General features: G+C 42.5%; 2 protein-coding genes and 3 long non-coding RNA genes across 8 annotated transcripts; 3 read left to right on the forward strand and 2 right to left on the reverse strand.

Moving 5' to 3' along the window:
- Window positions 1-1077: 1077 nt before the first annotated feature.
- On the forward strand, window positions 1078-34117 carry LANCL2 (LanC like glutathione S-transferase 2). Its single transcript, XM_054642798.2, has 9 exons — window positions 1078-1800; window positions 11852-11969; window positions 16409-16616; window positions 18823-18970; window positions 19588-19734; window positions 23333-23515; window positions 25765-25941; window positions 29218-29290; window positions 31010-34117. The coding sequence occupies exons 1-9, from the start codon at window positions 1600-1602 to the stop codon at window positions 31123-31125; spliced, it is 1371 nt and encodes a 456-aa protein (XP_054498773.1). The 5' UTR covers window positions 1078-1599; the 3' UTR covers window positions 31126-34117.
- A 4468-nt stretch (window positions 34118-38585) lies between these two features.
- Window positions 38586-101163, reverse strand: VOPP1 (VOPP1 WW domain binding protein). 3 transcript variants are annotated; one of them, XM_054648830.2, is made up of 5 exons: window positions 100715-101163; window positions 56525-56583; window positions 43335-43412; window positions 41188-41324; window positions 38586-38935 (listed from the first exon to the last, which is right to left on the reverse strand). In XM_054648830.2, exons 1-5 carry the CDS (start codon window positions 100763-100765, stop codon window positions 38754-38756), a joined length of 507 nt encoding a protein of 168 aa, XP_054504805.1. In that variant the 5' UTR covers window positions 100766-101163; the 3' UTR covers window positions 38586-38753. The 3 variants fall into 3 exon arrangements, with proteins under 3 accessions (XP_054504805.1, XP_077035021.1, XP_077035032.1); XM_077178906.1 differs by lacking the exon at window positions 100715-101163 and adding an exon at window positions 100259-100546; XM_077178917.1 differs by lacking the exon at window positions 100715-101163 and adding an exon at window positions 100259-100663 and having other exon boundaries at window positions 38765-38935; window positions 41126-41324.
- LOC129130411 (uncharacterized) lies at window positions 80633-94476 on the forward strand. Of its 2 annotated transcripts, none has more exons than XR_008535533.2 (3): window positions 80633-81274; window positions 86655-86767; window positions 92972-94476. It is a non-coding gene; the product is annotated as an uncharacterized LOC129130411 (long non-coding RNA). The 2 variants fall into 2 exon arrangements; XR_008535534.2 differs by having other exon boundaries at window positions 80633-80760.
- LOC129130420 (uncharacterized) lies at window positions 86095-90115 on the reverse strand. Its single transcript, XR_013182442.1, has 4 exons — window positions 90017-90115; window positions 89608-89703; window positions 86776-88743; window positions 86095-86612 (listed from the first exon to the last, which is right to left on the reverse strand). It is a non-coding gene; the product is annotated as an uncharacterized LOC129130420 (long non-coding RNA).
- On the forward strand, window positions 95084-97160 carry LOC143694150 (uncharacterized). Its single transcript, XR_013182443.1, has 2 exons — window positions 95084-95760; window positions 96969-97160. It is a non-coding gene; the product is annotated as an uncharacterized LOC143694150 (long non-coding RNA).
- Window positions 101164-141009: the final 39846 nt, after the last annotated feature.

Raw genomic sequence — 141009 nt, forward strand, 5'->3', positions numbered from 1 at the left:
AAAATTACCCAATGCATAAAACTAAAGATCAATAAGTCTGCACAGTGCCCAGTTATTGCATTAATGCTTTATGGTCCGTCTGACCTACAATTACTGGCAAAAAGGAATGGCATTGTTGGGGGTAAATATTTCAGGGGATAATGAGGTCTCCCGTGCCTGTATTTTGACACAATGCTGTGTGCAGCGTTTCGCCGGATTGCAGGCTTTCTGCCGGCTCGCTCTACACAGCGATGTTTCAGTACGCAGTACCAATTCCTGAAGGCTATGACTGTATCGACAGCACGTACCATTTATTTGTGAATAGAAAAGATTTATCCTCAATCACTGTACAGTTCCCTCTCATCTGGAGCTCTTCTCCTAGCTTAGAGTGGAGGTGTCATAAGACGACGGGCTAAATTTATGGTGACACAGTGCCCTGGCATTCAGTCCCCCCCCTCCCAGGACTGGATCCGAGACATAACCGCGCGATTCACACGGGATCCAGACGCCGCTCCTCCCCAGGTGGTATGCGATCCCACCCTCACGTCCAGCCTCCGCCACCGCCGATCGCTGAGGGCCTTCCCCACCCACCGCCGCCAGCCCCCTCCAGGGCTGTGAGGTTTTCTGGTGTCTTTCGGGGGGGCCTGGGGCTATTTTTCTAGTATGTTTTGGCTTGTTGGAGCGGGCTCCCCGTCGGCCGAACGGTGAGCGCGGCCAGGCCAACATTACAGCCCGGGGGCGGGCCGAGGGAAGGAGACCACCCCCCTTCTCCCCGGGGAGCTGCCTCCTCTCGCCCGCTGAGGGGCGGTCGCCGCCGGCTGCGCCGTCCCCGCCGGGCGGTGGCCAAGGAGCGCATCCCTCCCTCCCGCCGGGGCTGGCCGGGGACCGGCGCGCCGGGCGCGGGGACTGCTGGCGGATGAGCGCGGCCCGGCGGCGGCTGCGGATGAGCCGGGCGAAGGAGCTGGTGGCGTACTGCCTGCTCCTGGGGCTGTCCGTGCCCCTCCTGCTGCTGCTGCCGCTCCTCTGAGATGCGCCGGGCGGCGGCTCGCCCCCGCCGCGGGGGGACGGGCGGGAGGAGCCGGCGGCAGCCCCGCTCCGCCGCCCGGCGTGCGGCCGGCGGCAGCAACAGCCCGAGACACTGACGCCCCGGCGGGGGAGGATGAGGCGCTGGAACGAGCTTTGCAGCCGTGCCACCCAGCCTGCGCCGGCGGGCAGGCTGCCTCTTCCCGCGGGGGGGCCCGGCCGCGGCCCCGGCCGCGCTCTGCCCCTGTACAGGCTGTGATGGCCCCGCGCTCGCCGCTCCCCCGCCTCGGGTGACAGGCACGCCGAGCAGAGCCGCGGCCTCGCAGCTTTCCCTTTCGCCTTCCAAAGTTGGGCTTCGGTGGCTCGGGGTCGGGGCGGCGGCGCCTCCGCCCTGGAGCGGCCCCGATGGGCCCGCGGCCGCAGACCCTGTCACCGCAGCCGCCCTCCTGAGCCAGCCCCGCTGCACGGCCGCTGTAGCCGGGGGCAGCTGTAGCCGGGGGCGGCCGCGGCGCTCGCGTTGCTGCAAAGCCGCTCTGCGGGGCGGAGTGTGTCCCCGCCGGCTCGCCGTGCGGGGAGGCGGGCCGGGGGCCGGCTGAGATGGGAGAGAGCATGTCCAAGAGGCTGAAGCTGCAGCTGGGCGGTGAAGCGGAGATGGAGGAGCGGGCTTTCGCCAACCCCTACCCCGACTACCAGCCCCAGGGAGCCGTGGCAGCCCCCAGCGCGGCGGACGCTCACCGGGACAGGGCGCTGCAGCCGCCGGCGGAGGAGGACTCCCTCCCCTTCGGCGCCGATGGGAAGGTGAGTCCCGGGCGGCGGGCAGGCGCCGCGTCCCGGACCCGGAGCCCGGCCTCCCCCGTGGGTTGCTCGCTGCCGGCAGCCCCCGCGGCGCGGGCGGCCGTGGGTTCCGCCCCGGGACGGCTCCGGCGGGGCGCGGGCCCGGCGGCGGGGGCGGTGGGGCTGCCCGCGGCCTGCGCGCCGGCCGAGCTCGGGGCGGCCGCCGCGGCCTCGGGGGCGCCCGAGGGGAGGGAGCGGCGGGGTGAACTGAGGGAAGCAGCGGGAGCTCAGCCCGGCCGCACGGCTCAGCCCGGCAGCGGCGGCTCTGAATTCGGGCTGTTTGTTTTACTCCGGTACGGGAATGAACGCGGTGCCCCAGCTGAACGCTGTATAGCAGAACAGCTATAGCTGCTTATACCACGGTGGTTTGGTGTCTCAGAAGAAGTTGTCAGCAGAAGTTGCCCGAGTTTCACCAGAGAAAATGCATAAGGGAATGGAAAAGATGAACGCCCATCTAGAAAAGGAGAGTTTATTTTCGGGTGACAGCAACTCTCGCTCATCAGGTGAAGCTAGACTCTTCTCACGTGTTTATTTACTGACATGTGCGCTTTTATAGGTTCAGGTGTTCCATGATAGGCACCTGGCAAGTTGGTTCATGCTCACAGAAGGTCTGCCTGGTAGGACTGGTCACACGAGGTTTGCAGTCTTCCTGCTCTGGTTATCTCCTTGATGCCATGTGCTACTGTTTGGTATACTGTGAGTGTCTTAGGTTTTAAGTAGAGAAGCTGTTCTGGCCTGGCCTGTTAACATGCAGGCTGGATTAATCTGCAGAAGGAATGCCAGAATATAGACTTTCTGTCATTTAGCCCCTCTGCAGCCTCATCCTTCAATACTGTGCAGCTTTGTCCTCTTTTGCATGGAAAACACTGCGTGGTGACACTGCTGCAAGCACAGATGCATTGAGGGTAGGAAGTTAGCTTCCTAACTTTCTTGATTGTATGCTGGGATGAATAAAGGAAACCTCTTGATACCAGCTCTGTATTTTCCTGCTTGTGGCAATATGGAATTACCTTGACTTACTGATAGAGTGAGACAAGGATGGTGATGCCCAACAGTGGGAGGGACATTCGCTCTGACCACTTTAAGTACCTGCAGGACACCATCAGCTCACCATCAGTCCAAGGCAATGAAAGGTTTCACCAAGTTGTTTATGACTGTGGTTTATGAGGTTTATGAAGTTGTATGTGGCTAAGCAGAGTGCACAAAAGAGAATGGCTTGGGGTTTCAGTGTCTAACTACTGCAGATAATTGCAGCTGTCAAAAGCAAAGCATTTGAAGAGGTTTAAAAAGCAAGAGTAGGTTCAAAAGTGAAATCTGCTTTGTTTTGTATACAGCTCCCAGGCAGTATGCTGAGTGTCAGTAATGTTTTTTTTTTCTTGTGGAAGAGAACTGTTATTTCTTTGTTCTTTTGTATCTGGCTTAGTCTATAAAAATCATCCAAGTATGATGAGTTGAATTATAAAGGCAGAGAGGAGATGGCAGAACCACTATAGCTAGATATTGTTGTTAAATTGGTAAAAAACATACCGTGTCCCTTGTAGGCCAGTCATCTTGTGTACCTGCTTTAAACCCCACACTTCATGTCCATATTTAAAAGAGAAAACACTCCTTCATTTACTGCTAATCTAGATGGTCTAAAGCTTTCTCAAGTGAGTTAACCAGAAGAATGGTGAGATATTAAAAGAAGATGAACATCCTTGAAGATGAACACTACATCCTTAGAAGATGAACATCTGTACATTTTAGAGTATACTAGATCTCTTGCAGAATAGTTCAACTCTAATTTACTTCAGATTTGATTCTTGAATGAATCCAAATTGAGAGATGTTGTTCTGTGGCAGAGCTGAAATGAGTTAGTCAAGAATTTCTAGCCCTGTGTTCACATTAGCAATGCCTGTTAGGCTCTCCTATGCATGAGAATGGTGTTTTTACAGTGCATGTATGTGTTTTTTCCCCAGCATCAATGGTGGATGACATTCCTTTTTAGAAAGTGGCAGTCAGCTGCTATTTGTGCAGGAGTGTTCAGAAAATATGTTAGAGCACCTAAGTAGTCTTGTATTTGATAAAAGGTGGTGTGTGTGGGCTCTGTTCAGGAGGATGAAGTGCCTCTGGGAAAAAAAAAATTCTGTACTGCCTTAAAACCATGTAACTACAGCAATTCTGTGCATTTCATAGGAGAAGGCAGAAGCAAGTGTACATTTTATTTTGGTTTTACACCTGCAAAATCTCAGGAGTCATTTTATGTGTTTCTGGGCTAGAACAGCTAGAATAGCTGTGAGAATATTTATGTGTATTTGTATTCTTTGACGTATTTGCATGCTGTCACTCCTAGTACTAGTCACTTATTGTGACATTTCATGATGGGTACTTTTTTTGTTGTGATGATTTTCAGTTTATGTTTTAGTGTTTTATTTTTGCATTTAATGACTCCCATTTCATCAGAGGAATGTCTTTGCTTGCCTAAAGCCCCAGTGAAGACAAAGGGACTTTACACAGGGTAGGAAGTCTGTTCTGTAAACTTCTGTACACAAGCACACAGGTTTTCTAAAAATGAAGGCATCTTTCAGAAGGCCTCAGTGCGTGCATAATTCCTTCCTCTCCCATCTGCTGCTGAGTGGAGTGAGGAGTGCTGAGTGACTCACGTAATGACAGCCTGAGGTGTGCAGGGCTCTGCTGTTGTCATGGAAGGCAATGCATTATTAATCCATTCGATTTCTTAGTCTGTCATGATTGCCATCTAAAATTCACCTGCTTGATAAAAGGACAAGAAGGTATTCAAGGGATTGTCTGAAAGGTGAGACAATCGGGACAAAAATCTCCATATGGAAGTGTGTGTGGGTAAAATATTGTTCAGAAATCTCGAAGGTATGGGAGTAGGAGAACAGAATTTGAGGTTGCTGATTTGCTTTCTTATAAGTAGTCACAGTAAACAATGCAGCTGTCTATGTTGGCTCTGCTCATGTAGTTGAAATTCACTGTTTTCATTACTAGATCTCTTCATCATTAAAGTATCATGAACTTAAATTGCTTCTGTAACTTGTTTGAGAAAGCTAAGGTAATAATTCATCAGACAGCATTAATTCTAGATTAATAAGAAACATAATTTTAAATGTAAACCTTTGTTTAATAAGTGATGTTTAGTATTTCAATCAAATATACATCCTGTAGCCTTTTTCTTTTTTGTTTGGGCCCCACAGAGATACCTTAACCTAAAAATGTACCTATAGATATTATCTCAAAGTGGTCAGTCCAAAAGTTTTCAAAATGGAAATGTAGATGGCTGGGGGGGAGGCAGAGAAATTAATAGACTCATAACAAAGAACACTCCCTAGTTCTTAGTTCCCTAGTGGAGTAGAGAGTTACACAGCTCTAAAGGATTTCCTGGGAAGGAAAAGGGTGAGGAGAGCTTGCTCCTGAGGGGTGGTGATGGCTTGTTCAAGGATCTATTGCCTCCTGGCCTCAGAGCCACCACAGCCCTGTGGCTACATGTGCAGTATGGTCAGGTGTGATTGGGGATTCTCCTTCACACTGACTACAGGCAAGTGACATGGGAAAAAAGGCAGCCTGATATTATCTGCTCAGCCAGGGGAAGGTGGAAGCCTAGACAATGATCTGCATTTTGTGGTTGTGCAAAAAAAAAAGAAGCATCCTTGTCATCAAGAAATTAACATGATCCCAGCCCTTACATTAAGATTGTCTGAATTAGTTGTGGAATCACAAGACAGAAGCAAAATTAGATTCAAACTTCATGGATTGGTCACTAGAGTGCCCAAACTTTTAACTTCTTTTTTAGGCAAATTCTTCCTTTGTATGTTTTTTCCTGACTTGCCATAGTGTTCTAAGAATATTAGAAAAAAGTGGTATGTTCTGAGAAATGTATACAATACCTTATTAGGCTTTTCAGGGGACTTCTTACAGGGAACCTGTTCAAAGATAATTGGCAAGTACCTATTAATGGTGATATAGGATATTTACTTAGATTTATCATTTGGAAGATTTAGTAGTATTTAGTTTCCTAATGCTTTCTCAATCTCCTGTTACTTCTGATAATGCCCTTATGTGGCTTTTAGTCTTCCTTCTCCTGTAAAATATACTTTTAAATACATATATATATATATATATGTATATGGATTTTTGTCATAGCCTCACTTGTCTTCTCCCTTTGTTTTTTGTTGGTTTTTGTTTGTTTGTTTAGTTTGGGGATTTTTGGGTTTTTTGTTTGTTTTGTTTTTGTTTTGTTTTTAAAAACTTTTTGCAGTTGCCTTACTGTGCATTTTAGTTATCTCACTGGGAGCAGCAATTTCTCTGTGTTCTGGGACTGACTCAGCAACAACTTATACTAATGAGTATTATACAACTTATTGCACTGGAGGCAAAATTCAACCTCCAAAGCCACTAAATAATTCTTCCCACTTTTTTCCAGAGATGTGGGATGAGGTAGCTGCATTTCTTGAGCTTATTACTTTTTTGACCATTTCCTGGCTGTCCAGCTCAGGCATGTGCTATTTTCACAGGGGACTCTCAAACAAACAAGGTTTGCAGTATTCTCTGTGATTCTTCAGAAGGAAAGTTTGTTTTGGTTTTTGAGAGTCTTGGTCAAAACTGATCCTGGAAATCACTCTGTTGTACTTCATTGTCCCTCACTAACTCCTGGCAGTCGTACACAGCCTGGAAGGAAGAACTGCTGTTTCTTTCCCACAGCACAGGCAGCACTGAACACTGCTTAGGGCTTTTCTGATGCTTTTGTAGTGAAAGCCTGTCCTGCTGTTCAGGAGGTGACCATAGAGTTAAGCCTGTTTGGTTTTAGTCAACCAGTTCTGAATGAAAATACTTCATAAAATCAAACCCCCAAGTTCTGATTAAATTGTCTCACATCCATCCACTCTTCATCAGTTTCTAGTTTTATCTTGCAAACCTGCATGTTAATGAGTTGTTACTCCAGCTAGTTGTGTGGGCAAGTGCAATAACACGTACTTGCTTCCTGGTGAAAATAAATTTTATTTGGGTCTAACTGCACTTATCTGCTGTCAAGCTCAATATATGGAATATATCTGCTCTCTGCATTGAGGTAACTTAGAATTGGTAGAGGTTTTAGCTTTTTTTGAAACTTGAGGACCACCTAAAAATGTCACAGCTGGGCTAGACACTTCTGTGTAGTGAGTGACTTTAAATCATACTCAGACTTTTATTTTCTCAGCTTTCAAGAAGTTGCATGTTGGTGTTGGGCTACCTGGAGGACCACTGATTTTCAGTATTGCTCTTTTGCTTTATCAGTCTTCATTTCCCAAAACATAGAATATCTGTTAATCGTGTTTATTTTGGTTACCAATAATCTGGAGCTCTTTGATGATTCTTTGTGATGATTTAGATCTTTAAGCTTTGGATTTTTGCTGTCTTATAACCAATGAGACATATAACTTCTTTCACACACAAATGCATTAGAGATACAGTCTTCTTATTTCTCACATGCCTTAAGTAGTTCTTTCTATAACTTGAATGTTTGCCTTTTAGTGATGTTTTTCACGCCCTTATATCCTCTGAGGGCGATGATTGTGTTTAAAGCCTGTTCCTAAGCTGGCATTTGTAGCAGTGTAGGAATTTGCCTACAGCTATTGATTTCTCTATCTCTTCCTCCTCTCCCCCTTCTTTTTTTACTTTTTTTTTTGTTTTTTTTTTTTTCCCCATTGTCACATGTATGGCACTAAGTGACAGATCACTGAAAAACTCTGCAATGTGCTCTACAGACAGTAATGTTTCAAAGCATTTATTAAGCATGTGGTTTTGCAGAACTGGCATTTGTTTCTGGAGGACCTGTCTGAGAAGTATCACAGAACTGTGTTTGAGTGTTTCAGAGGCTGGGTGATGAGCTTCAACAGTATCTGGTATTTTCAGAGAAGAAGGCGCTGCACTTGGAGCTGTAAGAGCCTTTTGACTTAGGTAAAAATAAAGTAGAACTTGTTCTTCTGTGCAAAAAGACTGGTCACCTCCTAGCAGACCTTGCTAGATTCTGCATATGGGATTCTACTGCCATCCCTTCTTGTCTGCTTTTGCAGGAACTTGTGGAGGTGAGTATGAGAGCTCATCCTGCTTCAGTAGACCCATGCTCCAATGCATGGGTGTGAAACCTGGCTCCCTTACAGTCAGTGGCAAAGTTCCCAAAGATTTCTGTACAGCCAGGATTCCTCATTTCGGCAGAACTGGGAGTTTTCCCCTACTACATTCTTCCTCACCAGTGTCTGTCATGTCCTTTCTGCCATCTTCTATGCAAGTTTGGTTTCTGAATGAGTTCTTGGTGCAGTACCAACTGAGCTCTGTTTTCTTCTCTTTGAAATATACTTTGGCAAAGACAACACAGCACCATGTTATGTGTTCTGTTCTACACATTACCAACAAGAAAGTGAGGTGAAATAAAAGTGTATTCTGCTTGTTTGGGAGGTAGCACTGTATGTATAGATCATCTCCTTTCTACTTCTGCAGAATCAGTTGCTTACTGTTGCAGTCTGGTTTTACATGTAGCATCGATCCCCAAAAACATGATGAATTAAAATAGGGTTTAAGAGCAAGATGGTTGTTTTGGGAGCTGGTGGTAGCAAGAAAGATAGGTACATTGGCAACTTGTGAGGAAGCTGTGACTCAGGTCTCCATTGCCCTGCTGTGGCTCTGCACAAGTTCTTAGCATAGATGTCATGAGCAAGCAAATGCCACGAGGTGTTTTTGAACAACGCATGGGTATCTAAATGTCTTTGACAGTTGCAAATGAGATCACTCATCCCATGTCTGTCAAACCAGAGTGTTACTTTTAATGACAGAAGGAGTGCCATGAGGCCTCAGGGTTACATTGTCAGACTTATATCAGCAATGTGACATTTGGTCTAAATGTGCATGCAAGAGTTTAAAGTTACAGACTTCTCTTACCTACCAGAAATCATGATAGACAATACATACATAGCAGCTGCCTATTGCCTCATCTGCCCCTGGTTCTGGTTTGTTTTAATGCCATGGCCATAAAGCTGGATATGGCTGCAATGGTCAGTAAGAGCTGGGATGTTATTGTAATGTTGCCTGCAAGTGAAATGTTTGGGGTTTTTAGGAGATTTTTATTTGCATCATTATAGAAATTTTATAAATAAATATATATATTGTATTTAAAATATTTTATCATAACAGAATCACAGAATATTCTGTGTTGGAATGGACTTATAACAACCATTGAGTCCGACTCTTAAGTGAATGGCCCATATGGGGATCTAACCCGTGACCTGGGTGTTATTAGCACTGTGCTCTAATGTAGGTGTGTACTTCTTGTGCTGAATTTACCAAACTAGATGAGTTAAATTCTCTTTAGAAACCCTCCAAATGAAAGAAAGCAGGTAGGGGAGACAGTTGTTGCTAACAAGGACAGCATAATTTAGACATCTTGTGATTAGTGCCAAAGGTGAGTGATATTACAGAAGTACTTACATTCTTTATATTTTTGTTGGCTTTGGAAGACTTTGTATTGGGATGTAGCTTTGCCTGCTCTCTCACTGCAATGGAAAAAGTGATATGGTTCAAATAAATAACAAAACTAATAATTTCCAAACCAACATATTTTGTTTTTTCTGCATCACTTTTGTGCTGATAATGAGCCTTTCTAGTTACCATAACCAGTATGGCACAAGGCTCTATTTGGTATAATGAGGAATGAACCCTTGTTTTTGTGCTTTGACAATATAAAACTTGAGCACTGTTTGGGATGATAATGGTTGTTCTCTGTGCAGCAGCAGAGGAGTAATGCAGCAGTTGAATTCCTGGAGAAAGCCTTTTCTAATTAAAGATACCCTTCAGCTCCTGCTATCACCCAGTCTGTTGTGAACCCAAAGTAAATGTGCCACTGGATATCAGAAATCAGGCTTCCTGATTTTTGTTTGTCCCTACAGGAATAACAAGTCACCTGCAGCAAAGGCTGAATGCCAGCTGGAAACATCCTCTTGAGATGAATGTACCTCTGATGAAAATCAATCTGTGCTCCACACAAGTGTGCGTGTTATGCTCAGTAGTAATGCTGCCCCAAGTTTCCTTGAAGGAAGCTTTTAAATCTTCGAAAGTCACCTTTCAACATTCATTTCTTCATGTAATTAATTTATTCTAGTGCATGTAAGCATCTGTTACAAGCTTGTAACGGAGTCTTATAAAATGATCAGTGACAGTGCTTGCTTGGGAAAGCTTCAGAGCAACCAGAAAAAAAGAGAGAAGTAGATAGCTGGGGAAAACTTGGTTGCCACTTTTAACCTATTCACACTGACATAAGTTTGGGAGTAGCTTTGTTTGGACTTACAGATAATTATAAAAATATTAATAAAAATATCCTTTAATCTGTGCTTTTTCAAGCACTGAACCAAGACTAGTAAGTTACAATTCAGATTCTAGAGAGAGAGATTACCAACCTGAGCTAAATTATTTGTATGGGACTGATTTCAATGCAGAACCCAGGCATCCTGATGTCCTAGTATTCCCCTCCTACCTCTAAGTAATTTAATCTGGTGTTTGATATAAAATATCCTGATTTGGTAACAGCAGGTGTATTGTCAGAACAAAAAGATAAGCAGCATGCTTGTGATGTGCAGTAGGTAAATAAATGGGGAGTCTGAAACCTTAGTTCACTCGTGTCAGATAAGCTGAGCTCTGTGCCTGGATGCATCCACGTGAATATCCTCATGCTGTTTCACCATATGCCTTAGCATCAGCATAGCTGTCTTTTGAAGGAGAGAAGTCCTGCCTTGAGGAAGGTTTTCCTTTGTGTTGAGACCTCACTGAACCAGTCAAAAAGGGAGGGTGGTGGGGTAGTGGTGATGTGGATGCATAGTACAGTTCCCTAACAGAAAGGTGCTTAACACCACTGAAGACTAACAGGCTTGAGATACCTACTGTGTTTGGCTGCTAGAGATATTGGAGAAGGTTAAGGTGTCTCTAGCTTGTTTCTAGAATGATACGTGTTCAGTGTGAGATATTTCCTTCTCCCTTCCTTTCCTACCATGGATATCCTTAAATGGATTTGAACTATTCACCCTGAAGATTTCTGATGTGCCAGAAGCCTTGTGCAATTCTTAAATATTTCTGATTTCTGAATCTGTTGGATGGATGTTTGAAGTCACTGATTTTTATTTGAAGTTTCTCTCTAAACAAGATTACAAAATGCGGTATGCCTTATGTAATCGGTTGCATGGTGGCATCCAGGACCTGTCATTTACCCAAACCCCACACTTTTGGGATGTGCCGTAGTCAAGCAAGAGCTTACCATACTACTGTGATAATTTCCATGTTCCATAGGCTTTAAGGAGTAATCAGTAACATATCTTCCCTAAAAGTGTGCATAATGAGAGAGAAATGTTGGAAAGGGTAAAGTACTCTCTGATACATATATCATGTATTTCATCTATGTAAACATTTTTTGGGCAAAAGTAAAAGGAAGCAGTGTGTAAAATCAGACTTGTTTCTTTGCCTTTGTGCTTGAGCTGAAGATGCTGAGCTGCTTCTGCTCATCTTCTTTCGCTTGATTGTCTTGAGTATTCTGTACAAAAAGACTGGTCACCTGGTACATTTCTTTTCCTTGGGGTATTTCCTGCTCTGTAGTGCTGCAAAGGGTGTGTCCTTGTGATGAGAGCAAGCACATGGGGCTTGTGCTGTTTGTCCATAACATGGTCATTGTACCAGGACCCTTATTAGAATTACATGCTGTCACAGTGTCCATAGCTCCTCTTTGTGTGACTTTAAAGAATGCATAGGTAACCTTTGCCTTATGTAGATACCTGTAATTTACCCTAAAATGTAGTCAGAATGCAGTTACATGAGACACACTTAAGATGAACCACCTTGATGATGCTGGTTGCTGTATGTGTTATTTATTTCCTAGTTATTTTTTGTTTGATTGGTTTTGGTTTGGTTTGGTTTTCTTCCCAAACAAGAAAGTGGAGCAGGCACTTTGCATTCTTTAATTACTTTCTTTTCTGGCTTGTTCCCTGCCTCCTGCTTTCAGGTCAATGCTCGGTTCTCAAAACGGATCCAGGCAAAAATCAAGGACCTTCTGCAACAAATGGAGGAAGGGCTGAAGACGGCAGATCCACATGACTGCTCTGCCTATACTGGCTGGACTGGTGAGAAAGCTGGAATTTCAATGAAATGTATTTGTTAAATGATGTAATTGGATTTATGCATAGGACATTCTGATATTCTCATAGGAGTGGTAGAAATCCTCTGTTACGGGCATTTTTGTGCGTTGGGTTTTCTTTTGACTCTGGAACCTTGGTCACTACTGTCTGTAACTTGCATTGACTTCAGCAAACAAAGATACAGAATGATAATTGACTTTTGTAATATGGAGATCATTGTTTTGCAAAAGGAGTGGATTTTCTAAGGCTGCTTTTTTACGTTACCTCTTGTTTCTTTAAAAATTGCTTTTAAAAAAGAGTTACTTTTCACCTTTTTATGTTCAACAGGCTACTAGTTAGCAGTTTTCTAATGGTAACAGCATTTTCTAATCACTGGGAGTACATGGGGGGAATATGTTCTGTGGCCAGAAGCTTGTAGGCTTCAAATCTGGAATTTAGGTATTGGCTATTCTTGTTCTTGTTCTGGCTGTACAAAAATGATAAAATGATTGTGTGAGGAGGGGGAGTGTAGAGGTATGGAAGCAAGACTGAGGATCATGAGGAAAATTAGGCATATGCAGGTGATGGCTATTGCTAGGGACCATTTTTCATTTAGCATTGCATCACTGATGCTGTCCAGATGTCAATGAGCCCTTCTAATTGGTGTGATTCAACCTCACCTGGCAACTAAATATTGCACAGCTGAGCACACACACCCTGCTTCTCCTACATCCCCTTTGCCATAGTTGCATAGGGAGGGGATTTGAAAAAAAAAAGATAAAACCCATGGGCTGAGATAAGAACAGTTTAATAACTGAAATAAAGTAAAATAATAATAGTAATGGAACCAACAACAATAATTACAATTGTAATGAAAAGGGGAGAGGGATAAAATGCAACAGAAATGAGTGATGCAGAATGCCTTTGCTCACCACCTGCTCACCAAAGTCCAGCCCATGCCTGAGCAGAGATTGGTGGCTTCCAGCCAGCTCCTCCCAGTTTATGTACCCAGCGTGGTGTCCTGTGGTAGGGGGATATCCCTTTGGCCAGTTTGTGTCAGTTGTCCTGGCCATGCTCCCTCCCAGCATCTTGTGCACCTGCTCCCTGGCAGAGCATGAGAAAATGAAAAGTCCGGGACTTAGGGTAAGCATTGCTCAGCAACAGCTAAACCATCAGTGTGCTATCAGTGTTATTCTCACACTAAATCCAAACCACAGCTCTGTAGCAACAGAGAAGAAAATTAACTATACCCCAGCCAAAACCAGGAGACTGATCCTTTAGGCAGAGCCTGCAGTTTTCATGTCTGATGTGGCCACCGTTCTTCAAGTTGCCAGGATGTGTCCATCTAGGCCTGTTAAGTGTGACTTTGCTGGATAGACTGGCATATTCTGTTCCTGCTCTTCTAGCTCAAGCTTCAGGCATACTTAAACTTCTAGCACAACATGTTTGAAATGTGGCCTGAGGAGACCTATTCTTTTATCTCTGTCATGAGGGGGGAGTAGCTTGGAAAAGCTCTCCAGCCTTCATCCATCCTTAGGCTTAAATCTGGCAATTAAAGGGTAAAATTCTTTGCTTTTTTCTTGATGTTTTGGTACAGATGGTGCTGTGGGTGGATGGGTGGGGAACTTTTAGACAACTCAGGCTTAAAAGATAGACGTGTTTCAGGGTCTGAAAGTGACTGGCTGCTGAGTGCGTGCAGATCTCCAGTGGTGGGCTTTCTCGTGCTGACAGTATGGAATGGCTCCCAGGGAGCTGCGTTCTGGCACAGTGACTGACAACTGAAATTATGGCTGATAAACCAGAGCATACTGAAAATGAGTCATAAGGTAAAAGTAACAGCCATCATTAGCTGAAACAGGAATATAGATGAACAAGTGACGTTGTCTAATGAGTGTGGGATTTTTCCATCCTGTAGAAGGATTGCCATTTACATCTATTCCAAGCTGTTAAATTCTTTCAAGGCTCCTGTGGATATGGTTCTGAATAAAAGTATTTAAATGATCTGGTTTTTAAAATACTTAATGCAGATACTTTTTCCCCAAACTTGCTCTTTGCTGCATTTTGCTAGCGTGCAAATCAGAAGGTAAAAGTAGTGCTGTAAACAACTGCCCTGCCTTTTATGTACCAAGTCTAGACAAATCTTATTGGCAGTGCAGTCATGAGCATTGGCCTGCATTTTGTGAAATATCTTTAAAATCTTGGAACACCTGCTGTTGGCATGTAACAATCATGGGACACATGTAGGAGTCCATCTTACTTATACAAGTACTTTTTTATGTGCCAGACCTCTTGGACCATTTTAAGGGTGTTGCACCGAGAAACACTAGGAAGGATGAGATGAACTGGAATTTGTGGCTACATTTCTAATCATCCTTTGGTCAAGCCAAGATATTTACACATCTGTTGCAGCATAAAAAAGGGTTCCACAAATCCCTGTAAATAGCCCACAAGTTCCCATGATGTTGAACTGGGTTACCTAAACTCTGCAGCTTTCTTCTTAGATTCAGCTAGAAAGGCTGGCTCAGAGCCTGCCCAGGGAACATGTGAGGATGTACCAGCACTCTTGTGGTGCTGTTGTTCTGGTACTACTGAGATAGCCTCTCTGGGAGCTCAGTGGGCCTTGTGTGTACTTGGCTTTGGATGAGGCTCAGGAGAGTGCTCTCCCCTTTCAGAAATGGGTTTGAGTTACAGTGTGGTCTGGAGATAAGTGATTGGCCAATAGGCATCCACTTAGATGGATTTGTTTCACTTCCTTCAGCCTACATTGTTGTTACTTTTAAGGTTTTGGTTTGTTTTAATGGAAAACTATGTAATGAGTTCAACGGAGTGAAGTTTGATAGTACCTCCTGGCATTCTTAGAGCCCTGATTTGACTTCTGGCTTTTATAAACCTGCTTGACTTGTGCAAGCTTCTAATCTTGTGAAGTACTTTTAGGGGGTATGAAGAACTTGGGAACTTGAATCAAAAAACTCATCAAAAGATCCTTTTACAAATCAAATGAGAAGTCACTTCTTGCATATAATAGATGAGAATTGTACAATCAGTATACTGAATCACACATGTGCTTGTTAACTCAAATTTTTGAATCTTCAGTGATCTCTTTGTGTAGTGGGTTGATGCCAGCTGAATGCAGGGCACCCACAAAGCCTCTCTCTCACTCCCCTCCACAGCTGGACAGGGAAGAGAAAAATATAACAAACCTTCATGGGTTGAGATAAGGACCAGGAGAAATCACTCACTGAATACCATCATGGGCAAAACAGGCTAGAATTAAAGATATTAATTGAATTTATTTCTAACAAAATCAGAGCAGGACAGTGAGAAGTAAAATAAGACCTTCAAAACACCTCCTTTCCACCTCTCCCTTCTTCCCAGCTCTACATCCTCCCCCAGCAGCACAGAGAGACAGGGAATAGTGGTTATAGTCAGTTCATCACCAATGGTTTCACCCACTGCTCAGGGGGAAGAGTCATTCCCCTGCTCCACCATGGGGGTCCCTCCTACAGGAGACAGTTCTCCATGAACTCCTCCAGTGTGAGTCCATCTCACGAGCAACAGCTCTCTACAAACCTGCAGCATGGATCACTCCTCCATGGGGCGCAGTCCTTCAAGCACAAGCTGCTCCAGTGTGGGCTCCTCTCTCCTCAGGGGTTACAACCTCCTTCCAGTAGGTCACAGCCTCATCTTAGTCATCTACTTGCTTTGGCATGCTCCTTGAGTCTTCTTCATGGGCTGCAGGTGGATCTCTACATCCCCATGGTCCTCCATGGGCTGCAGGGGTGCAGCTGCCTCACTATGATCTGCACTATAGCCTGCAGAGGAATCTCAGCTCCAGTTCCTGGAGCACCTCCTCTCTTCTCCTTCTTTACTGATCCTGGTGTCAGCAGAGTTGTTCCTCTCACATGTTCTCATTCCAGTCTTCTCTGGACACAATTACAGCTGCACAATAACTTGTTTTCCTTTTCTTCCTAAATCTGTTATTACAGAGGCATTACCACTATTTCTAATTCAAGGCCCAGCCTTGACCAGTGGCACATCAGCCTTTGGAGTCACCAGGGATTGGCTTTGCCAGACATGAAGGAAGCTTCCAGCAGTTTCTCACAGAAGTCTGTAGCCTCCCACTACCAAGGCTGGGCTACACAAACCCAATACAGTTTGCCAAGTGTTGAGGCCTGAGTCATGCGTTTTCTTCTTTTTTTGGAAATTGAGACTCCACCATTGGGCTTCAGTCTGATAATTTTTCCCACAATCCCATTGAAATGTCATCCAAATAGTGGCCCAGTGCCTTCACACTGCATAAGCTAGGACCCTTGACTGACATGTTTTTATTGCCAAAATACCTGTTCACATTTGAGTTACTGGATCAGAGGCACCAAAGAAGGGAGTAGGATACACTTAGAAAGAAAAGTAAGTGAAACTCTCTCTTTTTCATGTGTTCATTTCAGGTATTGCCCTCTTATATCTGCAACTATACCGCGTCACAAAAAACCAGAGCCACTTGCAGCGATCTCTCGATTACGTGAAGAGAATCCTTCGCAATCTGAATGGCAGAAGAGTTACTTTCCTCTGTGGTGATGCTGGGCCATTGGCAGTGGGTGCGGTGGTTTACCACAAGCTGAAAAACAGCAGTGAGTCTCAAGATTGTGTTGCCAAGTAAGTGGTTGATGGTGGGAAATGTCATGCCCTATCATTTGTAGAGAGCATTGGTTCAGTAACTTTGCAAGTGAAATTTTAGAGGACAGGCTTAAAGAATGGACACTTTCTCTCCTGATAAGTTTTCATTACAGGAATACAAAATAGGCTTTATCTTTATTAAAGCTGGCTTGCACTTGATTCATATTTAGTCGTTTATCTTGAGTCCTCTATCGCTGTTAGGACAGGATGTCCTGGGCATATCTGTAGTGCACACATGTTCTGATTTTGTCACATTGAAGTGACATTTAACAAAAGCCACGCTCTTGTCATCAGCAATATGTAGTGCTTGTGCAGTATGTGATGCTTTCTGTAAAGAGTGGGTCTTAGTTGTAGATTCATTACAAAACATGTGCACTGGATCTGGATGCAGGCAGACAGAAACACGATGTATCGGATTGATACGTAACAAAAATTTAATATATCAAAGAGGAAGTATTTGCAGGAGCAGATTTGTAAAGGCAAAGAATTTAATTAGGTCAGAGCATATGAAGGTGGCCTGAAAAAATTCCAGCCCTTTTTCAAAGTAATCTAAATGGAACAAATGTCTCAAGAAATCCCATTTAGATGTAGCTTCATTAGAGAGCTGACTGCCTTTGCCGGTACAGAGTTGATTGCTATCCCAGCAAGAGCTGGAAGTCCTGGAACCCTGTGGGGTTTGCATTCAGCACCATAGTCCATCTGATAGCTGTCCAGCAGCACACCTCAGGCTGGCAGAATTTGCAAAGAGGCTTATGTCCTCATCTCCATTCTAGTTTATGTTTGGAAATGTAATTGGTCTCTTTCTATTCTAGAATCCTAGTGTGATTAACCTCTGCTGCTGTTCCTGAATGAATATTTCAGTTTTGAAGGGAGTGTTAGGTTTGGGGTTTTTTGCTTTTACAACTGGCAGTCAGCTTGGGCATGTCATTTTGAATGCAGCTCAGAAAGCAGCATTGCTTGCTGTACGGCAAAAAGCATGAGTATAGCAAAATGAGATTAGCAGTAAATCTTTTAGTGTTGCCTCTCCTTGGAAAGTAATTTCTATGAGGAGTAGTGAAAAGGAGTTTAGTTTGATTATTTGTTTATGTTATAACTTTTTTGTTTACAAATATATACATGACACCAGCCTAGTGGTACATTATAGATGTCAAAATGTAATCTGTGATTTCACTTGTAACCTTTTACCTTGTCCAGTTGTATGAGTTCAACAATAAAACTTAATAGTGGATAATTTAGAGGAAAATAATTTAATTCTAAACCCAAAGCATAGTTCTGAGAAAAGAGATATAAAACTGGGTTTTTTTAGTAGCTTTTCCCTAGTATTAAACAGGGACAGCGTAAACACATGATTGAGGTCAGTGGTTTTGCTATGGCATGATATTAATGCTAACTCTTCTCCTGAGAAATAATAGCTGGAGGAATCTGGGAATTGAATTTGGTCTTAATCCAGATTGTTGTTACCCCTCCCCCAATTTAAAATGGGATCATCACTATGGTTTCATCTAAATATCAATTTAATCAAAAAAGATAGGAAGAGATAGGGAGGGAGTGGCCATAAAACAGATCTCTGATCCACCTCGGTGCTAATACAGACTGGTAGAGTATTAGCAGAGAGTCATTCTGGAGAAAATGAGGATTACCATAGCCAGCGCTTCTTGTTTCTTGTTTTTTCACTGCTAAAGGCAAGCAAAACACTTGTGCATTGTAGCAGTGTCCTTTTCAAAACTGAGGTGCTAAATGTTTGAGACAATGTGTTTTCTTAGGAGAGGGCATGACAAGTGCTGGTATTGGGGTTTTTTGCATGTTTGTTTTTTTCCGTCTCAAACATGTACAATTTAGTGTTCCTCACTTTGGTGAAATTCCCAGAGGTTCCAGGAGGTTTCTGTCTTTGCTGGAGTAGCTCTCTGGGCTTCTCCATCTCCTGCCCTGCATCTGTTTCTGTCTGCACAGAATCCTGGCAGCTGTGCTGATACTGGCCTGGCTCTGGCTCAGTTTCCCATCTCCAAGATGGCAGGTGTGCAGAACTCCTGCCTGTAAACCCAGCAGCCAGCTGGACTGGGAGTGGTTGAAGGGGGTTGGTGGGGCTTCACCATTTGTTCTGCTTCTGGTTGGATGGATGGGCTTGTGCAATGCAGTGTGGTCTTTACAGAAGATCCTCTCTCCCCACCTTCCTTGTCTGATGCAGGTTGTTGCAACTCCAGAGGACAGTCATCAGCACGGATTCTGAACTTCCAGATGAGCTGCTCTATGGCAGAGCAGGTTACCTGTATGCCTTGCTGTACCTGAACACTGAAATCGGTCCAGACACTGTCCCACAGTCTGTTATCAAAGAGGTAGGACACTTTTCTCTCTCCAGCATCACAGTATCACTGAGGTTGAACTGGGATCACTCTCATACATATTTCAAGCAATTTAAGAGAGGGATGCTGGAGAGAAGAGGGGCCTAGAGCTGGAAACCCAATTTCATCTCATTCAGTCTCTTCCCCCTTTCCCTGCCGCCCAGCTGGGGCTGGGACAGGCCAGTGTCGGTGGGTCTGTGTCCAGCCAAGGAAATAAGTCAATATGTAACTAGTTTTGACTACTTGAGACATTGTTACCAAAAAAACCTCTTAAAACAGAAGTGTGGAAGTATTTTTAGTTAAAAGAAAGGAATTTTAGCATGGGGAGCATGCATGACTGTTTTGCAGATACCAGAACCAGAGAAGCCAGGGCTGGAAAAAAAGTAATAAGAAATATTGATAGATTAAATTTTAACTCTTAAAATATAATTGAGTTCATCATTAAGGAAAATACCTTTTCTCCCTCAGCACTCAAATCCAAATGAATTGAATATTGTTGTCCTATCACTGTATTGTGGCTTATTGTTTGTTGTGAGTTTAGTCATGCAGAAGCAAAATCCTCTGAATTGAAGTAAGCAACTCAGGTGACCAGGGAGTGTTCTTTTTCTTAGGTAATAGATGCTATTATTGAGTCGGGGAAGAACTTCTCCAAGGAGGAGCGGAAGACAGACCGCTGTCCTCTGCTGTACCAGTGGCACAGGAAGCAGTATGTTGGAGCAGCCCATGGAGTGGCTGGCATCTATTACATGCTCATGCAGGTAAGAGTGTCTTCTCTTGGCTGGGGTGAAGTAGCAGGGATTTTTTGATCAGAGGGATCTTATCTTCAGCTTTCATGCACGTGCAGTGTTGAGCTGGATCAGGGTCTCACAATTTGGAGTTAGACTGCAGCACAGAACTGTGCTGAGGTGCTGCCTAAGGGTTTGATAGCAGAAGAAAACTGTGACTAGGGTAGGATCACATTAGAATGAATTAACTCTTGAGCTGTGGTTCAGAGCGCCAGCTTTTCAGGATCTGATTTCTTGTCCTCAGCAAAGACAATGAAGTGCTTTCTCTCATCTTCATACTTCTTCTGGTACCTGCAGTTAGAACAGCTAAAAATTCACTTACTCACTATCCATCACTCTTCAATTTTTTGCTATTTTTAAATTATTGCACTGCTGATGCCTCCTGTCCTCCATGCCCTTCTTCTCTTCTGTAGTGATTTTTTTTTTCCCCCCCACTGTCTTGGTGCTTTTGGAAGACTATCCTTAATCCCATATTTGTCTTCAGTATGCTTTTAATATTTAGATGTTTTTCTTCTTCCTTAGCTCCCCTATTTCTCACACAAAAGTCTGATGTACTTTTGTGTATTTATGACCTCTGCTTTCCTCTTTTTGTTTTCCTTAGTGAGATTCCTCTCTTCTGTAAACCTCCTCTTTCTCATACTTAAATCAGTTCCCCTGCCCTGAGATTTGCAATAGGATTATGATTATTTTTGTTCTACAGTCTGGGAAAAGAGCCTTAAGATTCATTATAGAAGATTGCCACAGAGCTACAAAACTTTATTGCACCTGTTTCTGGTTTTTGAAGATGCTGCTGCCAGTCTGCACATCTCTGTAAATATCAATTTCCTTGCCAGCTCATGCAGAATGAGTTTTCTTCAGGCAAATGGAAGGACTGTACATCCTCACAGTCTGCAGCTGTGTACCTGTGTTCACTGCAGAAGTGATTGAGCTGGTATTTGGTGCTGCCACTGCTCAGCCATTCCTTGCTTAGAAAAAATGCTGTGTCTCAGATTACCTTACACCATTTCCACCAGCAGTTCTGGTTAAACCAGCTGACTTTGCTATAGAAGTAGCTACTGCTCTGCTCCCTGGGGTGTGTCTTAACCTTACTATACCCATTTTCTGCAGTGACCATCCCACTGGGGCCTAAGGCTGCTCTGATTTACCCTGCTCCTATCTTTACCTACTGCTTTCTTCAACAAGGTTGTCCACCCCCTTCTGCTTCTTTCAGCTTTCTGGCTTCTCTTTTTCTTTCCCTGGTAGTCCTAGATTTTCAGAGAAACATCTAGTCTTCTAAAGAAGGCTCTTTAAAGGCTCCATGCTTCATTTACTATTTAAGATTGATAGCAGAAATCATTGCACATTGCTTTTTGGTTTGAGCAGAAGCTACTCTGTCTACATCATGTTAAAATCCTAGTTATTTTTCCTTTACATCTAATTGCTGCTTTTAAGAATTACCAGAAACCCATTGTTTATGCAGAATTAGATTACCATATTTTCACTGTATGTTAAATATTGTGAGTCATGCCAAGTTGAGTCATCCACTGCAGAAGAAGATGGCATATCAGAGTCCCATACTTTCCTCATCCCTCCCACGCCAAATGGGGTGAATTTTGCTGTATTTTCATCAAAGAATTCAAGAGATGGTTTGTTGAGTGGTTATTTGATAACAAAAAAAAAGGCATTGAACATTGCACCTGAGATGTGAAGGTTACTGAGGGTAATTCCTGTACAACACCTATATCATACAATCATAGAATATGCTGAGTTGGAAAGGACAAATCAAGATCATCAAGTCCAACTCCTGGCCCTGCACAGAACGCCCCAAAAATCATACCATGTTCCCAGAGTTTTGTCCAAACACTTCTTAAACTGGAGAAAACAGGTAGTGCTGGAGTTATTTACAGGCTGCTAGAAGAATAAGAGTTTAGCCATGTTAAATAACTCATCCAGGAGGAAGGGGGGGAATTCTGAAGTGCTAGCTAGGAAGTCTCTACTCTAAGATCCTTTCACTAACCCTGAAACAAAAGTGTCTGTTTGCACACCATTGCTCTTGCCCAGAAAGTCAGGACACACACCTGTACGTTACTCTTTAGCTGTTTGAAGTGAGTGCTGGGAGCCTCAGCAGCTTGGGCAAGAAACTCACTTGTACTCAAATCTTCTTGGAAGCACAAGGTAAGGAGGTTTGTAAAGAGCCCTGCTCTTCTTTACCTCCTAAGGATTTCTGAGCTGGCCTGGCCTTGCCTTGCACAGCTCACGACTGAAGGCATTTATTGCTGGTGCCCGTCCTCTTTGCCTTCTTCTGCAGGATTGCCTTGTGAAATCAAGAGCCCCAACACAAACATTCCTGTGAAGCCTCCCTACCACACAGGGAGGATTCTGAGTGAGAGCTGAGTAGCTTTGGGGTGTTTTTCATGACAAGCTGCTCTGTATTCAGTTGTACTTCTGATGAACAGCAGGAACAGTCTGCTTGAGGGACCCGGTGGATAGAAGTCTGGCAGAGGTCTTCTGGCTGAGGGGAAATAGAGGCTTCTCCTTTTTTCAGGTTACTCAAAATACAACTATTTTGAAAGTTTGCATTAATTTGGCTGCCAGACTTTGAATTCTAGGAGTGTGCTCACCTGTTGAATACAAATGTGCTGGAGCTGGTGGGAAACAGTGGAATTTTATGACATTGAATCAGTAATAAAGACAAGTTATTTCAAAAAATAAGGTCAGTTATTAGGCTGTTGTAGGCTCCAGTGCCTGTGGCTGTTCCCACAGCTTGCAGAAATTCCAGAAATCATATAGATTGTGTCAAAATAGAGAGCTCTGCTGTTACAATGGTGGAAAATGGACTGGTAGTGGAGGGAATGCCAACCAAGACCAACTGCAGACACCACAGTTACTTGGCTTCTAAACCTTTACTTACAAGGAACATGCAGGATGATGGATCCATTTGACAAGGATGTAAATTAAACAAAAAAAAATTAGAAAGGAAATTCCTAAGAGCAACTGGAGGATGATTTTGTAGTACAAAGATGTTTAGGTATTTGGTGAGGTAGCTATTGCTTCTGAAATTGGAAATGCAGATTTATAGCCCATAGCTTCAGGGAGCTTTGTTTATGATGGAAAACTTCAGCCTTCATAAATCTCTTGCCAGGTATGCTGCTATATACACTTTCCTTCATTTGTTGGGAAATAGTTATTTTTAAAACAAAATGTGTAACCCAATATATTGGAAGTCTGTATTATGAGCACCATGTGTACAAAACTGTCTTTCTTCTGTGAGTGTTCTCCCTATTTTAAGTTACAAAGAGAGGTCTGGGAGTCGTACTCAGTTCTTCCATAATCTTTCTGTGTCACCTCCATTAAGACAGGTAACAACTTGGTGCCCCAATTTCTTTGTCTCTGCAATGACTGTAAAAATGCTCTTAGCAAGGGTGTAATAAGCTGGCATTAATTAAATCTGTAGGATGTGATTCACAGTATTTGGATCAGGGGCACTTATGTAGGATACTTGAAAACAGATTGTAGAATTAAGTGTTGATACACAATTTGTTACTACTTCTGTTAATGTATTTAGTGATGTTTATTTTAATGTTTTCCTCAGCCAATTGCAAATGTGGACCAGGAGACCCTGACAGAGCTGGTGAAGCCAAGCATTGACTACGTGCGTCATAAAAAATTCCGATCTGGGAATTACCCATCGTCGCTGAGCAATGAGACTGACAGGCTGGTTCACTGGTGCCATGGTGCCCCTGGAGTCATCCACATGCTCATGCAGGCTTATAAGGTAAATCATTCTGTGTTCATAGATTTCACAGAATATTCTGGGTTGGAGGGGACCTACAATGATCATCGAGCCCAGCCCTTAAATCTGTGGTCCGAGCAGGGATCAAACCCACAGCCTTGGTGTAATTAGCACCAAGCTCTCAGATATTTGTATGTATATATACACATATGTATGTATATATACCTCTGTCTTTACAGAGAGACTTATATGCAGGCCTGTTTGTTTGCAAGACTTTATATAGTATCTTTCTAGATGTAGGCTTTTGAACAAGAACCCCAAGCAAGACACCTAAGAATCTCAGAATACATACATTGGTATGTTTTAAAGAGAAAATAAGTGGGTAAAATTTCTTCTCAGGGCACTAGCAGTTACTAAGCTTTCTTGGAAAAGAGACGTATATTTAAAGAGTTTGGCATCAGAGTCCTGGGTGTGAGAACTTTGACCTAAATTCTTTGAATCTTCATCCTCAGAGTTTTAACAATTATGTTGGTTTTCAAAAATACAGGTTCATGTGCCTTGCCAAAGAATGTTTTCCATAAATTACTCCTTTATTAAGATATAACTCTCAAGAACTTAATGTCAGAGCTAAAATCCCAGGCCCCTTCCAGGGCATAAATAAAACTGCTGAGCTACCACAAGCCTGCTGTTTGCCCTTCTCCATTCTTAGCTAGGTTTGCTACCTGACTTTTTGTGTGCTTCTGATTTGCGTGACATTTGAAAGTATGCCATTTAATTAAATTTATGCAAATCGATTCTTGCTTTTGACAGCCCTCCTTGACAGATTCCCTGGTTGGCATCTGGGTGGGCTGATGAAAAGCAGGCTTGGTTTATGGAATAATTACTTATGCTGCTACCTGAAATGTGAACTTTAAATTTCTTACAGCATTGCTGCATGTAACAGCAGTTGCAGTTGCTTTTTCTTTGGACTGTGGCAGGAGATTGACTTAACAATTCTCTCCTTCTTTGTCAATGTGATGCTTTCCCCAGCACAAAATGTTTTGCAAGAGATGAGAGGGATAGGACCAAGTTCTGATTAGCAGTCTCCTTTTTGGCCTCTTTCTGTGTTTAAAGTGATGAAACATATGTTTTTCTATTATTCTTTATATTCTTCTTTTTGAAGCACTGAAAGAAAAAAGTTGGCAGGTGTTTTGCTGGCTATGCTTTCATACCAGGCACAGGACTTGTGATAACAGACAGCAGTGTTTGTCCTGGAAATCAAGTGCTGTTGCCAGGCCTTAATTCAAAATGTTACGGCTAAGCAGCTGGCAAACCCTGTTCAGAGAGAGGCACTTCCTGTATCAAGCTTGTGTATTTAAGAATCTTGCATGTTAGTTGCTGCTGTTATCTTACTAAATAGTTTGGCAGGGGATACCAGCTCCAAAGGACTAGATCTACAGTAGTGCATCAGGTTTGTTTTGTTGGGGTTATTTAGGCTGGGGTTTTTGTTGTTGTTGGTTTGGGGTTTTGTTTGTTGATCTGTAAAGTGACTTAGGCAAAGGTGAGCAGCAAAGTGGCTTTATAAAGGTGGAATTCTGGTGTTAATCAGCTAAATTCCTTGCTTTTGTTTGCTTCTTTCTGTATGAGCCCTCTATGTTTAAAATGTATATCAGTTGCAGTAAACTTTGCAAAAGTGTTCCTTTGCTCAAACTGCTTCTGAGTATATACTATACAAATATACAAGTACTCTTAAAGGAAATGTGGGATTCCTGCATGTATTTGTGGCAGAGAAAAGAGTCCTGTGCTATGCAAAATTCTTGTGCATTTTTGGCATGGAATTGAAGGCAGACAGTGAGCAACCAGGAAGAATTAGTCATGAAGACCAGACCAGCAATTTAGGACCAGATTTGATATCCATTATTCTGTTTTACGTTTCTTGGAGGCAGCATCACATACAGAAGTATTTTCAAATTCTGGTTTGGGAATAGAAAATGAAGAAAAAAGGACCACATAGCCTTCAAATAGATTGTAGGTTTTGGAACCAAAGGCCTTGAACTTGAGCTTTTTCTTTGGGAGTCCTGATTTTGAAAACAAAAACCAGAAAAGTTTTTTCTTTTACCCTGCAGGAAAAGGAGAAACAACCTACTAAGAAAAGAAAGAGAAGTATATTAAAAATAGATTATTAAAATCTAAAATAAATTTTATATGGAAAAGCCCTACACAAACAGCAAAACATCTGTCAGGAACAGCTTCCTTTTGTTTTCATTAATACTTCAATTGATGTGTGTTTATTCTCTGTTTTTATTCCACAGACTTTTAAAGAGGATAAATACCTGAAAGATGCTATGGATTGCAGTGATGTCATCTGGCAGAGAGGTTTATTGAGAAAAGGTTATGGGATCTGCCATGGTACTGCTGGCAATGGCTACTCCTTCTTGTCTCTCTATAACCTAACTCAGGACAGAAAGTACCTCTACCGAGCTTGCAAGGTGAGCTCTGCAGCATGCCAGCAAAATCACTGCTCCCTTTCACATCCCAGTGCCTGTACAAACTGGGCTGGGGGTGGGCTGATGTGCACTGGGGCTGGCTGGGACACTGGGTGGGGTAACAGGGCCCATCACTCGCTCCACTCCACTCACTTTGGCTGGACGACTTTAACTGTGTATGTGGGGCAGGCACTGTCTTAATAAGCAGAGTGAAACAGACAAATTATTTGTTAGAGGGGAGGGACTAAATGTATTCAGAAGACAATAAGAGCCTGAAAATTAGCCTGCCTGAACAATAACAGACTGATATTATGTGATGCTAATTATTCCACTGAGAGTTTCACTATCCTCCTCAGGTCCTCAAGCTGTTTGTATTTGTATTTTGTAATTATTTGTTTTCAGACTAGTGCCTGTTTGGGGCTTTTAGAGCTCTGAATTGCAGTTATTAAATTGCTCACTTAGAGTTTTTTTATTAATACAAATTGTGGAGAAAAACACATTCAGAATTTCTTCACTGGAATTGTCCAAGTTCTGCTCTCAGCTCCTGACTGTGCTAGCACTTCCTGAAGGAGAAGGCTTTCTCTGCCTGTTTTCTTACCTAGTAAGACCTTGGTTTGGTTTGTTGGATTTTTTTTTTCTGGTTTAATTCACTGACATGAGCTTTCTTTCATATTGTGTACACAGATTTTTAGGTGAAGCCTTTTACACAGTATTGAAATTTTACACAAATGAAATTTGACGAGTTGCTTCCTAGGTGCTTTTTAGTGAATATTGGCCATATGTAAAGTTACTGTATTCATCTCTGCAGTCAGCCTGTCCTCTCTCAGCAGAGCTTTAAAAATCTGCTGCTTGTCTCACATTTACCAAAGCATCATGCTGTGAGGACACCTGTAGACATACCTGCATCCTAGAGATTGAAATAAAACCCTAGTACTCCCACAGCAAATGTGTGACTTTGTTACACATGGAGTCACCCACTGCTGATGTGTGAGCCACAGCACCCTGCAGGCCTTGCTGGCAGCATGGCTGTCAGCTCTCCCTATCATCCTCCATGCTAGCACACCTTCTGCAGCTCTGGGTAGCATTGGCAGCTCCTGGTGGTGCTGCATTTCTGGCCCAAGAGAGCCCAGGTGTTTGTCCACACCTATCTAGAGAAAAGGTAACATGTCTGTCTCAAAGCCGGAAAAGGCAGAGACTCTGATACGTACCTGAAATCCCTTTAAGAAGGAGGTTGTAGTGCAGTGGCCAAAGACTGTTTGCTGGAGCTGCCCACCATAGTCAGGCAGTGGATTTGCAGCCTCTCTGCCACTCAGCATCTCCAGCATCCCCTTGGGGATGCTAAGTGGGAGAGTGGGGAGACAACAGGCAGAGTAAGGGGAAACATGCAGAGGAATTTGCTTGTCTGGCATTCTTGAAATATTTTCTTTCTGAGCCAGAATGTGCAGGGAAGCAAACATGCAGTTATGTTGGTACCTAGAGGCATGTAACTGAGAGAATGAGATGGCTGCCCTCCCAGGAGTGCTTCTTCACACCGAAAACATTAAGCCCAGGGGAAGGAGTCTTTCCTGGAATACCTGCCTCATGAAGCTGTTTCACAAATGAACCACAAGAACTTGAATAGAGGGAGACCCCTGCTTTGTCCTTCACATTTTATCCTCACAGCTTTTCTCTCAAATTGTCAGGAGCTGAGGGACTTTTAGCTGGCCTGTGTGTAAGAGGCAACAGGGGCTGTGGCATCCTGGGCTGCAGGCAACAGAGCATTGAGCCCTGTGCTGTTCAGCCTTGTGACTGCCACTGTTGGTGGCAAGCATGCCAGTCTGTGTGACAAATAATGTCAGATGTCTTCCTAAGATACTGTTTCTTCTCCCTCTTCTCCCCCACCAGTTAAACAAAGATCCTGTGGCTTACTGGATCCCAGTTGTGCTGAAGTTATGTACTTGCAAATGATGGTTGTGTTTCAGTAGCCTAAGGTGCATTTTTTAAATTTCTGTTGCAGTTCCCAGGCTGGAAGTAATAATCAAGGCTAGTGTGCAATCAGATGTGGATGTTGCAAGAATTGATTGTAGCTTAGAAACATGCCATAAACATGTTTGGTCCTCACATTTAAGACAGGATTACATGGGAGAATTAAACCATAGTTTGGAGATCTATACCCAGAGGGTGCCCAGAAATGTTTAATCAGTTCTTAATAACAGTGTGAATCACAGTGTTTGTGGTTTTTTCCTTGTGTTTCCAGAAGACACACACATATGCACATACCTCTATCAAGAGAAGATCATCATCCTCCACTAAATATTTAAACAGAACAGAGTGGGGAGGGGAGGGAGAGAGGAGATAGCACCCCTTTCCTTCTAATGAACAGACTGATGGCTCTGGTATCATGTTTGGACCCCATAGAGCCCCAGCTCTAGGGCAGGGGCACCCTCTATTTAGGCTGATGTGTTTGATAGTAGGTAGGCCAAACTGCAGGGGGAGCAGGGAGGGACCTTTCAGTTGTTTGCTTTGCAGGATTCTGTGCATGTATTTTGAACAAGCAGTGGTTTGCATCCAAGCACAGAAATGCCAGAGGAACTTGTGCCCCCCTGATGCTCTGGGGAGCCATAAAGGAGAAGTAACTGGTTGTTACTGAATTGATCCAGATGTAGTTCATAAGCCATGTGTGTCTAATGTAGCCACTGCAGCAGTGCTGATCAAATGTGAGAAAGACACTTAACTGTTAACTCTTTTTAATGGTAATCCATCTCTTGCAACAAAACATTGATGACCATAATTGTCTAACTGTATTTATAATGATTTTTCATAAGGCTTGGGGAGAGCAAATAAATGAAACTAATTAATGACAGTTGAAGATTGAATACTCTAACTTGGTGCACAGAAATGAAAGAAAACCAAAATGCAATTAACAGCTATAAGTCTTCAGTTTGTGGATAAATTAAGCACCAAGAGAGATAAGAGACTGATACAATATTAGTAAATTTTGACCAAGTATATCTGTTCTTACAGCATGTTTCCTTGGCATGTAGCAGGGTTGATTTACAAAAAGCAGATGTCTACCCCACCATTAAGTTGTTATGAAACTGAAACTCATTCTATGCAAATACATATTTTAAAACTTGATTGCAGGCCTTGTCATTGGTTGAAGGAGGACAAATTGATCTCAGTGATTTATGTGTTGTGTGTCTGCTTACACTTACATTTTGTACCTATTAATGATATTCAGGTATTCAAGCTTGCATTTAACAGTCTTGAATAAAAAAATATTTTTAATGTGTTCCCCAGTTTGCTGAATGGTGTTTGGAGTATGGTGCGCATGGATGTCGTATTCCTGACCGACCTTATTCCCTCTTTGAAGGTAAAGTGCTGGTGTTGTAGATGGTCTTGTGCTACAGCAAAGAGGGGCATCCTTGCAACTTTGGCACATGTGTAGGAGTTGGGAAGTCTTTGGTGGGTTCCTCCACTATTAAACCCCCCCATACCATCATCTCTGCCTAAAAGAAGGCAGGGGGTAGAGAAGGACAAAGAAAAATCATTCACTGTCACAACTCTCACTCCTGCTTTCATTTCAGCAGCTTGAATGTAAAACCAGTGGTAGTGTTAGTCTGGAATAAAATTCTACTGTGCTGATGCAGCTTGGTTTAAAGCAAACAGAAGTTCAGAAAACAGTTTTGTCACAGGTGGCTTTTCAGAGGGACTGGGCAGAGGAGCAGCTGTGGGTAGGGGGTCTCCAGCTTGCTGCTAGCTGTCAGAACTAGGCCTTCTCTGCTGCCATACTCAACCAAGGAAAAGGTAGTTTTAATATGAACCCAAATCACATGAACAGGAAAGAGTTCTTAGGGGCTTATCTTTAAGTTCCAAGATGTTACCAGATACTTTCCTAGAGCTTTGTATTTTTTTAATATAGCTTATTTTCTATTCCTTGTATCATCCTCATGTTACAGAATCAGTAGCAAGGAATTACAGATCCAAGTAGGATTTAAGGTAGCACCACAGCTGCTCCATGAACAACGAGCCTCGTGTGCCACCTGCCGCAGATACTTGAAATTACAGCAGCCGAGCGGGGATATTTGCAAATTAACAATCCAGGGCATGAATGAACACAAGAGAGCAGGAGTTTATATGCAGCCCTTCTAAATTCAGAGTTATTGTCTTAATGCTTAAAGGAGAAAAATTCCTATTCCTGAGAGCTCTTGTAGGGAGGGAAAAGAGCATGCATACAATCTGTTGTATAAAAGCTTAGAAATTTGTTGAGAAGGTGAAACAGTGCAAAGAGCTGGATGATTTGTGCTTGAATGATGACATAGAGCTTATATTATGGTTTCTAATTGTCTAGATTTTTAAAAGAAAAATATAGAAGTCTCATATTTGAGATGGAAAAACCTCTTAAATTGGGGCTTTGTTTCTTTTTGTAGCCAAAATGATGCTTGCAGTTGTCCAATTCTGCCTGAACATGTGTGCTTTGAACAGAAGTTGCATGTGCATCTTATGGAATTGTCCTAAGTGTTTTGTTTCAATCAGATATTGTAATTCAGAAAGGTTCCTTTATATATATATGCATAGCTGTTTATAAAATAGGATTTTAGCATAAAAATGAACTTGTATTTGTATGATTTCCTTGTTGTGCCTCTCCTGTCTGTCACCCTCTGAGTTCTGTTGGGTGATGCACTTTGGGGTCTGGATGGCCTCTTCATGGATAGTGAGGAAATGAATCTGTACTTCACAAGTGCAATAAAGTTCTGGCTTTTTCTTTTAACCAGTGAAATGAGAAGCAAGAGCTGCTCAAATTATGAAGGACAGTCCAAGGTTGGATTAACTTTTTCTTAATTTGAAATAGCATTGAGGTTGTTCAGTTGAAGAGATGTTAGCAGAGACATCTTGGTCCTTGCCTTTGATATTTCCAAAGAAAATTCGGTTTTTGGGCAAAGTACAGATGAACTTGCCTTTCTGTAGGGTCTAAGTTCACCTCTTCTAAAAAAGATGCCAGTGAGGGAGGTGTTCAAATAGGTGCTGTTGCCTTTGCTGTCAGCTGTGCTATTTTAATGTGCGCAATGATCTCCTTCTCGTTATGTTTTAGGCATGGCTGGAGCTATTCACTTCCTCTCAGACATTTCAGTACCGGAGACTTCCCAGTTTCCAGCGTTTGAACTTAGACCTCAAAGGAGGGAAAACAAAGTGGAACAGGACAGCTAAAACCATCATTTTGAAAGGAAACTGATGCCAAAAGAGATGAGACTGTTTTGTGCCTCTGATAATGAATGAACTTGACACTGACCTGACAGATGGATAAAGCCCTTTTCTCACCCCTTCTGCCCCAAAGGACCATGAAGTCATTAGAGCATGAACAGGAGAAGCCACACTTGAGTTCTGTTAAAGTGACACCTTCAGATGTAGGACCAGAGAAGTCAAGTTTTGAACTTTTCTCTCTTCTGTTGTATTTGTCTCTTCAGGTCTTTGCCATGCTCTGCACGTTTATTGGTGTTGTGTGTTGATCCGAGTCTTTTGTTGTTAGCCAAAAGTTGGTCTCCGTGTGAATCTCTGTCCTGTACCTCCGTGCATGACTCACAAGAGCAGTGTTGCTTTCTGCAGCGTGGTTACCCGCAGGGAGAGCTCGCTGCAGGACGGTGCCCAGCTTCACTGGTGTGCTGGCAGCTCTACAAAGAGATGAAAATGTTTCTGTGTTCATTTTTTTCTGCCTTTTTCTCCACAGTCCTTACAAGCTAAGCCAGTGGAGATCAGCCTGTTTTGTTGAAGAGGCGTGAGGCCATTTCTGTTTTCAGAAAGTTAGCAGGTTGGAAGGGATCTGACTTGTCTTTTGCTGCTGTTGTGGGAGGCTTCTTCTGTTGTTCCCTTTGATAGCTGCAGCTGGTTAGTGTGTTAGGTGCTTATAGCAGGGGGGAGATGCTTCTTCCCACCACTGCAAAGCCCATCCCATGCCATGAGCTTAAACTGCAGGTGGAGTCACTCAGACTAACTTCCCTCTACCACCAACAGCAGAGCCTGGACAGCGTAACTGCTTCTCCTTTCCTAGACCTCGATTTGGAATAAACCTCTCCTGCAGCATCTCAAATACAGATGAGCAAGGGAGGCTGCTAGGGCAAGCCTCCCATGCAGGTAGCTCAGGATGGTTGTTACTTTGGAACCAAAGTGGTGATTTGTTCTGGCCCTCCCCTCCCATGTAGTAGTAGAGGAGTGATAAGTACCAGCTGCTTTTGGAAGCTGCAGAGATTATTGAGCAATATGAAGCCATTGCTAGTGGCTGTAATTGAAGTATAATTCATCTTCAAATCCACACCGTAAAAGCTCTTTTCCCATAGTCTTAACTGCTGCTAGTGCTTTGCTTCCCCCTGTAGTGTGGTGGGGTTTGTGAAATAATAGACCTGCCTCCAGGTGCTCCTGAGTGTCAGGCCATTGGTTTGGGAGAAGTGGGACATACTTTGAGTACTCTTAGAGCAGGCTTATGTGTCAAGTAGTACCTGAAGTGTAGTGCACTCCCAGTCACTTGGGCTCTGTGGTCATCCTCCCCCAGGTCTCCTTGTGCTCTCTCAGTCCAGGTGCTCATTTAAATTGGTATCTTCTGTCAGGTGTGAGTGTGACAGATGGCACAGTTTGACCTTTAGGGCACACATCAGGATATCTGTGACCTGTGGGCCATCTGCTGAGTGCCAGTGTCTGTGGTTGGGCTAGGAGATGCATTGTTGCTCCCGTATAAATCGGTGACTTGATTTGTCACCTGGCAGGTGACTTCCTTGAGCACATTCCAGTGCCCCTTGCCAAATCCCTTGCGATGTTAATAATTTCTCCATTCAATTCTGCTGGACAGCAGCAGCAATGTAAGTGCACAAACAGCTTAGTGTCACAGTGTAGCAGCTTCTCTGCTGGTTTGTCAGGGAGGATTAAAACATGGGAGCAGCAGAAGAGAATTCTCCACCCCTCTGGCAAAGGCAGAAGGTGAGATGGGAGCAACAAACCCAGCTGCATCTCTACAGCTAAAGATTGGGGAAAATGCTGAAAGGGAGTGGGGAATGCTGCATGGCAAGCAGCTGGGCTGAAGCAAACAGGAGCAGAGCAGAAAAGTGAGGAACAGAGGGAGTTATTAGTGTGGGGGATCAGTGAGGAACAGGAAGAGCTGGAAGGTTATGCAGGCAATGCACAGTGTACCAACAGAGACATCTCGATGAGAGATTCCTCATGCCAAGAATGCCAAGAGCTAACTCTGTTTCTTTCTTCAGCCTGTGGATCCCTGATCCTGCCCATAGAAAAGCCAGGAAGGAAACTTGCCCGGGAAGTCTCAGAGAAATACGAACAGAGGTAGATGGCAGCTCTGATCCTGTTTCACATCACCCCCCACCTCTTTGTTCCTTCCCCTCCACTGTGGGTGCAGAGCATGTTGGGTGTGTTAACAGGGAAAGGGCTCACCACATTTACAGGAACTGCCTGCAAACCCTGGCCACCCTGGCAAATCCCAAGCCTCTGTTGTGTGGACTGTTTAACTAGGGGGTCAGCTGGCAGGTTTTTCATTCACTGATTATCTGCATATTGGTCGTGGCTACTGTGCTTGGAATGGCTCCTGTGGGAGGTGAGTTTGGCTGGCTGGAGCCTAAAGGGAATTAAAACCTGTTAGTTTTTAAAATGCACAGATATATACACACTAAGAACAGCTGAATGCAGAGCAGATCCCCAGGATGCTGGAGTGTACCTGTCAAGATAATGAGCAAGTCAGCTACCTGCTCTTTGGTACCATAGCCAGCCTTCTGCCATGGTGGGGCCTGGCACCATCCTTCTCTGCAGAACCCTCTCAGAACTGAGTAAGACTGGAAATGTATTGAGCTGGAAGTGTCTTGACAGTGCATCTGCCCCATCTTCCTGATGTGACTTTCCCCGTGGCTCCTCCTTTCTGTTTGTCACAGCATTGAGGTATCTAGGTGGCCCCTTAAGGAAAGCTACAGTGTGAAGGTGAAAAAGTGCATTTCACCAAGGCATTGTCGTCAGAAATGACATCAAACTACAAATGTAGAAAATGTCTTAATATTCCCTGGTTTGCTTTGTCTGTGTGTAATAGTTCATCTGTTGCAAAAAGCAGTAGTGTTAAAAATGGAAATGCCCTTTGGGCAGAAAAAGAGGAAAAAATGCTGATGTTTTGTTCTTTGGCTTTATTAGTAAAGATTAAGCTATGTGGTGGTAATTTGTGTGAGTCTGTTTTTTTCTTCATTGTGGTTCTCCTTCCTTCCCTCCAGCACTGTGGTGATAGCTGTCCCACTGAACTGACTGCCGAGCTGCTTCCCTATCTTATAGTCCTGCAGGATGAAACACATGCCAGAAAGAGGGCAGATTGCTGGGTTTGTAACCTTCCAATTTTCCTAGCTCTGCAGGTGGCTTTCCTGCTGTTGCTCCCAGATGATTTTTAGTGTATGTTGCTTAGTGCAAAGCTCTGCTTTCCTTTGTGGCCACACAGATCCTGTTGAAGAGTTTGCCGCTAAAGCCAGACTCAGGATGAACTGGTTTTTAAAACACATGTATGAAATCTCCCTGTCCAGCTGAGTAAAAGCTGTTTTCCACCTTTGAGGAAGTATGAAATGATCCTCTAGCCAGGCTTTAACGGAAGGAAACATCAAGTATGCTGCAGGCCCAGGGTAGTATTTCTGTTTCACACTGCCCTTTGTACCACTCATGGCCATCTTGGCCACCAAGAGAAACTGCTGCTTTCTTTGGATGGAGAGGATCAGTTCTGGTCTGCAGACAATCTGTACAAATTCAGGTGTAGCTTATAACCTCGCCTGATCTCTAGCACAGCAGATCTCTAACAGCTAAATAGCACATGAGAGATGCATGGGAGGTAGTGCATGTGCTGTGTGTCACCTCACAGCTGGGGCAGAGTCACCACTGTGGCTGCCTGAGCCCTGCCCAGCAGGGTGTTTGATGCAGCATCCTTTCCTACTGAAACTGTTCACTTTTTTCCCATATGTTTTCACTGGTTCCAGTCAGGGCCAGTGTGATTTGTGCACAGGGACCTCGACATCTACAAGTGGATTGTGGTAAATCCAGCTTGTAGCTATTAGGTAAGATAAGGTTAGGCAGCAGGAGAGAAGCAGAGTGGGACAGGTAAAGAGACATCCATCCTTGTGACTCACTGCATAAAGCTAAAATAACAGATTGGTGCAGGAAGGCAGGGCTGCTTAATTTGTCACTGTTCCCTCTGCCTTCTCTGCTGCCACGTTCACCTTGCAGCACATGGCAGCTTGGAACAGTGGCTGCCAGTTGCACCTCTCATCTTTAATTGCCTTATTATCTAGCAGTTGCTTTGTAAAAGCTGTCTCATGCTGGATCTTGCCCTGCATGGTGTCTCTGTAGTCACTTCCCTGCCAAATAGTACAGACTGTAAGGCAGCTCAGCTCCTGGTGACATCAGAGGGGAGGGTTCCCACGGCCACAGGGCCTACAAAGGCATCCTGTTCCACCTACTCAATTAGCAATGTCAGATCAGAAGAAGAAGACAGGCTTCACTATCTGAAAAAGTGTTACGGCGTCTTGGCTGACCTGTGTGCCAAAAAGTGACGTTTTGGATATATGTATATGGAGCTAACCTATCTGAGGTTTTGGAGTTGGGGTTTTTAAAGCAGGGAAGAAAGAAAACCTTCTTTGCTTCACATGGTCTGAATACCTTTTTGGAAAATATAGTTCCAGCTGTTTGTTGTTACAGCAGTGTAAGCTGTCACAAAGGCTCCAAAGGAAAAAAATAAGCCCAAAAAACACCCACAAACCATAAAAAGTTGTCACTACATTATCACTTCCCAAAGTGATGAAACACAGCCCCCACCAGAGCTACAGGCAAGGTGAACCAAAAGTCACTGGTGGTGCCTCTTCCCATGAAGCAGCATAGTTGGATATTTCAGCAGAAGGGCAATAATCCCCTTCTCATTCTTCCTGCTGCCAGGTCACAGGGGCAGAGACCCCTGTCTGGTGCCTGCCTCCTCAGAGGTACACCAGACATTTTGGGGATGCAGAATTGAAGGAAGGACTCGATGGGTTACATTGTTCATGCTCCTGGCTCCCCACCCAGGTTCAGTGGCTCCACTAAAGCAGCTCCTTCTGGCCAAGCCCTGTCAAGGGGTTTAACCACCCTGGATCAAACCTCACTGCAAGAACCAGGAGACAAGACACAAAAATCACCTTCCTGAGGTAGATCTCAAAGGCTGGCTGGGAGTCAGCTGAACACTGGTCCAGTGCCTCTGGGAAGGGGCAGGGGAGTGCCCCACAGATCCCCGGGGCTCCCAGCCATGACAACCAACCTTATTTTGCAGTCAGAACACCACCCTGCCTCAGGGAGGCACCAAAACCTCTCTAGTGTTTGAGAGAGGATGCAGTGGCTGCACCCAGAGAATCCCAGCAGATAAAGAACCAAACCCCATGGGGAAGTTCACAATAGCAAAGCTGCAGCAGCTGGCAGCTCCTAGGGCATGGACAGTGCCAAGTAAAATCCTGTTGGAATTGGTGAGGCAGCTGGAGGAAAGGCATGTAAACAATCTGCAATTAACGCCTATGGATGCCCACGCAGGTGCTGTGTTTTCAAGAAAAGATCAAGCAAGTTTGCTAGCAGAGAATTCCCTGTGTTGTACAAGGTAGTGTCATCCATCAACACTAGGAAATAAACGAGCCAGACTTCAGGAGAACTTCACCTGAAGTTGAATTTCACTGTACAAAGGCTTCTATTTGGTGTGTCCAGGACAATGCCAGCTGTCACAGATGATACATTTTATAATATAAAAGGACTTAACAACACCTATCTATTAAAATGAGGTCTGTAATTCCTATTGACAGAAAAAGGTTGGAATTGCTTTTAAAAAAATATGTTCTGTAAACACAACCATAGTGACATACACAGCTTTCACACATCAAGTGCAAGCTAATTAAGAAAATATATACAGTTGTGATGTGCAGATGGACCTCGTATTCATCCATAAAATGCACTTTTTTGTTATCTGAAGTGTCCCTCAAGCTAAGCCTGCACACACAGAAGTACTTTGCTTTGTCTCTTATTGTGATGCACAGTAAGGAAAAGCCTTGGTTTACAATTTCACCCAAGTCAGGTACGCAGGAATGAACTCCTCCAGTGCTAGCTCTGCTCCAGATGGCTACTGATTCCACCAGCAGAAAGAAAGAGTGGCCCTTACAAGTTTTTCTGTTAGACACTCATATTCACAGAAAAAGGGATATTTTGCAAATCCAGCTTGACACCTAGAAACAAGCTCAAAAGCCACTGGCACAGAACAACAGCAATAAAAGCTTTGGCTCCCTGTGCAACACAGGTCTTCAGATGACTCCAAACCACCACAGTGAAACCCCTGTGCCCTGGCTGGTGTCACACAGGAGCATTCACCTGGTACCCAAAAGACCACATGGGACTCTTAACCCTCAGCTCTTATTCTGCAAGTCCTTCAGCAGCAGGAGGCAATGGCATCTCTTTTTTGTCACTGCTCAGTGACATGACTTAATATGCACAAAGGGAGAAGGTCACATTAGTAGAAGTCATGTTTCAGAGCAACTTCAAATTTTTGCTAGACATGGATGGGTGTGAGAGCCCTCAGAGGCAAAGGGGCTCTGTGTTTATTCAAAGATGTTCATTTGTGGTCACTCAGAGGATTGGCCATGAGCACTCACAACAAAATACATGAAGAGCTAAGAGATATTGAAAGCCAAACCATCTGTGCATCAGGTCAAAGAATGCTATTAAGAACCTGTCCCAAAAAGTTATTACTTTTCTGACCTAGAGAGGAGAGGAGATTTACAGATCCATCACCTAAGATGACAGCTTTACTTGGTACTCTTTGTGGCAGCAGTAAGACTGTAATGGAAGATACTATTTCTCAGGGACTAAACTCCCATCAATGCCAAAGGGAGTAAACTTGTACCTATGCGCCCATTCCTTCTTATTGTAAATATTTTCTAATTTAGGGAAGAAAACTTATGCATTTCAGTGTTTCTCACTGTTCTGTCAAGAGGTAAAAATAGTTCTGAGATTGTAACACCTTCCTCTCAAGCCAACATGTAGGTCATTGTCTATTTCATACAATCTCAGTGCTGGCAAAACAAGGGGAGCCAAGATACCAAACACATAGGTGAAGTTCACATGATGGGCAAGAAACACTCAAGTCCCAGTCCTTAATTCTGGATGCATCATTTAAAGTAACAACTCCCTCTTTTCTAGGGCACTTGGCAGAGCCCCTGCCACAACTCAAGCAATACTGGTACTCTAGTCACAGTGATTTTTATCAGAGCATCTTTCTGTTATCCATCAGAACTGAGATGTAAAAGAAAAGACTAAAAGCAAAAGATGGTAGTCACAATTTCTGGTAAAATCATTGCCCTGCTGCTTCTACCTTTATCTTCTTTGTCTGTCGTTTCCCTTAGCTGAGGACATTTCTGCTGTGGGGTCTTAGGAGGCTGCACATCACTCTGGGGTCACAAGAACTGCTATCAGTAACCTGCCACGACGCAATTAAAACCTTGTTTGAAACAAACAATAAATAAAGAGAAAGACATACAGGTTTTAAATATAGGTTTCCATTAAAAGCATTACAAAGACAACTTCTCTCATTTTGAAGAAAAAGAAAAAATCCACTTTTACTAAAAAAAAAAAAGAAAAAAGAAAAAAAATTTAAAAATCACCCTTTTGCAAGTAACTTTAATGAGGAAAGGTGCAGGGAAGGGAAGGAGAGAGGACTTGGAGAACTAGCAAGTGTTCAAAAGGGCAGGTGCCCTCCATCATGGCCATTTTGCAATTGCACCTTCTTCTCACACAGTCAGGTCAGAGAGCCAGAGTCCTCATGTGGAGGATTTCACCACCTGCTCATATGGGGGAGGTGGTGTGTTGCAGTAGGAAGGTGGGGGTGGGTAAACCGGGTTTCCTTGTGGGGAATTGGGCTGGACGTGGAAAGCCATAGCCATGGGATTCATCACAGGTCCACCTGGATCTGTGTAATACGGCACTCCAGGTTGTTGTGACCCTGAAAGAAAGAAAAGGAGAGAAAAGGTATCAGCAACAGCACAGGCATCAGGCTGTGCCCCCCCAGGGCCTGTGTCTGCATACTCGGACAAGGTTTTCAAAGTGTTCATCAGAGCAAGGACAAGGAGTCTTTCTCCCTTCCAGAAAAAAAACAGGCAGGCAGGACTGCATTCACCTCTTCAGATACTACTAAAAAGTTTGAGTTTTGCATCCAATGGAAATCACTTAGTGAATGAAAGGGCACCACTGCCCCGAGCAACTACCATTTCAAAGAGGAAACAGTGAGCCCTGTTCAGTTGCTCTGACAGAAAAGCTTTTTGTCTGCAGAGAGGAGAGGTGTGGGATCCCAGATGGACAAAGGAGTCTCTACTGTGGCCCTGACTCAAGTGTCAAGTATTACAAAAGGACTTCAGAGATTATTTTGTGGTGTCCTGGATCTGCTGATAAGCCAGAGTGAAGCTCAGATGGATAACTTCCCTCCCACAGTTTAGAGGTGAACCTGTATGAAGCAAAGAGCCAAGCTGCAGTCAGTCACTGCTGGCTAACACAATGGGATAAGATTGCTTTGCATAGATTCGTATTAGGAAATGATGTTGGAGCCTGAAGGGACAAGGAAAGCAAATATATGGCCAAACACAAAATTCCTTGGCTGTGACACATAAGGAGTAACAGAGATTGCTGCCATAAGAACAAAGATGGTGCGTAACCCTCCTCAGATATCACAGTGGGTGGTGGAAGACGACTTAATGCAACTGAAGTCACAGAATATCTCAAGATCTAAGTTAGCTTTTTTTTTTTTCCCCTCTCTGTCTGTTTAAATAAAGATGGACTGGGGAAAAAGTCATGGCTGAGCAACAGGTTTTCTTCTTTTGGTGCCAGTCTGTATTTCCTATAATGACACAACTTCTAAGAGATCTTCCCCTTCCATCCTCCGAGTCAGGCTCCCAGAAGAGTACTACTCCCAGCAGATGCTGCTGGAATGGCAGAAGATGCTGCTGCTATCTCTGCAGGGAAGAAAGGAGATAGGCAATGAGCCACATTTTGAGGGCTCCACCTCAACAGTGAATTGGCTACTGGTACCAAACCCAGAAGAGTAATTACTGGAAAATGGGAACTTGCTTGACTACTAATTCTCATTGCTTTTGCTGTTAAATATTTCTAGAACAGTGGAAAAAACTAAAAATAATAAATAAAATAAATTGTGGGGTTAGCTCAGAGCCCAAAGCTCTTAAGTAACAGTAGTAACAGTCTGGAAGCAGGTGCCATAATCAGGTCATCAAAGAGCTTGTGCTTATTTTATATTTGCCCACAATTAATGTTCCACGAAGCACCATGAAAGAGTAAAACTGCTCCAAATTTAAATCTGGTGTTTATCAGTTCAGCCAAAGACACTCTCTGTTCACATAAACTCCAGGCTATTTCTCAGGCTTAAAAATATTAGTCTAGTTGGATTGGCTCCCCCCCAGCTGCAAAATGTTCTCTGTTCAGTTAAGGAGAAAAACAGATGCAGAATGGGAGCCCTAAAAACCCCTTAGAATTTAAACAAAGAAGTGTCAGTTTGTGTCTGTAGCATCTTTTTAACCATTAAGGCTTAGGAGTGTTCCCAACTGGAACTAGCTACCAGACAGAAAGAAATTACAAACTTAGAGAGCAATTTTTGCAGAGGAGCCTTCACTAGGCAGGTCCTCCTGATGCTCACAGTAATTATTTACTAGAGAGACAGCAATCAGACTAACAAGGGGAAAAAGACCACTTTGGCACAGAAAGACTGCAGGACAGAACACTGAAGGCAAATCAAAAAAGCCTGCAAGATGGCCAGATTGTGGAAGAAAATGCTAGGCTTTCCTTCAGCTCTGGCAGACGTTATCAATTGTATTTAAAACTCTTTCTTCCTGTGACTGTTGAATTTGGACACCTATCATTTTGTCTACACTGCAAAGGGAGAGCTTGCTAGCCTCCTTCCACACATGGACACACACCTGTAAAGGTATTAGGAACCAAAACAGAACTGAAAGTTCTGTCATCCCATGTGTTTCAAAACCCCTTCTGTACACTGCAGCTGAATTATGCTGTTGGAAAGGCTGAGAACATCACTCACTGCAGGAGGTGGATGCATGTCTGAGTGCAGTGCAATCCCTTGTACAAATTGCACAGTGTCCAAAAACCAGTGAAACAAAAGCTCAAAACCCACCCTTTTTTAGTGCCTTGGCCAAGGTAAGAAACCAGTGAAACTTGTTATGAGAAGTCTCTGACCTGATGCATTGTTGACTGGTTGTCTGGTGTAAGACACATTAAAAGTAGGTTCTTCTACTAATGGAGGAGGATACATCCGCCTTCGGATAAAGAAACCAGCTCCACAACAGAACAAAACTCCCATCATCAAAAGGAACCTAAGCAAAAAGAAGAGGGAAGTCAAAACCTGCACATTCAGGCAGCATTTAAATCCAGACTGTTCACTGAGAATACATCAACCTACAACTTTTAACAGGATTTCTCAAACAGGTTGCCTCTTGAGAGCAGGTCTGTCATTTGGGATAGCACTCATGGAGCACTTCTAGATGTATTAGGGACATCTTCCGTGATTAGTACTATTGTCAGTGTTCTCTGGCATGTAACCCAAAAGTAAAACACACTTGAACTTTTCAAAAGTTCAGGTTCACACATGACCTTGGCCACTGGGATGCTAAACTGAAATTCCAGGTCTGTACAGTTTCAAACTGCACCTCTTGGATGCAGGCCCCAGGCTCACAGCATTTAGGCTGCTCAGGATGTTCGTGGAGTACAGAGAGGAATACTGCTCTGCATCTGCCATTTAAAGAAGAATCTCAGATATTCTTAAATTAACTCAACATTTTAATTTCAAGTCCCATGGGAAATACAGTAGCTGGCACTTAAGCTCAAGCCAGAAGACTGAAGCATTCGGTACTGACAGCGACAAATTTTGCTTCCTACATGGGATATTACATTCTCCACAAAAAAAAAATACATTATTTAGCCACAATTCTCCTTCTCTCAGCATCCTTTCCAACCTAATTAAACTGTCCTCATCATTTCCTTGCCCTGGTGTGGTGGAAACAGGAACATGCAGCAAGGGCACACAGATTTTGGTCTTTAGACAGAGGCTTTCACTGTGTTTCCTTGATCAGTTACCAGACACTCCAGTGACTCATAAAAGCTCTTGTAAATTGGAATGGTTCTTCTGCCTGTAATTGTCATCTTATTTCATGGCCTTTTACTGGAAGACAATGACAATTGTGTTTTTGTGGAAGGCAAGGAAGTTGGCCAGAGGCAAGCCTACACACCATGCTTATCTCTGGAAAATTCCCAGGTGGCTGAGAGGAAGACTGTGGCACAGAATGGCAGCAAGAGTTACTTCATGCAAAGGCTCAAACTCTGTTCTTGTTTCTACATTAGAAACGAGAGCAGAAGGAGGTTCTTTTTCCCTGAGCCAATATTTATACATTCCCCTTTGGCAGTGTTCCTGCAAAGGATTTTTTTCAGAGCAGAGAAACAGAGATTTACGACGTCACCCCAGGGATTGAGATAGAGAGCTCTTCACTTATATCAGTAAGGATTGTACACTGAAATCCCACAGTCAGCTTTGGGAAATCTCTGTATTATAGTATACATCAGGCTTCTGTTTCTCTCTGTTTATTTGTTTCAGTTTTGAAGGCTTTTTTAAAAATCAGTCTTCAAGTTCCACATTAAAATGCCTGAAAAAAGGTTTTCAAGGGAGCCTTTCCTTTCTCTCAACTGTAATGAGAAGGTTTTATTCAGGTGCTTTCTTAAATTCACTCCAAAAGGAATTTACCTTATTTTTTCATTATGCATATAGCAGCGATTAGTTTAAGCTATATCCAGATTACTGCTGCTGGTTTCACAAGCTCAGTCTTTCTGCCTTCTTTTCCTTTGCTGTCATCTCCAGTGAAATCCTCACAGCCATAAATGTACTTCTCTTCCTTTTTAATTGAAGCCTCAATTCAGCTGGCAGGACTATATTAAATCCTCCCTAAAAGCACAATCCTGCTTATAGGATCCACTTTTAAAACTGAGTGCCCAAAAAAAACAGGAAGAATGTTGCTGTTTGGTAATAGCTGGGACAGGCATAAAGAATTCCGCAATTCTGGATAAAAGTGGAACCACTGCTTGTAAAAAGCAGCAGGATGCAGAAGCAGGAAAGGTCAGCCAGACATGATTAACCTCCTTTTCCAGTGTTCTCTTACTACATCAGGAGAATTTTATAAGAAAGAAACAAAATTTGTGCATTTCTATGTACACACATACCTTCCTACATACTTGCACCTACTGTAGTTTAAAATACCAGGGCTGACAATATCCTGATTTAAGTCTGACCAACAAGACAAGAACAAACACAAAATTCCCGAATGCCCTGCACCTACCAAAAATACCATAGTCGCTGGATAGAGAGAGCTCTTACACAGCATCTTGAGCCACAGCAATCCTCATAGGAGCGACATCTGTGGAGAAACAAGGACACAGGGCTGTTGAGTGGCTGTCAGATTGAAATGGCATTCCCAACCCTGACACCATTCACATCCCCAACCAAAGCATTATTTTAAGAACAGACTACCCTTGTGTGGATAAAGATGTCAATAATATGCACAGCACAGCTCTATCCTTATTCAGGAACTTCTCCCATGTTATTGAAACTAACTTCCTATATACTTATCTCAAATCACCTCTAAAAGACCGAAAATGGAGTTCAATTCTATATAAAAAAAAGGACAAGTTATAAAGAAAAGCAGTATCACTGTGTTTTCCTTTCATAGTAAATGAATACTGCAGACCCCCAACAGATGTTTGCAGTTTTATTCACAGAACAGACAAGAACTGCCAGAATGAAACTGCCAGATCACCCTTTCTTTGAAATCAGCACCTTCCAAGCAGAGAAACCACTGAGTACAGAGAAAATTCCAATTGTACCATTATTTGCAAATTTTATGCCCTTTTTTCTTCTCAGAAGTTGCACTGGACTACAACTGCCAGCAAGTCCCATTATTAAAGCAGCCTTTCGTCTAAAAAAACCCCACACTTCACATTAATATTTTGTATGCACAGAACATTTTTAAAGGTATTATATCCTCAGTCATTGTGAGTATGAGGTACCACTGCACAAAAAGCAAGCACATATATTAAGGGCAACCTCTGAACAATTCCTATGGTAACTCCTATTCCCACTCCAGCGAAACTTAGTAGGGAAAAGGATCAAGTTAACACAAAATCTGTGGTATGTTGCAGACTTGAATGAAAATAAGCATATAGAAATAAGATTAGAAAAAAAGAAAAGAAGAGGTGATCACAACTGGATTGATCTTTTTAAGGGTGTTCACATCTGTGTGCAGAATGCACTTATTTATTTAAGCATCTGATCTTGGACAGTTTGCTCAGCTGCATGACTGTGCTCCCATATTTGTATGCAAACTAAAACCATGTCAACTGAATAGTTGTACAGACAATTACACATTTACACGCTCAATTAACAAGGCTTCACTCAGAAAATACATTGTCACATAGGCTTCAGCCTCTAACTGGGGCCAGAGGAGGATGCTCTATGGATACATAATCAGTTGGAAAACAGTTACATGCTCTTCTGATGACAAATAAGTAGGATTTACTCAGGCAAGCCAGAGGATCTGATATGATCATCATGGCAGGGCTCATTAAGACACTCAGGCACCCAGTCTGAGACTCAGGCCAAGGAAGTTGCTCATGCCAAAAGAGAAAACAGCCACTTTGCTGCCATTGAACATGAAAGTGACCCATCTGCAATCTTCCTTCTTTAAAGCTTTCCAAGACCCTGACAACTGCTCATACTCAAAGCTACCAAACCTCACATAACTATTAACTAGACTTAGCAAGTCAGCAGTCCCCTTGGGACCAAGAAATTAAGTATTCCTCCATGTTTCCACAGTGGTTCAACCCAACAGGAGCTTTCAAGACATATGTTGAAGTCAAGGACAGAGTCAGGTTCCTTACAAAATGGGCTGGGAGCTGCTATCTTCTGTTACACCAGTGCTCATGGCATCCCTTTGCTCTTCAACATGCTTTGGTTGGAGCACTTAATCCATGGTGATGCTCCCTCGGCTGACGCTGCACAGCAAGGATTTTGTTGGGCCAGAAAAGCAGAGAAGAAACTGAGCCCATAAATCTAGAAACCCTTCTTGACTCCATTAGGACAAAAATAAAAAGAAGGATTTTAGGAATGTGAGCAGTCTTTATCTCTGCCTCCACACACTGGCTCTGTCAGTCCAGACACCTACATCTGACCACACACAGGATGGGGAGTGGAGGCACCATTTCCCAGAGCCCCAAGAGCTTCACCTGTAATAAAACTTAAACAGAGAGGTCACAGAGACTGCACACACACCTCCCCCATGCCCACCCTTGCCTTGCTTATTTTGCACCTTTTTTCTCCACAGCCAGAAAATATGGGAAATGGTTATTTTAAAATACATAATTATGGTCATTCAAACCACCAAAATTAAAGGAGCATCTGTAGAGTACCTCAATCTGTTTTTTATCTTTAAGTTATCCAGGTTAGGAGTCAGCACCATTTTTAAAGTCTGAAAGGCTTAGCTTTTATTCCTGCAAAAGAAGGCTAAAGCACCAGCTGGAAGGCAGAAAGGCTACACTGCTGAATATTTATGAAGCTCCTGAGATCACTCACTGACAAACAAACAGGCCATCAAGAGAAGTTTCAGGTGACTGAACTTTCAAATGGTTGAAAATAATGATGCAAAGGATGGAGGAGTCTCTCATGGTGGCTCCAATTCCTGGCAGTCAGTAAGCTTTCTTACTGTAAAAGCCACTAAGCTCAGCCAGCTCATCCCAGGCTGACCACTGCATTTGCTGGGTGGATCTGCAAAAGGATACCAGCACCACAACCCTCACAACCCTTTGAGATCTGACACTGGTAACCTTGTCACTTTTTAGCCATAAAACCAAGCAGGTGTTTATTCTGTGTGCCTGTGAGAATGGACACATGTACCTATATGTAGGAGCATGGAATCAAGGCTGGAACCAAGGATGATGCCAGCCTGCTGTCTGTACTCCCCACCACTTGACAGCAGCACCAAAAAGGACTGGAAGAGTGAATATTCCATTTGCTGATACTGCTATCAGGCTACAGCAAAAGCTCTGCTGATCTCTTGTTCATGATTCTATGCACTGTGGAAAAACAACACAACTCCTGACAATATTCATCCCAATTACAAGACAATTACTTACAAAAGCCATATTTATTAGCCTGCAAAAGTCAACAACAAAATCAACTTAATAATGGAGTAACATGCAAGCTTAAGTATAATCAGTTTTTGATGTACTATCTCTCACTGCCTGATGGCAAATCACAGCAGAATTAAGATCTTGGTTCATTAAAAAAACCATAATTAAGCATATGCACATATATTTATTGAATGGCATGCATTTTCTTTAAATTGAACCCATACTCTGGCTTTGCTTTACAAGGAAGGACCAGTGTGCCTAATGCCAGTGGAAACAGAATGACCTTTACTAACAATCAGAAGTGGATTGAACCCATCTCCAGAAGACTTTTCTAAAAGTCTTCTAAAAATTTCCCTCTTTCACAGATCAGTGATGATCCCAAGAACTGCATTTCCCTAGGGCAATGCTCATTTCATTGATCAAGAGTTAACATGACACAGGGCAAGTCACAATTAGTTGCTTTGCTAATCTGCAACTTCACCAAGAATAGTCTCTCATTCAAATGCGATTTATGATTTAGAAGGTACATCTTTTCATTCATAATTCAGTGGAATAAAAGAACTGTATGTGCATGTCCAATGTCTTGAACTGCTGGCACACCAAGGAACTGCTGTGTCACAGGTCAAAGTTACACACCATGTCAGGTCACAGGGACACAGTTTTTCTCTGGGTTCACACTTAAATCATGGCACTGAACTTCCTTCCTTTATGGACAAGCAAAGCATAGTTTCTCATAAAGGAATATGGCATGACCCAAACCTTACAAACCAACTCTTTACTTGCATGTGTTCTGTGGATAATAGCTGCTCAATGATATGGTCCAATAGCTCTTCTCCAATTATACCTGCATCTACACAGCTGAACAATTCCCTTCCTAGTAGAGCTGCTGCAGCAAAGAGCTGCTTTCCCTACCACCACCACATCTTTGAAATGGAAGCTGTAATATTCTTAGGTTTTTTCTCTAGATGTTTTGCATCATAGGGCCAAACCCTGATTTAACATTTAAGATGGTTGATTAGTAATGTATTTTGGAAGAGTGAAAAAACCATAAATTGTCAATCCACATGTAGTGGCAGAAACACTACTGTAGACACAGAGACAGAGGATGAGTGGGTGAAATAAAACCACAGCTCCACATCAACAACCAAATACAGTGAACTGCATCATCTCTAGCCTCATCTTGTTCTGAAGACAAGCCTGACATGAATTCCAAAAAAAGGCTGCATACCAGTCATAGGTTAAATGATTGCTGCTGATATCTGTAAATTCTATGATACAAATTGGGATTCATTGAAACACAAGAAGCACTGGCAGCTTTGGAGTGGGGGCCAAGAAAACTGAAGGGAGTCAGGGAACGGTGTAAATGAAAATACAGCAGTAGAGCAAAGCTAAGAACACAAAGGAAACATTTTGGGGGTTGGTAGAAGCATTAGATGAAGCTAAGGAAGTGCCAGATGTGGCCCTAATATTGGCACAGGCAAAAGACCAGAAGGAATCTTCATAAGAACTGCAAGGGATGAACTGCTGAGGCTGGGTCATCTCCAGGCAGATTCAATGCTGAGCCTTTAAAGTCAGAAGGTTCAGGTCTGCTCCCATGGAACAGATGACAGCAGACAGCTGAAGTGTGCACACACATTTACTTGTTCTAGGACAAAGGAAGTTTTAAAAATAAAATAATCTAATCTGCTTGCAACTCAGCAGCCAGGAACAGAGAAAAAACAAATAAGGCTTGAAACAAAAAGCAGGCAATCACCACAAAGTGACTATCAGAAACAATTCTGATGAAGCTCTGAGTCATGGCTGTGCTGTCAATGAGGAGTGATGTCACTGAGGTACACTACCACAAGACTTAGACCTGACAGACAAAAAATGGGGAAGACAACTGAAGGTGTACCATGTAATTGAGAAAGAGTTCTTTTTCTACCAAGTTTACTTAAACTTTTATTCATTTCAGACATTTCATAAGTGCATTTCCATCTTTCCATAAAAAGCAGCCTTCAAAGCAAACCCATTGCCTGTGCTGCTAAGGAAGGACACAGACTATTGGCTACAGACGTGGGGAAAACCACCACACAATGGAGGGGTTTTCCCAAGGAATCTGTTTTGCTACAGGAGCCCACAGAACATGGAAATAGAAACAGAGAGTCCAACTCTGCACTCAGGAGTCACACCTAAGCAACTATGGGTTCAGAAACTCCCGAAGTTGTTTAATCTCTTTCCAGAAAGATGCTGCAACACAAAGACCACATCCTTCCACCGGCATTCTCTCAAGTGCTTGAGGAGCGGTAAGACAGGCAAGGTCTTTGGCTGTAGGGAACATCTGCATTCCAGCCTTGGTCTTAGGGTCATTTGTGTCTCCTTGGCCTAATGTTCAGCAGACACCTGCAGTTACAGGTTCTCAGCATCCAAAAGCATTTATCTTCTTATAAACAGCAAAGGTGATCTCTCAGCATATGCAATAACAGTGCCTTGTCAAACAGAGGTCTGATAAGTATGAATAGATAAGTTTATTATAATAAATACAGCTGCTTCATAGATGAATGGAGCTGTGACCTTAGTGCACATCTGTACTTAAGAGTAAAATCACTGCTACTGGTACCAAAGAGAGATAGTTATCCAGGTACTTGGTAAATCACACAGCCCTTATGCAAGAAAATGTAAGCCAAAAACAAAGGAAAAGGGCTGTCAGGTAATTTTTTTCTACAGAGTAGAAACAACTGAGACAGAACAGTATTTGCTCAGATTAGAGTCCTGTCTGCTTTGACACAACCAGAATCTCCTACAATACAAGATACTTGGCTCCTGTCCTTCCCACAGATGTGAAAAACAAGAGCAGGCAACAGCTGAAAAGGAGCTCATTTCTCAATTACTCTTTAGGTGAGAGCCTATAAATACCATCTCTGTGCAAGAACTCAGCAGAATACAGTAAATCCTCCCCCACTTCTGACGGGATGAGAAGTATTTGCTCAGGTGCTCCTATCAAACCAATCCTTCTCACAACCTCCTGCTACCCAAATGTTTACCATAACCCCAGGCTCTCTTTCCAGATCCCAAGAAGAAAGCCACCCTGCAGAGGAACTCTCTTTGTTGTCTGTAAACTACCACTACCTGGCTTTCTGGCCAGCACATATCCATCTAGATATTTTCTCTGCTCCCCTTGTGGCAGAACCTAGCGAGAATTGCAGTGGCTTGGGCTTTGGCAATATATGGAGCCTTAAAGAGCCATTTTTCAACAGAGGCTGCAGGCTTTTCTTTCACAGAACAAAGCAGAGAAACAGCATTGCTTAAGGCTCTGACAAAAGCAAGACACAGATAATGTGTATGACAAGTTTGAATTTTCTGGAGGTGGAACTGTAAATTTCTTGTATGAACAGGAATAAGGAATTCTAGTTAACCATCAGGCCCCTTATTAAAGAGATGATTAGTTCTTCGCATCTCAAGCTGCTCCCAGTGGGCAGGCAGTCCTACTGCATCTCATCCCTGCTTTGGGAAAGCATAAGTCTGCTGGCAGGGGGCGATGGGTATCCAGGAATTTGCTGTCTGTCTCAATTTAAAATACTAAAGCATAGTAAACCCTTTTTTCCTGCACCAAACCACTGCATGATCAAATGCAGAGAAGGACTGGGTAGTAGTGGCCAGCTGTTAAGTGCCATCAAGTCTTTCAAAACTTTAATTAGGGGTCTCCCTACTTAGAAAGGGTTAGAACTTCAAGATTGCTTAGGTGTCAGATGCATTCTGACACTCCATTGAAGCTCAAACCAAGAAAAACCTTTCCTGTCCCACTGACAGGAAGCTAGAAGAAACTGATTCTTGGTCTCTCATTAGGGCTCTTGCCTGGGACATGGAAGAATTAAGACCTGATGAGTATTTCAAGTCAAACACCTTCCACAGGAAAAAGTGAGGCTCACTCACAGTAAGTCACAGCTGTGGATATCACACCCTCTGGAAATGAGAAGGGGATGGGACTGGGTTCTCTGCTCCACCTCAGCCAGGAGAAGGTCTGGTCTCAGAGGAGTACCCCACTAGAAGACATAGGATGCCCTCTTTTCTTCTTTCATCACCTTCTCAGAATTAGCTGCCTATACCTGGTCAGCCTCCAACTCCAAAATCATCCTTTAAATCTGAAATTATGTCTATCACCTGTTCAATGGCTTGTGAAGGTTGATATACTAAACCCCTCTCCAGGACCTACTCCTAGCAAGTTGAGCTGAGTGTTAATTTGGCAGCCTAATTCACCCCAGACTGCTTTAGATAATTGATCCATTGAAGGAAATTCCAGTTTGTGGCAAGGCACCTACCTGCTGGGTAACTCTAGTCTCTTATTTGGAGCAAGGAGTAAGCCCCTTTAAGGGGACTGACTTTTGTAGCTTTGACTTCTTGCATTGCTGTTGTTCAAGGCTGCAGAGGACTGAGCACTGGTGGTGGGATTCTGTTGCCTTTTCTACAGGTGGTCTGATGATTACTGCTGTCTTTCTTCTCAACACAAACCATTTCCTTACATTCTTGCAATGAACTGCATCTGCAATCAGGCCCTTCCTCGGGCTGCTCACTGCAAAAGTGAGCCCTGGAGTGATCGAGGTCTCTGGGTCTGTACAATGCCAGCTATTCAAGGTGCCTGGAAGCAGGCAAACTATTACATTGCCTCCCCTCTCCCTCCTCCCTGGTGGCTTCAAATCACATGGAAGGATAAATCAGCAGCTATATTACCTCCCTAAGCACACACCTGCTGACACTTCATGCCTCTGTAATTGCAGTGGAAAGCTAAATGTACCATCAGGAAAGCCAACTTAATTAACAGCAGTAAACACAACAGGATGTGGAGCACAGACAATAGCCACCATCATGCAACACACCCAGTGTCTGGTTTGGGGTGGTTTCCCAGCCTCTTGGACACACGTTGATGGAAGAAGTGCCCTCTGAGCTATCTGAGCAACAGCAAGAGAAAAACACTTTTTTAATGTTTTCACCTGGGACATTTTGCAGGTTCGTGATAATGCACAGAATTATTATGGACTGATCACAAAGAATAAAAGGACTCACATTCAAAACCAGCCAGATGAGTATGGCTGTGTGACAAATACAACAAAACTTAACATCAGCAAAGTAAGAGAAGCATGTGAAAATGCACAACAAAATTACTTCAAAATCCATGAAAAACCACAAATTTAATATATTCCTCATTCTTCTCTACAATAAGAAAAATAAATTACTCTTCCCATTCAGGGTAGAAACATGTCTTAAACATGAAGAATAATAGCTAACATTTATTTTTAGGTGTCCATTAGTATTCTTATACTAATTCTAAATGAAAAAACAGATTTCATCAACACAAATGTGTACATGTGCAGTTCTCTGCTGTATGCAGTAAACTGGTTTTTATGGCCAAAATACACTAGTCTAAAAATAGAGCACTTCCACTTTGCTTTCAAATTAATTCAGGTCCTGCTTTGGATAAGAAATAGAAGATAATAAGAGATACCCGTCCTTTCTGATCTGTTCTTCACATAAGTACCAACAGCAATGGTTAACGCTTCCTTCCAGAGAAAATGTTCATGTTTCTTTCTGGAGGCCTTTCACCTACTAGCATACCTTTGAGAAGTCAAGACCTACCTAAGACAAGGAACCCAGGCCAGAACTCAGATGCAAAAACTCAGTATTTAGGAAGTAGAAGAAGATACAGGCTACCAAGGAGGCATTTAGAAATCATCACATACACAAGTAGGTGTGATGTTAGAAAAGCCAAACCTCACCTACAACTAGTAGTTGGAAGGGACACCAGATCCAACAAGAAGAGCTTCCACCACTACACTGGCAGTGGAAGCCATCTGTGGACAACCAGAGAGTGGGATATGTCATTTACCCCAGCTTCAGCATGGCTTCCACACTGTCTCCCTCAACATTCCCATAACCAAGTGCACACCTTACAGCCTGGACAGGCAGGCAGCTAAATGTGTTTAAAAAAAACCCAAAAAACCAAACAGAAACACCATGGTGAGGCTCAGAGGGCAGGGGATAATCGCTGCCCCTCCCTGTGGGTGAGTCCTTCACTGACCCAGGGGCACCAGCCATTGCATATCTATTGCTGCAGACACATGCCTGCCGCTCACACTCAAAAACATTCCTGCTGTTTTATAAATATGCCATGAAGCCTGGCAAGGAGAGGATTAGAAACATGCATCTGGAATTTATCACCTCATTAAAAGCCCCAGTATGATGGTAGCTAACAACCAAAGTAAAAATAAACAGAAAAGACCTACGGGACTGATCAGTCATACCAGGAAACATACTTGACTCTGCAGTGAGGGAGATATCCACAATCATTCCAATCAAACTACTACTCATCAGCAAAACATAAGGCAGCCTTCCCTCTCCTAGTCATGCCCAACTTAGAAATGGAAAAACAACTGGAGTATCTTAAGTGCTGCTGGCATCTGCCTACAGGGAAGGTGGTTTTGCAATCTAATGCATTCTCTATGTTACTATTCACATCAAAAGTACCTTGACTGTTTCTTCTGCCAACCATCAGCACATCTGAGATAAGGCTGAGCTGGCTTACTTAAGTGAGAGTGGGATGAGGATGCTTGTAGAGCATCAGTCGAGTCTTTTGAGACAGCTTTAAATTCTGAATCACTTACTGTGCATCCACACAAGGAGACATATGATCTAATTCTTTAAGCGAACTCAGGAACAACTTGGCTCCCCGCTTTTCCAAAGGATAAGAATTAGACTCCAATGACTAATTCCTTTCTCTGCTTTATATTTGCTTACTTATTTTTCTAAGTCACATTTTAAAAACATTTTGCTGAAGTAGTAGAAAAGTATCTAACTGACAACAGTCTCTGGTGACTCAGGCGACGAGGACATGGAGAAATGTTTGGATAGGTTAGGGAAATAAGTTAAGAGCAGCCTTGGAAATTGTCTGTATTAAGGACAGAAGACCAGCATATGTCTCTCAAATTCTTGGTAAACTTTCCATGTTCAATTCTGGTCTGAAATAAGTTGTACCTTACTCCCACAGGAGAGGGAAAAGATTTTGGAAAATCATCAATTTCTCAGTCTAGCCTTAAGAAATGGAATTACATTTGGAAGAAACATGCTGGAATTAAATTAAAGCTTATTGATGATATATGAAGGATAGAATAACTATTTCCATTGGAAAAAAAATATTTTTAAAAAATACTAATACCATTAAATAGTAGTATAATAATAGTATAATAGTAGTATATAGAATAGTAGTTCTGGAACTGTGATCTTCAACCTTCACCCTAGCTGTTAAGATGGAAAGCATAAAAGACAAGTTTTAAGAAAGTTTTGAGCAATATCTCTAACAGATTTTTCTTTTAAAATTATTATACTGGAAGGCAGATTGAATTAAAAAACCACTAAAAAAACTTAAGCTCCAAAAGAGGAACTGTCATATAATTGCAAGTTTTACCCACCCAAATCTAGCTGAATTTCCAGAACACTTCTTTTGGCACACTGTTCCACTGGCTTAGCAGACACATTCTTATCTGTCTTTGGATGGCTGAAGTAGAGTCTTTACAGGAAAGATTAACTCAGCTATCTTGCCTTTAAACTTCTGAGAAAAGCAAACCACCACTTCATATGACAGTCCACCAGACCTCTATTACTCTGGGTAATTTAAAGAGAGGCAGGCAACTTCCAGGAGGATGTGCCTACCCAGAAGTGATAAGGCTGTAGATGGGCCAGTTCAGGGATACCTTGGTCCCAGCATGCCATGCTGCATTTGTGAATAGACACAGCACTTGGCATTTCTGAGCTGACATGCCAACCTTTTCATTATAATACCAACTGTCTCCGTTGGAGATGTGACATAGTGCCAGCATGGGACTGAAATCACAGGAAAATCATTAAAAAGGATTGCATTGCTGGGTTTCGTAAGTCTCCAAAGATAGTGTCGAGACGAAAGGAGAGACTACATATATTAACTGGGGAGAAAAAAGCCTGTTCACAAAATCAGTGATAGAAACAAATGGAATCTACTGCAAACTCCTTTAAATATAAATCTAAATATATCTGCTTGGTATGGACTGTTGCTACAGAAATGGTAAGATAAAATAAAACCCGTTTCACTGGAGGACATCCCAGATCTAGATTCGTACAAAGGAGGCACTCTCAGGACAAAGTTATGTATGATGCCTTTAGATAATTTAACATGTAACCATATGCTGATGGAGACGATGCTATTCATGCCTCCTCCCCCACAATATGCAGAATACTCCCTTCCTCCCATTTCACCGGTGTTTGCCAAAAACTATACCAAGCTGATTCAACACTGACTCGAATGTGCTAAAATGAACAACTTTCTGTGGGATTAGCAAATTGAATTAACTCAGTGAAGGGTCAAACAAGTGCTGAAGCAATGGGACTTTGCCCTAAGATACTGAGATTGGACTTTTGCCTCTGCCCCCCCACAGAGGTGTCAAAAGACAGCACAGGTAGGAAGCAGCTGGGGACCCCGAACAACAGAAACTGACATTGCAGAAGTAACAAACTAGAACAGCCCAGGCACCACAGACATGCACGACCTTCCTACTGCTTTGATGCAGCCCCTTTAACCCTGCTGGGCTCCTGGGCATTCAAATACCCTCTCCCTGTTCCTTCACTTGTCACACACATAGTATCTGTGCTCTGAGCTTTACCATCCCCAAATCCTTATCGTCTTTCCCTAGAGTTTCTTCTTAAACTCATAATCACAACAACAACATTAGCATTAATATGACACTCATCACCACTGGGACAATTGCTGAGCACACACATCCTGCCCCTTCCCCCTTCCTTTTTCCATTGACTTCCACTATTCAGGAGAGTGGCAACCACGACACTTTCATGCAATGACTTGGCTAACATGGTGCTGCAGTAACTACCACAAAACACATGATGACTAGTGACAGTCTTCTGATTGACTTGACAGCGTCAATATAGAACAGGATTTTTTTTGGTAGCCATTTCTTTTGCAGGAATCTGTATGTACACAAAGGGTCTGAACCCAATCTCTGAATATCCAATTTCCAAGTAGCCACCTCTTTGTATTGCCAAGGGAGACAAACACTATTTGTGAAAGCACGTGGGCAGAAACCTAAGCAAAACACCAAGGTGATGATGAATAACACACTCCTGAATGTCAAGGTACAGTGGGATTTTTGTAATTTTGTGACATCCCAGCTTCTTTCCCACATTGTAGAAAAGCAAAATAAAACGTAGGCGGAACCAAAGTCCCATTGTTATTAGCATGCAAAGAACTTATTTAAATTCCCCATCTGTTTTGGCCAACCATTTACGAGTAATTCTCCACATTTCAGTCACCTGAAAAAAAGACAGTTCCAGGCACAAACACTTCCTAAGCAGTTAATATCCAGGATCACAGATGATTAAATCATGGTGTTTCACTCTTTCTGTGGGCTTTGTTTTGCAACTGGCTTCCTGGCTGCTTTTTGTCTCTAGCATTTCTCTCCTGCTTCTGGCAGATGAAGTAGAGGTGGAAAAGAAAATGGAGGGAAGTTCTTGGGTAGCATAAGGATTACAATAATTTCCAATCTTTCAGCAAGAAAGAGCTTGCTCAGGGAACAGATAACCTAATGCTTTTCCACCCTGCTTTTTTTGGTTTTTTAACTTACGTTTACAGTTGTTTGCAATTATAAAGTTATACAACCAGGTAGAAAGTTTACTACATTTATCTCCTTTCTGCCCCCAAACCCACAATGAATGAATCTCCCATCCACATATTTCCTCCACTTTTTTTGCCATTGCTGTGGGCAATATGAAACAGAAAACTGCAATTAGAGAGATCCTCAGTCATATATATACAGGTCACTGACATTTGGTTCATACCCAAGCTTGATGTGAATGCAGATGCCACTCATCAAAAGGACAGTTATGCCATGGATAACAAATGACCTCAACTATCTAAATTAAACAACAGTACTAGCACAGGGACAAAGTTACTTTCAAAGCATTCTTGGTATTCTGTCTGATTACCTGTCCTTGTTCAAAACAAAGGGAGAACTGTCTTCACATTGGTCTACTTATGTTTCCTTTCAGTGTTCTGAAAGAAGAGCTGTTCAAGTACTTGAGTTTTGTTTTCAGTTGGAAAGGTCATCTGGGGTGTGTGGCAAAATGAATCTGTACACTTTTTTCAATAAGGAAAAAGGGAAAGAGGCGGGTTACAGGGAAGGAGGGAAATGAAAGTTTACTGCATCTTCATTTTTGAATTTGCAAAAGTCTCAGATGAGTTATAGAAAAAGTATAATTAGTAAAAGAGTAACAGTCTAAGAACCTACAGAATCTAATTCTCTTTTGAAAAAGAAAAGCGATGACTACTTACATATAATATGTAGGATATAATCCTTCAAAGTACCAGCAATGCTTTTTGGCCTCTGTACACTACAAAGAAAGAAAAATATGGTATTAATATTTACATAGGATGATTTATAGCTATAAACACAAGCTTGAAGTATTTATAAATACTGTGACTCCGAGCAGTTAGGAGAGGTTTATATTCCCAAAGATTTCCCAATCCAGATACGCACAGCAAGCGGGAAGTCAGTTCACGTAAATGGCAGCGTGTCCTGCCAGGATTCAGATCCCTCACACAGGGCTTTGTCTGCGGGGCCCCACCAGCTTCCCACAGTTCCCAACAAAGTCAGTACATTTGGCACAGACCCAGGATCCAGCTGCATGTGTTCCCTGGCAGAGCTGCTGCCTTAAAACCACGGACAACTTTAGAGCCCATGGCGGTCATAGCCCCTTACATGACATCCAAGGCACAAAGCAATGTGATGATACTACACATACGACTGCACAGTAAATTCAAGTTACAGGGAATTTATTCATCTTTCTGGATGTGTGTGGCATGTGGAGCTAGGCTCAGGAAGGAGCAGAATGGAGAACCATCTCTCCCATCTCCTCTTCCTAGAGCTTGGAAATGTCTCAAGTGTTCATTAAAGCAGTGGGGAAAGGAAACTGCTTTTTGCAGCTCAGGGGTATTGTTCTCTTTTGCAGATTGCCAGTGTATCCCTGCTAAAGGACAGGGACAGGCATTTCCTCAGCACATGCGTGCCAGCGACGTGAGAAGTGCTCATCCTTATGGGCACTGCTCGAGCACAGGCGGCAGCTTGGAACAATAGCAGCCCCTAATAAAGAAAACCAGATGTCAAGCTCAAACTCTACACAATGCACCAAATATTTCTGTGTATCCCACTGACATCACTAGCACAAAATGCCATCTTCACTGCAGACACAGCTCCAGCAGCTCCCCTGCAAGCTGTATCATCACAATGCCCAATCACTCATGGGCAGGGCATTGTGGGACACCCACTTGTGAGGAATATCTGGGGTTTTCGCAACAATTCCCTCTGCTCCTCACACCTGACACCTGACAACAGAGAGCCCTTGGCACACTGCCAGCGTTTGGATCATTCTTCATGTTCACTTGGCAGCTCACCTTTAAATAATAGCTCGTTTAAGTTTATTAGCCTTCCCAAATCCCAGAATACTAAATGAATCCAGTTAAGACAAAGACAAAGTGGTTTTAGATCCTTGAGTCTCATTCTTCATGAATAAAAAAGGCTGCAAACTCTTTAATGAGTGTCTGATGAGCTAAATCACAGACAGATCAATTACAGCCTGTGAAGACAAACTGCTATGGATTAAATTGTTAAAAGTGGTACAGGAGACGGGGGGAGGAGGAGGAGGAGAAGATGCTTTTGAAGCATGTGTTGAGGCCTTTCTCCAGTAACACAACAGGCTCACACCAGTCTTCGAGATGCACAAGCTTTAGTTTATGCGGGAAGGACCAGTCCTCTTTCCCTGGGATAAACACAGCAAAAACTTTATTCCCCTCTCAAACTGATGCCACGGCTCAGGCACTATATTCAGGAGGACTCTTTAGCTTCTACTGAAGCAAGTGGTGTTCAAAGATCCGTCTCTGCATTCACTCTATTCCCTCTTTGTTCCCCTCCTTCAATGTTTCCAACTTTTTAACCCTTCCTTCCAAATATTTTCACCATCCGGCTGTTTCCTCTTACTCTAAAATTAGAAATATGTCAAGTTTCTCTCCATAACACCATGCAAACCTACATGCATCAAAAAACCCAGTAGGCATGCTGCCAAGTCACTGAAAAATACTTTGGCTCTTCACCTTTGATGGCTGTAGATCAGCAGACATTGGCTAAAATCCAGTGTCTGCAGGTCACCCCCCTGGGAAGCCTCATTTCAGAGTACAGCTTGGGGTCGCGCTGCCATTAAATGTTTTTCCTTCCTGCTTCTCGGCCAGTATGAGTCACCATTTACCTCAACAGCCTTGAAGCCTTTTGTCAGTCTCAAGCATTTTAATTGATGTTTTCCCAGAAATGTTTCTGAGCACGTGGAGCCTGCACACCCTTTGTAAGTGTAAAGCAGACATTTATTTATATTCAGCACTCTCCCCCCATATTTTAATCTGCTTCACAAGTTCTAAAATTAATTGGGAAGATTCCACCTTCCAACATCTCCCTAACTGTAGGATTGCTGTTTCTGCCTCTAAATAATTCTCTTTTTCAGACAGCCAATATGCTTACTGCTGCCACAAGAAAGGCTCCAGCCTGGGAAAGTTCCTTCCATCTTACCGGGCTTAGATACCTGCTCTAAACATCCTTTGGTGTCCAGATTTAGTTTTAAATTGGCCCTGGAAGAGCAGGCACCAATCCCAGTTCTGCCTTTTTTTAATATCACAGTGCTACGAACACTGCATGGCAGATATTCAGCTCTCCTACATGGGAATTGGGCAAAAAAATCCAGTGGACCTCAAATGTGAGCAGCAGAGCCAAATCTGATGCACATGACATGTCAGACAGATTTACAAGCACAAGGGCAAAGCGCTGAACTCCCTGCTCTGTTAAACTCCCACCCATCTCCATGGCAACTCTACTCCAGGAAAGCCTGACACAAAGCAGGCAGCTACTAACCACCCTCTCTACTGCTGGTTAGCAGACTTTGCAGGAATTGCTGCTGAGAGTAAGTGGAGAATGCCACTGCTGCTAAGGATTTGAGTGCCTTTAGCACTCAGGCCCCAGAGAGATGAACAGGGGTCAGGGTATAGATTAGCTTTTCCCACCCCACATCCATCCTCTGAAGAAGGCTATGATAATCCGCCACTTGCCAACACCCAAATTATTCTTCTGAGTGGTATTGGCCCCAAGAGCTAAGCTGGTGGAGAGCCACGCAAGAGTAAGAGGAGACATATACCATCAGCATCAGGCTCTCAGCCTTTGGAGAGCCATGTCCTTGTAGCTGTTGGAGACTATTAAATCCTCAAGAAAGCACAGCTGGCAGGAACTCGCTGCAGCCCACAAACCAGAGGCAAAGGGAAGATGAGTCATATTGCTGCCATACAATAGGACCTCACACATCAGGAGGGGTGCCCACTCTGCCAGCTCCCATACGAAGACAGGCTGTATCTCAGACTTTCTAACAAGCATTCATTCATGTATTTTAAAAGCCATTTACCCATTCACTAATAGCCAAAACAGAGTGTCTACGGTTTTGTAACTAAGATTAGACACAGCCCTACCGATACTTCCAGCTTTTCTAGGGAAAGGATTACTGCACATTTCTCTTACAACATTCTCCCTTCTATGCCCTTTAAGAATTTGGCACAGCTATAAAATATAAATATGAGAGTACATTCATTTTTAAAACAAATTATGCAGGTCTAATTAGGTGTGCATATGTAATCTTTAGAGAATTAATGGTATGTGAATTAGCCAGATGCTTGAATACATTCCTTAAGTTTGCAAAGAAAAGGAGAGAAAGAGAAAAAACACAAGACTTGCTTTTTTGTTCGTCTGATTTTAAATAAATCAGCATCTGTCTTGTAGCCTGTTTTCTCTGCAAGACTGTAGCAATGTGAATTGCAAGCTGTCCTTTTCTGTGGCCTCTAAATTATTTCAGATTTCCTTTTAAAAAGGACACCTGCTTCCTGCCACAGATTGATATTGCAAATGTTACGGCTGCTAGTAAGAACAATGAGAAATAGGAGTTCCTAAAACATTATCCAAAGACTGGTTTTGATCACACCATAAAATACAGAACACAAAATACATATGTATGCACAAGGTGTGGGGGATGCTAGAGCAGGCAGGCTGCTCACTGAATGTCAGGTGGTACTCCACAGATAGGCTTTGCAGGATTTGCAGAAATACTATCTCTAGCAGGAATATCCTTCACATTGCACATCATTATCTCTCAGCCCACAGGACAACAAAAAGAAAATAGATCTGATCAATTAATTAGTCTTTGTAATCAAGGGATTAACAGCCAGGGCCTTCAGTGGAGGATTGGAAATTAGTAACAAAAAAGTAAAGCCCCATGTGCATATTCCAGCATAAGAACAGTCCATTTCTGTTATGGGCACCAATGGAAAAAGCAGCCTGCTGTGGACAGCCATGCCATGGAGGGCAGATGGAGGGTGATTGCTATCTGTATGCTGAAGGGACATCCAGAGAGAATTGGTGACATCTGCTCAAAGCCAGATTCTGTAGGAGGCTGTTATCAGTCACAAGGCCAATGAAAACCTATCAGTTACCAGCAACTGAGGGTGAGCCTTTCTCTTCCATTATGTATTACACTTATAAGGATCCAAGGTAAATTCAGAAGAACAAAACCAGGTATTTAACAGTGACCTGGTATTCTGGGGTGACCTGCTTAGTGGCTGTAACCTGCCACTTAGCTGGGTACATGTTATACCTTATTAGGGTTCAAGATGATCCATCGACATGCCAGTCCTGTGGCTGCAGCCTCGGAGGCTCTGCTCAAATTAATACACAGATGAACAGGAAGAAAGAGCTAGAAGTATCTTTGACAAGTATAATGCTAGAAGTATCTTGTTGTTTCTGAGCATCACACAATCTTATTCCAACAGCCAGAACTCTGTCTTCCATACTGCTGATCAAACTAAAATCTGAGAAAATGGGAAGGACAACACCTTTCTCACCATAGGGCCCCACAGCATCTGAGAAACAGCTATCTATACCTGCTGCCTCTCTTACAGAAGGCCATTTGCAAAATTCAGCTCCTTCCTGGTTTTATTGGTCACTGCATGTGGCAAATACTTGATGAAGCCCAGACAAAATGAAGATAAAGTCTACGATGCAACTCCAGACTAAATAAGCAGTTCCAGAAGGCACATTATTGGCAACGAATCACAATGTTTTATGGGATCTGACCTTTAAAACTGCATCAGTTTTCAGAACACTATCCCTTTCAGTGCCTAGACAAGAGCTGGATGCATTATGAGATACAAGCTGGGCTGTATCAGAAGAAACTTGTGTGCTGAAAGTTTGAAAGACTGTTTGTGCAGACACAGGAATACGAGGCATCCTGTTCTTCTATTGCCTAGAAAAGGGCAAACTATCCATTAAAGTAAGAGACAGCATATCCTGAATCTGGAAAGTGCAGCCTAAGGGTGAAAATAGTATGCTAGAGAAAACACATTTTGTTTTAGCCTTGCCTGAATCCATCAAAATTAATCCCTATTTCTTCCCTGGTAATGCTAACAGCTGAGGGTGAAAGTTGCCCATCTGCAAAACTATTCCAAGACACTGAGCTAGCAAGCCATGTTACCAGTGATTTCAACATATACCCTTGTTGCAAAAGACAGGAGCAACTTTTACTAAAACTCAGGATTGTGTTAAAGTATTTTTATTTAATGAAGTAATGAGAACACATCAGGAAGCTCTTGTATAAAAGGATGCCAATCCTTTATCAAGCTTTCCCTCCCATTTAACAGTAAACAGAACAAATACTATTTCAGCTATACATCTCTTTCACCAACACCAAAATTACAAAGTCATATAACTCACAGTATAAATAATGATTTTCATAAATTTCATAAGGAAATTAAAAGGTTTTGGTTAAGACAATTGCTTTTAGTTAGACTTTTTGTCTGTTCTCTAAGAAAGAAGGAATATTTCTGATAATAGGATTCATAAAAGAAACAACTTTTCCACCTTGAATTAATCAGAGTGTGTTTTGCAACAGCAAAAAATTTCAGCACAAGCATCTAATTCTTATTACTTCTTGTGCTGTTCAGAGCACATATATTAATTATCATATTTTTATTTTGAATTAATATGAGTTTAGCATTAGATAGCTTCCCATCACAAAGCATTATTTTACATTTAGATCTATTAACCTTTCCCAGGGAGGAAATACAAATATCCCTTGTGTTCCATTTTACCATTTCACTTCAGGAACCTGACTCATTTATTTGTTTCATTTTCTTTCCTTTTCTTTTTTTTTTTTTTTTTTTTGGCCATTATGGAGCAAATTGCAAATGCGCTTCAGTCCCAGAACAATACAATTTCAATTGAATATAATTCCTTCATCCATATACAAGGGAAAAAGGCAGAAATAAAAGGCAAAGCAAGGCACCCATGTTTTTCAGAGCCCACGCCAGGGAGGGTGCGGGGCGGGCGCTCAGCACCGCGGACAGCGCCCTCCCTCCCGGCAGTGCCCCGGTGCTGCTGCACCTTCCCGCAGCCCGGCCGGGGCAACGATCGCCTGTAGCAAACCTCACCCACACACATCACCTCTCACAGCTCTCAGCTCCCTCTCCGTTCTCACCTACACCTGCTAACAGCAGCCACACCTACCAATTATCTCTTTGCATGTGGGAGCACTTCTATGAGAAATTAATAAGCACAACTACCATAGAATCACGGAACACCGCAACTTGGAAGGGCCCCATAAAAATCATTCAGTCCAGGTCCCTGTTCCTCACAGGATTATCTAACATTACACCATATAGCTGAGAGCATCATCCAGATGCTCCTTGAACTCTGACAGGCTTGGTGCCACAATCATGTCCCTGGATAGGCTGTTCCAGCGATCTTCTCAGCAAGGAACTTTTTCCTAATGTCCAGTCTGAACTTCTGCCAATGCAAATTCATTCCACCCCCTCACGTCTTGCTGCTGGTCACCAGAGAGAGATTAGCACCTCCCACCCACTACCCCTCTTGAGGAAGTTATAGACTTCCATGAGATCACCCCTCAGCCTTCTTTTCTCCACACTCCACCAAACCAGTGATCTCAGTTGCCTCTCACTACGTCCTGCCCGCAAGGTCTTTCACCACCTCAGGCACCCTCCTCTTGATGCTCTCCAATAATTTTATGTTTTTCTAATATTGTGGCACCCAAAACTGCACACGGGACTCCAGGTGGAACCACACCTTCCAATGCAGTGTAGAGCAGGATATTGGACCAGCTTCCCTTGACCAGCTGGCACTGCTGTGCTTGATGCATCCAGGACACAGCTGGCCCTTTTGGCTTCCGGGGCATACTGCTGACTCATATCCAACTTCACATCAACCCAAACCACCATCAGACTGCCTTGGATGGAACAGCTGTACTCAGTCTTTTTCAGACTGTTTGGAAAGCATAGTTATGACAGTTGTCATAGTTGTGTGAAATAGCCAGCTCAGTTCTACATCAGAATGTCAAACCAGATGCTTAAAAAAGTGCAAAGAGAGCCTCAATATCAGAGAAGTATAGGACTTGCTTTACCTTCTTTCTTTCATTTCTACACTCATGAATGCAGCAATAATTGCACAAACATAAAAGGTGGGGAGTGGGTGTATTTAAACCTTCCTGGAGGAATTGACCTTGCACTGAAAGTTCTAATGTTAGATCTGCAAGAAAGCATGAGCCATGTCACATACTGAAGGCATTTTCACCCAAGAAAAGCAAAACAGACTTAACATTCCACTGGAGTCTCTGCAGTTTCCAGGGGGTAGTGGCAGACTTTTTTTGTTCCAACTGCAAGGAAACAGATGTAACATTTTCCCAACTTAACTTGCAGAGGTTGATCCATTCCAAATGGTACTGGACAGCTTCCACAGCTCCAAAATTGGATTTAGCTTCTGCAATTATTCTTTTTCCTTTCATATGTGCATGAGAAATAAAATCAAGGGTACTATTATTTGCATTCTTTAACTACAGAACAAGTCAAGTCACACCATAAAACAACCCACAAAGTAGGGTGCATGGGAGGAAGGGATCACTTGTCAGGAACTGAAAGGAAGACCATGCCAAGAGTGAGGACATCACTGTTTCCACCCTCAGTCTCTTTAAAAATGAAACAAACCTAAATGAAATTTTTCAACCTTCATGAAATTTTTTGGTGATACAATGTTTTTACTTTTATGCCTCTAATGAGCACCATGAACACAGACACCAACCAGCTTTCCTTTGCCTAAGAACTGGAAGCTTGGTTCATCTCCAGCCTCCACCCTGAATAGGCACTTCCTGCTGGAGAGAACGTATGCTATTCAGGGTACTACTAAGGGAAAAGTCTAGTTTTAGGTTTCCCCAGTTTTTATCTAAAACTACGCCAGTCCACGCTGAACTGGCAAATTTGCCTGTTTCCTACATGCATTTCGTTCTTCCACTTTACCACCCCAAGAATGAAAACAGCCCTTAAACTACCTAGTACTTAAATCCTCAGGGGTTGTCTTTCATCTACCAAACTAGTACAACCAAAGCAAAGAAAGACTGAGCAAAAGAAGATGAATTCAGACTCAATTTTCTTAGTCATCTGCAGTGCAGACAAGATCGAGGCACTTAAAAGCACCTACAGATGCTGGTTAGTTAAGTTATGACAGCCCTTCGAAGGATGCAGGATTTCTTGGATGGTCCCTAGGACATAGGACAGCTGCTTTGGGAGTTCCCAGGCTCTGTTCTGCTGATGTTATGCAGCCCCCATGTGCTCATTTGTCCCACAGAGAGAGACAGCACGAGCTGAGAGGACAGAGTGCAGCTGCATAATCACGGCAACTCTTGCTCCCCACCCTAATACCCTTTTTTTTCATTCTTGACATTTAATCCGGGGATGCACACCTTCCTCAGATCCTTCTTATGAGGAGTTATTGGAAAACAAAACATTTTTTTTATTCAACTAAGACTCTTATCTTTTCAGTTTTCTGAGGTATTCCAAAACTGCAAATATTGGATCAAGAAATGCTTTGTGCTTAGAAGTCCTGAAAACATCTGTAACACTGAAGATACCAAATCCCCAGCCTCAAAAAAAAAGAAAAAAAAAGATGCAGAATCCATGAACAAACACACATCCAGTGGTGCAGGGAACAAAAGAAATCAATAATAATGAAATATTATCTAAGTACTATTCCTATAACCTGGAAGATAAGAAATGCCAAGGCAAGTCCTCACCTTGAAGAGGTTATTCTAGAACCCCATCATGTTTAGTGTTGGATTGTTTTTAGGAGCATCTGTTAATTTTTAATCAGATTACACACGTCATGTGTATATTAAATTAGTAAGCATTTGAACACAGTGGAGATTAAAGAGGTTACCTTGGAAACATTCTGATATTTGAAAAGCAGTTTCTAAAAACCCCTGGCACATGAGAATCCAGGTACTTCTTTGAGAAGAAGCATCTATTTGAATGCTTTGTTGGGGAAGCTTCATACTTGGTCAACTCCCAACTGCTTAGCAGTGAAGTCAATTATTACCTACACACTTACAATAACAGCCATCATTACTGTGTCCTTCACGCCCTCACAAGGCCACTCAGTCTCTCAAGGGGAAAGCAACGATGTATAATTGATTGTACAGGTCCAATCTGGTTTAATGACCACACTGGACTAGAGAAACAGTTCTAAAGGAAACTTTAGTTCATTTGTTCCAGCTACATTAGACTAACTACCTTGCAGGAAATGCTGATACTCAGATAGCAACACAGCAAAGGCAGGCATGGTCTGGTCTGCAAGGCTGGCTCACCAAACAGGGCTGTCATTCATACAATCATCTCCATGTCACAGTCCAGAAACCCATTTGCTCTGGGATTCAGTTACTGGAACACTGGGAGGAGTTTATGGGCTTGGGTTCATCCAGGCTAATAATCACATTTTTCTATTCTTGCACACAGTCTCTTAAAGTTCCTACTGATCAGCAGCAAACACATCTCTGTCTCAAGCCAAAACCCTCCTCACAGGAAGAAACAGCACAAGAGTTAACTCAATGTAATTTGTACTTGTTTTACAAGTCAATTCAAGCTTTTTGGGAGATGCTGTGTTGTGGCTTTTAGGCAGACACTCACCAGGTAGACTGAAACATCAATGTCTTTTAATTTAAAATAAGAACCTAAATGGACTCCTATTCAGACAGTCCAATATACGCTACCATAGCAATAGCATATGATTATTAAAATCCAGTGAGACAAATCTAACAGCTGTACCCCAGAACTACTTATTTGAGCAGGAAGAAATACTAAGCATTTGTCCTTGAAGTATTTCCTGTTAAAGGACTAAAATAGCAAATAAAGAGATAATCCTTTCAGGCAAGTAACGACTACTGATGGTAAAGCATTCTTCCAAACAAAGTAACTTCCTACATAAGACCTTAATATTTGCTTTTCTTCTATTAGGAGGCTGAATGTACCTAAACAAAAATCTACAATGTCCCAGACTGTCCAATTTCAACATAAACCACTAAGAATGTGACAAAGCTCTTCATTTAAACCAAAAGAACACAAGCTTCGGCATTCTTCTAAATGGATCATTTCCTTGCTTTGAGTTATCACCTGAGTTTTATCGCACTCAAAATAGCTTCCTGGAAGAAGAAAAAAATACATATATTCTTAAGATGACTGTTTAGAAAGAGATACTGGATACACATAACCAGACGAATTTGCACATCATCTTTGGTTATGTATAGAAGCCACAACTTGGGTCTCACTTCCTTTCACCCCTCCAACCACTCCCTTCACAACTTGATGAAGGACATGCAGGATGTGGGTAGCTTTTTACATGCCTCCTCTCACTGTTAATCAATGCATGCCCCTCGTTCAAACATCTGTCCATATACACGGATTTTTCTAGGACACCATCAGTCTTTCAGCTTCCATTAATAAGAGTTAAAATGCAAATGCCCTAGTTATCACTGCCAGACCTTTTGCTACCACCCTTGTGGTCTGTGCTTCATGTGATGCTTTTATTTTTTCCAGCTTGCAGATGATAGATCATATTTGTGTGTTGAGAAGTTACTTGAAAAGACATAAAAAAATTTCGGGATGCTGCAGTGAACTCTGCTCTTTCCTTTGACACAGACAACACAGACATCAAAAATCTTCTTACTGAGGTTATTTCCTCCCAAGAAATATCTGAGGTTACCTCAGGGATGTTCTGCAACTGAGAAGTGCAAGAGTAAGATGAGGCATAAATGAAACATTCGCTCTTCTTTAACACATGGCCTGCACTCCAAAAAAGCTCAAGATCCTTGCCTAGAGGTATTGCTATGGATGGATAATAGCATGAGATATGGCCATAAATGTTTAATTTATAAACCTAGCAGCTAGAAAATTATTCATCTAGACTGAAAGTGCTGAGGATTTTAATAGTGCCTGCCCACACTAAGAGATGGAAATAGCACCAAGAGCTCAGACATGAGCACAGACACACTTGCATATTTTGGTCAGTGTTGATAATGTTGCATAAACTGAACTTTCGGAGAAAATTTAATCCCTGTGCATGTAGTGGGCAATTCCAGAGATTTCAAGGGCATTGCTTCTGCTTTCACAGGATATGGCTTGGCTTGCTGCCCCTCTCTTCACAGGCCTGCCAGCTGCTTTTCCAAGTGCTGGGTTCATCTCAGTGGGGAAACAGCACTGCAGTACAAAGGCATTAATGCTCCCACATTTCTCCAGGGCAATTCTGCTCAGGCAAAGGCGCCTTTATACTGTAACTACAAAAGCAAACTCGTGGATGAGAGAAAGAAAGAATGGAGCAGCAGGGCAGAGAAGCGAGGAAGACAATGACATGCCCATGAAAACCAGAAAAATATGAAGTGGAATAAAATCTAGGGCTAACTGGAATAAATGGCACTGACTGAGCCACAGCCAAACCTTCTTCCCAGCATGTTTCCCAATAGGCTTCAGAGGACAGAAACCAACAGGGTGGCAGCCAAAGAAATCACAGAGGTAGTCCCTGAACTACTGGCCACTATATAAGAATGACAACATCTTGCAAAGGTACTGATAAAGGGACAACTCCACTGGCTTTGTCATTTTTATACTACAGACAGATACCTGGTGCACCTCTCCTCCATGCAAGGCAGCAGTTCCAATTTTTCACCTACAACCAAGTTTTGTACCTTGAGCCCTTTGTGACACAAAAGCATGACACCATGAATTAGCTACATCTCCTTGTGCAAGCCCAGGGAAGAAATCTTCTTATGATCTTCCTACAGTACAAGGCAAAAAAAAAAAATAAATCCGTTTTTGTAGTAGTGTGCTTACTCTCTAATTTGGGAAAGGAAAAGCCTAGCACCTCACCATTGAGAGGTTGCTTGCCTTTGGCTCATGCTTGCCATTGTTCTTTTTCAATGAGAAGATGAAAACTTCTAATAGCTTAGATGCAAGGGTGCTAACCCATGTCAATAAAGCCACTTTCATCTAAAATAGCAGAAATTTTCACCAGTTTAGAGACTCCCAAATCACACACCAGATACTGAATAAAGGCTGAGTCCTTCAAATATGTCAATAGGGCTCCATATACAAAGAAGATTTCTTACTATTCATGGTGGACCCATGTAAGGGGGAACAGGTTTAGCTCTCCCCTAAAATTTTAAATTACTGAATATGAACAGCAAACCATCACCTTTATTAATTTCCACTCAAATCCAGAAATATACCAACCCATATTCAACACTTTTAAAGGAATGCCTATGAATACCCATAGTGGTATGCAGTTTTCTAAAATGATATCCAGCCCAATGAAAAGATCTCTGGCCATGAGTTAGGGCACATAACCAGAGCAAAGAACTGGACCACCTCTCTCTTCAGTTAAAGGGAAAAAATACATTCTTGCTAAATTGCTTTTCAAATAAAGACACAATGCACTCATGCCTGGTTCCTATAGTTGCTCTAAGGAGCATTTTCTTGAACTTTCAGAAGGCTAAGGCTCTGCCTTGTCATTCCTGACACATGATCATGAGACTTATGGGAAGAAATTCAAGCCACTGGACTCTTGAAGGATACTTAAGAAATCCTGTTTAACAATTATCCTCTAAAGCTTTCCTAGCTTGACTTCAGGGCCTCATCCAAGACCACCAAACGAAGTGGCTTTTGGGGACTGAGGCTTATATCTCTGACTAGGAGCATAAAACATAAATAAAATGGAAAATTGCTGGCAGCAATCTTTTCTAAAGCCTAAGACAGATGCTATTAGTAGCAGGACTTTTAAAGGAGAGGGCTGACTGTGGAAAGTGCCAATTACCTCACCATACACTAAGGTGCCACTAAAGTCCTCAGAAATTCATAGCAGCAGCCACACTAAGGGGCCCACACAACACCAAGAAAACTGCTAGGCAACCCTTGGTACTATTTGTTTTATGGATGCTTTTGTTAGGCACTGCCTTTTTTTTAAATTAAAAACAAAAAATCAGCCTCTTGGGGGATCTATTTTCCTTTCCTCTTCTGACTTCAGCACAAACACACTAGAAAAATCAGAGCCACAGTACAAATAAAAATAGCTGAAGAACTTGCAGCTGTTGTTAATTTCCAAAATATTCAACGTTGCCTGTTTAATGATGGAACAATATGCTCCAGTTTCAGTCCTGGCACAAGGCTATCTGAGCAGCAGGCAGATAGTTTAGCTGATGTGAATGCCAAAGGCAAGTCAACCACTACAGCAAGTAGAGAAATGGAAAGAGGACACGATGTAAACCACTGGATGTCCACACCAAACATTTTCTCCAGCTTTTTGTTTCTCATTTGATGCTATTAGCTGACTCCCCAGCTGGATAGACCAGGCTTGCAGACTTACTAGCATGCTTAGCAGGAAAAAAATGTGCCTAATAAAAATTCATGAAGTGGAGAACATTTTTACAGCTGAAGAGCTGATTTTTCTATTTTAAGTAGAGGGTGTTTCTGGTGTGAAATGATTTACACAGGGAAGCTTTGCTCACTTATCTCCCTGAATAAACCAACTTGTGTATGGCCTGGATGAGTGGATTTCCCAAATTTCATACAGAACAAAGCAATAAAGTACTTGGTATTTGTAGAAGAAAAGAAATTAAACAAAACATGCCTCTTAAGCTTGGCAAGGAGAATCTAAATACTAAAACCACTTTTGAAACACTGAAGTCAGATGCAGCAGAAATGCTTTCTTAGTTACACCTCTTGAAGCTCTGCCTTCAGTTGCTAAGCATCTTCTCATGCATACCCACTCACAAACCAGACTGAGCAGAATTAGCAAAGAGACAATGCCTATAAATTCACACACAACAGCAATGAAGTACAAAAGAAAAATTAAGACTTTATGTACAGGATTAACATTCAAAGGCTCAGAAGTGACAAGGAAATTGGGAAACAGCTGATTATTCCTGGAAATACAGAGCCTCCATCTTGCTGGGTTTCATTTGTCTCATTCCCATGCAAAAAGGCACAGTTAGAGGTCATAAAGCCAGAGCATTTAGGAGTTAATATCTAGTGGAAAAAAAGAAATTATTCTCCTCTTGTTAAGTGCTCACTGATAGAGAAAAATTTAAAACGTGCTAAGTTACAGTTTTAAAAGAGGGAGAAAACAGAAATTTTAAGTAAGTCAAAGCTTGTAACATTGCCAAGAGCCCTCTATTATTCTCAGATATGGTTTTAATCTACTCAAGGGAGGGAATAAAAACGGCCCCAACAATCCACCATTGACCCAACAATCACAAAAGCAAAGGCTCAATCCAACACTCAACAGATCAGAGACTTGGGTTCAGGTAGTTCTATATAAATAAACTGCCCAGAGAATGTGAAGGAAGTGGGGAAGAAGATGGACTGGGTGGGTTAAAAAGCAGACATAAATAATAGTTTCACACATAGCCCCATGCCTTCCTGCAGGTAAAGAATGGGATTAGCTTAAATCCTGTTTAAAAAGACAATTGACAGCACAGATGTGGCAAAGCCATCATTGCTGAGCACTGGGGTGGTTTGCAGGGGTCCCAGGATGAGGGAAGAGACGAGAATCTGACTCCATGTTTCAGAAGACTGATCTATTATTTTATGATATATATTATATTAAAACTATACTAAAAGAATAGAAGAAAGGATTTCATTAGAAGGCTAGCAAGGAAAGAAGTGGAATCAAAACAAAAGCTCGTGACTCTCAGAGAGTCTGAGACAGCTGGACTGTGACTGGCTTAATTAGAAACAACCAACATGGACCAATCACAGATCCACCTGTTGCGTTCCACAGCAGCAGATAATCATTGTTTACATTGTGTTCCTGAGGCCTCTCAGCTTCTCAGGAGAAAAAACCCTAACAAAAGGACTTTTCATAAAACATGTCTGTGACAGAGCAGCTGAAGGCAGGCAGAGCAGGCCCCCAGGGCCAGCAGCACTGTGCTCCTGCCCTCAGCCCAGGGTGCAGAGGAGCAACCAGCTGGATTTGGTGGAGTCTTCTGCAAAGGGACAAAGCAATGGTGAGAGCTATGGAGAACCTGTTGGATAGAGCTTGGTGTCCAGCTGTTCCCCAGGCTTTTGAGCTCTCCCTGACTTCATCCTGGCACATTTCCTGCACAGTGTCCTTCCTGATCCCTTCCCCCTGCTGCTTAACAGAGCAAAGCCATATCCCTCTGGTGCCCACAGAGACAGCAGTGACACGGCTGAACTCATTATTCATGTTAGATACTTGCTCTGGCTGTCCACAGCTCAGTCCCTGCACGTATGGCTGCTCCCGTGACAGATGATATTTGCACATAATAGGTCACATCACAGGACAGTAAATGCATCAAGGCATACAGGCACCTATCCAGCCAGGAACAGACCTGCCAGGATATAGTCCCCAGCCATAAAAGACAGAGCCTTCGTTGTTTGAAGCAGGAGTGGCTACTCAGAGGTCCTTGATAGGGATCATTCACTGTATATTCTCTGAGAAGGTATCAGCTTCCTGGCATATTTAATTTTCTCTAAAAAGAAAGAAACTAGATCATAGAAGTGATTTTATTCAGCTTTTAAATCTAGTCTTACAGCTACCAACAGAGTGAGCAACCACCTGGCCACAGAGGAATTGCAAAACTAGATAAAATTAGGAAAACTGAGGAAACCTCCAGAAACAGAGAATCACACACCTGGCACCACAGCAATGCTCATGCACACAGTGCAACACGAAGGTGATCTGTGGAATGGGTGAAACAAGACCCTGCTCATCACTGACAAACCTCTTAATACAGAGGGTTTGGAAGGAGAACTTAGCTGGCATTACACCGATATGAACATGCACAAGTAGTGCTTGTAGGACAGTTTGGAAACCTAGGGGCCAGAGGATGTGCTTCACACTTCAAGCCTTGTCCAGCCAGAAGCTTCCAGTGAGATTTCAGGGCTTGCCATTACATCACCAGGTAACTACTAAAGGGCTAACTGTGTTTTCTTTTGAGTAGCAGGAGAAGTGGTAGGGAAAAAAAAACAGGAAAGAAAACACACCTCACTGCAGGGGAAAAGCCAAAATGAAACCCTACATCCAGAATGACTAGATCTGTGAGATGATTCGATGACTTATTCCAGGCACATCCATATACACTGCTCTTAGAACAGTACAACGTCCATTTAAACAAGAAGAAAAGAAAGAAAACATCATCAGTTGAAATCTTTCACTTTGAAACTGAAATCAGCAGGGCTTTGCAGTGATATACTTTTGAAATCCTTTACATGTTTTTGTGTTGGCTTTCCATAACTCTCTTCAAAGAGAATGAAATATCAAACTTTTTTGTCTACAACCATGAGACTACAAAGCTCCCTGCTCATTTGTTAGAGCAATCATAACCCCTTGACTCTAGCAGCTGATCTTGGCAGTGGAAAGGAATATCACCAATGTGAGACTGACAAATAAATGGCAAAGATTACTAAAAATAACAAACCCACAATGCACCAAGACACTAAAAATGATCATTTGGAAATTCTTGTTCTATTTCAGATCAGCTCTTCAAATTTAAGTCTAGCTATCACAGTAAAGGCATTCTTAATGGGTTAGAAATATCTGCTTTAAACCAGAACAGATACCAGGAGACTGGAAATAACAAACATTCTTCAGAGTATAATAGAAGAAATATAAAGATGCATCAAAAGAAGAAAGAAGAGAAGCACATGATGCCAGGACACCAGATTGTGAACTCTCAGACTGCAGACAATGATACTGATGAACGTAAAAGAATCAAAGAATAATTAAATTTAAAAAATATATACATGCAACCACATCTATCTAGATAACTGGGAGATGTGCTACAGGGACAGTGAAACAAATCCTAAGAGAGAAACAATATCTGGACAAGCAAGAAAGGTGATGATGCTGTGCTGTTCACCCACTTCTGCAAAAGCAGAGAGATGGAAAGGAAAAGTCCATATGAACTTAATAGGTGCTCCCCTGGCTTACAGGGGCACAGAAAGAAGCCTCAGTTCCCTTATTAGATTTAATGCACAACTACCAGAACATAGCACAAAACAGAGGGTTATTAATCTTTTCCGAGCTCTGTTTTAGGAAAATTTAATCCTCTCTCCTGTCCTCTCACTGTCCCTGAGGTCATCTACATCCCTATTCCAGCATCTGTCTTGTTCCAGCTGATACTACATTTTAACATTGCTTCAGTTGACCAGAGGTTGTGGGGAGCACCCATACTCAGTGTACATCTTAGGAAAGTTTGAAGTGCTGAGAGCTCTTCCTGGAAAAGAATGATCATGACATTTTTAAATTCAACAAGTAAAATTAAAAAGGCAGAGTTTTTGTTTTCAGCTTTAAAGAAGGAAAACAAAGGAAGAGAATGCAAAGAGGGAACCAAAGCTCTCAGAATCTTGTACTCCTTTTGCAGAGGTCTCAGGCAAAGCCTAAGCATAAAGCACCCAGAAAAAGGGTGTCTGTCAGCAGAGCAGAGGTCTTCTGACCTGCCCATCTGTGAGGTTTACCATTCAATGGAAAGTGCCAGGGTGCAGCCACCCTCACAGATAGCTGTGTCTGAAACCAGACCACTGTCTGCCCATGCAGGTACCCAAACGTGAGCACTGCTTTTGTTTATCTGACACAGCAAAACACTAGAGGATAATATATGAGCAGATGGTACTGGTTTATGTCTGTTGAGGGTTGGTAGGTAGTTTTACAGATTCTGCATACTTTGAAATACACAGTATAACAACTGTACAGGCATCCTTGAAGGCACACTTTACAAACCTTAGGTGAATAGAAGGCTCACAGATTTTTGCTGTTGATGTTGTTGCTCAGTACCAAAAGCTCCATGTGTTGGGTCGCATGAGATGCTCCTCTTCCCAACCCCCACAACCAGTGAGGTAACCAGAGACATTCTAGCAGAGACATCCTGAGGCTCCTTTGGGCCCCGTGGGAAAGACTTCTGCTTTTCAAAGCCAACATACCATACCTGGCACATGGAGCATAGTGCTGCAAATACATAATCTGCTAGCATTGCAGGGAGAGAGCTTAGGAGGCAGCCAGATGAGCCAGTCTCATACATAAAATGCAAAACTCATCAGAACTCTGTGCTTGCAAGCTAACTGGGAAAGCTCCTCTGGTGCCTAGGCAGCTGCCAGCATTGCTGGAAACACTGCAAAGGATATTTACAGAAGACAAAGCCAGAATGTAAAACAAATTATGAGAAAGTGCCGACTCCTCAACCTCAAACAAAGAGCTCACAGCAGCCAGTGTGCATATGAGTGGCTCTCTGGATTCACTGGCACTTGGTTGACTTCTTTTCAGAGCAAATTTTTGGATTTGTCACTGCCGTTTTCTTTTGTCAAGAGCCAGTAATATTGTTTTGCTAATGGTTTATGCAGGAGTACTGGAGCCAGCAGCTTGCACACTGGTTGCTTTTATTGGTCTATTTAAATGAAATGAAGCTGATACTAAAGCTTTTATAATCATTTAGGTTACTTCATTATGAGTTCAGGGCAGAAAAGCAACCAATGGTGTGTTACACAACTGAGCAGGCAAAGTACATCTGCCCCTCACTCTAAAGGAGAAATCCATATGGACTGAAGGAAAAATCAACAGTGGGAAAGTTGGTTATCCAGAGTTTCTGCTGGTAGACAGCTGCTTGCTGTTCTTAGCACCACAGAAAAAAAAAAGGGAAATAAATTCACCAGAAGTAGAGTTTGACAGAAAGTATGCCAGGATGACTGCTGTTGCACAAAAGATTTATATTGGCTGCATCCAGAAGCCCATATCAGGAACCAGGACATGGCTGCACAATCACTACACAGAAAAGGAATAGGGAGTATCAAAGTATGAAACAAAAGACACAACAGAAAGCAAGATGCAAAGAGAGGGTAAAAACAAACAATGCAGCAATATTTCTTGTCCTGACAGCAACTGGTCTCGATACAGCCCCTTAACTGCTGCCATGTTTTGCATTCATGGCAGGGAGTCCATGGCAGGAGCTGCAGATAAACAAGGGAGGAAACTGCAGGTGTTTACTGAAAGCCTCCCCCAGTGTTTGGGAAAAAGGCAGGATGAAGGAGGCTTATCAAGAATTTCACAGATTTATTTGAAGGCTAGGTTGGATTTAGGAAGAAAACACTAGGAACAGGACAACAGTACACAGATGCAAAAAGTGTTGTTTTGACTTCCTATTTATATTTTCATCCAAGGAGCAAAGCAAGACCATCTTACAGCATCATGAACATCAAGGAAACCATCAGATGTATCAAGGAATCTCACACCAGTTTCTTTTGCAAACAACCAAACTAAACTGCTCATGTCCCTGTGTTTCTGCAAGTCTTCCTTGGAGCGTAGAGTCAAGAAATACCATGTGCCCACAGTAATTGCATTAGCCTTGCATGCCTACAAATATTTTTATTTGGGATTTCATTCTCAACAAGTCACTGCTCGCATTCCTACAAGAATAGCAAATTTTATTTTTAAATTTTTTTTTACATTCTGTCTACACTGACAGGTTTGCAACTTGATTTTCTGGCTCCATGTAAATGGAACATTATTTTAGCATCAGGCTATTACATAATAATTTTTCCTCTTCTTTTTTTTAAGCTCTATTAACTGACATTCTTGAATTTGTAGAACAATTTTGAAGAAACCAAGGAACTAAGAAAAGAGTTGGTGGTATAATGCTATTTTCTATTCATAACAAAACAAAAAGAGTACGTGTACCCATGGTTCAAATTCTCAGAAGAATTTGGAGCTGTGACTGAACCAAGATTACTGTGCTTGAATTTCACATGCCATTAATTCAACTAGCTCAGGTCTAAGAAACAGCATTAAGCCACTCTTCATTGATATAATATAAAAAGCACAGACCACCAACTCTTTCTCAAAAAAATTACTAGTCATACATCAGCAAAATGTAGTAACACTAAAATGTACAAAGACCTATGTAAACCAGGCTGCATGCATTTTAATTGAAAAAGAAAGGGCAAATCAGAGAAGCAACATGTCTCTGAGAAAGCAGCACCCAAAGTCCTTATGGTTTTCCATGAGGAACATTAAAATCATGTGCATATGATTTATCAAAAAGCCTCTGTGTTGATGAACAAACTTAAGAGTTACTACTATAGGCTCACACCTGGAGCTCACCTGAAAAAAAGCAACCAACCCACCAGGTAAGATCCATAGCAGCTGAACTTTGACTTGCAGTATTTAATGTAAAACACACTCAAGCATTAGCTGTTAACAGCCCAACTGTGTAATCTCACTGCTACAACACAGAACAAAGCATACAATCCAGTTCCTTCACCAGCAGTTTGAGTCCAGACAACCAAATTAATGTTCAAAAGGATCAATTTCTTTATTTACAGCCATACTGGAATGGATGAAAATGACACAGATATGAATATTAACAATCTGCAGACCATTTTCAGTTCCACCTGCATCTCACCACTCCGACCACGGTAGCACTACTGGGATAACAGGGTTAGATAAGGAAGGCAAAATGCAGAGTAGAATGTGTTTTGAGGATTTTCCATTAATCTCTGACTCTCCATATACATCCACAAGTGGTCAAATTTGCCTACCATCCCAAGGGCAGAGCACAATTAAGAGACACCAATAGCTTGGAAGTCCCAACTTCACCTCGTGGCCTATGTCTTGGCATGGGTGCCTTTGCCATCTCTCAGTCCAGCTGTGGCACTAACAGATGTTTGTGATATACCATAAAGGCATCAGGGGCTCAGAAAACCCAACAGCCACCAAGTATCAAATTGTACTCCTTCAACAACACAGGCTAAAAGATAGAAAAGATGACCAACACCTCATCCTGAGTCCCTCCCAAACTCCCACACTCACTCCCCACCTCAAACATAACAAAATAAATTCTACTTTCTCTCCTTTGTCTACAACAAAGTTTCATAGGATATGAAACTGAGCCTCTTATATGAAAATCTACTCAGCTCACTGGAAGAGGACCCAGAACAGATATTGGCCATGCTGTTTGTTACACAAGAAGACACCACCACAGCAGTGGCAGGACAGCTACATGGAACAAAATTTAATCCTAAATAATAGCTACAAACCCCGTAATAAAACTTCCATTATGTAACACTGCTCTGAAGAGCCAGCTGTGATGATGAGCAGCCTTTACGCCCATACTGCAGAAGGGAGCTGAGCATTGGCTGCAGAAGCAGGACGTGTATTCCAACTGTCTTCCGATAGCTGCACTTATCCACACTCCTTCAGGCTAAAATCTGTCCATCTCCTCCTACAGGTACACTCCAGCAAGCCTCTGAGCACTGAATTTTGAAAATTCAACTAGACTAGTTTCTCTCAGAGGAGGTGAGCACATAATAATTTCCCCCTTAGCCAGCCCCATCAAAAGCAGTAAAGCTTCAGGAGGCACAAGTCAATACATGCTTTTCTGGTAGGTTTCATGCTCTTTAGCTCTCTGTGTTGAAAAGTCCTTTACTCCACTAATAACTCCTTGCAGAATAAGGGCAACCAAAAGTCAGTAACACTACTGGAATCTAACTCAAGCCAATGAGTTACTTTCCTTACAGTTCCTTAAAAGCTTAGAAATTAAAATTGGCTGTATTTTAAAGATCAGTTTGAGCTCTTTTTCCATACAGGAGGTGAATCCTGAATTTTCAGCAGATTCTAGTCACCAATTTCTCCCCTATTTTAAAGTGCATTACCTTAGTTCTTATTTCTGCTTTCCAAGAAGTGCTTGTAGCTAGAAATCAGATGTACAGGGAGGGAAAACTACAATGAATAATCAAATGGAGCAGTTGCCTTTCAAGAAGGGTTTAAAAGGTTTGGGAGCCTTCAACTTGGAAAACAGATGCCTGGGTGATGAGGAAAAGCAAGGTTGAATGCACAGCTAAATGAGGCTAAGTACAGAACTATTATTTGCCAAGCCCTTTAACAATAGTTTCAATGAGTGTCCCTTATCCTAGCAGAAAATTCATTTAAGAAGTACTTTTTTACACAGCACACAGACAAAATCTGAAATCTGTTGCTGCAGGAAACTGCAGAGGATGACAGATTCAAAAGGAACTAGACAAATCCATGGAAGGCAGATCCAAACCAGTAATTAAACCAAATAAAATGGGAGCTCCACCCTAATATCTCTGATCCACGTGGTCCATATGTTGGGGAGGCATGAGAGGAATGGACCTCAGACAGTGGGCAGTCTTGTGGGCCTTCCTGGCACAGCACCTGCCACCATCCAAGACAGAGTACAGACACAGACAGACACCTGTCTCACCCATCTGATTACTTTCAGTCTTGCAGACACTCATATTTCTGAATATACAATTACCAAGAGCTCAATTAATAAATGGTGTGAACAGAACAATATTTTGGTCTGTAACTGAAGGTGAACGAGGCAAAAGCTTTAATTAAGGTGCAAGAAGAAACATCCTTATAAAGGAGGACAACAGAATCCTTTTTTTAAAGTCCTCAAATAAATACTTGCATTCTTTCAGCAGAATAAATTCAGGACACTAAAGAGATTTTCAATCTTGCTAATCTTGACAAAGGTTTTTGAAATAAAACCAGCATGGCAGCAATATAACTTTTTTCCTATTTCATATTAAATAAATGAAATATTCATCATTCTGTATAATCACCACTTAATTGAGTTTTAACCACTACCACATATCTGGGGGCAAGCATGAAATATTAATTACCTAAAACCTACACAAGATCTATAAAACATTTCAGACACATGATCTCTGACCTTACAGAGTTTAAGAAGCAAACCAATCAATCCATCAAAACACCTTCTCCAAGTTCATACATGGAAAAGTTATGCAGTATTCAATACTCCATTAAATATTCAGACTTCCTCTGTATAGCTGCAGCCAAAGAATGCAAATCCCCTGATTCTGCAGATTTATAAAACCATAAACAACCACTAAGATCATCTTATGCCTGCAAGACACAGACCATACAATCAAACACAAAACCATGACAAGTAGGAAGAGCACCTCCTCTCACCCCTGCAAATGCCCCACTGAACTTTATGGCCTGAGAGCTGGCTAAATGAGGATTCAGAAAGGTGTTCCATTTTGACCAACACCTCCCAAAGAGCAAGCATGGATGGGTCTGTATGGTAGTTTACTGAGGGTGCTTTTCCTGAAAGCATCATGAAAAAATGTGCTGAGTTTGGATGGGGTAGAGTTAATTTTCTTCACAGGAGCTAGTTTGGATTTGTGTTGGAAACAGTGTTGATACCATAGGGATGTTTTAGTTATTGCTGAGCTGTGCTTACACTGCCTCAAATGGCCTTTTCTGCTTCTTGTACCACCATGCTTGTGAAGAAGGCTGAGGATGCACAAAAAGTTGGGAAGATACAGTCAAGACTGTCTAAAGGGATATTCCATGTCATACAGAGTCATGATGAGCATATAAAGCTGGGGGAAGAAGGAGAGGGGGATGTTCAGAGTGATGACGGTTATCTTCCCACATAACCACTGTGTGTGACGGAGCCCTGACTTCCTGGGGATGGCTGAACACCTGCCAGCCCACAGGAAGCTGTGAATGTAGTCCTCATTTTGCTCTGTTTGTGTGCACAACCTTTGGTTCAACAGCTTTTACCTCAACCCATGCTTTTTTCTGACTTCTACCACTGATTCCCTTCCCCATTCCACTGGGTGAGAGTGAGGAAGAGACTGTGTGGTGCCTTGTTGCTGGCTGGAGTTAAACCACAGCCAGTTTTGGTTAGCAGCCTGGGGTTTGAACATTTGGAGATAGCAACAGGTTAGACTGAAAGGGGCTAGATGGAATTCTAGATAAAATTATTGCTGTTGGGCCATTAATCAGCAGGACCCTGTGCCTGCACGACTTGCTTGCCTTACTGTATGCCAGGGTCTGGTGCTCATTACTGGCTGCTCCTTGCTCTCACTGCTTCCTGTACTGCTGCGCTCTTATCATCTCACCCTGCTGTGCCTGGAACATCCTGATAACAGCCGTGGTCATGCGCCTGGGCTGGCAGATGACCAGAGCATCGCTGCTGTGCTGGACAGGCTGGAATTCCAGTGTGACCCCAGTCAAAGGGATTGTCACCTGTGGATGAGTCCACACCGGAGCAGAACTCTCCAGAGCACCTGTGGTTGCAGATAAGCCCATGCCAGAGCAGGTACTGGGCTGTGCTTATGTCTGGGCTGCAGCAGGTGTACCTCCACAGGGATTGTGGCCAGCGGATAAAAGGCCATGCTGGAACTGGCACATCTCAAAGCAACTTTGCCCATGTCCATGCTACAGCACGTACACCCTGGCTCATAGATAAGGCTCCACTTGGAGCAAGTACAACCCTAAGGAATCGCAGTCTGTGGATAAATCCAAGCTGCAGCAGGTCAAGTTCATTGCACTATTAAACCCAAGGTCTGGTCCAAAGTGACCAGAATTATGTTATGGGAATTAGAACAGCAGAAATCCCCGGAACCAACAGAGGACAAACCTTACAAGAAGCAGTGCAAATGCAGCAGTGACCTGAGCTGGTTGTGGTGCCCAGTAATTCCATGCAAGTAACTCCACACCATCTCTCCTGTCCTGAGTGCTCCCTATAAGAGATGGAACCCCTTAGCCATGGACTGAATGAACCCAAAGTTCACTGATTAATGGAATGGTATCTACATATAATACCAAAGGATGTGAGTGAAGGGTGGTGGGGGTTAATGAGGATGTATTGGATAGTGTGGGACCTAAGCATAATGTAAATGGGATAGAATCAGCAGTACAGAATGCATACTGGTTTTGGCTGGGGTAGTGTTAATTTGATTCACAGTAGCTGCTATGGGTCTGTGTTTGGGATTTGGGCTGAAAACACTGTTGATAAGGCAGGAATGTTTCAGTTACTGCTGAGCAGTGCTTGCACGGAGCCAAGGCCCTCTCTGTGCCTCACACTGCCTCAGCAGGGAGGACACTGGGGATGCACAAGAAGCTGGGAGAGGACAGAGCCAGAACAGCTGTCTTCAAGTGACCAAAGGCATATTCCATACTATATTGTGCCATGCTCAGAGTATCCCTTCTGTGGGAAGAAGGACAAAGGGAAGATATTCAGAGTGATGGCATTTGTCTTCCTAAGTAACTGTTATGTGTGATGGAGCCTGGGAATGGCTAAACACCTGCCTGTCTAGGGGAAGCAGTGAATAAATTCCTCACTTTGCTTTCCCCATTAAGCTGTCTTTATCCCAACCCAGGAGTTTACCAGCTTTGACCTTCCTGATTCTCTTCCACACCCCACCAGGAGAGGGTGAGCAAGTAGCTGTGTGGTGTTAAGCTGCCAGCTAGGGCTGAACCATGGCATGAAACACAAAACACTTTTTGTGGCTTTCAGACAAATAAAAACCTCTGGAAGATATTTCTCATTTATAACATTTTCTGACAAACTTAGGCAAACATCTGGAAAACCATGGTGAATCCATAATTTCTAGATAATATTGTGATAACATTTCTAGACAACTTTGCTTGGAGTTACAATTCATTTCAAGACAAATCTCAGATCAAAACTGCATGGATTTAAATAGAATTTACTTATTCACTGCAAAATTGTGTACCCAGGTTCCAGAATCAAGGTGCAGGAGGAACAGGATAGTCCATCTCTGGCAAATAATGGATGAAAGTTTAACACTACACAATGGCAATGTCTGTGGCTCCTTAAGGTACAATGCCAAGTGCATCACAAGTCAAGCACTGCCCAAGGCTTTTCAGGCCAAGAGGAACATAGATGTGATCAAGGCCATTAAACAAAGCGGAAAAAAAGAATGCCAGAAGTTAATCTTTCTCAATAGAGGGAGTGAAACTGATATCCAGATCTTTTTTACTTTTTTAAAAACAAGGTTTTATTAAAGGCCTTAAGTTCACTAGCTAAAACAACCCTCCTGACTATGAAACACTACAGACTGAAAGAGGTCTCCTAGCCCATAGTCAGAGTGAGCATTGCTTGATGTGAGAAACATGTTACATGGCAAGAGAATTCTGTGGTACTTGGTCATGACCCTTAGTACTCAGTAAAAGGATACCAGAGATCCCTCTTCCTCATCTCTGTTAATGGTGGGATCTGCTCAATTCAATCTACTGAAACCTATCTGTCTTTCCTATGGCTTTTAATCCATGGCTTTATTCCACAGCTTCCAAGACTAGCTATAAATAGAAGTTATAATTCCTTAAACTAAAAGAAGAATATGGGACAAAAATCACAAAGAGGCATGCCTATGCCTGACAGCAGAGTCAACAGCAGAACCCCACTTTCCTAAGTGACACTGCCTTTAGCCACAAGGCCATACTTTTATACTGCTTCCTATATAGTAAAGTAGATCACAAAAGCACACTGGAGGGAAAAAGATCTTCAAATACACAAAGTCATGAATGAGGAAACTGAGTATTTCTGATATAAGACAAGCTCTAAAGAAGTAAGGGGTTTTTTTTCTAACAACAGTTAAAACTGAGTTCTTCTGCATCAAACAGAAAGTCATCCCCATCACCAGGATTCATAATCAACTTTGCCAACAGCCTTATCTGAGGGGCAGAGCTCTGAGGAGGTGGGGAGCTTGGGCTGTGCATCCACCCACAGATGTATTCCCTCCAGGTCAGGTTTGAGGCTTATTTGCAAGGCACACATGTAGGCAGCTTGTTTTGAGACTGCCTGATAGCAGAACAGAGAATTCTTGTGGGACACTGTAAAATCCAGCACTATTTATGCACATAAAATTGTGATCAGAGGCTCAAGATGCAGGGTTTCCTCCAAGCTTAAATCCACAGTGTGCAACAAGAAACACAGAGTGCCAATTCTACACATTGGTAGAAGAAACTGCAGGACTGATGCTGTTGATATGCATGCTTTTATTTGAAAACTCTTGATCTTTTTTCTTTTGGTTTCACTGCAGAGATCACTTGGATGGTCTTTCTTGCCAAAAGAGGGTGGCAAGTGTTAAATCAATCCTGATTTACCAGCCCTGTCACCAGCCACAGAAACACAAAATTGGACTATCCAGAAAAAATGTAAATCATTGGATTATTTAAAAATATTTAGAGAAAAAACCACAAATAAAGCCAATTAGAGAAGCAGACAAGACAGACTTAGGAATATATAAACTCAAAACTTAACATAGCACACATCCAGTTCCATGGACATTTCATCAGTTCACATAAATAAAATTTGAAATAAGTATCTAACACGGCCTTAAGATGTTCATTAAAGGAAAAGGACAGCAGCAAAACCAGCCTCAGCATGAATTCCCTGACCTAGTCCCTATCAGACAGGAAGGAGCTGAGGAAGGTACCATGAACGGGCACAGCAATGTCAGGAATACAACAGCCCTGCAAAAAATCTGGGGCTTAGAAAAGATACTACCAATACTCTCAGCCTAAATGTTGTATGGATCTGTTTTAGAACAGTCTGTAAGGCTGGAAAAGGTATACTAGGCATTGCCCTCTCTGCATCCTCCACTGCACCACCTGCCCATCTCCCTAGCTACTGGAGAGGAATGGTGATTATTTGAAATATATCTCTCCAGTATGGCCACAGTCCTTGCCTGGGTGTGCAACCTTCAGGACATTGCCATGAGATGCTCTCAATATGAAAAGGAGGGAAGACAGATTTTTATGAGCTCTTTATTAAATACAAATATTTCATGTCATCATATGAATTACATATGTAGCAGCAGGTAAACTCCAGATAGTGCCAGCTTGATATGCAACTTCCAGAGAAATCTTTGGAGAACCCTCTCATATTAGGGGGCTGGCCACATAACTGTATTTTTCAGATCCTGAAACTGTGCTTCCTGCATTCCTAAAGCAAAAACAAAACAAAAATGTTCCTTTGGGGTTTTTTGCATCTGTTAGGTGTCCAAAAGGACAGATCTGCAGAACAGAGAGGTATAAGGGGAAGGGTGCAGTAGCAATTGCAGTCAAGATCCACCCAGCCCAGCTAATGTGTTCTGCCAGGATATGGCAAGTCTGTTTTCTCATCTCCCATCCATAAGTACTCAAGCCTCTCTTGCTCTGCTGGAAGTGAACAAAATTTAACTTCAGGCAATTGGAGGAGACAGAACCTCAAACTTTTGTGCTGGCAGCGTTTCTTTTCAACATTGAAACAGAGTGCATATATTTATGCACTCTATGCATTTGCATGAAATGCATAAATATAGGTACAAAGACCTATTTTCACTAGCATCCTATCTCTATCAAGAGATAGTAGCAAAATTTTTGAGATACTGTGTAAAAAAGCAGGAAGGACAGAATTATCTCTTTCTCCAACACACACAAGTAGATGCCTGAAATTCTCCATGTAAGCACTCCCCAAAACAAGGCCACTCTGTGTTATTGCGACCAACAGACCTAATGTCTCACCCTTTTCTGTCTTCCAGTTTCTATGTTCAGTCTCTGAAGGGGTATAATTTGAATAAATGCTGCAAACACAGGTGTCTTTTCAAAGAGCATCTAAACCACTGAGTGATGGTGAAGCTTTCCACCTAGCTTAGCACATATTTCCTTTGTAAGGGGAAAAGAGAGATAATGTCAACAACTGACATAAATCAATTCTAGTATACCCCATCTAGGGTAGGAACTCTTTCAAGGACTCATCCAGAGGACACAAAGGAGACAAAACTGGCCTCCCACACCCTGGGCGAATGCCAAGCTTTCCTGAGAAGTTCCACTCTCATCACACATTGTAAACCTGGACTTTCAATTCCCTAGGTTTTGGAAGTACTTAAACAAAAACAGCCTTTGGAAGTTTGATACTGTCTTGATGTGCTTTTATTTCTATTTTAACCTAATCTACTCAGTGGCATTGACCCAAGTTTGTAAAATATTAGAGTGTCTTAGGACTGCATAGTCAATGAATGGTTAAAAAGAAAAAAAAAAAGTGAGAACAAAGAACCCCACACAAGCTTTAGTTTCTGTGGTATTTCAGAGTGCAGCACTATGAAGACAACAGTAAGTTAAACAGATTTAGTCAGCTATCCAAAGAGGTGAGATGCAGGTGGACACTTCCATTAATTCATTTTCTACACAAATAAATACTGGCATCACTAACAGGCTGAGGTTAATTAGATCATCAGAAAGTCATTAAGTCTGCAAGACAATCCCAATACAAGTACAGCTGAGTAGTAAATGTGCAAATGCATAAAACAAAATACTAAGGGTAAGAATCTGGAGCTATCTATTGATCTCAGATTCACTACTAACAGGACACACTGAATAAACACAATGGTTGCAAAGTGTTAATTCCTCATGGAGAAGAGTCCAATCCAGGAAATTTTCCTCCAGACCACTCACATGCCTGTAGAGATGCATGCCATTGACAAGATGCCTTCCTTGGAACTTTCAAAAAAATTCCCATGTTTATAACTTTATGAAAAAGAAGGGCTTGTTGCAAAGTGTTTATAGTAACGTCAATGCAGTTGCCTTATATTGAACAGGACTAGGAAACCAGGAATCAGAAATCTTAAGTTTCTAATTCTGCTACAAACACCCTGCATGACATTTTCAATACTTTCTGCCCACTTACTCATCTGTACAAGGCTACACATCTGGACTGGATGTGACTGGAACATGCTATGACATATTTAATATTGCTTAAGTACTATGAAATCCTTCTGTGAGAGATGGCAGACAAGCATACTTTTTGCCATTACAATCAACTGCAAAACTCTGTCTTCCCATAAAAATCTAAGTACTGGCAAGGACTTCTGAAGCATAACAGCATGAATTGTTCTTTATTTGATTACTTGTGTTTGAATAAAGCATGAAGAAATACCATAAATGTACAAATAGATTTAATCTAATTTGGAAGATGGATAGTTGGAGAAGCTGTTACCATGAATACAGAACATATATCAGTCTAGGACATCATTAAGAAAGAATTTCTTCTCCAGAACAACACAAAGCATTGAAAGAGAAAAGAATGGGGTTTTTTTCAGCAGCTGAAGAGCCAGGTATTAAAGTCAGGCACATGATGCAGTTTTGCCACCTTCAGCCCATGTTCTAGGAACAAGGATCCGAGTGTGAACACCTCTGTCCCTGCAGGTGCAGGCAGAGCGGGCAGGAGCTGCACCCAGCCCAGCAGAAGGATGCCAGCCCTGCAGGATGCCAGCCCTGCCAGCTGTCACCAGCACACCAGTGCCACAGGCACAAAGGTGGCACGTACCTGCCATCAAATGGCTGCAAAAACATATGTCGGGTTGAGGGAGAGTCAGGTCTGGACACATCTGGCAAAGACATGAGATCAATTCCCTTGGAAGAGTCATTTGTTCCTGCTTCAGAGTCAGACCTCAGTCCTTCCTCAAGATCTGGGTGTTTATAACCCTCAGACACAAGGAGGCAGTCACCAGCAGGGCTAGAGTAAGACTTGCAAATACTGACACTGAGATTACAAGTGTATCCCTACCACAGGAAAACGGCTGCCAAGCTCTCTCTAGGCAGTATCAGGAAACCCAGTACTAATTGTCCCTTCACAACCTTGCTTCATGTCATGTCAAAATGTTCTTGCTTGAAGGAAAGACCTTTTACAAAGGGTTCCTGCTTTCAAGCCTTTCTAGATCTTTTTTAAAAGCTTGCTGCAGGAACATTTGAAAGGGGAACTTCTTAAAAGTTATTAATTTGTCTCCATCAGGCACTTCCTGACAGTGGGATATTTGCAGACACTGCTCATTTTTTTTCCTCCATTGGACTTGCTTTTGGAAATATCTTTAACTGAATCTATTTAACTGAACTCAAACCTCCATAAGAAATTTAATATCTTCACAGCCCCTATTTTCTTCAAAGGGAGCAGATGACCAATTAGTATTGCTCCCAAAACATGGAGCCCATTCTGCTCCTCCCTACCAGTGAGAGTTCTGCCTTCACATCCAGTACAACTGGTATGCTCCAGATGAACCCCAGGGTGTCTGTCACACACTCACAACCCACATGGTGAAAGCCTGCACCTGGAGGCTCCAGAACAAGGAAGGTAACATTACTACTAAAGTCAATCAGATTATACATGCTGCATGTGACACTGGCAAAGCAGACAAAAGTAAAGCAAAATATTGTATGGTGTCTCTGCATCAGAGAGACCATTACAGAGACGATGTAAAAATTGCCTTCATACCTTTTTATACAATACTTACATACCTTGAACTGTCTTATCCACATGAAACTAAGAATGGTTTTCTTTGATCCTAAGCAGGAGTTTACATACATACCTTTCATCAAAATTGATGCAAATGTGATACCATTTCAGTTTCACTGTTTTTAAAAAGTTAACACAGTACATGAATTTTGGCTTCCTTATCTTGTCACTACTTCACACTTACCTATCAGTCCAGACAGCATTATTCTTAATGTATCTGTACAGTTACAAATTAAACACTTCTCACTTTACAAAAGCTCCCATAACAGCTCTAACACATCCTTACATGCTTTTGCACAAAAACTCTCCACTTCAGTCACATCTTTTTCCAGAAGCGTGACTTGACACTAAAAAATTAAGTCCATTAAGCATCTGAGAATGTACATGGCATCAAAATAATTTCATATTATCCATGGTCTGTGCCTGCCCTTGTCCTCTACAGTTCACAGGGTGCTGCCCACGCAGTCTCCTCTGCCTACTTCCCATCTACACTAAGCAACAACCATATGTTTATTAAGAACATTCCCCTAACACTCTTTTGTCCTCACAACAACAGCAGCAGCATATTCCAGGGCTGATACTCTACTAAAAGGAGAAGGCATAAACACCAAGGAGAAGGGTTCTGTACAAGACAGCCAACTGCAACAAGGAATCACCCACTCCACGAATGGAATTCTGGGGTGAAGCTGTAAACTGAACTCTTAAATCTCTAGCCTAACATACAAAAATGAGAAAAAACATGCTAGGAAACAGATATTCATGCAAAAGGGACAGGATGGAAACCTGTATTTCTTTCAAGGGAAAAGGATTTTATTTTTTTTTTTTAATCTGCATCCAACACCTAACTGCAGTATGTGGGAAATGGATTTATAAGGCACTTTTAAGGGCAGATGGTACAGCCTTTCCTTCTGCAAGTAGGGAAAAGTAAAGAAATGACAGGAGAGGCAAAACCCACGTGGGAAGTGGTTGTGCCAGGGCTGAATCATAGATGGAACTGAAGAAAGCCTAGAAAAGAAATAAAAAAGGAAAGCACAGAAAGAAAAAACATTTTAAAAAGAGAACAGGAATGCAGCAGCCAGGGAACTGGAAACTATTGCAAATCATGAAATCAATAACGCAGAAAAGAGAGAGGAAAGCCATTCTAAGCCAAGAAGGGAGGAACAGCAGGCCAGAGCAAGGCTGGGAGGAGGAGGAGGAAACCAGGTCAGAGCCATAGGTGGAGAGAAGATTATGTGGCAGCTTGCAGATAAGGTTAAAGAGCTTGAGCTTCAGGCAGCAAGGAGATGAGGAGCTGAAAAAGCAATTCAAGGTAGAGAAGACATAGCTGTAGCAATGAGAAAAGGTGGCAAACTGTACCTTCAGGACAGTGAATGGGAAAGCAAATTGAAACAATACAAAAGAAAACTTAAAAATAACCCCACACCCATAACAGAAAGGCAGTCACCATCCAGACTCCAGAAGCTGATCTGAAAACTGCAGGAACATTTTTGGAGCCAGGACTGATGTTCTGAAATGAACCACTGCTCAGAGAGTTTCTTTTGCTCACTTCATCCCCTGCCACAGCCTTTCATCCAGCTTCCTGCCTTCTCCCAAGCTATCCCGAGCTCACCCCTGCACAGTCTTCTCATGACTAAGAGACTGCAAGGAACAGCACCCATCTCCTTCACAGTTTCTCCCTTGACTTCAATTAGCATCAGAGAGCTCTCACTGGCTTTAGCACCATCTGATTTTTTTTTTTTTAATGAGTCACCCTCCCTTCTGCAAGAAAGGAATAAACCCATGAACAGAGATGCAAGTAAGAGTGGGGCTGAAGCACACATGGTCTTCTCAGTTGTCTCAAAGCAGGCAACGAGCTTTCTTGCTCCTCACCAGGATCCTGGAAATTGTCCAGCACCTCCCAGACACTTCTCAGGGTGGGGTGGGAGGAAGAGGTACTGGCAACTTCAGCATGAAAACCAGACAGCTCTGGGAAGCAAGAGAAAGCAAAAATGGCCTCAATCCATGGAGAAGCAACATGTGTTCCTTCCTCCATCATCTGTTCTGCTCTGCATTGCACAGCCTCGTACAGATGCCACAGGCAGGTGGCACAGGCTTATCAAAAGCAGTTGTATACCTTCACTGCACCTGTGGAGCAGGTCACACCACAGTGTGGGGCAGGGGGACCTGCAGCTGATGTGTCTCAGCACAGCAGCACAGGAGCAACAGAACTGCAAAGTCTCTGCAAACACACACACAGCAGGCACAAGTATTTCACCCTGTGCCATTGCCCAGCACCCACCTTTCCCAGCACTTCACCACTGTGGATGGCTATCACAGAAATAAATGCATATTCACAAGCTATTCTTAGCGTTCACCAGAGAGGCGATTACCAAATTACCCAGTTACATAATCTCTTTTATATAATCACTACGATGCTTTTCTCCTTATGCAACATGGACAGTGACCATGGCTGGCTGAAGCAGCTGCTGCTCCCCCAAGGAGAGCTACACCAGCAGCTCTGTGGGTGGGCACAGTGCTGCACACTGCAGGTGCACAGAGGAGTGACACCAAGGGCTGCTTCAAGGCAACCAAACTTTTCAGTGTGTGTGCCTTCAGCCCAGGGCAGACACCACCAACCCTGCCCACAGGGCTCCACAAGCTGCACAGAGCAAAAGTCACCTGCACCTCAGGCTGGTTCAGACAGCAAAACCAAAGGCACCCAGCACCCTCCAGGCAGCCCGTGCCAGCACTCATTGGAAGCAAGTGGGATGTCTCCATTGACTTTTAATGGCCTTTGGACGGAGCCCAGGATTAGGGCTTTAATAAAAATAGGAAGTCAAGATTACTACAGAATTAAAACAAGCTTCATCCAAATCCCCCTGGCTTTGTGCCACAGCTGTGCCCATGGGTTTTGTCCACAAGGAAAACCAGGTGAAGCTGCAACGTAAATGTGTTCCCACAGGATGCCTTGTGACAGGCATACACGCACACAGAGCTGGCAGTGTGGGTCAGCACAGCCATGCCAGGAAGTTTCACCAGCAAGGTTTTGGGCATATTCAAATGTGTCTCCTACAACATTTTCAGGATCCCTTGCAATGCCTTCTAGGAGCACTGAAGATACCTGTTCAAATGATTGCCACATACACGGTATAGTGAGACCCAACTTGCTAATATTCACCCTGGGCTTTAAGGAGTCAGTATCAGAAGTATTACCCACAGCACATGAAAAAACAAATCTAAGACCTGGATTTCAGAAAACAGAAGCTCCAAGATCTACAGATCAGCTGCAGATTCTGAAACACTTTTCTATCACCATGCTGCAAATTCAGCACTAAGTTCAGCTGGTTGCATGGTGCTGGCACTATGCGAAAGCCTCAAACTGCCTTAGGTTTTCCTCAACATTATGCAACTTGTAGTATCTGGCTATTATTAGGCACTTATGCCTCTCCTGCTCCCTAGCTTCCCTAGAAATACTAAGTCATTTTTCTTAGGTCATCCTAAGAAAAATGCAGGCATACACATGCAGCCTTAGAGTAGCACTGTAACATACTTTATGCAGGGACACATGCACACACGTTTATGAACAGAAACCGCTATCGTTTCAACTACAGGAAAAAAAAATAAAAATGAAGCAGCCTAACGTTATCTTACGCTATCTCAAACTGCAGGATGACCCAGTTCTGAAGAGTTTAAACCTAATCCCATATGCTATTAGTATTTCTGTATCACAGCCAAGAGATGTGAATTGCTTTAGTCAAGAAGCAGATCAGAGCAGAACTGGGGTCCCTGATGCAAAACCCCACTGCACAGGGTGCAGCACATCATGGCAGCACTGCTTGATAGTTCAGGCTCAGCAGGCATCCTCTGCACCACTGCTGCTCAAAACACTGAAAATCATGGTTATCTTTACTGATAAATGTTTGGATAGGCAAGACAGCACTCAAGATAGGAGCCTCTTATGTCAGCCTGAAAAAGAAAAGCAGACCTCAAAAAAGTAGATTTAGAACTTCTTACACATCCATCCTCCCCCTCCTTTATTTTTTTAGGTTAGACAATTGTCTGACTATTTGAAAGCAGCGTGTTCCATGTGTCCTCTCTTTTGGACTGAGATTCTGCCAAACTTAATGGCACTTGAACAACTGAAGGTGGACTTTTACACCCATTACCCTTGTAATAGGTTAAACCCCTGGCTCCAATTGCAGCAGGGAAATAAGGCCCTGAGCTGTGAACTCGCACTGTAAGAGAGCCAGCAGCAAATTCCTGGATCTCACTTACACCAGTATTGAGAGAATTATCTGTAGCAATAAGCGATGTATTTTTCCCCCACCCGAGGAGCAGAAATGAAAGAAAACACTTTCTTGACTCATCCCTGCCTGGTTTTTGCATCAAAAGCTGAAGCACTTACAGTCACCCACCAACAAGTCTGAGAAACACCACATTTACAGAAATAATTTACATTTACAGATATAATGAGGAAATCAGAAAAGAATTCACTAAGTTAACAGGTTTTCTATCCATTTTAGTGAAGAGATTTAACAAAACTGGGAGAAACAAAACACTGAGCAACACCTGAGCAATTCCCCAGGTAGAGACCCTTACACTGTCTGCTGTCATATCACCATGTCTAAACAATGCTGCACAGTTGGATATCAATCTCCTGTTTTGACACTAAAGGGACTGTGCCAAAACCAGCAAGGTATAAACACCTGTCTTCTCTAGCTAGACAAGGAGCATAACCTGTCCAGAAAAGGAGAAAAACTGACTCCGACTAGGACACATGGAAGAATTTTTTTGGTTTACCTACACCCATCAGACATGCATGCAGCAAGACACAACTGTGCCAGCCAAAACACCCCAAGTCCTCAGCCATTCAAAAGAAACCCATCTTTGCTACTACACTCATTGATTTTATTTTTCTTTGCTGGTATATGTTCCCTGACAGAGCTCCTAGTTTATTGCCAACCAAACCCTCTGGATCACAGGCACACTACCTGCTCTTAACCCCATAGCAGCACAAGCCTGTTACTCTACACTGCTGGCAAGACCAAGCTAAGCAGAGTAGGTCTACAAAAGCATCATGCTCCCTTGGGTGTTAGTGCCCCTGACTGAAGCCCAAAAAGATGAACATGCACAACAAAATGCTCCTCTCACATCAAGTATAACACGTGCTACCCATCGCCTTCAGCCTGCTATCTGTGAGATCCCTGCCACCTTCCCACATGCTCATGTTCCTCTCATACTAATTTCATTTCAGGATTCTCCACTTCTTCATACTCCCAGGGAAGATCCAAACAGACTGGAATGCATGTAATTAGAAAGGCATAAGAAAACATAAAATGTAATTACCTTAGAAGGACAAATCTTTAGAGGTATTGGCTACATTCCTGGAGTCCGCAGCCCTCACATCTTATTCCAGCAGCATAAGACCTTGGAAGGAAGGATCCATCCTGAAAACTATTGCCAGCTCTTTAGTTGCCTGATGCCTATCAATGTCAGAGGTGGGAGACCAAGCCAGCTGGCACAATATCTTTCCTACTCCAGCTGGAAACAGTGAGCTGCTTACAGAGGGCTCGTGTGCAGCCAGGACTGGAGTCTAGGTACGCTCCTATCACCCTGCTTCATCACCCTTCACAAATGGCCACTTTCCACTCCTCTGGAAACTTCCTCTGAACTTGGAAACTAAGGCCTAAATCACTTCACAGTCACTTTCAATGAAAGACCAAGGTCTTTTTAAACCTCCAAATGAGAGAGGTGGAGTGAAGGGTGCAGCAGAGGAGTGCTGTGTTTGTAGTTACCCTTGGCTGGACTTGAGGACAACAGTCCCTCCTATGTTGCAACTGATGCTGAACCTTTCCCAGAAGTACAGTCTCCATCCATGACCCTCTCCCGCTGCCCCACACATGGAAAAGACTGGGGAGGCCATCAGCTCCTGCTTGAGCACTTCTGCTCTGAGAGACACGTGGCAGGTGACTTGAGAAAATGATAAGACTAAGTTTTCCAGAATAGTATCTAATGGCATCTTTCCGGCAAAGGAAAAAAATAAAAATCACACTCTGCTAGTTTCCCTTTCTAGCAGAGCACAGAAAAGATTTCCATGATTGCCTTCCACTCCAGTAGAAATGCAGCATCATCTAGGGACACAGTTTACCAGTGGATGTGGCTGTGTGAAGTTTACCATTGGACTCAATGACCTTAAAGGTCTTTTCCAACCAAAAGGATTTTATGATTCCCATTAGGAGAGATCTAATGTATTGAAACAAGAAGTGTGCTACCAAAATGAGCAGTCATGCTCCAAGCCATACATTCTCTCTCCTCCCTTGCAGCAAGTTCCATGATGCTATACCAAGGCACAAACCTCTGCTGAGCCAATGGAAAACGATCCCTTCTCACATTTCTCCCCCAGACCCTTTTTTGTGGCTTAGTCATTCACGGCATCAGTGGGTTGATACGATCCTTTAGTGGTCCCAGGGTCACTAGAGCTGCAGGAGCTGCCAAAAGCAGGGATTAGAGACCACCAGCAACAACCCACACCTTCACTACATGAGATACAGATGAGAAACCACTTCTTGCTAGTTCCTGTCCTTTAAAATATTTACCAGACTGAAAGCTGAGTCACTGAGAAAGAAGAAAGATTTTTAGTTGAGCTATTTAAAACACAGGTGTAGCTAACATCTATTTAGCATGAAGTTGGAGACACACTTCTGAAGAAAGACATTTTTAACTCAGCAGTGATAACTCTTCCATTTAATATGTGAGAAACCTGTCAAGATATATTGTTCTCAAAAAGGAAAAAACCATTCAAAAAACCCAGATTGTCCTCTCATGCCCTTCTGAAATACCAGGCATGGCATTTCATCTCATATCTTACTGTTCTGGTATCAGGAAAGTGATAATATCCACTATTTAAGACCTTAGCTTTCTTGTCTTTAAATGCTATTTAATGCCCAAGATCCCAGGCTGCATCCCCAGACTTCAGACAGACCTAAGATTCCTTTCCCAAAAACCACTATTCAAGCAAACAAAAAAAAAAGCTTCTAGAAAGGCTTTGCCTCTTGCTAGTCCAAAGAGAGTTTATATGTTTGCCATAACAAACTCTAACAGGATTTCAACAAAACCTTCAGCAAAACAAACTCAGCTGCATTGCTGAGCATACAAAGCAACACAGTGCTGTCAAAAATTAGACAAAAAAAGTAAAATATGCTAGCTTTGTGTAATGTTTTTTCATATGGATTTTACTTTTTATATCACAACAAATTTGCAGTAAATTTGTAGCCACCTTGCCCCAGTAAGATATATTTCTAAATATTTTTTAAATTTATTTATTTTAAATTCTGTAGCATGAGCTTAAGCATTAATCTCTTTCTGCCTGTAATTCAGTGTACACTGATGACCAGAGCAAGCCTCTATATGGGCATAGTCATTGCAGTTTTTCTAAGCCTCTTCTTACTGGAGAAAACCAAAATGAATCTGTACTAAACCAAAGAGTTTCAACTGACCCCTTTCTTTTTTACTGATTTTAGTTAAATCCATTTTAAAAGAGCACCTGAAGTCTAAGGGCTTGCTTTGGCCAAGTTTAACCTTCCAGCCACCTGCATTAGCTGAATGGAAAGTGGCAAGAGGAAGAGTCAGACAACTTCCCTTTTATGAAGAAAGCATAACAGAAAGTGCTAAATATTTTTGACTGCCGTAAGAAAATATAAACCGATTTTACAGATGCTTCTTCTAATTTAAACAAAAAACCCCCACACTAACCAAGCCCAAAGAACCCCATTTGCACCTCCTCTTAGGAGATGCAAATGGCAGTCGGCCACCCATTTCCTACCCACCACCAACACGAATCTGTCTCCTCCTCAGCAGGAGCAAAGTGAGAAAAGTGTGTGAGCTCAGTCCTCCCGCCTGGAAATCACAGCCCATCTCGCTGCTGTCAAGAGGCAGGGGAGGCTTGCCAGCACCAGTTGGATCTCCAAACTATAAATCCTAAGAAAGCTCTTTCCTGCCTTCACTCAGCAATGCAATAGCTGCTTTGCAACCAGCTGCAGGAGGGTAAGGGAAAAAACCCACCAGAAATTGTTTAAGCTGTTAAATCCGTTATGTAACCAAAACCAAAAGGGAGGAGAGGGTTAGTGGCCACATCTACACTAACAACTGTAGCAGAATTTTTGGGATAGATTTTTCCCCTTATTTCCCCCCAGCCCCCACGGTCCCGGGGTCCCCGGGACAAAGGAGGAATTGATGAATCTGACTCCATGTTCTTAGAAAGCTAATTTATTATTTTATGATATATTATATTAAAGAAATGCTATACTACTATACTAAAGAATAGAGAAAGGATCTCACAGAAGGGTTAACAAGAATAATAATGAAAACTCATGACTGCTTCCAGAGTCCCAACACAGCTGGACGTGATTGGTCATTAAGTTAAAACAATTCACATGAAACCAATCAAACAATGAGCAGTTGGTAAACAATCTCCAGACCACATTCCAAAGCAGCAAACACAGGAGAAGCAATCAGATAATTATTGTTTTCATTTCTCTCTGAGGCTTCTCAGCTTCCCAGGAGAAGAAATCCTGGTGAAGGGATTTTTCAGAAAATATGACAGTGACACCACTGAAAGAACACGAGTTAAAATATCAACAGGGCAGTATCCACAGTATTCCACAGAGAGGGACAGCTCAGAGACAACAACACTGGTGTGCATGCACATTTCTACATTGAAGGGTACATACACTCTTACAGTCCTTTATATAAAGGAAAACCTGACCACTAATGGATAGGAAAAAATACCAGAAACGGGGGAGGGGAGGATGTAGTGATCCCCAAAATCCTCACAAATTCTTGAACTCCACCTGTGCCTACCATGATTAAAATGTGTAGGTTTTTTCTTTAAGACTGGGGGTTTTCCTCATCTTAACATTCTTGTTCCTACAAGGATTAAAAAAACAAAACCCAAACAAAAAAAAAACCCAAACACAAACAATCAAACTAAAACTAGAAACAAACCCCTTCAGGAAGGACAGAAATTTTTGGTTTCTCTAATTTGATAAAATCTCTCCTGTTGAAGCCCACTAACAAAAATAATACTAAAAAGCTCAACACATCAGTTAACCAACTGAGGAGTACCAGCCAACTTTGCTTTTACTTAAACAAATCTTGTATGACAGACTGTCGGGAGTATTTGAATTTTCTTTCAAGATAACACATTTTGCTGTTCCTATGACATGTCCATTTTCTTGTTCTTTTTAAAAAAGGCACTTGACTCTTGCGTAGTATCTTTCATCTGACAAATTAACAAGAAGACTCTACTGATCACTAGATTCTCCTGGATACAATATAGTGGCCAATCAGAGGTTTAGGCATCTAAAATTACTCAACAGCTTTGAAAGTTGAGGCTACCCAGCAAGCTTCTCTGCAGCAGCAGCAATAAAACACCATTATTACCACTGCAGCACAGACAGGGTCCTCTGTCAGCCTGCAACAGCTCTGTTCGGCTTCCCCATCCTTGAGCTGAGCTTCAGGTATTGAGCTCTCCTCCATCCAGCACTTCTACAGCTTGTGAGAGAAAGCAAGCACTCAGTCTGAGAAGTAAGCCCCACAGAGACACTGGTGTCCTCATTCAGGCTGAAAATAAGCTTGCTTCATCAGGGGGTGGGGGGACTGTTTAGTTTTATTTTTTCCCCATTCCAAAGACATCACTATTCATTAAAGTCACATTTAAGCTCAGACAACCAAAGCCCTTGGGATCACTGATAAAAGAGAAGCAGAAAATCTTGATATATATGCCCCAAACAGTCATCACTTCAAGAACCTCTTCAAATCTTTCTATAAAGCTGAGAGCCAACTGGGACAAAATGCAGTCCTGTCGTCAGAACCACAAGCCAAGCTAAGCTAGCAAGCAAGACTACTGGTTATTTATGAGTGCAGAAATCATATATCCCAGTACTGTGGGTATACCAGTCATCCAGGCTCCTGGTGAAAAAGGGCATTTCAAGCAACTGCAGTTAATAACACACTGCTAGCTCCAAGTAGCCAAATTAATTTGGAAGAGACAGATAACGATTCAACAGTCTTCATTTCTTCCTACGAGAACCAAAATTACCTGTCAAATTGTCCACCTCATTTTACCTTACTTGCTAAACTGTTCAACTGCAATTAAGTCATGAGCAAAACACATGACATCTTTAGCTTTTCTCCCCTAATAATGTCTTCTCAGAGCAGAGCTTTCTGGGTCCTGGGGTTGGAGATTTTTCTTCCACCATGGTCTTTGTGGTTGCAGTGAAAAAACCCTTGTCACACAAGAAAACTCAAAATTAATTCCCCTCTCCCACGATCACAGTGCTCTGGGTGTGTTTCTGTAATTAGCACATCTCAAGCTTGTCTAGAACAAGGAGAGGCATTTTAGCACCAAGAGCCAGCAATTTCTTATGTGTAAATCCTGCTTTGGTGGTGATGCCTTTAGTCACCTTCATGAAACCAGCCACCAGCACATGGAAGCTCCTTCCCCTGCCCCTCAAGCCGCTCTTCTGCATCTTCTGCCTCTACATCAGGAACAGCAAACCCTCACCTGCTCGTGGGAGACTGCCACAGCCAGCTACTGACTAGGCTTCAGCCTGAAAGCCACCAACACACACAGTGCCCACATCCAAACTCACACCCACCATGAACCTGATGTATACTTAACTGTGAAGGAGTTCATTCCTTTCATCAACATAACCAGAAATAGTGGTTTTGCAATACACAAACATTTTACAACAAGTATTTTGGGTAATCTACTCAAGGAAAACCTAGCTAGAACCAGTAAACTACTGCATAGTGCTCTGACAGACTAAATGGGTTCCTCCCCACAGTACCTGGGTAATAGTCAGAGCCTTTTGCAAAATGATGAATGAAAACCACATTTCTCAGCTCATGCTCTGTTCAATAATAACTAAGGTCATGTTGAAGCTGCAAACAGATTTAAAACAATTGCAACGATGTTATTTCAGATAATAACCAGCACAGAACTTTGTGCAGAAGACAGTGAAAAGTTTCATGCACCAAAAACCTTCAAAACAACCAGATGTCTCCGATTAAGTTATTTAAACCCCCAGCACTCTGTTTCTGGGCATGTAGAATACAGCCTTATTTACAAAGCCATCTCATTTTAATAGGCAACCTAAGAACTTCCAAGACAGAAAAAAAAAATCCACAAAACCAGATGGCAAAACAAGCATTCAAGATTAAAGGAAAAAGGGGGGGGGGGGGGGGGGAGGGAAACCCCACAATTAAAACCAGTAGAAAAGATTAAATAACAGCAACACTGCCTAGATCCAATGAGGATTTATGCAAATTACTTTTTTCAGGCACGAATGATCTTTTTCAGCAGAATACACGTTAGGAGAGCAGACACATCTAATCAAAGAGATCCTGGAGGGGTGAAACCTTTCAGCGTCTCAGATGAACACAATCCCTGAGGGAAATGGTGGTGTTTGTTTCATTTAATCGACATTTTGCTATTCCTGCTTTCTGAAGAGCTGCTGTGGAGTTAAGAGCAGTTGAGGGCTAGAACCAAGGCCAGGTTTACAGCCGGGGAAAAGAGATGCAAATCAATTAACCTGTAAAGAGTTACACTTATTTACATTAAGCGATGATTTTGATCTGAGTGTTTTAATGGCATGATGCTGGATGGCACAGTGGGCAACACACCAGAAACCATTCATCTACGTAGGTGGCATAAACATGTAGTAAACATCATTTGCATGAATTATATCCATTACCAAAAGCAGCAACTACACAGCGAGCACTCCTGTTTCCATGTATGGGTCTGGTGGCATGCCGTTTAAAAAAAAAAAAAATTCATTTTCCTGTCTAAACTGCTCTATCACAGAGGCAGCACAGCCCTTTCACCTCTCTGACACTTTCAGCTACGTTGCCTCTGGGCTTTATGAGCACAGAGATGCGCCTAAGACAAGCCCACGGGTGTTTCCGAAGTCAGCCCGGCACGCTGCCACCGCACGAGTGCCGGCGGTGACCCCCGCACGCTGCCAGAGCCGCCCCCGGGAGCGGCACATGGCAGCGCGCCCGCACGGCTCTGTCCCGGGGGACACTGCTGCCCCCCTGCCCGTGCCCAGCCCCAAGGGTAAACCACAGACCGAGAACAGCTCGCCCCCAGAAAACAGCTGCCCATCCGCCCGCTGAAATAAAGAGCTGCTTTCCCAACCCCCTGATCCAGCGTCATCCCAGCCCACCGGAGGGAGGTTTAAACTAGGCGATCTTTAAGGTGTCTTCCAATCCAAACTGTTCCATGATTCTAGAACTGCGCGGCACAAATCCCCCCTCCAAATAATGAAAGCTCCTAATTCACTGCTTGTTTGGTTGTTCTAAGTACGAAAGCTGCGCTATCCAGGTTTTCCCAGAAGTTTAACCATGCTGCACGGTGCCGCCACGGCTTCCCGTGAACTGATGCCGCCGCACCTACCTCGCAATGGACACTTTGCCCAGGAAATGAAAATAAGAGGATAATGAAAATAAGAGATGAGCCTTCCGTCTAACCCTTACTGACAGGCTTTGCGTCCCCTGGACAGTCTGTCAGTCTGCTGGGAATGGCTAGCTCGCAGCAGTTCGTGTCCCTGGGTACAGGTCCCGTGTTACTCTGCTCCATCACACCGCGGATGATCCTCCTGTGCTCCAGCAGTGAGACCCCGGACCCCCGGCGAGCCCGGCCGCCGCGAACGCCCGTGAGCACCGCGCCCGCAGCCGCGCCAGGTCTCACCCAGCCCGGCCCCGCAGCTCCCCAGCACTCCTGACCGCGCACCGCCTGTGGAGCCGAGCCCATAGGCAAAGACATTAACCCCAAAATAAATCACATCCCGCGCACGGCCCCGGCCGGTGCGGGCTGCAGCTCCCCTCGCCAGCCGCGCAGCTCCAGGTCGCGACCGAGGGCGGAACCCCCGGGTGAACCCGGGGCTGCCGCAGGCGCCGCTGGGCAGGGCAGCGCTCCCCTCACGGCCCACCTCACCTCCCACAGCAGCGAGAGCAGCAGCGCGACCCCAGGGTGGAAGCGCTTCATCTCTCCTCCTCCTCCTCCTCCTGTTCCTCCTCCTCCCGCGGCGGCGGCGGGCTCGCCCCTCCGCCTCAGGCGCGCACGGGCGCTGCCAGCCGCGCCATCCCCGACGGCGGGGAGCTCCGGGCGGCAGCGCGCACGGCGGGATCACAGCAGCCGGGGGAGGCGGCCGCGAGTAGCCCGCACCGGGGGCAGAGGGACGAGGCGGGGTAGAGCGGCGGCGGGGCGGGGAGGGAGGCGGGGAAGCCCCGCAGCAGGGCGAGGGCGGGCTGACCCGCCGATCCCCTCAGCGACAGCGGCGGCGGCCGGAGCCCAGCGAAGCAGGGTCGGGGCGAGGCGGAGACCGCCGGGTGCTGGGGCAGGCGGCACAAAGAGGCCGAACGCCGCCGCCACCGCCGCCACTGAGGGCGGGCAGAGGAGCGGCCCGCCCCGGCCCCGCCCCGCGGCCCTGCTCCGCGGCCCTGCCCGGCCGGGAGGGGGCGGTGGTGGCGGATCCGTGACCCCGCGTTTGCTCTCGCATCCGCCCCTGCCCCCGTACCTGCCCTCTGCCCCATCTCCCCCTGCCACCGCCCCCGCACCTGTTCGCGGGTCGCCTGTGACCACGACACCCCTTCCCCAGAAGAGCCATCTTTCTTCTAGAGTGAATCCAGAGGAGGCAACAGAGATGCCCAGAGGGCTGGAGAATCTCTCCTACGAACATTAAAAGAGTTGGAGCTCTTCAGCTAGAAGAGCTCCAGAGAAGAGAAGGTTCTGGGGACACTTTAAAACAGCCATCTGGTATCTAAAGGGGGTTATAAGAAAGATAAGGAAGGATTTTTTACCTGTAGCAATAGACCAATGGGCAATGATTTGAAACTGAAGGAGAGTCAATTTACATTGGACATGGAAGAAATTTTTTGTGATGAGTTTGGTGAGACACTGGAACCAGGTTGCCCAGGAGGTTGTGGATGCCCTGGAAGCGTTCAAAGCTGGGTTGGATGAGGCTTTGAGTAAGCTGGTCTGGTGGAAGGTGTCCCTCCCCATAGAATAATCTTTGAGTCCTTTCCAACTCACATAATTCTGTGGTTCTGTGATTCTATAAGGTGCTTCCTCTGCCAGCCTGGTGAGTGGGAACATGAGCTGTGTGCCCATGCAGTAACCTTTGGCATTTCAAGAAGAGGTCTGGTCCTTCATTTCCTAGCATGCTTGGTAACAGCCCTGGGATATCTACATGTAAAGGTCTCATGACAAATCCTAAACTGGAGTGGAGGTACTCTCCAACTCCAGTACTGATCTCTCCAGCTGCAGGTGGCTGGTATAGTTATGCCCTTGGGTGTTTCCTTCACCATGACCATCTTGTCCTGGTACTTTGAGCCTCCTTTTCCAAGCCCATTGCACCCTTACCAGAGCTGGACACTATATGCAGTTGGAGGAAGGCACAGCTCTTTTCTGAGTTTAGGAGGATTAGAGGTCTCTTGTTTTGTAGGTAAGCTAGCAACCTACTCCTCCCTCAGGGGAAAATCAAAAGAGAAAACGGGGAGAACTGCCCCATTCCCTTTGAATGGCAGACCTTTCCCAGTAGCATTTCTGAAGGAGATACACCTCCCACTGTCCTTTTGTGGGTTACCTATTAAAAAACTACTAGCACATCCTCACAACTCACACCTTGGTTCACCACTGCCCTGTCATCATAGTATTCAAGCAGGAAACTTGCCATCTCCATTGCAGCAAAACATCATCAGCTGGTTATTTTTTCCATACAGTGAACTTTGAGTGAGTTTACAAGTATCTTCCAGCTGGCACCATTAATCATATGTGCTCTGAGGCCCGGGTCATGTGCTGTAAGTAAGGGGTAACTGTGTACAGGTTCCTGCACACTGTATGACAGTGCATACTCACAGGCAGCCTGCACAAGTGGCCACTCATTTTGATGCTTATTTTTGTCTCTGTTGGATGCCAACCAATCAGAAGCTCTGAGATGACTTTCAGAGGAATGCTTATGTCTCTAGTTCAATTTGCTGGAAGGTCCCTAAGGAAATGTCATGGCCATCGCTTTGTCCAACAGTGAAGTCTGAATAAGGCAATTATGCACACAGGTGTCTATATAATCTGAGTTGAAAAGTTACACTTTCTTACATCTGGCATATTGAGAAAGACACATTCTACACTGGGTATCACCTCAGAGGGATCAGCTTATATTGTCTCAACATAACTATTCAAAGTCAGGCATCACTTCAAAAAGGCTCCAATTTGTAGAAGTTTGAAAAGGATGGTTTTCAGAGCTCTGTCCTGATGTGTGGCTAACCCTAAACTCCCTTCCCATTCCTAATTTCTGTGTTGCATGACCTAGGAGACAGCGTTTTGGAGACACTCGATGACTCTTCATAGAGAAGATGAAGAAGAGCATAAAGATGTTTAGGGACATCAAATGAATCTGAATGTCAGTGCTGAGCACAAGTGCTCTGTGCCACTGCTGTGTTTCCAAGGGTGCTCTGGCAGCCCACAGACAGGCAGAAATCCTGACAGCACAAATTCTGGGAGAACTGAGAAAGTACTAAGGCATAAATAAAACTTAGGAAAGAAGTCTGGAGTCTTGCAGCTTAAGACACTACCACCCTTGAAGGCTGACCCTGCCAAAATTTTCAGCTGATGGCCCACTATCAAATGTGGCCAGGCAAGAGCAAGCTCTAAAATGCATTTCAGTTAATTATTAATACACATATAACTACTGACTTTAATTTGAGAACTAATAAAGTGTTAGAATTTTTTTTTCTCCAAAAAAAAAAATCAGCTAAGGCAAGAAAGGCTGAAATAATCAACAGCTTTTAATCGATAGACAGATTGGCAAGAGTGAGATTGAAGAAGCAGTGGGCTGGAGGAAGAGGAAGCTGCCCAGTGTGGAAGCATGTGCTTCCCAGTGCATGGTTTATTATCCAGCCTAGATAAAGGTATGGATGTTCCATGTTATAAAATTCTTTCCAGGCCAACGTAAGCTGAAAAAGGAAAACATCTCCTGACCTCAAAATAAACAGTTTCATGTTCTGTTTCAGCTCCCCTTAGCAATGTCTTCTTTCATTTATACGTAGCTTCAAGAAGCCATCTTCATCCCCAGGGAAAGCCCATTAGCTTCAGTGGAGTTCAAATACAAATGAGCTTGGCTCAGCATGTGGCATTTTCTCAACAGAAGTGTGAGCTGCAGCAGAGCCCCTTAGAGCAGGTCTAGGCAAGAAATGAACACTTTCCCTCCACCCTGCTGCAGCTTGATGGCGAGGCAGCTTGACACAACAGAGAAACAAGATAAGGCTTTTGTGGGAGGCAAGGTGCCTAGCTAAAAAAACCCAGCCCCTTCTTTCACATCCTGATTCTAGTGTCTCTTCAGTTACTGTGTTCAAAAAGCTTAAAACTCCAAAGCTTCCAGCATCTCTGTATAGAAACAAATATATATACTTTAAAATGAAATAAAATCATTTCAGGAGCAGTAACAGTAACAAAGCTTTATTTTACCTGATTGAGGCTTATAGTGCAGCTGAAATATTCATAATATGCTGCTTCTCTGTGGAATCTTAGGTGTTCCTCAATAATATTGCCTTAATTCTCTCACCAGCAATATTGCCAATATTAACATATTTCTTTTACTCAGCTACCTCTCTTTCCTGAAACGTAAGAGCATACATTATTTTTTGAGACTGCCACTCCTTTGTCAATTTTTCTTTTTCAAACTGAGTAACAGGTATAAAAATTCCTAGGGAGCACTCATAGTGTATATGGATGTGTGTATTTTTTGTAGACCTTATTTTTTTCAACATTTGAATATTTTTAAATAAGTAAAAAATAAACTGGTTATATTGAACAGAATCCTTGTTTCTGTTGAAACAGTTGTGTTGTTTCTAATACTATTGAGAAATACTCAATTCCACAAGGGCTGTGTGTGAAGCAGGTAACCACTTTATTATGAACAAACAAATACATTATTTTCATTTGCTTCCCTGCATGAACTGCAAATAATTATGTACCTCCACAATTTTGTATTTAAAATATTTCACTACCTTCGTCACAGATTCTGTTAAAAATTAGCCCAATCCTTAATTGTTTTCCAAACTCTCTATTTTAAGTGTAGGATCACCTCAAAAATATTTTGCTAGTCTGGAGGTTTTTTTATGATTATGTAAATGGCAATAGCCTTTATCAGTAAGTTAAAGAAACCCCTTTTAAATTGCATAAAATATTCAGTAAATGTCTAAAGCCTTTGAAAATCATCACTGGTATCTTTTAAGAACCTACACTAGCATTATTCATTTAAAAAAAAAGTAGGAAAAATATTCATGAATGCAGCAATAGCCAGCCAAGACAAACACAGCATTATATTTCTGCAGTTTCTGTATCGTGTTCAAAGCAATTTGTTTATCCAGGGTGTGTTTAAAGAAAAAAAAAAAACAAAACACCATTGTTTTCTAACTATCAAGCAGCTTACACAAAGGTGTAGTCTCTTGGCAGAATAATAGTTAAATTATAGTCCAATTTCCCAGAATAAAGGCTAATTTTTTTTTCATCGTTTGCACCAGTAATTAATCATTGTGACTGACTTTAAATGAAACTTTAAAGGGAATATGACTCAGGACTTGTTGAAGTTTCAACAATCTACTCCAAATTCAGTAGCATATTGATACCAGTGCCTCTATCTTCAATAATTATATTTCAGTAAGAGTCTGTGGAGGTTTAGAGAGATGATCCAGATGTAGTAGCCCTCTTTCCAGTGCTAATGTAAGAGTCTATACCTCTTACAACTTATTTTTTTGTGTGGAAGGCTATTACTGAGCTATGTGGCACTGATTAAAAAAAATGTGCCTGATTTGTATTTTAGCATTCTATTACATCCATTGATCTTCATTAATATCTGAAAACTGCATGTGGAAGTCACTTTTCCATAACCAATGACATTAAGTACACCTCACTGAACTGAAACAGAATGGCTGCTTACTGGATTATGCTTTGAGACCTCCAAATAAAAGTCTATGGTAGCCATAGTCACTACTACACTGGAAGTCTATGTCCACTTGAAAGAAAATATAACACATTTAACAGATATGCTGAGAAATGAAGGTGGAGTGGTTATTCTACCTGGGCCCCCAAAGAACAGCCCCACTGTCACACACTGTGACTTTCAGGCTTTCTTGATGGAGTTGGATATTTGTCCATCATATTAAAAAAATAACTCTATAGCAAACAGTATTTTGAGAAGCAGCAACTACAAGATAAGCATTAGTATTCTGAAGGGCAAAGTTTATTGATTAAACATACTACCCAATTCAACCAGAATAGCTGTGTCAATCAGATCAAATGTGTTTTTGTTCAGTTTTCTCAATAAAGAATGGAATTTTATCCCCTCAGCAAAGATATTAATGCTTTATGTTAGAGAACTCAGGAGCTGAGGGGGATTCTGTTTTTCCTGGAAGATGGATCATTTGTAAACTCTTTGTTTGCAGTCCAGGGTGAGATGACAAACATGCTTGCTGGAAGGATTAAGGAAGGTTAAGTTCATTCAGAGTATCATTACAGCACCAAAGCCCATCACCAATGAAACACTTAGGCTTTGAATTCCTATTTGGGCTCCTGTTATTGATTTCAGTGGATAGTTGGTAGTCTAAACACATGCTGTTGAATCTAGGTGTAGTGTGCACTGCCTCAGACCTGAGCATGGTGAGTACCAAACACTGTTAAATTAGAACAGTAACTTTCCAACCTGCCTGCAGTTTGTAAGCAGACTGAAGAAAAAGATCTTCTGGGCAGGTGATCAGACCTGCCAGGAGAGGAGGACAGGGCTGAACTGCACATATAGGAGACAGGGAGATCAGATGAAGAAACCTGTGTTTGGCCAGGCAGAATCAGAGAGAGAAAACAAGTAAAATTTTGTCAGGAGGATCTGAAAGCTGTGAGAGGATGAGACAGAGCAGGATGGGACTGTGAAGAGGAACACATGGCACAACAGAGCACAGTGAACATAAGCAGGGTGGTGGTGCACAAGGGTGGAAAGGGACTGAGAGAGATTCCAAGTGGTGATATGTGTACCACTGATGGCCTCTAAGCCCTAGAGAAACAGTGGTGTGGAGCAGATAAATGCACTTTGTGTCTTCCCTTGGGAATGTGAGAGCCTGCTCTGGAGGCAGAGCAGGGGAAGAGCAGGTAGTGCTTCTCCCATTAGGGGCAAGGACAGAGCCAAGAGCTACTGCCTGCCATCATTGAGGTGGAATAGCCAGCTGTAATTTATATGAAAATATGTAATATACCAAGCTGCTTTTTGTTCCAGAGTCTTTATCAGGCTGCACAGTAAACTGCAAATGGAAAAAAGGATGGTCTGGCTGAATGTCTCTATGTCCCCATCATTGCTTGCTTGCTTCCTGCATTGCTCACCACTAATTTCTTCCGCAGAGAAGCCACTTGATTTAAAAACATGGTTATTCTCCCTGAGTGTTAAAATAAAAGGGATGAGGAGAGGAAAGGGATGTTGGCAGAGACTAAGAACAAGAACTGATCACTGTCAGGAGTATGTTGCGCATCTGGACTCTGACAGTGAGCTCCCTTAGCACTCTGGAGAAAATGCCTGGGAAATGCAGTTCCAAGAATATGGTGGCTTAATGGAAATGTAAAGCCATCCCCTGTGGCCCATGAGGATAAAACCCCTGGAATGAGGTAGTCTGAAGCACTTTATTTTTGCTTTATCTCATATTCCTGTCTATGCAACAAACAGCCTCTCAACTCTTACAGCATCCCCCTAGCTAGAAAATTAAAAGCTCTACAAGGTCATTGGTTACAGTCTGGAATAGTGAAACCTCAGCAATATAATTTTTCTCATACCAGTGTAAATTAGGATTAATTCCACTGAAGTCAATGATACAAATATAAAACTAGTGCAAGTGAAGGATCAGGTTTTAGACTTCAGCTTTAAGTCAAACAAAAAGATGAAGTTGCCTAATAAGGGTTTTCTTTCTTCATTTAAAATAGTAACCATTTCTGGATAGCTTTTTTCCCCTTCAGTGTGAATTTATCTGTAGCATTTCTTCACTGCTAGAGCCTGGATATTTCAATGTGAAAACAAGCATCCCATTAAGTAAAGCTGAAAAAATGCATCAACGGTCTGGGAATTACAGGCAACGGGTTTATTAACTAATGTCCTCCAAGCAATCTCAATTTTCTCAAATAGTAATGAGATAGCAAGAGGATTAAGCTGTTGCTGTACTGAAAAAAAATCAACACTAAATATATTCTAGAAATCACAAGGGATAAAATGCAATTGATGTCAGAATGACAAGAAATCCTAATACTAATAGGGCATCTGACCTATAAAACAAATAATTTTCAGTGATGGAAAATACAAGGGTTGTTAAAAGAACTGTGCAATGATGTTGTTCACTTAGTCTGGTGTAGTAACTGTAGAGAGCCTCACGAGGGCCATTATTAAAAGAAAGATTATTTAACCTTTCATCAGTCTTCTTGGAGATGTGCTATCTCCATCTACAGTCCCCCCCACATACCCACTTACCATGGCAAGGCAGGAAATACTTGACTTACTGGTACCCCCAGTGCCATCTCCATGCCCATATGCTCCCATGTTTTACTACTTCTAATATCAGCTCCACTACCACAGTTGCATACAAATCCAAAAGAGGAGATCAAGCATATCTCCTGTCCTCCTGAAAATTCCTCAGGGACTAAAATAGAAGACAGAAAGCTGCTGGTGGTAGATGAGTAACCTTTCCTTCTCACTTGAGTGATGGTCTGCAAGCGTGCCCATGGGGTGACCCAGAGCCCTTCAATAATACAAATCTAACTACCAACCAAAGTTGTAAAGCAGTCTTGATGGCATGGCTTCAATAAAAATTTAGGGCAGACAGATCTGCAAAGCTGGCTGACATAGACAGCATGAGGTACAGCAGAGTCGTGACTCATGTTCTTTAAACTCTGTACAGGGTTATCCACGATATGCTTGTGTGAGGTAATAAACTGACAGGCAAGGAAGTTTTCAGGAGAGATGATGAGTCAAGGAAGGCAAATGTATGCCCTAGTATGTGGACTGCAGGAGGCTGAATGTAGGCTTTGTCCCCTGGGCAGAGTTTTCAAGCACTTGTCTCAGAGTGAAGTTTCATAGTGCTAAACCATTCAAGCACAAAATGCAGTACTGATATGAGTGCTGGCATAGGTCTCACTGTCTAAATGGATCCTGAAAGGCTGTGAACAAGAAGGTTTTGGGTTTTTTGGAATATGAACAGTGAGGTGATTTCTATGTCAAGAGTGAAGAAAGAAGCCCTAAGGATTATAGATTCAGGAGGTGTAAGATCTCTTCAGTGGAAATACTAGATAGTATGATTTTTTTCACCCTTAAAAGGAATAAATAACTCCAACCCATCTGTTATAACTTCTTCAAGAAACTTGAGGACTAGAGCCAAGAATTCCTCCCTGGCAAAAGTGCAAAAGGGAGAGTGTGTGCAGGCACTGAACCTTGTAAGGCCCTGCATGAGGAAACTACCTTGGTTTCCTTCAGGAGTGCATACTGCTTATCACATAAATCAAGATAATTCCTTCAGCTGAGGAGCACCAGCTCACTAACTCAAGATGCACTCTGGCAGTCTGGTTCACTGTGTAAATCTGAATGTAAGGACTTAGTAAACAGTAAAGTCTGTTGAAGTCAGTGATTTATTTTTTGCTTGGCCTTAACAAGCTGCTAATGCTATTCAGCACGGACAAACATCTCATACCTACCTAAACTCCACTACAGCATTTATTATCTCAGACACTCTTTCCTGGCTGTTCTGAACCGCTGCAGTGTGCTCTGCATTGTTAAATAACTTTCAAGCTGTTTTATTTTCACCTGTGTTAGATTTCTCAACTGCATAACTTGCCTTGTGTTAGCACATATTTGCCTGACCCTCAGTCAATTTCAATCTCATTAAAATCTGTATTTGTGCTCCCATACCCACCTCTTGTAATGCTTCCTTTCCCAGCTAGCCCAGCTTGAGAAACCCCCCTATGAGCATGCTTCAGGGTGTCTTTATGTTTTAGGGAAGAAAACTTGGATTTTCTAGGCTTGCTATATTGAAGAAGAGGAAATTTGTGTTCATCTCTAGAAAAAAAAACTCTGGAGCATAGGGGACAGAACATGGTGGGGATAAATAGCACTGCTAGGATAGAGGCATGAAAACAAAATGGTCCTTCCAAAAGCCAAGGGAAGCTGATAATCTTACCAGGCACTCTGTAATAACCGCTCTTCCACAATGCCGGATGCTAAGAGGGATGAGTAGCTCATTAGTGCTTTTCTCTGATAGTAAGAACTACATGGCATTCACACAGAGATACCCCAGGAGCATAAATTCATGGAACACTTGGGGCAGAAACCAAAGATGATACATACATAATGCACAGAGAAGCAGAAACTTTCTTCTTCAGCCATACAGAAATGGTACAAACACAAGATTGGTTGCTTCAAAAGAAAAAGCAAGAAAAACTACTTCCCTGTTCATTGTCACAAGCCTTTTCATCCTCACTTATCCCATCCCTTTCTCCTTACTCTCTTTTCAAAACAGCAGCTGACCATACACCAGGAAGGAACAAAATAACAGATCTGAAGTGTCCCAATACACCTCTAAGATGCAGCCATAGCCCCCAAAATAACAAAACCATCCCACAATCAATGCAAAAACCATTCTGAGGTGCATTTTTGAGCAATAGATTGAATTCTTAGTAACAAACAGCAAAGCATGCAAAAGAGCAGAAAATAGGTTTAAAACAATAGCAGTTCACACATTGAAAAATGGATCCAAAGAGTCTCTTCGGGCTGCAGCTGTGTAAAAAATTGGCTTGATAAGAGTTATGGTCTGATATAGAGTTGTGGGGGAATTGCTCCCACATATCAGAGGAGTGTTGGCATTCTGCAGCTCAGCACAACAATCACTACACATCCATCCATTAGATATTGGAGTGACAGACAGCTGGATATCAACAGGCCAAAGAGTAATGCAGCTTTTACCAGAGGAGCCAACCACTCAGCTGCCATACACACAGCAGAGGCATACACAGCATCAAATGGCAATGTCAACATCAATTATTTACTAATTATTATCTATGCATTATTGTTAATAGTACTGGCTTTGACATTTGCAGGGATTCTGCCTGCAGAGTGATGCAGCTCCCAGGGTGAAGTGCTTCTGGGCTCCATTCAGGGTGAATATCCATTATCCTCTTGTCCTTTTTTTAGTAGTGATGAGAGGTATTTACAGGAACAATAGGACTGACAGGAGACAATATCCTTCTTAGGGAGACATTAGTCTGCTTTTCACTGTACAAAAAATCCCCACAGGTTTAAGGGCAAGCATAAGAAGTCTGAGCCAGATGGTATTCCAGAAGTAGCTCAGCATCAAAGTGTTTGCACTGTGCCTAGAAAGAGTCAGACTTAAGATGTTTTGGGGAGATGAGGCTGGTAACATTAATCACTCTTTGATGTCTGCTGTATTCGTAGCTCATTGACAGAGACTTTGGGCCTGTGCTAAGGTATGGTGAGCAAGTTGCAATCTCCAGAGCTTGGGATAAGATTTTTTTTATCTCAGGCTTGAGAGTTTCCAGTATAAAAAGTCATAAGAAGGTAGAAATATTCTTGCTGCCAGTAAGCAATATTACTTTATAACTAACTAGATTCATATGCATTTAAAATGAAATGTGAAATCTGATAGCTAAAAATAAAACCGAATTATTATATTTCTAGTTGAAATAGCTGATAATTTGGTCATGTTGCATCCTAATAGTCTATCATCAGACTTACAATTTTAACAGTGTAAACCAAGTAACTCTAATAACTCTTTTCACCCAGCTATTCTTACTGAAGGAAACGAAGACGAGCACAACATGTTACAGCACATTTTCAGACCACTAGACCATCCTAATCTAATTTATGCTGGCAACCTTTAATTTTAACTAGGTCAGTTCACTCTCTGAAACCATGGAGAAAAGTATCCTGACAATGTAAAATTATTAAGTATTGGAAACAATACAAATCTGAACTTGTAAGTAAGAGAAGAGCAGTGTTTGAATAAAGCTAGCCACAATGGAAATATTGTGTGAAACTGCCACAGGAAAAAGAAACTCACTTTAGAAAGAAAAAGGGAATTACTTGCATTGGGTGAGATCCAGCAAGCTATTGAACTCAGCAGGGTATCTTTGTCTTGGTTTCAGCAGGCTTGGCTTGGAGCGGTTATTTCTCAAATTCAGAGAATCAATTTGGTTCTTTGACTCTTGAGACTGAATTGAACAAGTAAAACTTACTCTGATAATCTGGAAAGCCTGCTTGACTGACTCGAGGATGTTTAGAAAAACTGTGTGCAGCCCACCTCTAATAGTGGCTTCACTGATCTTTACTGAGTTGGGCTCCCCAAGAACTCCTGGCTCCTTCTTCTACTCCCTGCTCTCTGAGAAGCACATGTAAGGTACCTGATGCTGCTTCTTCCAGAGACTCTCTGGAGCTAATACTTATTGCAATATTCCTAACTTTCAGATTTTAATTAAATCAAATGTCAGTGGAATCATATTATTTTCGGCTGGTTAGATTTTAATGATGTTTTAAGCTGATCCTTCACTTTAATGAAATAATTATATAATGTAGAGATGTGTGGTGCTATTCATCTGAATTAATAACATGATCACTTTTTGTGCTGTCATTTGTTGCTGAGGAGGGAGAATATCAAGCAGCTTTCTCAGTCTGCAGATAGATAAGGCAAAATTCTCCCTGTTTGTGTTTACTGAAATGCCCTCTCCCTTACAGACCATGTCTTACTGTGACTATTCTTCACACTCCTTACACCCAAAACTCATGGAGTCTGTTTTGTTTCTGGCTGAAGATGCCAGTTTAGCATTGTCAGGGCAGGTGACCATTGCCTGACTGCTTGAAGCAATACAAGCAGAGTACAGAAAGCTTACTTAGTTATAAGGAATGAAACATTAAAGCTTTCTGCTGCAGGCAGTCAACAAGAATGAATTTCAAGAAGCTTTGTGATTTATGAGAGTTGGTTAGGATAAAAAGGTGTTTAAAGGAAGTGGGCATTAAATGTTGAGATGAAAGGAGACAGGTCAACAGGAAAAGGAGAAGGCCACAGTGTTTTACCTGGTGGCATTTTTTCAAGGGCCTCTGTACTTCATTTAGGCTTTCATTCTTCTTTTCGATAATTATTGTGTATGCAGTGAAGTAATTAGAAAGATGTTTGGTGCTCTGCTGAGGCTTCATAAGGTATTCAGCTTCTGCAATCTGTCTCTGTGAGGGACACACTCTCCCAAGAAATTATGTGGAAACCACATGAGGGGCACGTCAGGGAAAATTTCTCCGTGTCCTGGCAGCCACACACAGTATGTGTAGCACTTTTTAGATATTCATCTCTAACAAAGAAACAGAGTCATCAAGAAATATATAGTTTTGTAGTCTGGGTACACATGGAAAGCACTGTTGCCTCATTTCACCTGAACGTGGTTAACCCCTCCATATGGGTGCCACGGGGATGGACCTGAAGGAACAGATTTATACCTGACGGAACTATTCTCAATCTAGTCTTATTGCAACCCTGCGTGCAGAGATTGCTTTCCAGAGCAAAGCAGAAAAAGTTGCCTCCTCTAGTGTGCTTGCTCTCACAACTGATTATTACTCCATCAGTGCTGCGACCAAGAAACTCTCTCTGCTCCCTCTCAAGGTCACACCTTCCATGCCCTTTGTTCTCCATCACACTCACCTGCACCCAGTCATCCTCAGTCCCAGGCAGCTTTGGTTAGGTCAGCTCTTAGCCGGTATTCTCCCCGCCTCTGCTGTTTTTATGGCACAAAGGGACTTGTTTGGCCTGAAAGAGCAACTATTTGACCCCTGGATCTAAGGTCTCCATTGCCACCTCTACATACAGCACCCCACATTAGCCCCAGATGAGGCAAAAAAGCTGCAGCTCTTACACTTTAAACATCAGCAGACCCACTGTCCACCCTTCAGGTCTTCAGGGTGCATCATCCACCCAAACGAAGGAGCTCTCAAGACAACTCACTGTCAGGTTTAGCATGGCTCCATACATCAACCAGAAGTCATTCATCTATTTAAATGCCATGGTTTACCAATATGTATGGGCTACAACCATTAATCTAAAAGGGATCTCCTGAGTTACCAAACCTAATTTCTTGCTTTTTCAAGACTCTCACTCAGTTCAACCATAAATTTAGCAAAATACATCTTTTCTCTAATCAAGTTATTTTGAAAAACAGGGAAGAAATTTAATTTAAAAACCTTGTACAGACTCATCACTTGATGGTTGTCTGTTAGGAAAGCCACCTCAAATCTTAATTATCTTTCAAAACTAATATCCTGCAACTTTTTGCGATTTTACCAACCTGTGTTTCAGCCAAGGTGGGGATAAGTGTGCTGTAGTCCACAGTCCAGAACATACCTGTGTTAGCACTACCCAGTAGGTTACAGCACTTACATATAACCTTGCTTCAGATAACTGAGAGGAGATGCCTTTCTGGGTTCTTCATCCACATCCACTATTTTCAGGGTTTCTTTCAAGATTTCTTTCAGGATTCACTGAAAGAATTCCTTATTATCATACACTTTCAATCTGAGCTGCCATCACTGCATTATCAGTTTTCATTTGCAGGAAGTCGAAATATTTTCCATTTTCTGGAAATGTTTGAGGTCTTGCATTGAGATTTCCTACAGTCTGTTAAGTTTTTTTTTTCTAAAATCTTCACCCAGTAGTCTTCACTGTGGGTAAGCTAAAATAAAAACTTTCTCAAGAGGTTTTTTCTCACTGTGGTAAATTTGGGGTTCCCCTTTTTCTTGTAAGCCATTACAATGTTCTTTGCAATGCTGGCAAAGGTCTTGTGATAGGATGTGAACCCTGTGTGTATATGCTGTGAGCGTCTGGGGAGTTGGTGCAATTCGTGCGTTTCTGCATTTTTTTCTAATGGTGGAAAGTCTCTCTTTACTGATCATGGATGATATGCAACTTTTATTGTCCCAGCTCTCACATGCCTTATCTCATTTTTAGAAGAACTCCATTACTTTTTTTCTCCTTTTGTAAATATAGCTGTTCCTACTCCCAGCTATAGCATGAGCTAGGATATAGGAAGAAAGAAAGCATTTTGGTTCTGCTGTGGAGCTGTTGGCAATGTCCCCTTAAGGACCATTCCTGTATTTTTCGCAGCATATCCAAGTGTTGAGTTTGGAAGGAAGGACCAAAAGCCTTTCAGGATGCTGGAAAGAAGCAGAGACCCATGTACAGTGTTAAGCATGGGTGAATCAGGGTATGGCAGAGAGAAGTGGACTTGCAAAAGTTTCCTAGGAGGATGGAGAAAAGTGGATGAGCAATGAAGCAGGAGGAGGCCCTGTTCCAGAAAGCCAAGAGTAGCCCTTGTAAGTATATTTTCAATGTACTTATTTTGTGGTTCTAGGTGCCTATAACCATCAAACTCTTGGAGTAGAGGATAGTAATTACCAAGAATTCTCATTATCTTTATTTCAACTCCTTATTTGACATTGAGAACGATTTACTATCTACTTCTCAGTTGTTCTCTCTCCCACATTTTTCCAGCAATGGTGTGAAAGGAAGAGCACAATCAGCCTAAGCCATTTTTATGAACTGACTTGTTCCGTCATTTTCCTTTGGCTAACCAACAAGAAATACTTGCAAATCCATCTGGTAAGAATCTGCAACTGAATTGCATGACACCTGGGTGGGAAGCTTAGAGGCTTAATAAAGTACTTTGCAGTTGCATAAATTTCAAGAAGTTCTAACATCAGTCAAAGTCTCTAAAATTAAATCCTATTCTTCCTCTTTCAGTTCCTGATGACCAAAACTGGTGAGTAGCTACACAGGTAATCCAGACATCTTTCTGACACATTTTTGACTGAGCAGCGTTTTTGTTAGTTTAGCAAGTTTATGCTCTTAGATTTGGGAAAAGGAGAAAGTGAGGAAAAAAGCATGACTTTAATGATTCACTAAAAACCAGTGATAGAACTGGTATGATACATTTCTGTCCTTAGCTGAGCATTATGAAGTTCCACTCACTTCAATTTATATTCTGCAGTTAGACTAAAATGGCCTCTTGATGGGGGCTTTCCCCCTTTTAAATTCTGCAGTATTCTCCTTCCTCCTAATGCACTGCCTCTGGTTGCATGAAGAGAGAAATTCATCATGCGGACAGCTGGATACTATATCACATGTGGTACTAAAAATTAATGGTTTGAGGGTGCTAGAGGGCTTGGCCCTGCTTGATTAATTTTTTGAGTCACCCCACAAGTTAGTTCTTAAGCAATTAAATGCCATTGTCCATTATCCCTGGGAAATAATCCATAGCTGATCTGGACAGAGGAGCAAAGGAGAAAAATCAAGAGTTGCCTGTCCATATCATAATGATATCTTAACAACTTTCTTGTGTTTGAATTCATAGCAAATTTCAGCTATAATTCATCTGAGACACCTCCAACATACTATTGTCTTCTATTGCTGTTGGAGAAGATGATTAATGAATCTCAGCTTGTTATGTAAAAGTGAATAAAGCATTTGTTTCCTGATTTGTGTAAGGATCAAGGGAGCTATCATAACTTGCCACAAACCATATGGTTCTCAAGTGCATTTCTATCTTGTACATTTTTCACTTTTAATGAAGTCCAGATCGACTGTTTGTCTGTCAAGTGTTCTTTCTCACTTGACACAGGCCTACAGTCCTAGCTCAATTTCCTGTTTTTAAGCAGACTCGAAATCCCCACTCACTCTTTCCCCTTGCAGATAAATAGGTTGTTTGTTTCTAGTTTTCCTAGTATTGTCACAATAATCTATGTGTATAAAACTCCAAAACTCCTGTGCATTTCATGGCTCCAAGTTTTAGCTGGGTTACTATCAAGTTTGTTAGCTGCTTCAGCTTAAGCAAGACCTTACTTTCTGTCTCTGTCCCATTTTCCACATTATTTTGAAGGACTTTTCCCTAATTGCTTGCAATGCTTATTCCAGGATTACTTTATATTTCAAGCAGTCCTCCTGACTGTGGCTAATTTTGTCACAGTAGAAGCATTTACCTCAATTTCTTATTTCTGCTTTTTCTGAGCTTCCTGGTTTTAACCAAGTTTAACACTTCTTTCTAGCCTCCTCAGGCACCATAAAACAAATGAGAATCCCTCTTTTCCACCCAGCTTGGCACAGCCCTGTGCATACAGCATTGACTGTAATGGGGTCCCATACTCCTTACTTTTACAGGAGTTTCCTCTGCTCTTGCCAGTGAAAATACTGTGATGAATATCCCAGGCTTCTAAAACCAAACTTGTCATGTCTCCCACACTGAGCTCCACAGCCTGTCCCCAGCTACATTTGCCTGTTAAACTACATGCAATCCCTCTGTCACTCCCTAGGCTGGTCTGAAACTGCCCCATTCATCCCTGTACTGTAAGAACCAGCCATGTCCCACTCTAAGATGGACTTCTAAAGGCACAGCCAAAGACTCAAACAGGTCTCCTCAGAGGAAGGACTCCAAAGTCCCCAGGGAATCCCTCCCTGACCGTGTACTTGGCGCTGTTGGACACATGCCCTGCTGCCCCATGAAGCCTTGCAAACAATGCAAAACACTGAATGTGAGCTGGCTCCCCATGGATCAGAAAAATATGCTGCTGCTGCTCAAATCCATCTGAGCACTTCTCAGATGGTCCAGTCTGAGATGCCCAATATGGACAATATGTATATAAGGGCATATGAAGGGTGCAGGGCTGCTCACATGTGCTGCTGTTACCAGGGGGTCACTTCTCTCTGTTCTAGCACACTGAAGTTGCTCAGCATTGCAGGGACATAACCAACCTATCCCACCTTTGATGTTCAGCCTGAACAGATGCAAATAAGCAAACATTTTCAAAGAATGAAAAGGAAGTGGCTTTGATTTTCTAATCAAGCATCGATTGCCTGATGTCACTAACACTGAACACAAGGGTGCTTTTTCAGCCTTAGAGGGTTCTTTCATTTTTCAAGCAGGCAGCTCTAGTCAAAAGATGAACAAACAAGCAATGACAAGTTTTTGCCAGGAACAAAATAAAAGACCATATCATGCATAGTCTGCTAAAAACTACTTTAATTTTTCCTCTATGAGTGGGAATTCTACTTGAAAAATATTTCAGAATTTGTGCCTGTATGAATTAGAATTGACTTATTTACCCACAGAGCCCTTTCCACACAGGGTCAAATAACTAACAACATAATTTGTCTTTTCTTTGATCAAAGTTTAATCAAACAGTAACCATGGGGATGTGAGGATGTAAAGGCAGAAAAATCAAGCACCGTGAATAATACCTCTTAATAGAGGTTCAGCAACCATAAAGAAATAAATAGACTGTCACTGTTTCTAGGTTCCTTCATCCAAACAGAAGAAAACACAAGATTTTATGCGCATTGCTAATGCCACAAGATTGCAACTCAAGGAATACCTGGACATGTGACGTTCTATAGGAATTATTATTTTTGTCTAATTGCTGTGTTTTTCTGGAAGAGTGAAAGGTGATTTCCATTTTTTTTATTTCCTGCCCAAGGTCTGTCAAAAATAAATACAATCCTGTATTAGAGACAGAGAGGTTTGAGTTACACACTCAAAGGCCAAACCCTGCAGTTCTTATTCAAAGGAAAATATTTCCTTATTGCATTGGGAGCAGAATCTAATAACCTGGTCTCACTTTTGCCACATGAACACGCGTAGAAATCCTCAAGCTTTGTCCTGAAAACTGAACCGCAGACTCAGCAAACAAACAGCACATAATTATTTGCTCAATTACTCTCAGAGCACAACATCCCATTACCCTTGAGCTGGCAGAGGAAGGACGGTGCTCAGTTCTGATTTTTAAATTTTTTTTTTCCAAAGTTTTTTAAAAATATTTTTTCCATATTGCCAGATCTTGGCAGATCACCATGGGACAGGAAATATTACCTTCCTGTTTCAACACATTTTAAAATTTTAAATTTTAGCATGGACAAAAGAATGCATGTTCCCCAGGTAATGCCTCAAAAAAAAAAAAAAGGACAAAAACCCTATAAACCACAATGTCTTGGAAATATTCCAAACCTATTTGGTCTGAGCCAAGTATCTGGTGTGGAAAATTACATTCCAAATGGTTAAGAATTGCTAGAAGCAATTGCAAACAGATTTTCCCAAAGGAAAATGTTGGGCAACCTTACTGATAAGCAACCTTAAAAGTTCTGCATGAAATAATAATAAAAAAAGGAATACCAAGTAAATAATGCTTCTGTTTACATTGGTCCTATCTCCTCCTGAGATGATGAGTGTTAACTGTTTAATGCCTTGCTACAGCCAGTCAAGTAATAAATAAGAACTGATGGCTTTCCCTTAGAGTCAGTTGTGAGATTTTGAGATTTTGTTGTCCATGTGGATGCACCCCTCTCTCTCGCTTCACCCTCCTCCAGCACAGCAGAGGGGACACTGTGCAGCTCCGTGTCATTAGCAGCCACATCCTGACAGCAATTTATACCCTGGCTTTTTGAGGCAGGGGGGAGGATAAGAGAGCCAGGCAATTTAGTTTAATTGCAGTAGGCAGGCAGAGGAGCTGCACCCTCCTGCCCTGCTGCAGAAGGGGACCGCTGCTGCCCTGTGCCGGCCTGGCACGCACCACCCCTGCCAGCTCTTTGCCTGTACTTCTGCTTAAATCAGTTAATAAATCTGTTTATTAACTGATGCCCGCAGATAATTCCAATGTACTCTGGCCTCATTATGAGAAGGCAGACTCTCAGTTCAGTAATCTCACAGGGATAAAAGAAAACAAGGAAAGAAGAGGAGAAAGCAATTTATGTACTTCAGGAGCTGTGGCAAGGCTTGAGAAACATGGACTGCTTTCTCCTACAAAAGACATCCATGGGCTGGAGGATGACTGGCCTTAGTCAGGATGTGCCTCAGCCTGCCTTGGTTAGTGCCTTTGTGGTAGCAAATCCATTGTTTTCATTGTTTCCTTCCAAGCTGGGCACGTCTCTGTTGTGTTTGGTCATTCCACTGCTACAAGGAGATGGTGTAGTGTGGGAACTCAGCACATCGCTCCAGATGTCCAGAGTTGCTGAGAGAACCCTTGGGGGTCTCGGAAATCCTGGAATGTTGCCAAGAGTGTTTGGTGGCTTGATTTTGATCCATCCACAGAAGTGACAGCAGTTTGAGGACATGAGAATTGCTTTAGAGTGAAGGGTGTAAAAGGGACACATTTATAGGGTGAAATATAAACTCTAAGGTTTTTGGTACAGGGAGGTTATGGAGATAAGATGGAGGGATCAGGGCGTGTCTCGTCCTTCTTCTTTCTTCTTCTTGTCTTCCATCTTCTGTGGTGATGTTGGCACTTGGGGATTGGTTTATGGTGAAGGTGTACTTGCCAACATGAGTGAAAAGTATTGGAAAATAAAAGTAAATATCATGTACGTAGGTTTTAGTATAAAAAGACATGACCGCCCCGTGGGTGGTCATGAGTGCCCTTGGCTGCCTTGCAGATCAGACCGCTGTTGGGCAGACAGAAAATTTTGTAGATAAGAAACAATAAACAATCTGAAGATCGAAAAGCTGAAGAGTCCAGACTTGTCCTTTGAAACGCGTGCCACCCAAGAACCACCCTACCCGTGTCCGAGCAGAGACAGACAGCCGAACCCGACAGTGTAGCACAATGGTGACACCCTAAATTATAAAGAAACGTGATAATTATGGATTTAAAAGCCAGGATTTTACTTTTGGATGATCTTTCTGCTGTTCACCTTATAAGCCTTGACCCCAGCCTACCCCAGGCAGCTGTGAGAGGGTCATAATGCAGAAATCCTTTACCTTCTACTCCTACAATGGCCTCCCTTGGTGGAAGAAGGGAAGGGAAGGGAAGGGAAGGGAAGGGAAGGGAAGGGAAGGGAAGGGAAGGGAAGGGAAGGGAAGGGAAGGGAAGGGAAGGGAAGGGAAGGGAAGGGAAGGGAAGGGAAGGGAAGGGAAGGGAAGGGAAGGGAAGGGAAGGGATTTTTCTTACAAAATAAAAGTGGGAGTACTTTTCCTGGGAAAGCAGCAGCCTTAAACAGCTACCTTTTCCAGTTCAAATCCAGAACAATGAGTTGTAAAACCAAAAGCCCTGGAGCAGAGTGAAACCTGCCCTGTTTGCAGAGGCTGAGCTCCCAGCAGAGGCTGAAACCCCGGCCCCACAGCCCACCTGAAGCAGCTGAGACCATGCCCTGCTCTGCAGTGTGCTTCCTGCCTGCATGTGCCTTCCTGACTTGGTAAAGCTCTCCCGTTAAGCATGAATAATGAACCGATTTGGGTTAAAAATAACTTTCTTTTTCCCCTCAGCTATTTTTTTTTTAAACCAGATCATCCTCACAAATCCAGTCCACAAAGCTGCTCTGCAAATCATTCATCTAGCAGAAAGTCTGCTGCCAAAATGCAAGGGCAGAGCAAGCAGTCTGGGGCTTAACACAGCATTTGCTGGTGATTGTCTCTCAAGAAAACATTACTGCCTGCAAAACCCCACAGGTTAGCTGTACAGAACTACTGTGGGGCACTTGGTCAGAGGAGAAACTGCTCTTTCAACTGCTTATTATTGCTTTTTTATTGAGGCCATTACTTTCAAGTATCCCTCTCTTAATCTAGTTCTGCATCTAAAATGAAAAATATATTTGCAAGGTCTGTGTCCAAGTCCTCCTTGCATCCATATGATGTTGAAAGAGCTGCAGCTTTTGGGGAATGCCAGGTCCCTTAGGAAGGACCCAAGCTCATCCCTTTATGCATGGCACTGCCTGGAAGAGTGGCTGGCCTTCAAGACCCACATCCACATCTACCTGCACTTCCATACACTGTAGGGCCTTCCCTAGGAAGGCAGAGGGGATGCATTCCCAACCAGAGCCCTGCCTGCCCAGTGTGCCTGTGCTAAGCACAGAAATCTGTGGAGATGTGCTGGGAGAGGTGATAAGCATGAGGCTGCTTTCCCTGGCTCCCATGATGATTGCAAACATGCCTCCTCATCTCTTCATGCTTATTACTTCCCAGTGCCACATCCTTGTTCCCTCTTGCAGCTTATGAAAGCTGTGACCATTTTTCAATAATGTCAGTGTGCATATTCTGTAACTATCCTCTGGTTTCATCTGCAGGCAGTTATTAAACTGCCTCTTTCTTATCTCTCCTTTCCTTCACTTCTAAATATGTCACCCCTCCCAGTATCTGCTCTGCCATACTGGCTTACTACCTCTCTCTCCCTCCATTCAGTCATGTATCAGCACTATCTCCTCTATGCAGCAAAACGAGGTCCAGACTATGAGTGAGTCTTTTTTTTTTTTTCCCTTCTTTTCTATTTGCCATTTTCACCTTGAGTCCTTTGCTAAGTCTACTTGAAGGAAATCAAACCCTTTCCCACTGTATAAGCATCTCTTTGCTGGAATAGTCTCTGGGACTGATGGATTCCTATTGCCTTTGTATAATGCCCTTCTCAGAGCATGTACAAAGTACTTTGTTATCCAACGTGAGGCCAATTTAAATATCCTCTGCTGTATAAATATCTGTCACACTTCAAAGGTATTTTGTAGACCTTCAAGCAAAAGCAACTGTGCTGGCAACTCATAACTGATACTGCTTCAGCTAATTTTACAGGAAAACTTCCTTTATAATATGTGCCATTTCTGGCCAGAAAGAATATCCAACATCCAGCACCTGGTACAACTGCTTATTCTTCCCTGCAACAGCATTTCTTCTTCAAGAATTGTATTTCCCTTTTCTATCCACACACACTTCATATTTTCCTGAGGTGAGGCAAAATGTGGGACTTCCATCTCAATTTTATAAAAGTCAGACTCCTTTACTCCCGTGCCATAAAACACCAGGCAGCGATGTTATACTGGAAGTCATGAATCCATTACTCTTAGATATGAGGAAATGCATTGACTGTGCTATAGGGTAATTGCTCACACTGAAATAGTCTCTCATGTACATTCACTCTTAGAAATGTATTCAGTTCTAGTTCCTATTCTCACTCTGAAGACACACAAAGTGAGCACAGTTTAGTAAGCTCAGCCCAGCCACCAGGTTCTGCAAATGAATGGATTTAGGAAGAAGATATTGATTCATATCAGCTGGGATTTACAGTGGTTTTATTGCACCCACAGCACCTGAAGCTGCCATCACTCTTTGGAGTGCCTGCAATCAGTGCAGCCCTTTTCATAAATGCCACAGATGCAATTATGCTCCCCTTTTACAATTTATCCAAATACTTTTTGCCAGACATTTGCGGCACATATACCTCAAACTCAGATTTGAGGAATTCAAAAATTAGTTTATCTGTATGTGGCTGCACTAAATACAGCTCAACATTTTCCTTTCCAGTGTTCCTCATGCCCAGCATATTTGTTTGAATCCAATTTCTATCTCATTACCTTTACCTATAAGTACCCTTGGATAAGTTACCGTAACAGAAAGGCTGCTTAAGCTTTGCTTTTTGCTCTGGTGCTGTAAAATTATGCTCATTTACTTTAAGCTTGACCTAGGGCTTTTATCCACTGCCTCCTGGATCCTTGAAAGTCAAGAGCTTTGCTGCTCCTGCATCTGCCTCCATTTTGAGCACCATACTGTGAATCCTTGTGTTTATGACACACAGGCATATTGTCCCTCTTTGTGCACATATGGCTCCAGGGAGCAAGGCTGTATCTCCTTAGCCAACAAACACTCTTCTGTCAAGCATCTCTGCTTTCATGCCTTGGCTGAGTAGTAAACAGGTTCAATCCCAAACTTGAGCCAGCTGCTCTACACTGCAGCTTTTCCTAAAAGTGCTATCAAAGCTCTTCAGTGCAATCCAACTCCTAAACAGCAGGGTTTTGTTCCATTCTTCTGGAGCCATTAGAATATCTTGACCCATATCCTAACCAACTATTTTTTTGTATTTGAAATCCTCTTGCAGAGCCTTCCATGAAGCCTGTGACATTCCAGTGTTGAAGCCTTCTGTGTGTAGCCTCAGCCAGAGCTGTCTCCCCAGCTTCTGCCAGGGACAGCTTCCTTTTCTATACAGGACACTTGATGGTCTTGCAATTCCAAGTATTTTTGTCCAAATTCCAAATATCATCATCCTGAAAAAAAACCAATAAAACAATTTTTAAAAACCCCACCTGGCTGCTGGCAGGCAGTTTGGTAAGCTTGTCAGAGCTATTTCCATTTTCATGTTGTTTGAGACATTATTCTTGAGCTGCTGTGCTAAAACCTGTAGCAAGCACATCAAATATTATACTTCATTATTATACTTTGTTCCACTCCAAACTCACTGTTGTTGACGAAAACATGTCTATAGCTTGAGAAACCTACATTTTCCAGTCCAAATAACAGCTCTTTCTTTGTCAGCATCTTCTGTAAGAGGGTTTTCCTCCATCTGCATGCCAGATCCACATTCACAGCTTTTAATCAATCAGTTATAATCACACCACATTCAATCAGTAGGTATCTGCCTCTCTCTAACCCCAAATACTGAATATTTCCACCTCACCTCCTATTCTTCCAGCTTCTCCCACTGTGAAACAAGCCCTACCTATATTACATATATATTTTATCCTCTTCATTCTCCTTGTCTTCTTATTGAAATTTTCATGAGTGTTTGTATAAGATGCTAAAAGAATTTGACAGGTGTTTTACTTGCATTAAAGAGAAAGTATTTCTGGTAACCAATCCTATTATTACACTATGCCTAGTGGGATAATCATATAAGCATTTCAACATTTTAAGCAATGGTTTTCTCATATTTTTTCTTTTAATCATCTTTTTTACTCAATAAAAGCAGGTGAAGTAAAACCCTCTCTTTCTATAGTGACAAAATGTGATGTCAGATGGACTTTTCAAAACTCTGCTCCCTCCCCATCCTGCCAGATTTAACTTCAAAAGGACTAATGCCAATCAATCCAAATGCTTGGAAGATCTCTTCTCCAGGATTTCTACCTACACTGTTTAATACAAAATGTTGTATTTTCTTTTAGGAGCAATAAGGAATGAAAAACTTTAGATAAATAATTTCACAAATGATGACACAAAGTTCCATATTTATTATGTTAACAGTTTCTCAGGTAAGATCTCCATTTACAACTAACATGTTTCCTTTGGCTGCAAGCATAACAAATGCACTCTGCAATCTAAGGGCAGCCTGACTCTTGGCAATTCTTTTGTCAATAAGATAAAAATGCAGCAGATCAGACTCTGCTTCCAAATGAACTTGTGCATGAGGGAGCTTACTTTCATCCTGCAATTGGCTGTTAATTAAGTATGTTATACTAAGGAGACCATAAGGCTGAAAGAAAATCTTACAGAATTTTTGTAATTAATTAAAAAGTGTATTTAAGTCCACAGCTTGAATTAAAATATACACAAGAGAAGGAAAACCTTTCTTTGACAAATTTCACACTACTAAGGTAAGTATTTGAAAGATTAAGATCTGGGTTTACATTTGGGAGCATAGATCCATCATTATTATAACCTTTGATAGTTTCTAGATGGTTGAAAAACATTTTTTTCCACTATTACATAGTGCAACAAGAAGAACCTGAAATTATTTCAAAATAGCATGCTGCTAGGAAGTGAGAATACTATAGAAAATGAAATCTCCTCAGGGAACATGGAAAATGTTTCCAGCACAGTAATACAACTTGGTCATGGGCTCTAAACAGTACCTTCCCAGTGGGTTGAGTAGCTTCTCATTGCTGCTTTCTACAGCATGTCTCAAATGGAAACACTATGTGAAATATGATTTAGTTTTTTATCCTCTAACATAGAGAAAGGGGAACGATACTGGTGAAGTCTCTTCTGGAAATTGTGATGGAAAGCACACTAGAAAGAATGTGCCTGCAAAGTATGGAGAAGCAAAAATAAAGCAAGAGTTAAAGAAAATGCATAAGACAGAGAAGGAAGCAGCATGGGGAGTCAAGATCCTTAAAATAAAAAGCATTAATATATTTTTGGTTTGTAAATATGTTCAACTCAGAGCCACAATTCAGTTGTAGTTCCATTGTAAAATAGTGGAGCGTTATGGTTTCTGTCAAGGTCTTCATTCTGCAGGCAGGGAGCCCTGTTTGTTTACATGGGCCAGCTGAGCAGATGCAAGCAGAATGTCCTGTATCTCTCCCATGCCTTGCTCCCCACCAGTGAGGTTCCCAATGCCATTGCTGAGATGCACTCTCACTGGCTTGAGTGTGCTTGCACAAAGGCACACCTGATGCCACAGCAACAGCAGACCTCACCTCTCCAGCACAAACTTACCCCTGGTCTGAACCACTATTTTCAAGGCTAGGATAAAATCTTTAGAGAGGGTTATTTTTGAGGAAAAAATTCTGATTGGTGCAGCATCTTGGTAGCATACATAGTAGAAAGTAATTTCAATAATCCAAAATTTTCTATTTGTAAACATGATAGCCCCTCACCAACACAACAAAATACTGTATAGAGTTCAATCTTCAGGATATTGATTACTGCACACATTGCTGCTTTCTTCATGGTGGTCTTCAGAGCACAATTTTCCAGGGTGGCACTGAAGATTTAGCTGGCATGCTTACACAATCTATAACCCCATGGTTTACCTGTCATATGTGTGGCTCAGAGTTAACTATCCAAGGGAGAGGTTTAGCAAAGGGTTTTTTCCTCACACAGGGCTCTGATGCTTTGCAGAAGTCAGGCCTGACCTGGTGATTTTCTGTTTGAGAACATTTTACATTGCTCACCCCTTCCAGCACCCAGCAAAGTTTGGTTTCCATGCTTTTATGTCTGCCTCTGCAGCCTCCTCACCCCTGGCAGCTGCTCCCTCCTGATTGCTGGGAAGATCTGGGATTTATTCCCAGACAGGAAAGCCAAGCTAGTGACTGCAGAATTAAGTATTTCCTTTTATTCTAACTTTAGGAGAAATGTTTGGATTTCTGCATCCTGTAAACTGATCATTTCTATATGCCTAATATCTCTGCCTGTCTTGTGTTTATCACTTGGTCAATGCACCTCAAACTTCTTCTCAGGTGGCCTCCAACAGAACAAATTGTAGACATTGATCCTCCAAGTCCCAGGGGACTTACAGGCACTCTTGTTCATAAAAGGCACTATCATTTAAAAAAAATATTTTCTGCTTCAGTCAAAGCAAACCAAGGCCACCATCTTATGTCTCAGGCTCTTTAAGCAGAATTTCTCCTCTGGCTTTAAATGAGTTCACTGTATATCAGCAGCATGTAAGGGTGTGGCCAAAGTCCCTTTTCCTTTGCTGCAGCCAGCTGCCAGGCTGCTAGGGAAGCCAGGACTGCATCAGGCTGCTATGTAAAACCTCAGCCCCTATTCACAGCTGGATCCTAAAGCTCAGCCTGAAGCAGCTGAGCCCCACTGTGCTAACCCTCTGTGAGATAAGGCCTTTGCTGTGCCCATCAGAGCAATGCAGTCCCTTTCTCTTGCTCCAAAATCTGCAGGTGTTCCTCGTGCCTGAGGCCACAGAAGGACCCAGCAGCCCTGTCACTGGCCCTGGCATCAGCAGCTGCACAGTTTCTCCAAGTAACCCTTCAATATTCACAAATAGAAGAAATGAAAGGGCAACTGCTTGTGCTTTCTCAAATGAAGAGCTCCTGGCAAGTCTTCCTAAAAGCATCAAAACCCAGAAAAAGAAATTCAAAACATGTTAATTCTCTCTAGCTTAAAAAACCCTAGACCCTAAATTATCCAGGAGATTCATTTTTTCTTCTTATTTTTCTTATTTGCAGTCAGCTGGTATTTTTCCCAAATTAACATATTGTTCATGTTTTTAGACAAATTTAAAACTTGGATCTTCTTAGTACTGAAACACATCTGCTAAAATCATGAGAGCAGCTTTAACACTGCATATAGCTTTAATTCTGTATTAGGAATTAAAAAAAAGTGAATCTGAGTTACCAAGTGTGTCATCCTTGCTGATGTGAAAGAAAACTCACATAGTTATTCAGGACATAAATAATTGGCCATCAGGCAAATATCAGGGCACACCCAGCTCTCTGCCCAAGCAGAATGCATCTCAGGTGGTGCCAGGAGAGCACTTTGCACCAACAGCAGTGCTAATTTGATAAGGAACGTGCTAGTCTGGGGATGATGTCTGGGGATGAGCCTCTGCCTAGTGTTTCCTGGCAACCCCAATGCTTTTGTAGGCCATTGAGCCATTTCAGTCACATTTGAAAAGGAGAGGAAATCACTTCATACCTATCTGGAGTCCTACAAGTTTTGGAGAAAAGCAATGGGCAAAAGAAACTGAAGAGCACAGCACACTTGGCCTGTCCTGTGGGAAGCATTTTACAATGAACTTTGCATGCATAAGAGGGAATTAAGGAACAAAAGGCACAAAGATTGTGGTAAAGCAGGCTTTATTAGCTCTGCTGCTCATAGAACAACTTGTATCTGACACTGGGCAATTATCCAGCCAGTAATGACACCTTCAACAAAAAGTCTAAGATGAAGACAGGGGAGACTGTTCAGTTACACATTATCTGACACGTAAAATCATGCTCTACAATTTTTAATATTGGGATATTTTTATCTTGCTGTTACATAAAAGAATCCAAAAGATAGCTTAGGTAAGGAAATCAACTGTGAAAGTGAATAAAATAATTGCCTTTCAAAGGAGCTGAAGAGAAAAATAGGGCAGTTTTAACAGTTTGTATTGATCAGGTGAGTTGGTACCTCATTTTCTCTCTTTTTTCCCTGTAAACAATACTTGCAGAATATGCAATACAGTAAGTGCTATTTCTCACAACTTTCCTCATTTTAGGCCTCAACACTATTTTGTTTGCTGGCTTGTTTTTCAAACTGATGGAAATAATTAGGGAGGCCCTTAAAAGACTTCTGTTGCTTTTGGTTGGTTTCATCCTTAGGTTTGTGTTGATAGAAAACAAAACCAATTCTTGTTAAAACCTAATAAAGGCATTAGGGTTTTTTTCCAAAAATATGATAAAAGAACACCTAGTGACCCAACTTTTGTGATGGTTCTTGGAGGCAGTGGAAGTCTTGCATGAGTGCTGCTACACGAATTGCCAGGCTGCTTTGCAGCATGGTCCTCATCTTGCTAAGGGCACACACACCTCTCTGTCAACCCTCTTAACATAAAACAGTGAAAAGCCAGGTGCAACCAAGAGGAACTTCCACACATGAGCTCTGGCAGACACACTGTTTACAATGGATTTGTGTGTTGAATCGATGTGGAGCTGTCCCAATGCCCTGAATCAAGAAATGCCATTTATATTCATATCCCAGAAAAGTGCAGAAAATTATTCTAAAGGAATTAAGGGCTGCTGAGCATGGAAGAATGCCAGGCTTTCAGAAAAAAGTCTACGTTGCTGAGCATAGGCACGAGACAGGTATTGTCCCTCTTCTCAAAGCCACTTGTTTCTACACAGATTCTGTTTGTCATCAATGCCATCAGGGCTCTGGATGCTGCACATCCACAGTATTATAACATTTTCCTGTAGGATAAGCAATTACAATGAGATGCTGCAGTGCATGAGAGGAGGGAAACCAATTGGTATGCTCTAGGCTTTTCCTGACTACATCCCTTAGCAGTGGCCATTGTCCTCATGGATTGTCCTGGACCATCAGGTGTGTTTCTTGGATGGTGCAACCACCAGTTCTCCCCAGCTGCCTGCAGCTGTGGCAGAGTGTCCTGGAGAGATCTGAAGCAGAGCTAGGTCAGGCCTTAGCAAGCCTGCTGACCTTTCAACACTCTTGTGGTCTCAACAGAGATCTTCTTATATGTTCTTCAAAGATTACCACACCAGATTTGTTCTTTTGGCCTAAATTATTTATTATTTGCATTATGCATGTCACTCCATCCTCTGACTTATGCTCTTTTCCTGCAGAACCCTGAAAACTGAGAGCATATCCTGCTGATGGGGTCAAGAGTATTTTGTGTAAAACCTGCAGAAATACATCTCACCACTCTAAGGGGTCCAGGATCACCTTAACTAACACTAGGAAAGGGCACAGTTTGAGACAGACAGAAGCAAATCTCCAGCTGCACAGACTAATGGAGGCTTCACATGCTGACCTGAGATTGTCCAAATGATACTTTACTCAGCTGAGAGTTCAAGATTTGTGCTTTAGTTGTCTCACAGAGGGGCAGAGAGAGAGGCCACTGAGATCAGCCTGGCATTTTTGGATGTGCAAAGAAACCTGTGGACCCTTACATGATTCCCTGGCATTCAGGATGTTGTTCTGATCCTCTCATCAGCCCAGTATCAGCCTCACAGAATTTCTAGACCACTGCTGATGTCAAAACACTTTGCCACACTTTGAAATACAACATTACATAGGTGAAAGCAAAGAAATACCTCAGCATTTCTTTGCATACAGTTGGCTTTTCAAAAATGTTTTCTGATTTCTGATTCTGATTTCTGTACTTTGGAGACTCAGCTATTGAACACATTCAGAGGAGAAAATATGTACCTGTGAAATATTGCATGTGATAAGAAAGAGAAAAAGCTGCTGGTTTTCCTGCATTGTGCAGTTCCCCTGATTCCACTTCCCTTCACCCCAGGAAAAAAATAAAAAGTAAAAGAACAATCAAAGTGGGACAAGAGGGTCATTTAAGTAGCATCTGAAGTCAGCACCAATCCAAGGAGCAGTCTGCTCCATGTGTACACACAATTTCTGACTGGAACAACTAACAGAGCAGAACTGGTCACCAGTTTTTAGTAGTAATGAAAGCATTTCCATTAATCTCAGTTATAAATTACAGTGAGATGGAGCCAGCTGGGCTTCCACAAGGCAGCACCTTTGTTTTCTACATGCCAATTCAATAACTGTCATCTGCCAAACCTAAATTTTTTTTTTTTTAAATGGGTTTTTATGCATCAGGATCTGAACTCCCGCAGGCTTAAGAGGAGATTCAGACCCATGCTGGCCCACAGTCTAAAATGAGCATGCAAAGTATAAGGCAGTGAGGGCTGCTCTGTGGCTGAAGCCTGCTAGTAAATGCCAAAATTCTACTGTTCTACTGGCCACAAATTTTGGGGGCTGGTAAAATGGTTGTTGGTGCTCTTTGCAAAGTCAAGTTAGTGGTTTAGTCATTGGCCCAGGATTTTACTCCATGGGATCTGTTAGATACCGTGCTCCTGATTAATCATTTTCTTTCTACAGTGGTACCAAGCTGGTAAATTGGGCCCCAAGGGGAGCAAAATATCAAAAATTTCCAGGTTTGCCTTTCATCTGATTTTTACCCCTAAATGAAGCCAAGCCTCTGTGTTGTCCTTCTTTCCCTATTCCCTACCCTTTCAGTGTCCCCTGACTCTGGGCCTTTACCCCTCTGGCTTATTTTAAACCTCACTGATGCAGAATAGCAGTCAGAAGGGGGAGGGTTGGTTGCCTGGGGGAAAAAAAGAGCCAAAGAGGACATTTCCATCTTTTTCACAGGGTCTGATGAGTGGAAGGGTGAGTTCACAGTGGCTCTTGCAGCAATGTTCCTTTATTCTACATTTCCTAAAACAGACATTAAGAAATAAATGTCATAATTTGAATCACTTGCCTATCTAAATCTTTCTCCACCTACTTCACGCCCCTTTCTCACAGACAACAAAGTCAAATTTGCACCCATTGAGCAAAAACTACCCCTGATTAATTTTTTACTCTTCTGTGTTTTTCTATACTTTTTGGATAGATGAACAAGAGCAGTAGTTTCTTGAGATCAAAAAAGAAGCAGGGCACTGACATAGAACAAAAGTGCTGTTTTACTCAAAGGGATTTCTGTGGGAAAATGAAGCTGGCTACTGGAGCTACTTCTAAGCAACCAGATCATCATGAGATTCAGAAATACATATCTGGGGAAAATATGTATCCCAATCACAGCTGAATAGGAGAGGTCCAGATGTCATTCTTTTTCCATTCCAGGAAAAGGGGAAAAGGTTTCCTACAAAAACATATTTTTTCCCTGTCTCAGGAAAAGCTGTATTAATAAATAAGCATCACAGTATGAATCTCTGCCCTGGCTCCATCTGTTAAGCTAATACAAGACTCCAGAGACAGTCTTCACACAAATAGCATTAAATAGAAATGAAGAGTGGCCTGAAATTTATTTCTCAGAGCCATAAACCCAGGAAAAGAAGCTAAGTCCATGCTGCCAGGGTGAAAAACATACCCTGAATTGCTACATTTGCCTTGGTTCATTCACTGGTCGCTGCTAGTGTGCAAACAGAAATTACTGAGCTTTGGTCAGCTTTTTGACTGACCAGGTCATGTTTTTTTCATGTTTTTTCCATTAATGGGTGAACCACCAAGGAGTCCCAAAGCAGTTTCTGCCTCTCCCAGAGGAGCAAAGAGGTTATCTTGAGGCACTCTTTCCCCTTGGAACATGTGAGACAGACAGCATGGAGGAGACCCAAGGCTGATGAAGCCTCTCTACGTAAATTTCTCTCCAAACACTCTCCAGCAGTGTTTTTCTGTAACACTTTCCTGATGCACTCCTGATCCACACTAAGGTGTGGATGCTGCACTTACAGGACAGGAGGGTGCTGAGCCATAAGGTGCTGAGCCATAATAAGTGGACACTACCCAGCGGAGCTTCTTTGGAAATGAAACAGCCAGCTGCAGCTGGAGGACAAACTTGGGTGAACTTGGCCTGCAAAAAGAAACTATGCTTTGGCAAGCCTGCAGGTTGCTATTTCAAGAACAGGAGGGACAGTTTTTGGAATAAAGTTCACTGTGAAAATGAGTTATGGGGAACATCTTAATTGATAAGGTAAAGTAATCCAAAAGTACAAGCTGACAGTAGGAGCACAGTCCTCTGGGATCAGTCCTAAGGATTCCCTCTATAATTGATACCTCCTTAACACGACAGCCCTTCTTTATGCCTCCTTTCTTTAAATCTCTTATTTCCCTACTTTTACTGTTCTTTTTTGTTAATTAAAAATCCTTCCTAGTTTGCATCAGTCTTCAGCTAATTTTCTAAGTGTTCTTCCTGAGTCTTCCATCTTTTCCTCATCCCCACCTCTATGATCTACTTTCTCTCTGTACATAGTCTTCTGAAACCTTGCTAATATTCATTCCTGTGTCTTCATAACTGTCTAACAAGCTCTTGTAATAATGCTCAGTGTTTTGGAACTTCCAAATCCCTTCAGGGGATTCAAAATCTCTGCTTTCCATACATTTCTTCAAGTTTTCTTCTAAGCCTTCAGCTTTGTGCATGAGAATGACCAACAATATTATAATGTCATTTTAGTAGAAAAAGCTCACTAACAACTGCATACATTAGATACTCTGAGCATGTGTGGGGTAGCTCTAACCAAGCAGAATTTCCTAGCAAATCTGCATCTCTGTGGAGATGTAGACTCCTTAGGCTATCAACTGCTTTAGCTATCTGCTCATTAACTTGTCACATCCTACCAGAGATGGTAGGTCACTTCTGCTGACCTGCAGCTTCCAGAGCAGAAATAGCAAAAGGTCAACAGCTGAACACTTGTGACCAAGGGCTCTGTCTACCACCTGTGTTACTTGTTTGATTGCTGAACAAAACCCCCAGCAGCCATGTCAGCAGGTTTATGCCACACATTGGACACACTCTGCACCCCAGGTTACCTTGTTCTTGCCTTCTTCAGCCCTTATAGCCCAGGCATCACCCAGCATCTAGCAGATGCCTTTGGGGCCTCTTCACCAAGGTGAATCACTTGCCAGCAATGCACTCTCCAGCACCTTAGAGCACCATGTCCAGGCACCACCCTCTGTGAATACAAGGCATCCAGAGCTGCCCAAACTCCAGGGTGCATTTCTGCTCTTATCTGTGGAGAGCATAACCTGTACTGTGGTCACCAATTGCTGCAGTGTTGTGAGGGTCCCCAGGACGGGGTGAGAGATGAGAATTGACTCCAAGTTCTCAGAAGGCTGATTTATTATTATGTTAAAAGAAAATTATATATTAAAACTATACTAAAGAAAGAGAGAAAGGAGACATCAGAATGCTAAAAGAATGATAAGAAAAGAATGATAATAAAAACTCATGACAGACTCAGAGAGCCCAATACAGCTGGCTGTGGTTGGTCATTAATGAAAAACAATTCACATGAAACCAAAGATGCACCTGTTGGTAAACAACCTCCAGACCACATTCCAAGCAAACAGATAATTATTGTTTACATTTCTTTTCTCAGGCTTCTCAGCTTCTCAGGAGAAAAATCCTGGTGAAGGTATTTTTCATAAAATATGACAGTGACACTGTACAATACAGCCTGGACATACTTCCACAGTGTCTGCAAACATGCAGAGCATCCAGCACTGCCATGGGCATGGTGATGAGTCCTTGGTCCCACCTTCCTCCTGGGTAGGGTGGACCACCAAGCTCTCCTTTTTCCTCCTTCAATTCATGTTAATTGTTTTGCCTGGTTTCAGCCCCTTGTAGTTTATGGACCCAAATGCTTTCCTCCCTCCCCATCTCCATGCTGGGCTTCTCTATATCCTGCTTGTAACCATGGGACTGAGTTATGGGCTGCATAATGTGCAGGAACCTGTTCACATGAATTAGCCTGGCACACAATGCTCCTAGAAGCTATTTAATGCTTCCTGACTGGATGTCTTGCTACTTGCATTCTGAACAGCTTTCAAGCTTTCTTCTATGTCCTCCCACTGAGCACTATTAATGTCCACCCATGACCTCTGCTTCTGGGCCCTTGCTTGCTGCTTCTCCTCCCACCAGTCCCTCCAGCACAGAGGCTGCAGGCTGACACCCTCTCTAGCATCCCAAATCTCTCACCTTCTCTCCATTTTGTAACATTTTCCCTTTTGGTTGCCAAAATGTCTCCCTGTCCCCAGTGCCATCTCATCTACTGATTACTTCAGAAACTCACACATCTCTTCTGTCACCATTTCCATATGAAAGTGTACAGTTTCTATGACAAAGCTGTCATGGCAACTTGAAATTTGTCAGATTTTCACATTATACACAACCTGCAAAACTGCATATTATTAAACATGTTCTGATGCTCCCAGTTACTTAAAAATTATTCCATTGCCAAATCCCCCTGCTCTATTCAGTCAACATTTGTCATCTGGAAGAAAACTTCCACATCAAGTTGCTGTTGCTTCAGGGCATTGATGAAGGAGGGTGCTCTTCTGTCATGCTTGCAGCAGACTTGAAGTAGATCAAAGCCTCTAATACTTTTTTGGCTCATCTGGTGGATGAACTTAAGAGCTGCAGTAGGATGGGCTACAAGGGAACACAATTACTTCTGCACACATCTTAAAAAATACCTTAAAAATGTCATACAGTAGCTGTTGTCAACATTTTTGAAGGACATTCCTTGTTAACATTCACATTTTGTTCAGCTACAGTCAAATAAATGCATGCTGATAATAGACCTAGACACAAATCAGATAGTGCATAACACCAACATGAACCTCAGGTGGGTACTAACAATCCTTAGTTCCCCTCCTTGGAGCACACAGAAGTGCTAAGTAAGCCTGGCAGAGCCAGGCATTTTGTACACATCTGTGTTGCTTTAGTGACATTTCATTCATTACTTTTATCTCCCATTTCATTTGACTTACAAACACCTATTCTGAATCTGGCTCAACCTCCTGTTGGTGGCAGATGGATTTTCCTTTATTTTTTATTAGGCAATGAGGTTTAGGTGTGGGGAGAACATTTTATTTCCTTTCTGATTTTAGCTTCAAGTGTAAGCATATGCAAGTATTTTTCCATCTGTTACCTGATTTTCTTCTTCATAAGCTTCAGACATTACTGGAACTACTTCATTTTGAAAAAAAGTTCTTGTTGTAAGAAAGAATACTGAGGCTGCTGACGCTTTTCCCTGTGGAAAGATAAAAGGTTTAATCAGGTATAATACATCAACTGACTTCCAATTCTTAAATTCCCCAATTTTTAACTGCCAAGAAACCTTTTTATTGTACAAAACCTATATTAATAAATTAATAGTTCATGAATCAATTTTCAAGAATTAAAATTAAAAATTGCTTAATAAATTGTTTAATAAAGTGATACATCAGCTTGTTTTTCCTCCTCCGTATGTAGGGTGACTTCTGGTTTTTTCCTTTTTTTTGATGAAAAATCACATTTGCTCTGCGTTTTCTGGACAACTTTAGCCATTACCTTTTGTTTTTGAACCTACTGGGACATTCTGGGAAAAAATGCCCATGAGAAGGAAAAAAATGTATTGAAAATTTTGTACCTATTTCTAGATTTGGGTTGGGCAGTACAACATACATTATTTTCCCTCAGCCATTCAATCTCCACCAAGCTCAGCAGCATCCTTAGGTTCTTCTTTGGCATTATCAAGGAGACATTATTACAGTTTTCTCCATCCTTTCTCAGGAGATGTCATTATTTTGGAGTATCTGCAGGATATCCACTCTGATGTGATACAAATCTATTCCTGTGTTAGTAGATTCTGAATGCAAGAGTGGCTGTGGATAGGTTATTTCCCAGACAGGATTATCTGACCCGAATCCTACCCCTCTAATGAAGTCAGAAAGTCAGTTTTTTCTCTGCACTGTGTTTAAGCCCTCCACAATAAACTCCATGGCCTCATCCCAGTGACAGTACCCATGCCTTCCCTATATACTCACATTTGTTCCTCTCTGATTTCACCAAGTGAGCAGGAAAATAGCAATGGCAGTTCTGACTGACTACTAAAGGAATTATTACTTGACAAACATCAGTTTCCTGGGTGAATGCCTTTACTTTCTAGGACTTCTACCGTGTAACAACTTCTATGAACTTTCCACCCTCCACATACTCTACAGCAGCCCCATATTACCACCTCCTTCCTTGATAAGTCACAGTGTTTCTCAGCTTTTCCTGCCAGGATATCAGAAGCTGTATCATCTATCAACTTTCATTTCTGTGATCTTTGGCTTGAGTTTCTGATTTTCACCTTTGTCTCTTTATGGTGAACATTTCACATCCTCTTTCAAGGCCTCCTTTGGCTCTGCTATAGCATCTGTCAAACCCTGAACAGCTGAAGCTGCAGTCTTTTCTTGTCAATGTTCTGTTTTTAAAAAAGAAAAACAACCAAAGAAAGCCCTAAACTGCCAACCCACACTCAAACATACACACACAAGCATGCGCTCATATGCAAAAGATGTAGTGATTTCCAAGCCTCTTTCAAATCCTTCTGATTCATTTATATAATAATTTTTCAGAAGGATTCAATGCCTGGTGCTGCCAAATACTTACCCATGCATCTTTCCAGAAGACCTAGTATCCCACATCTGTTATGTCCTGCTCCAAACATCTCTAGTTCATATTTTTGAGATCAGTATGAGGCCAGTCTGAACACTGGATGCAAATAGCACTGTATGTGTCCCTCTGGGATCATCAGAGTCTTGACCTCCCTCTATGTTGCTAACTTTACAAACTCTTGCAAAATCCATTCCTACATCAACAATAGTCATGTCTAACCTTTTCAGTGCCAGAGTAGGTCCCATTAACTTTGGTCAGTTGTGATAACTTTGCATTGCAAAGGCTTTTCTAGCAAAAGATGTAGTAGGGTTTTCCAGTGTAAGTGGTATTCTCACTCAGTGATTTTCTCCAGCCTTTCTCCCTTCTTGCATGATACACAGTTTCCTCTCACTTACTACAACTGCATTCAGATCTATTGATCATTGTACACAAGTGGTCTCTTTTTATTGAACTTGCTAGTGACTGATGAGGCTTCCTCCAGCACAGAAGGACTTTGACTCTTTGTAAATGTTGTAAAGAGATGCTGGGAAAAAAATTCAAGAATCCAGTGTTGTTTGGAAGAGAAGCACCTGTCTCAAGTGAAGAGGCAAAGACATTTCCCAGGAAGTAAACAAAACTCTATGGCCAATAGGAAAGCAGAGTGCTCCATCTACAACTTATCAGAAATCAAAATATCTGATGAATTCTACCTGAGGGCAACATTACACAGGGATGGTGCCTTCTGAACTTCTTCCTCATGAGTGAGAATGGAGGCATGGAGGGATGGAGCAAATGGCAAAAATAGAAACATGGATAGACAATGAAGATAACAAGAAGACTGGTTATGAATCATGAATCAAGGGGAGAATAGAAGTTCTATTGAGAAGGAGTATATCCTGTTCTATCCCCTAAAAACTCATCCTCCTCTAAACTCTGCTACTTTGCTCTTCATTTTATGTCTTTGCTCCTTTCTGCTTCCTGGATTCCTGGATTATCCTGTCCCTGCTGCAACATTTAAATCTGGTCCTTGTATTCTGCAAGACCATTTTGCCTCTGAGATGAAAGACCCTTTCTCCTTTCCCTGTATTGTTTTAATTCCCTAAAACTCCATCTCTCATCAATACTTCCAATCCCATCATATTTCCTATTCTTCCCACAAGACACTCTCTTCCTTTCTCTGTAAAAGTTTCTTCTTTTGAGGATGGCAGATTTGCTTTTTCCCAATTCCCACCAAAACACATATTCTTTCTGTTTTTACCTGATTGCTATTTTTATGCAAATCATTCCAACTTCAGTTTTTCCATCTTAAAATTATTTGCTTCATCTACTTCCTGGGTAGAATCACAGAACAATTTGGATTGGAAGGGATCATAAAGATTATCTAGTTCTAATTCCCCACCACAAGCAGGGATATCTTCCATTAAATGAGGTTACTCAAGGACCCATCCAGCCTGGCCTTGAACAATTCCAGGGACCGGGTATCTACAACTTCTCTCTGCAACCTGTTCCAGTGTTTCACCACCTTCACAGAAAATAATTTCTTCCTTGTGTCTCATCTAAAGCCACTACAGGCCCTTGTAAAAGTCTCTCTCCAGCTCTCTTTCAGCTCCCTTTAGGTACAGGAAGGCTGCTCCAAGGTGTCCTCAGAGCCTTCCCTTCTCCAGGCTGAACAACCCTAGCTCTCTCAGCCCGTGCTCAGAGGAGAGAGGTTCCAGCCCTCTGGGAGTTTTGTGGCCCTACTGTGGATGTGCTCCAGCAGGTCCATGTCCTTCTCATGTTGGGGGTCCTAGAGCTGGATGCAGCATTCAGGGTGGAGCTCCTGTCACAAGAGTAGAGGAACAAAATTACCTCCCTGGCCACACTGCTGTGGATGCAGCCCAGGACACAGCTGGATTTCTGGGCTGCAAGTTCACATTGGGTCATGTCAAGCCTTTTGTCAACCAACACCCCCAACTCCTTCTCCTCAGGGCTGCTCTCAATCCATTTTCTGCCCAGTTTATTTGTGCTTGGGATTGCCCAAGCCAGGTGTAGGAACCAGCACTTGCCCCTGTGGTCCATGAAGTTCATACAGGTCCATCTCTCAGGTCCAGGTCCCTCTGGATGGCATTATTGCCTCCGTCCAGTGTGCTGACTGTACCACACAGCTCAGTGTCGTCAGCAAACTTGCTGAGGGTGTGCTTGATCCCACTGTAAATGTCACTGACAAAGGTGTTATACAGTCCCAATACTTGGCCCCTGAGGAACACCACTCATCACTGTTCTCCACACAATATTTCACTCTCCTGCCCAACCATGTCAGCCATACTTTCCCTCTCTCAGGCTCCCTCTCCTCTTCCAAACCCAGCTCTAGATTCTCCTTTCAACAGATCCCATTCTCCTTTCTTCTCTGAGATGTCCTCTAAGGTTTGCTTTCACCAGCTTTCCCCACAGATAGTTTTCTCTCTGTAAAAAACCCTAAATCCACCTGCAAATTTCATCTTGTACTTAGTTCACTGATCCCTTTCCTCACTTATGCTCAGCTCTTTTCAAGCCTTTTGGTGCTGCAAGGCCAGCCAGGACATTCAGTAGCATCCACTTCATCAGTCTCAAAAAGATGCTGAGCATAGTTTCTCAAAGGCTGAGTCACTGTTCCACTGACACTATTTTACCTCTGCCCACTCTTGGACAGCTCATTTAACAAACAAGTGACCATTTTGCTCTACTGACACCAGCAGAGAGCTATAGGGCACAACCAACAGAAGAAGAAGGTATTCTAATTGTAATATCAGCTCAGTACAGCATTTTGCAGCTCTTTTCCTTTTGATTTAGAAACCCCACATGTTCTAATAGCACTGAATGTTTCATGTGTTTTGTTGGTCTTGTTTCATCTCTAAGTCCCTTCTGAAAACTTTAACTTTGTGCTTCAACAAACAACACTAAGAGGGATATTAAAAGTCAGTCCAACTTGAACTTACATATTGCTACAGCACTTACAAAGGAACTTGCACAAACTGAGTAAATAGACTCTGAATTTATTGTAAGACAAAGATAACAGGCAAAATGATGCCAGCAAGAGCAGGCAGTATGCCAGTTTAAGATATGAATGATGTTTGGAGGATATGCTATCTATATTCAAAAGAAACTGGATTCACAAGTTCAAAATATCTATAAAAATAAACCTAATTCAGTGGATTAAACCAGACATTCCATTCTGTTAGCATTCCTGGGTTGTTTCCATTCAACAAAGAGGTTTAAAATATACAGGTATTACCTGTTTGAAGTGTCAGAGCAGAATGTGGTGCTCACAGCACTTAACACTAGCATTTGCTATTCCAAACCTCAGACTTACACACTGCAGGGGAAGCATACAGGACTGCAAGAAAAACTTCCTTTTCATGTGACAAGTGCAAAAAATTGAGTTTGCCAATCCGTGATGTTCTTGTTTTGCATGGAGCTTTGAGATGACACCTTTACAGCCAGTCAGGGTCAAGATGAACCATGACTGTGTCTCTGAGGATGGAAGTTCAGCCTGTGGGCTGCATTCCCAATAAGGCTGGTACAGTGAACTCAAATTAAGTCAGCAGGCAGGAAACATAGCTACCATACCTAAATCCTGACATTGCCTAAAGCTGAAATAGCACAGCTCAGGAGGTGAGGAGCTTTAAGTAACGTTGGACACATCTCTTCTCCGAGGAAAAGTAACTTAGCACCATCCAGGTTTACCTAGCTTTGGAATGGCTCTTCTTGATCATGATTTCTAGTGGCATGCTGGTAATATCAGTCACAAAAACCATGAATCAAGGGGAGATTCATTCCCCTCTGCTCTTTGCTGCTGAAGATTGCATCATCCCTAAGGCACCATCAAGTTGCTTCCTGCTCTTCTAATCTCTCCCCAGCCACATGCTCTTCCAGTCTCTCCGAAGCTCTGCTGATTCAGAGTAGCAATGCAGATGGAGGAATAGTTCCCTGGGGAGAAGAGTCTGCTCCCAGCTTGGAAACAGCTAATTTTCAGATGGCCTTTTTCCCACACGAAGAAGGAGCATCCATTCTGCCCTTCCTCCCCCCTTGCTTCTGTATAAGAATAAGAATTGGAGGATATTTTGTTATAAGAATAACAAAATAA

Source organism: Agelaius phoeniceus, chromosome 1 (assembly GCF_051311805.1).
Source record: "Agelaius phoeniceus isolate bAgePho1 chromosome 1, bAgePho1.hap1, whole genome shotgun sequence".
Taxonomy (NCBI): domain Eukaryota; kingdom Metazoa; phylum Chordata; class Aves; order Passeriformes; family Icteridae; genus Agelaius; species Agelaius phoeniceus.

Bases quoted from the DNA above. Each gene is read 5' to 3' on its own strand.
- LANCL2 (XM_054642798.2), top strand. From the start codon at position 1,600: ATGGGAGAGAGCATGTCCAAGAGGCTGAAGCTGCAGCTGGGCGGTGAA. The intron at 1,801-11,851 runs GTGAGTCCCGGG...TCCTGCTTTCAG, and splicing joins CCTTCGGCGCCGATGGGAAG to GTCAATGCTCGGTTCTCAAA. The intron at 18,971-19,587 runs GTAGGACACTTT...TCTTTTTCTTAG, and splicing joins CACAGTCTGTTATCAAAGAG to GTAATAGATGCTATTATTGA.
- VOPP1 (XM_077178906.1), bottom strand. From the start codon at position 100,543: ATGTCTTTGCCTATGGGCTCGGCTCCACAGGCGGTGCGCGGTCAGGAG. The intron at 43,413-56,524 runs GTAAGTAGTCAT...GTTTCTCCACAG, and splicing joins TTATATCCTACATATTATAT to ATGTCGCTCCTATGAGGATT. The intron at 38,936-41,187 runs GTCAGAGACTTC...TCTTTCTTTCAG, and splicing joins ACCAGTCAACAATGCATCAG to GGTCACAACAACCTGGAGTG.